General features: G+C 37.8%; 4 protein-coding genes across 4 annotated transcripts; 1 reads left to right on the forward strand and 3 right to left on the reverse strand.

The window, feature by feature from the left end:
- Nucleotides 1-2,871: 2,871 nt before the first annotated feature.
- LOC136813468 (TLC domain-containing protein 5-like) lies at nt 2,872-3,549 on the reverse strand. The gene has a single exon (XM_067069987.1). The coding sequence runs from the start codon at nt 3,547-3,549 to the stop codon at nt 2,872-2,874; it is 678 nt and encodes a 225-aa protein (XP_066926088.1).
- Nucleotides 3,550-14,675: 11,126 nt separating this feature from the next.
- On the reverse strand, nt 14,676-81,373 carry LOC136813490 (dynein axonemal heavy chain 5-like). Its single transcript, XM_067070004.1, has 71 exons — nt 81,199-81,373; nt 78,669-78,875; nt 77,759-77,861; nt 77,168-77,382; nt 76,356-76,518; nt 75,160-75,576; nt 74,068-74,216; nt 72,964-73,143; nt 71,627-71,741; nt 71,052-71,287; nt 70,492-70,710; nt 69,873-69,935; nt 69,080-69,318; nt 68,336-68,576; nt 67,051-67,250; nt 66,321-66,493; nt 65,793-66,040; nt 64,295-64,393; nt 63,396-63,563; nt 62,261-62,485; nt 61,530-61,675; nt 60,429-60,535; nt 60,000-60,157; nt 59,349-59,477; nt 58,147-58,476; nt 57,223-57,384; nt 56,037-56,283; nt 55,044-55,230; nt 54,582-54,636; nt 54,175-54,315; nt 53,583-53,817; nt 48,759-48,901; nt 47,875-48,009; nt 46,700-46,822; nt 45,960-46,173; nt 45,037-45,146; nt 43,942-44,231; nt 43,292-43,361; nt 42,552-42,674; nt 41,652-41,782; nt 41,043-41,196; nt 40,125-40,289; nt 39,139-39,240; nt 38,418-38,542; nt 37,262-37,586; nt 36,931-37,005; nt 36,531-36,698; nt 36,132-36,260; nt 35,476-35,562; nt 34,989-35,126; nt 34,289-34,416; nt 33,675-33,843; nt 32,585-32,740; nt 31,930-32,085; nt 31,065-31,154; nt 29,800-29,892; nt 29,010-29,115; nt 28,412-28,549; nt 27,789-27,903; nt 26,989-27,179; nt 26,519-26,640; nt 24,931-25,049; nt 23,887-24,089; nt 23,384-23,457; nt 22,147-22,366; nt 21,436-21,743; nt 20,631-20,791; nt 19,292-19,448; nt 18,331-18,543; nt 17,304-17,456; nt 14,676-16,166 (listed from the first exon to the last, which is right to left on the reverse strand). The coding sequence occupies exons 1-71, from the start codon at nt 81,328-81,330 to the stop codon at nt 15,780-15,782; spliced, it is 11,955 nt and encodes a 3,984-aa protein (XP_066926105.1). The 5' UTR covers nt 81,331-81,373; the 3' UTR covers nt 14,676-15,779.
- A 713-nt stretch (nt 81,374-82,086) lies between these two features.
- On the reverse strand, nt 82,087-93,633 carry LOC136813470 (dynein axonemal heavy chain 5-like). The gene is made up of 10 exons (XM_067069988.1): nt 93,619-93,633; nt 90,639-90,828; nt 89,682-89,845; nt 88,952-89,128; nt 87,783-88,004; nt 87,358-87,470; nt 86,557-86,890; nt 85,696-85,781; nt 83,084-83,232; nt 82,087-82,184 (listed from the first exon to the last, which is right to left on the reverse strand). The coding sequence occupies exons 1-10, from the start codon at nt 93,631-93,633 to the stop codon at nt 82,087-82,089; spliced, it is 1,548 nt and encodes a 515-aa protein (XP_066926089.1).
- Nucleotides 93,634-98,624: 4,991 nt separating this feature from the next.
- On the forward strand, nt 98,625-101,051 carry LOC136813471 (uncharacterized). The gene has a single exon (XM_067069989.1). It carries the CDS (start codon nt 98,625-98,627, stop codon nt 101,049-101,051), a length of 2,427 nt encoding a protein of 808 aa, XP_066926090.1.
- The last annotated feature ends 6,357 nt before the right edge of the window (nt 101,052-107,408 follow it).

Below are 107,408 nucleotides of genomic sequence, written 5' to 3' on the forward strand. Positions count from 1 at the left end.
GATTGTTAAACAGTGGACTAGGTTGGATTGTTAAACAGTGGACTAGGTTGGATTGTTTAACAGTGAACAGGACATGGCTAGGTTGGACTGTTTAACAGTGAAATACTTTCTGGTCTGTATTTTATAACATTATTAGGTTAATCGACATTAGGTTATATTCTTTAACAGTGCTCTCCACTACTAAAGAATCCAACCAGTGACCACGCTAACTGCACCTGATCCGAAATCAATTAAAATCTAGCTTGTTATTTATCCAGTGTCTATATTAAATTCATACTTCTAGATAAAGGAGGTATGGGACGGTTTTAAAATTTCAATAAGGCGAGGCCATTTTAACTTGTTGTTTTACGGGCCAAGCTACCCAAAAAAGAGGGTCGGTCGGTAGCGGCGAAAAAATAAAGATAACAGTAGAATTTCATTTATAAAATCTCCTAAAAAGAAAGCAAAAACTACTATCTTTACAAAAATGCGAGAAAGAAAATAAAAAGACACAAAAAGCTCGAATTCATAGATAAAATGAAAAATCAAACATAAAATTCTCGAAACCTTTGATGAAAAACTACCAAAATTTTGAAAATTTGGCAGTATGAAGGATGAAAATAAACATATAATATGAAAATTAATTTTATTTTTTATTTCGATTTTTAAAATTTCAGGGTAGGTCGGGCCGGTAAAAAAAAAAAAATAATCAAATTGGTCGCTCCTAACTAAATTTAAAAAAAGAGAAGATTTTCTGGCTAAAAGCTTTATTGTATTAAAAATTGTAGACTATAATTTCATTTCCATGTAAAATGTTAGAATCATAGTCACTAGTTTGAGTAAAGAAAACGAGTCTTAAGTTAATTTCATAATCAATAATTTGAAGCAAAATTTGGTGACGAAGTTGATGGAGAAAATTGACAATGATCTGCCCGTATCTGAGAGTGGGTGTGTGCTTACCCATTCCAACCAGTAACAAAACCTCCAAAACGACCCTTAATTAAAAACCTTCTCAAGAACAAAAAAAATTACAACGTAAGCTAACGATAAAAGCACGATGTACGCAGTTAAAATCGTTAATGATCATAAGAAAATAACAAAATATGAAAATAAATCTAAAAAGTTCAGAACGGGAAAAAACAGGCAATCCTTGACTACGGCTCAAATTTCAAGATATTCAATAATTTCATATCTTTAACCATTAGCGTAACACGACCAGCATGTAAAGCGCAAAAGTTTGAGTCTTGAAAATATCTGACAATAAAATCTTCTGTTGCTTCTTGGAGGGCCTCCAGTGCTATTGTTTGTATGCGGAGATGTTCTGCACCAGCACTGCATAAAAGTTCTTTAATTAAACGACAAAAACTCAACTTAGGTATAAGATTAAATGTGGTCCGTTGGTAAAACCGAATTTCTCCGACAGTTTTAATTAACGATTGCTTCATTCTCCTTAAAGAATAAAACGAGTTAAAAGTACACAAGTAAATAACGTAGAACCCAAGAGATAAAAACACCCCCTTCTCACAGATCCACTGGAAAAGTTGGCAAAAATATCGTCCCGGTGAAAAATTATCCTCCAATTTTTGTCCTCAGTGAAAATAATCAAATAAACCAATCCTCACTGCAAAAAACTTTACTATTTTTCCCATTCCTCACTGAATTTTATGAGGCTGAAAAATCCTACCGGATATGTGAGAAGGGGGTGTATAAAACATGGATTTGAATGTGGAGGAATCCCCTTTTATTTTCTTTAGAAGATAAATTATACGAAGGAAGAGTTGTAAGAGGTATCAAAGTGTAAACTTATAAATCTTTATCTTCAAGATTAGTTCTGTCACCAATTCGTCGGTCTGGTAGTTAAGATTTTTATAATTATCGGCTGTGATTTTAAGAATATGTATTGGTTTCCAAGAGAATAGAAAAATAATGTTACCTTTTCTTTTCTTTATTTTTTCTCTTCCTCGATGATTTCTTTGATTTCTCGTATTTTTGTTTGGTTTTGTTGGTAGATTTGAGCAGCGTTGCAAATGGTGTTTTGGTGCAAGTTTGATACGGACCATATTTATTAATCAATTTGTTGTAATTGCTAATGAAAGTGTATGAAAAATAATGCATTTTTAAAGGAGAGGAAATGGAACGAACACAAATTGTTGTCTTTGATACTAAGAACAACATTGTCGGGCTAGGACTATTAAACGTGATGAACGAAAAGGTACATGGAGAAATTAGAATATTTTGAAGCAATAGTTCTGATCTTAAATTATCTAATTGATCGAAATGCTTTGTAAGAAGAGGCGAAAACTTCACGCAATAGAATGAATACAAAATTGCTCATGAGACTGGAGTATTCCAGTATCTATCCCTACCGATCTATCTATATCTATTTCGATTTAGAATAATCAGTTACATACAGTGCTAAGAATCTTAATCAAAACTATTAATACAAAGCGCTAGAATGGATAAGTCTAAACAGGGGCAAATAATTGAAAACACAAGTTTGAATTGACCTTCATAAACCTTTAAAAGTTAAATCCTAATGATCTAAAATTCTAATAAATCCTGAAGTGTAGTTTGACTACAAAATAAAAAGTTATGGGTGCGCGTTCTAAAGGTGCCTAAAATAAATTTAAAAGGTGCTGTTGTCTGTCTGACATTTTTTTACGTTTTGAAACAAAAATCGGACGGTGATAAACTCCCCGGACGTTTATTAATTCTTTCGGTTTTTGGGAAGGGGGGGGCTCTGAGATAACAGTGTTAGTTATTGTATTTTGAAAATGCGATTTAAAAAGGAACTAAAAATAAAAAATTTTGGTCTATAAATGCTGTAATAAATTAGAATGCTTAAAATGATAGAAAAAAATCTGCATTAATCTAAAAAACAAAAACTAGAAATCATTCAATCCTAGACTTGTATCCATTAAAAAGTTTCTTTTGTCCAAACTTGAAAATTTGGATCATCCATACCAAACTCAACCCATAAAAAGAAAATCCACAAACTTTCATGAATAGTGTAGTTTCAGTGGCGTGGTAGAGATAATACGCCACTACCGTACCAACCACCGTTCGAAGGATGAAAAACAAGACAAAAAACACCAAATCATTAATAAAACCAAATATGCTTTGATAATTCCCTGTTTCTCGTAAAAACCAACGTATCTGTAGAAAGGGATTAGTTAATTCAGAGCCCCACGTGGTTAGCAACACTTCAGAGGCTGAATGTTGCGTCCACAGGCTGATCAACATGGAAGTGATACTAATGGCATGATGTATGACCATTAACACACCTTCAGTGCGCATGTACAAACACCACGTGATCTCAAAAATAAAATAACCAGCCGTTAAACATAACACGAGGTTTTGGTGATGTGTGTTTAAGAAGCCCATTGTGTCAAAGGGCCATGTTTCAAAGTACGCTGTGTATTCTGCAGAACGAACGATAGCCAAAGCATGTGTGAGAGAGACCATACGACTGATCCATTCTGCATTGTATTTTTTGCGAAACAAAAAGTACAACAAGAAATAATATGCTGACCAGATTGCAGCGAAGAATAGAAGTGCATTATAGTACATTGTGTTTTTTTTTTAATTCTGAAAAATAAGAAATGAAAAACGTTAGATCATGGTGAAAAGTATTCGTTCAGCACAGCTAAGTTCAAAAAATAAACCGAATAATAAAAGGTGAATCTTTTACTACCATATGGCCTCGACATCTAATTTGCTTAAAATTGATTTTATTTTTTTGGGGAAATGAAAAACATCAGCATCAGCAATGTTTGCTTAACCCCGTTAAAAAAAAGCTGCCCTGACCGAAAAATTGGGATCGACGAAAAGTAGGTACAATTTCCGCAGACCAAATTCGTAAAAATCTATTCTCAAATGCAAGAAAAAGTTCAAGATAAAAATATTTGTTTTCAAAAAAATACTACGGTACAATGCATAAAAATATTACCACTTATAAACATTTTAACTTTACAAATCTCCAAGTTACAACAAATCGAAATAAAAAAAAGCAATTCGAAGCCCTTTCAAAATGCCACTAATTGGGTACTTACTTGAATAATTCAAATATTAATTCTGAATGTCAGGAAGTAGATTGATGGAAGTAGATTCAATCAGCCTATTTTATAAATTAGGTCACGTAAAACCTCTGCCTCGTATTGAAACGATTGCCAAGGTGATTCAAGTCCCTTGAGACATCCAGTCATTTTCTTAATCAAGCTTCTGAAGAAGAAGCTTGTTCAATTTTTATCCAAGCCAATACTGGAATGTCAAGGTATAATTTTGATAGACGAGCGAGGCATTAGCAAACAGTTTTCTTCTAATTATCAATTAGTAGTAAACATAAATAATAGAGAATAAAGAGCTTTCCATTTTTCTAGCCTACGAATGGAATAAAGCGCGTTCAAATCTTTCAGAAGTTGCTGAGTCGAAACTAAAATCAAGTTTCAAGGGTAAGGAGAAATTTAACAATCAATTCTAAAAAAAGTTCTAAACATAAACTGATAACATTTTTTTTGAATAAATATAAAATAGACTATGAACAAAAGATTTGATGGAGATATTATTTTATTTTCGAGTCAGAAAATTTAGTGGGGTTGGGAGAAGTAGCGTAATATTTTGAAGTGAGGATTGGTTTATTTGATTATTTTCAGTGAGAACAAAAATTGGAGGATAATATTTTCCACAGGGGACGATATTTTGTACAATTTTCCCAGTGGGAAGGGGTCCCAGTGGGTCTGTGAGAAGGGGATGTTTTTAACTTTGTAAGTAGTAACTAAATTTTAATATAAATATCATTTTTGATAGTACAAAAAAGGTTGAAAATTCCATTAAAAATCTTTTTTTAATTACTTTTTTCCTTCTTTAAAACCCTTCAAAAAATTGCAACACGCGCGAAAAAGCACTGGAAAGGGCTGGATTAAGAAAGGACCTCCAAGGTGTGTCATCATTTCTGCTTATCACCTTTAGCATTAGAGGGAGGATACAAGAAGCCGAGTGCTCCCTCGATCATCATTTTCCCCATCGCAACATTGACGAAAGTGAAAGAAATGGCACCAAGTCGCACCACCAACAAACTGCGACCAATCATGAAAATGTGATAAATGACGTATGTACCGAATATGAATCTCAAGGATAAGAAAAACACAAAGAAGAGTATGTCGTTGATGAGAGCAATGATTGACCCAGCAAATCTTTCACTGTGCTGGAAGAAGTACCGCAAGTTGCAAAACATATTTGTAAATTCACCATACCACACACATATAATAACTTCAGGTCCTGAGGTTCCTGCATAAGTGGTACCAAGGAAAATAATTGTTGCTAGCAAGTGGTGAGCTTTGATCATTACAGATTCTTTGATGATAAAACAAATGAGTGTGTCATATAAAAAGTAAGCTGCACTGATGGTCAGCACTGTCTTTTGAAGGGGTGACACAGGGCCTCCAAACCGGTTAAAATCCCACAATTGCTCGGTCACAATCAGATATTCACAAGAGCGCGCTGCAAACAACCCATGTAAGAAAGCAACTGCATACGAAGTTGATGTAGTGGCAAGGCTCCATTTCCATTGAATCAGTTTAAATATAAAAAACCAGAGCACAATTCCAATTCCTAGCAAAATGTAATCTATCATTTTTAGTGTTCTCCTGAAGAAACGAAACAAAAAATAAACAAAAAGCAAATGAACAATGTAAACGATTTTTAAACCAAAACCTTTAAACTGCCTATCATACCTTAATTCATCAAAATAATTCAAAAAATAGTCGAGATCAGTCCATAAAGAAATCCTACTTTGCTTACATGGTTCTTAAACAAAAAGTTAAAGGAGCCTTATCCGGAAAAATATTGAAAAACCATATTATTCTCAAAGATTTTCAAAATGTATGTAATATATTTCTTAGCTGCTACATAAAATCTGAAATAATGTATAATCTACACCTACAACTTTTAAATCAAATAAAGCATCGTCTTTCAAATTAGGGACAATAATTACAGTCTTTGGGAATTTTCGGGCCAAAGAGAAAATTAGATGGTAGAATAATTTTTTTTGTAAAGACTGATGCCAGGCAACAAAATATTTGATTGATCCATATTTCCTTAAAGAATCAAAATATCTACAACTAGACTAACACCAACAAAATATTCATTTTTCAGGCATGTATAAAGACCATCGTCATCCTATTATTTAATAAACAGTGGAAAACAGCACAAACCTTCATACTGCTAGTAGGAAAAAAGGTGGAGTCTCAGCCAACTAAACCAACACTACTGTGTAACGATAGAAAATATCATCATAAAGACATTAAACACCTTGAATGATACTCATCTTACAATTTCAAAATACCTAGATTTTTGGTTTTTATAATAAAATTCAGAATTCAAAATTCAATTAAAATGAAACAATATAGAAATATATAAAAATAAAAATAAAATGGGAACAAATATAATATCTACTCTAAAATCTCGGGCTTTTTATAATTAATACTATTTATTTACAAATACAACAAAAACTTTTCAAATCTTATCATTAAACCACACAAAGTTGTCAATTATCATCCCAATCTTTGCATATTTTTTGCATAGAAAACAAGTTTCAAAATGATGAGCAATTTAGCATTAAACCTGGAAAATTGATGTGACAAACTATGCAAATTCAAAGCATCAATAATTATTATTTATACCATGTAGCAAGTTTATATCTGTGTTTGTTTTGGATGTTTTTAAAATGGCCTATTGATGACATAATACAATGCAATGTTCTTAGGTGAGAGTTATAACCTGGTTTGGTACTGATTAATCCACTGTTAAATAAAAGTAATGTCATGGTTGTCAATAAAGTATACTTCATTTAATTAAATACATTTAACTCAATCAGGTCCAAAAAATTCTAAAAACATGAATAATAAATTACCAATCAAAAACAAGAAATAGAAGGAACAATTTCATAGAACATAAATCCATATGTAAATTCAATAACATTTTAAAAAGTTTACATCAATTTTCTTTGGATGAATCCAATAATTTTATAACTCCATGACAATCCAACAAAATAAAACAATAGTCCAAATGCTTTGATGAGGGTGTGAGTTTTAGGTGCAACCATAAATTGATAACATAGAACAGTAAAAAAGATCACCCTAATGATCAAAAACACAACAGCAAATACAAAATCATTCCAAAAAGCTAACCTGCTTCCTTGCATGGTGTAGTATTTCAAATAAAATCGATATTGGAGGAAAGGATTAGTGAGCTCTCCTCCCCATAGCGCCACACAAATCTCGGCACCACTTGATCCATACCAATGTGATAAAGGAAGCATTAACACTCCAACAGCATGGTGTGCCAACATCAGGGGATCTTCATCAGACTTAACAAAGAGCAGCCAAATTGTGTCAAAAATGAAATAAGAGCAAGCAAACATTAAAATCTTTTCTTCCATAACAGTGTTTGTGCCACCAATTCTGTGGAGCGGATTTCCATCTGTATATGCACTATATTCTATCATACGACATATGACCAGAGAATGCAATAGTGTTAATGCTCGATTACACCATTCTTCAGGTTTGCCAGATAAAACTCTTAGCATCAAATATAATGTGAACCATAGAAAGGATAAGACAGTGATCTCAAAAATCATAATTAGAAAATAACACACAATGTGCAGTAATTTTGAAATTTTTCGTCTGTAAACATAACAAATCAAAATTGGTCATCTCAGGTTGGAAGGTTGTAGTTGTGAAAGATAAAAAACTCAATGACTCTATTTTAAGAAAAGTCAATAACCCTTAAGAAATTTGGGATTTGCCTCTAGGGATTTGCCTCTACAAAATTTTAGAATAGATCAAAAGAACAGGGAAAGAATATGATTGAAAAGCACATTTCTTGAGTTAAATTCTGTTGTCCCAAAAGGACTTGGTAAAAGCACTCCTATAAAAAATCTGTTGGAAACACATGGACTTTTCTTCTTAAGCTAAAGTCCCAGTCGAACTTTACCAGAATTTCTAAGTTAGATAACTGTTCAATTTGGTTCGGTAATCGAACAGTTATCTTCAATTCCTTCAATAAATTGGTGGGTTGACATCGCTGACTGGGTAGATTTTGAGTTGTAGATGAAAAGATTTGACCTGCCAGTCAGGAGTTTTTGCCTAAAGTATTTTACAATTTTCCCATATTTCCTAATTAGGAAGGCTATAGTGAAGTTATATGCACTGGGGATAAGCTGAAGTTTTTATAAGATACTTCACTAATTGGTCATTTGAAGTGATAGAGATGACGAGTTCTTTAGAAAAAGAAACAAAAAACTCCAGCTTGTCCCAAGAAAATACAAACTAGCGACTAACCAAGATAATCTGTTTAATAAAAACCCAATATACATTTTGGAAAAAAGAAATACAGAAAGTAAAAAACAAAAGGAATGCACAAGACACAAAAGGAAGTGATAAGCTGAAAACCGAAGTCTGAGATCAGGTGCGGTACCAAGAGTAAGCATCTCCTGCCACTCTAGAGTAACCTGTCAGTTTAACAAGAAGAAAGAAATTAAAACATATGCACAAAGTCTGACCATACAGTTTAACAAGCTACATGCTGAATGGACCTACCTGAAGATTGATGTAATAAGACAATTGAAAAATGAGAACAATAGTATGAAAATGCAGAATAATACGAGAACAACTCGAGAAATTCATGGAATCCGGCGATTCTCGGCTGTTTTGGCGATTTTTAGAAATTTCCTGTACCAAAATCAGTTTCATTGAAAATTGAACCATGCTTAATCGTGGACATTCTTATAAATGATGTTTTTGTTTGAAAAAAAACAATGACATGAAAAAAAAAAATCCAATGAAAATCTGCAAAAACGGAAATTTCCGGCTTTTTTGGCCGGAAAAACATTTTCTCAAAAATCGAACGCAATCATGTTTTGAGTATTGCGAATACGCATCATTCTGCAAAAAATCAGAGAAAAATAAAGATGAAAATTCGAGAAAATGTCAAAAAACCGGTTTTTCTGGCATTTTCGGCCGGAAAAAAATGTTTTTTCGAAAATTGGGCCCGCCACATTTTAGGTGTTGTCGTTTTGCATCAGTGTGCAAAATTTCATAAAAAAATATAAAGTACAGCTTGAGAAATTCAAGAAATACTGTCTTTCCGGCGAAAATAGGTTGTTCTAGCAATTTTTGAATAGTTCCGGGTTCAAAAATCAATTTCATTGAAAATTGGAACATACTTGATGGTGGGCATTGCTATTAATAATGTTTTTGAATGAAAAAACAACCAATTATAAGGAAAAAGTCCAATAAAAATCCAGAAAAACGGCGATTTCCGGCATATTTCCGGCATTTTTGGCCGGAAAATTTTTTTCTCAAAAATCGGACTCGGCCATGTTTTGAGCATCGTTAATACGCATCTTTGAGCAAAAATTCAGAAAAAAACTAATAATAAAATCTCGAGAAAATGCCAAAAAACAAGTTTTTTCCGGCATATTTCCGCCATTTTTGGCCGGAAAATTTTTTTTTCTCCAAAATCAGGCTCCGTCACATTTTGGGCATTGCCATTTTGCATCATTGTGCCAAAAATCAGAAAAAACTAATGAGCCAATCCTGAGAAAAGCTGGTAACAGACGGACGAACGAACGGACAGACGGACATCGGTTAATTTATAGGACCTCCGAGGTAGGTCCAAAAAGTACAGCAGAAAAGGAAAGGTTGAAAAGTCAGCCTAAAACCTGATTTGGCGTCCCGTGGAAAAACTTTTCAATTAGGAAAGTGAAACTATTTTCATAAATTTTGCAAAAAATACAAAAAGTCGCATGTTCCCAACACAGTCACACTTCAATTCTCCTTGGTTAGTTACAAAAAGCTGTACCTATTTTTTTTCTTTTCTCTTTACAGAATCAACATAAGCAATTGACACTGTAAATTCCACACATTTCCTCATCTGAAACTTTTAAATTATCTGACATTAAGACTTTCTTGAAGCCATTCTGAAATTAACCTTTTTTGTCAAAAAGAATTCCCCACACTATGGAACTGCCATGTCATTTGCATTTTTATTTAGCCATATATTTGCGCTAAAAAATAGCCATTATACTTGGGCTAAAAATACTTAAAGCCATTTTTTTCTCACATGCTCAAGCGAAAACTGAAGTTAATTGATATTCTTCAAAGAGAGAACGTCAGAAAAGAAACCCATTGACCAAAAGATGTATTTTGTAGTTAAGAATCGATCCTGTGAACATGAAAAAATTTCTGCAATGCGTTTTTTTGGAACGCTGAAATAAAATCGTAAACCTAGAATATCGAGGTTCCACCTTACACTGCAACAGCATTATTTGATAATAGCTACCTCCTGAAGAGAAATTTTCAAGTTGTATTTTAAGCGGCGGCTTGAGATATGGCTTTAAAAAAATGTTTTGATAAAACCCTTTCTACATGATGCGGAAACAAAATTATTTTAAAATGTGTCCAGGGTTTTAACGCTTTGAAATTGCCTACTAGGAAAGTTATTCATTCTGGGTGGTATATCTCAATGCTTTGCCCATTAGAGTTCATATTTTTTGCACATAGACAGTATAGCCCTAACTCTTCATATAAAATTTACGGGAAGCACATATTTGAACTTTGTACCCAATGGTGCTTGCAAGCACTTAAGTTCAGGGGGAGGTCTAGCAGTTGATCCAGAACATCATCCGTAGTAACTGATTTTTGATGATTTTTAGGACCATGAAAATATAATGAAATGAAAGAAATCAGTATCATCAAGAAAGTATCATCATGAAAATATAAAATCTAGAGAAAATGACTAAATCTAGTATGTACAGGTAAGAATATAAATCAAAATGATAAAACTCAGTATAATAACAAAAATTATTGTATGCCTAAAAAAAGATTCAAATATCTCTTTTTTAGAATCAAATAGCAGTCTAGGTATTAACCCTTTAAGTGCCGATGTCGTATATATACGACATGGGCTATATAGGAGGGCGAAGCCCTCCTGTAATGCCCAGTTTGAGTTAGAAATCGTTATTTTTGGTCGAACTCGTAGGAATTAGATTGTCCTTTATGGTCAAGCAAAAAAAAATTCAAAAGTGAGTCTTTCCAGCGAAATTTTAAGCAAAAAAGTCAAAAAAATGCAAAAAATTGACAAAAATTCACTTTTTTGAGATTCTGACCGTTTTTTGACTATTTTTGGTCAACGAGTGATCCAAGAACCTCCAAATTTGGCCCTGTTTTACTTTATTCTGTCTTCTAGTGAATTGATTTGAAATTTTACCACTGGGCACCTTTTCATCAGTTCAGTCAGGTCCGCGCAGCGGGCCTGACTGCTTTAATTCCCTAACCTACCCCCCCCTTGGCCGCCGCCCACCACGCCCTTCCTAAATCGGGCGGCGCCGAAGGCGCCCAAAAGAAAGAAGAGACTCTAAGCTATCCAACGAGCTATATACGAGCTTCTAATTCCTTCTAGATCAGGAGATATAAGCCCTTAAAGTTTGAACTAGCGATTTTTTAAAAAAAACTTAGAAAAAAGGACCCTGGCACTCAAAGGGTTAATAACTACCTTTATTGTTTATAGAGCTTCTTGAGCTTTAAAGACCATTATATGGTCGTAACTCGGGAATGTCTTTCTTAACTTGGTAAAACAAGATACCGGCAAAGTACAAAAGAGTAGAATGTATGCATATGAATCCAAAATTGAATGTGAATCAATGTAAACAAAGTTTATTTTTTTTGGTCTTCAAAATAGATTTACCTCACTTAGAGTGTTTTCACTGTTTGTTCAGTGTGGTAAAGTTATTTGGAAAACATGAAAAAAGTTTGTATATGCGCACATTCAACTTTTTCAGTTGTGATAGCCTACGTAATAACTTGCGCTCCAGTAGTTTGGTGAAATAGCTCAAATTCTAGCTTTCCAAGTTAGGAGGGACCTTCCCGAAGGCATTTAACGGTGGTTAGACTAGGCACGCAGACAGTCAGACAGAAACACCATAAAGTGAAAGTATATAGCTTTAAACTCAGAAAGTCTAGCTTCCTGAAGGCACGTCTCTTCGTTGTCTGTGCTGCAATCGTCTTAATGGATTCAATCTTTTCAGCTTGGAGAAAAGATTGCATCATTAAAAAGTACTATGCACTTTAAAAAAAATTAGGCGCATTTCAACTTCTAGGATTGGTTTCTATTTCGCCCTATTTAAGATGGCGCAGAACTGTTTATTAGGCAAAGTAGCAATAGAGAATCAATCAATCAATCAATCAATAATTAAATCAATCAATAATCAAATCAATTAATTATTCCTGATTATTTTTTATGTTTCAATCTTTAAAGCATTACAAGGGGGGGGTTTTCAGGGGTCTTAAATACCGTCATACCGACAAGATTTTGGGTCAAATACCGTAATACCGTCGGTGAAGGAAGCCTAATACCGATACCGATATTATATTTATGTTTTTTTTCTCGAAAATAATGAGTTTTTAGTTATCAAATCTATTGTGTAGTAACAAATGAGAAATTGTACAAACAAGTTTTGTACTTTATGAGGCCCCCCAGTCAACCCTCAATTCAGGTATTCACGGCACAAATTTTTGCCAATTCACGTATTCACGCGCGAAAAAAACATTTTTGCTTTTACATCTTTGGTTAAACGATTGTGACCTTATTGGGCTAAATTTAACCTTTTTATGGTCTCTTTTAAACAGATTGACCTATTCTTATGGGATGGGCTGGAGTTTTTACAAGAGACTTCACTAATTAGTTATTTGAAGTAATAGAGATGACGCGTTCTTTAGAAAAAGTAACAAAATTGTTTTATTACAGGTTAACGACCAACCAAATCAAACGAGAGCTTGTAAAAATTCCAGCTTGTCCCATTCTTATACCAAACATTTTCGCCAATAAAGTTTTTTGCTAGTTTTGTGACCTTGTTCTCGATATCGTCCACTTTTTAAGGCCTCTTTTACAGCTATTTGAGCTTCCATAAAGCAATATTTTAGGTCTGCCGCGCCAAAGTTACTTGCTTGTTACGGGAGGCAAATGCAAAAATAAGCCTTTTCCCCAATAATTTCTTCTTCGCAGACCCATAAGATGTCTTTTATATTGAGAATTAATTCAAAATCGAGGTTTGGGCCGATCATGGTCTGAGAAGCCGTAGACTTCAACACAGGCTTCATAGAGGTGGTGCTGTGGTGGAACTAGAGGACGCAAATTCTAAAGTTTAACCCCCCCCTATCGGAGGAAAGAAAAAAAATATAAAAAAGAACGCGAGCGAAGCGAGCGCGAAAATTTTTCGAGAATTTTCGCTCTCCTTTGTTATTGCCTTAATACGCTATTGTTAGCCAAGTATGCCTTGTTTGGTCATACAATTTTTGATTTTATTTAACACTGACCATTTGTTGGCAAAAATATGGTACGGCGAGCGACGTACCTGCCGTACCCGGTTCGGCGTTCCAAGAATTTCGCCCAAGAAAAAATTTAAAATTTAGAATGCCTAGATTGCCTGAAAACGCATCATGTGCATCATGATGTGAATTATTTTTTAATCGTTCGATGCTGCACAAGATTCACCGGGGTGTTTTGAAACCACAATCGATTTGTAAGTGCTCTAAAGTAGGTTCGAAGGGTAGAGTTTTAACGCTAGACTTAAGACTTACGACCTTAGGATCTGAGGATCCAAAAGTTTAAAAATGGTCCAGTAGGGCTTGAAATATAGCCTAGAAACCAATAAATCCCTCCCAGATCGAAATAATCGATGAAATCAAGTTGGGGGCCTGAAATTGACATTCTCGCTCGAACTTCAATTTTCGAAAAATGGTAAATTAGCCAAAAGTGCAAATATATTATGGCACGGATTGTGGATGCAGTATTTGCATCACAAAAGTTGTCATTAAAAAAATGCGCCCGCAGAAAAATAACAAAAATTGTTTAGTTATCGTAAAGTTTTGCTTATTTTGAATAACCTCACCATGACAATAACTCAATAGGACATCGTAGATTGTGCGAGCGAAGCGAGCAAGAAAATTTTACTGGTTAAAATAGCGGAAGAGACTTATCTTTTTTGAAAATTTTTCTGCATGAAACTCATGAAGAAACTAAAAGGTAAACAGTTTTATACCGAAATACCGTTTTTTATTGATAAAAATATCGAAATACCGACAAAAAAACAGGCAATTTACCGATACCGGTAGAAAATGAAATACCGTAATCCCGTCGTTTTTTTCTCGTAATGCCGATTTACCGGGGGTAAAAAGGCCCAATACCGTCATACCGTAAAAGTGAAAACCCCCCCCTTACAAGCTTTATAAGTGCATGACATGACGCCTTTCATTGGGGGCATTTAGTGAAAGCTATGACTAGTTTATATTTATATATATGTACAGGCGGCCAGGGTTCGATTCCCACTTACGGCGTTTCACTTGACAAGTGAATGAACCTTCGCCCGGGTCAACCCATGCCATGTGAAGGGAATTGGGTAGTCAGTTCAAGGTGCTGACGGGACGCTCATTAGTAAGCGTCTATAGTTGCGAGAATAGGCCTCTAAAGCCTCCTGCAACTCAACCAAATAGAAATAGAAATTTCATATAAATAGACCGTTTCATAACTCAGGTAAGTTATAGCTTGGCATGTCTCAAAAACATGAAAATTAGCATAATTTTAAACACCACAAATTAATGAAAAAAGACAAAATTGTTGTGATTACATATAGATTAAAAAATTATATTTCGGATATATTCATGATAAGCGTTAAAAATGGTTATTAATTACAAATTGATGTGAGTTTTTATTTACATAATATTTTCTTAGGATAAAATATATTAAATCATTAAAACACAATTATTTATTTTTAGATTATAAAACATATAACTGAGTTACATTTAATTGTAAGGTTTCTTTAACTTATCGAGTTATTTCTACTGTCAATAAATTTGAAAAGTAAAACGGGACTAGCTGGAGTTTTTACAAGCTCTCGTTTGATTTGGTTGGTCGTTAACCTGTAATAAAACAATTTTGTTAATTTTTCTAAAGAACGCGTCATCTCTATTACTTCAAATAACCAATTAGTAAAGTCTCTTGTAAAAACTCCAGCCCATCCCGGGAAATTAAACAGTCATAACCCCCTCAAAAACTACATACAAAACAATAAATCACCTTATAAATGAAATAATAAAAAAAACCGTGGCCAGGCAGCTCAGTTGGTAGATTATTCACCTTACAATCTAAGGGAAATTGGTTCGATGCCCGATCACCACCAAATCAGTGAATGAGTTACTTAGATTGGGTAATCTGATATAGATTGTAAGTTACTGTGAGTTGTGAGCTGTGGAGTAGATTTGGCGCTCCGCCACCTCAACATTCGATCTCCCAGGTCGGTCTAGCGCAAATAAAAAAGGGGATAGACTCCCCCACTCCCGACTCGATGAATATACTTACTTACTAACTTATACACAGTGAACGCGAAACACACTTTCTGAAATAAAAAAATCAAGGGGCTTAGACAACCTGCACTCATCATTCGTGAAGGGTGAAGAAAATTAAATGACCCCGTGTTAAATTGAAAATTTTACGAAAAAGATGTAAAAGTAATAAAAAAGAATTACAGTAAAAAATAAAATGAAAAAATAAATAAAAAAGAGTTTTTCAAATAGAACTTTTCAAAGTTCTTCGAATATCAGACAGAGCTTTTCACAAAGTTCTTTAAATTTTAAATTTTAGATGTTCATTTAGGCCTTTCGGAAAACAATTGAAATTATATACCCTATAAAGTATTTCATATTTTACTGGAAATATTTAAAAATTTGAAAAAAATTAAAAATTCCTCATTTGATATCACATAGCAACGCCACTCCCCGCAAAATCCAGTGATCCGGTGATTGTACTGTCCGTAAATCAACTTCCGTAACAAAAGTCAAATCCGTTCGGACAGGCTTCTTATAAATCGGACATGGATATCGACTTTGTTCTTTGGAGGGCGGATTATTTGCGGCATAAATATGAATCACGGGCATGGGCGTGAAAAGAACTTTCGAGGGCGGTTCAACAAGTTTGTTGCCACGTCGATCCCAACCAGCGCCTTCAAGGAATAAACCATAAACGTAAACGCCCTCGGTTGGGGCGGAGGTGATGTCATCTTTGTAATGTTTAAGAACGTCGTTCTGCAAAATAACGCTATCCAAAGCCCAACCTCTGTGTGCGCGAGTAACTTCCTGTTTATAAATGAGATTCGAAAAATATATCTAGGATGTTTTTGGAACTAGTATTCATTGACTGCAGATAGATCAGGTTTCCAAACACAAACAATTCATGATATTCATGACGTTCTTTGTCATTAAGTGGCAAATTTATACTAGACAAAAGTTGTATAAAATTTGCTACTACTGGCAAAAACCGGGGTCTTTCCGTAGAGAATATCACGTCATGAATATGCTGGTTGAAAAGGTTAAATACCTTAAGGGGATAAATTTTGGCGGGGATTAAATTTGGCGGAATTGGCCAAATTGAATCCTCGCCAAAATTTCCAAATTCGGCAATTCGCCAAGTTAAATCCCCGCCAAATTTAACAAAAAGAGAATTATGTGAAAAATCACAACTTTTTAGTATATTTTTGAGTAATTTTCACCCATTTCAGTGTGACAAAATTTCCAATTCGCCAAATTAAATTCCCGCCAAATTTGACGAAATTGACCTATCGCCAAATTAAATTCCCGCCCAAAATCGTATTTTGGCCAATCACCAAATTAAATCCGCGCCAAAATTTATCCACTTAAGGTATTTGTCTGGATAATACCGTAAGTTGGTTTAAAAAAACTATATTTCTCTGCTCAGCGATCAGAAGGAATAAATATTTTGTTCATCAGTGATTCCGACATTTCTATTATTCCTATCTCCCTTCTTCTCATGAAGAAGGTTGTCGGAATTAGAAGAGGGTGTCGTCATTAGACCAACTTACGGCATAGTACATGCAGCTCATATGGGATGACCGATTTACATTAAGGGATCACCTCTACAGATTCTAAGTGGCTTTCATAGTTGCGGTAATTACGTAACCTCGTACTCTTGTGTGCTTAATTGTAGGGGGTGAAATAAGCAGGGGGCTGGGTACTCCAGATAAAAATCAACAAAATGGGGGGACACAATTAAGTGCTATTGACCTGATTTTGCTACAAATCCCTAGGAAATTGAAGGTAGCATAAAGGTCATAAAAATGGGGGGGGGGTCATTATAAAGTGATACGGGGGTGATTATTTTCCAAAAATTGCAAAATAACCCCCCTTCCCTCCTCTCCAATAAAGCATACAAGAGTACATGAAAAATCTCCGTAAAAGTACAAAAAGGGTACCTACCTGTCTCATAGCAGTCAAGAAACCTTGTGGGTTGAAAAACCCAGTCATCCAGAAAGAATGTGGACGTCCTTCGTTTATCCATGTGGCAAATTGAGTATTACGCTCTAGAAGCTCGGTAAACCAGAAACCCAGGGTCGATGATTCCCAAGATATCTAAACAAAGAGATAATAGAAAGTTTATTGGAGAAGTAGACAAGAATTTCTAGAGTGTTTCAAAAAGCTATTTTATTTTAGTTTCAAACCAACAAACAGTTATTGCTCACAAGACTAAAAAATTCCACGATAAAGAGCTATCGAGCAACCAAATAGAAAAGAGGTATATTCTAGCTTAGCTGTTCCTCAGGAAATTTCTATACAAAAAAGACCGCAAAGTGGGAGACAACCTGAAGGCTCATCTCTTTCAATTGCTATCTACCCAAAGTGAAAGAAGAGCGTCACTCTTTTTCCACTTGTCCCTGTTCGTCTCTTTAATTACTGAGCTTCAATCAGAGAGACATTTAGATATGAATCGACGGGAGGGGGGATTGAATACATGACTTTGAGACCGTATCTGAAAGCTCTACCTTTGAACCACCGTTCGCTATATGAAATATTATATACAGTTTACGCTCTCTAATTCGAGGTTCTAATATTCGATACACTCCAACTATTCAATAATATTAAAAGTGACCGCAAATACGAAACTCTCATAAACGACGCTCTACTATTTGATATGCTCCCTTATTTAATGAAAACCCAATTCTCCTTGAAAATCGAATTTAATAGCATGCCGTAGTGAGACTAAAAATAGACATCAAATTTACTGTTATTCCGAGTTTTAATCCCATCATCCTTTACATTAATTGCTTTTCCAAGTCAATTACGCTTATTGACAATACAAAAGTAATAACTTGCACGCATTACGAATCAAGATGAAAAGGATTGTGGGATTGAATTTCGATCAAATGTTAAAAGTAATAATTATGACGTTTGCATAGCGGTGTGCTATTGGAGAGAGTCTACTGTATCAAACTTTTCATATACTCACTCTTTGCCAATGACTTGGGATCCTCGCATCATATATACAATCTAACGAATCTCTCAATGTCTCGTTCATGATAATCGTCCCATCGATCGCTAGCTTCAAATCCATCAATGTCGTGCGCACGGACGCTATAACGCGCTGCATACGATCTATTTCTTGTCGAAGGAAAATATTGATAGGTTGATATTGACCCATTTTTTGTAGTTTAGAACGCACCTGGTAATAAAATAATACATAAGGATAACTATATGATCGTGGACAGGCTATTCCAGAAATCGCCTCTACCCCCTATGTTGAGGAGGTGTGACGCCCAGGGTGATCTGACAAAAGAGAAAAAAAGGGGTCCTAATTTTTTTTAGATCCACAGGGGGGGAGGGTGGTACCTTTTACAGAAAAGACCTCCTCAACATGGGGGTAAAATCTTTTTTGGAATAGTCTATTGAGTTTAAAGCTCTAAGAGGAATCTCCAACCTCCAACCTTTCTCACACAAGAAAAAGTGAAGCCTTGAAAGTGATTTTTTTAAGAATGACGGATTGAATTGAGCTCGTTCTTTATTTTTGAGCGGTATATTCTTTGAAATCTAGCGATAGCTTTTACTTTTAATCTGCCGTCTGCATGAAAATCACCCGGGTCACGCGTTTTAGTTGGGAAATAAGTGGCTTCGTATCCATCCAAGAGTTATAAGCGAGTTTATGTATGTGTGTTTTTCAGCGACGGAGACGGTAAGGTTCTAATTTGAGTAAATCCTGACCAACTGAGGACGACGGTAAATCAGCACTTTTACCGTCCTCGATTTTGCGGGGCGGAATTGCGGGTTTTTCCAAATCGCTTCAGTCACTTTACCGTCCTCAAAAGTACAAATACATAAACTCGGTATAACCTCTAGCCGTTTGGGTTCTTTAACTCAATGAACCTAATTGGAGGTAGGATCAAAACCTCACACCATATAGATAAAATACAAACCTCATGTTTCAAATAGTTCGGCGGTAATTTTTCTAACATATCATCCGCCAAACGTTGGACAACCGCTTCTCGCGTCTCTCCGCCTGTTGTCGCGCTATCTTTCGGCTGGATACTCAAAATGGTTGCCAGGCAACTTTTAGCGACACTGCTCTGATATCTGCAAAATATGAAAATAAAGATAATTTGTACTTAATACATATATTTTTAAATTTCGATTGCAAGGAAGGTGATGTAATGGACTAGTTATGATGTCGGTCCTTGGAAGTTAGGTTCATTCAATGGGGGTACATGTTTTTTTATAGGCAAGTGACTTCCCCTTGGCCAGGCTCATGTATGCTTAAGCTTTCAAAGCATCCAGGCATAGCATATGCTTATTATATGCTTATGAATTATAATGCTTATAATTCACCCGAGCCAATTTTTCTAAAAATCTCAGAAATTTTGAAAATATTCGATACAAAAAGCGTTCAGATTTTGGGAGCAGTGAATGTGGCTAGTCGTAAAGGTCTTTTTTACTTGATTAATTCCAAAACTGTTTGAGCAGAAAAAATTATCGACTTTGAAAATATTTCAGACTGGCTTATATGGCTTATGTTATGCTTAGGAAATCTGCAAATCCGAGCCTTCATTAATGCTTATAAAACAAGTAATACTTTAATGGACCTACCTATTTATAAAACGAATAATTAGAATTTAATGGAAGTAATGTATAATTTTAAATTTCGATTTATATATCTATTGGAACGGAGAAAGCAATTAAGAAACACCTTTTCGGCAGTACTAATGTGCATCTATGTGCAAAAAATCGCAAAAAACTAATGATAAAATCTCGAGAAAATCTCAAAAAACCGCTTCTTTCGGGACATTTCCGGTTCTACCGGCCGGAAATTTTTTTTTTTCGAAAATCGGGCTCCGTCACATTCGAGGGTTTATAGTAATGCACCTTTGTGCAAAAAATCAGAAAAATTGAATGAGCCAATCTCGAGAAAAGTTGGTAACTAACGAACGAACGAACTAACTAACTAACGAACACAGGTTAATTTATAGGACCTCCACCCCACCGGGGTAGGTCCAAAAAACATGTATAAAGGGTATTAACTCATTAAATGTCGTCACTCCGCAACTTCTAATTTTCAAAATGTATATTTGGATTTCAAGACACATCCCTAAGAAAAAATGCCAATCTCGAGTTTGTTTTTTATTCGGGCTGGGTAAAAAAATCGCGGCGCTCCTAGGCCCAGAAATGGAGGTATCAGACCGAACAAATAGAGTGTGATGAAAATTCATAATTCAAGCACTTTATCACAAGAATCATTGTAAATGTAAATGAAGCACTTACGTTATATCTGCATTGGGGTGCAAGCCAAAGACTTCAGGATTATCAACCGTGGGCAAACTTTCGATATAATCCAAGTAGTGGTCACATTTATTACACTTTGGGATTGTGTAACCATGGTAAAATTTGAAGGTCGGCAAAAACATTGACTCACTGAACCAGACCTATAGATTAACCAGAAGTTTGACAATCAGTGATTTAAAGGGAGAATCAAATGTCCAAAGATGAAATATTAGAGTTGCAAGCTTTTGAATTTTGGCGTAGAAACATGTAAAAGCCCATTTTCAAAGATTTTAAATGGACTTTGGAAAAGAAATTAGACAAAATTATTTGGAAGTTAGACGAAAGTCTATCTGATTATCCCTTTACGGTATTTCGAATGACGTTGATTTAATCTATCACGCATTGGAATAAAATTTTAATCAAAACCATTGACTAGTCAAATAAATTGAAAATGGGAGCCTAGACTGGAATACTTGATGTATACCGAGTTCATCGTTCATTACTAAGCTCATTTGACGCCAATCAATACTTCGATTATCAGCCGGATTGAGAGAGAATGATATATGAGCAAAGGCAGAGAGTCTATCAACATATTTCCCTTAACACCCTGCCTGGAAGAGCTTGGGATTCGAACACAGTCCATTGCGGTGAAAGTCTGTGATCGAAACCTTCACACTACCAATCGGCAGAATGTTAGTGAGATATAGTGATAGCCTTATCCAGATGGCGAGTGAATGTTTACTGGGTTTATCGTTCTATATCTGGAATACTTGAATTGATCAAAGAAGGACACAGTATAATGTACCTTTGTGAAGGTGTTCAGAAGTCTCTTATCGTAATCGTCCGTAACTCGTCCGCCGTATTGAACCTGGCCGATCATGTATCGCACGGTTGTCCAGGAAACGCCTCGCTTGATGTCCATATCATCCAAATGGTTTTGTATAAATTGTACGGAAGACGAGAAATCTGATTGGTTGAATTCGTATGGGATATTCCAACCCAGACTCCCAAATTTGCGTCTCTCTTGGACAGTTGTGTGAAGGAAGGCGACTGCGTATAACATGGGTTTCCATTGGTGGAGGTTGGTAATGTCTAGTTGGTCTTGCGTGATTCCTAAAAATGGTTGAGAAAAATATCATTATTGACAGTGGTATAGAAGTGATATGCATCTCCTCCTCAAAGACTGAATCTCGATGGAGATTAATTTTTTTTAATGGCTGAGGATTTGAATTCCGTTGTTTTCAAGTTAGAAAAATCAGTGGGGATGGGAAAAATAGCACAATATTTTGTAGCGAGCCCAGCTGGCACACAACGCTGTATCAACGTTTATCTAACGTTCAAAAGGTCTATATAACGTTAAGTGAACGTTAAAACAACGTTGTGTGCCAGCTGGGAGGATTTGTTTTATTTGATTATTTTCAGTGGGAATAAAAATTGGAGTATAATCTTCCATTGGAAACGATATTTTGGCTATCAAAAAAAGGAGTTCAAAAAGATAAAAAAATCTTGTATTTACCTGTGTATGTTCGTTTCAGTCCAGGTTTCAAGCCTTGTGGTGGCTCATTGGTAAATTTGATGGACATTTGAAGCAACGTGATCGGGAAGTGTGGATGAACTTCCGTTGTTATCCACAAGCGAAAGGAGTTGTCAACGTTTTCAGATGTGGTGATAAGGTTCATTAATTCATCCATAAATGGAAGACCCAAATGACAGTTCTGGAGTAACACCCAACCACCCTGAAAAAATTAGCTCTAGTTTAGACGGCCCATTTTTTACCCTGCCTATTCTAATTGTGAATTAATGTGGGCATAAAGTGTGCTGTCTAAAGTCAATGCATTGCCCTCTTTTGACGTCAATGCAATGTCTTCTTTCAAACTTTTCCAGCTTTTTCAAGCAAAGATTTTAACTGCCAACTTTATGCCCTCTTTCTGCCTACTCTAACAATTAGAATAGGCAGGGCAGAAAGTCGGCCGTCTAAACTAGAGCTTAGAATATTGTTGCACGCATTTATCTAGTTTAATCTTTATACTTGGAAAATACAAGTGATACTTTTATGGACCTACCTGGTTATGCATTTAACACAATAATTAATATCTTACGAAGTGAAACTTTTCTGATTACCACTCTGCAAATGACAGCATTGAGCGCACTTTTGTACAATAGTTTAATCTTTATATGAAACCCATTGAAGTAATACTGAGACCAGTGCTTTAGTTTAAGAAATCAGGAGCTTTAAAAAGGAATATTAGTCCTGTAGAATTTGGAGTCAACCTAGAAAAAATTCGAATAGAAGGGATCTATACACCGTTGGAAAGATAATTTTATCAGCTTTCGAATGTGAGGTAGAGTCAATTTTTACACCTTGGGCAAAATAAGTTATTGACAAAAGAGTGACAGGTGGTTAATACCGAAAATGAGTTTTTAACTTTAAGTTATTAACTTGCTCTTCTCGGACACGATGAGGTTAGAACTCAGCCCAATTAAAGTCTATTCGCTTTAAGTGTGCACTCTTTCTTGCAATCATGTAGAAACCAGTCTCAAGAAAATAACTCTTGCAATTAAGCTGGCATGGTTTTCACATGGTATCAAAAAAGAGTCACAATGGAGATTTGCCCAGAACGTTCATTTAAAGTCCATATGCATTATAATATAACATTAAATCAACGTTGTGTGTAAACCGAGAGGACTGGTGAGGAGTTATTATGGCTTTTGGATTTGAATCGAGCCAGAAAAACAACAACAAAAAGACATACAGTTTGCATAGATTGGTTGATCAAACGTCTTGCGTGTATTTCTTGACCTTGTCCCATTGATACTGCTCGACATTCTGGTAAAAAGAAAAAGTAAGCAATTCATTCATTTTACGGTTAACCAGATGTATAGTAAATTTGCCGCGGGTTATTTCTTGTTAAGATAATTTGGGATAGGCCATAACGGTAGAGCTTACGTCAAATATGCACATTTGATCTGGGCCTGTTAAACGTATAATAGAGCGGAGCCTCCTTAACTCGAAAACGCACAGGGGATTAAAATTTGCTCGAGTTATGGAAAGTTCAAGTTATAGAGATTTCTTTATAAGGATTTGTTAACTGAAGGAACCAGCAAACCTGTTCGAGTTAAGGAGTCATTCGTGTTGCAGAGGTACGAGTTATGGAGGCGAATCATTAGCTTTTGAAAGGATTTTTCCTCATTGTAAAAAACTCTCAAAATTGCAACCTTATTGAAATCACAAATCAAATCACATAATAGATCTTACCTAGCTTCATTCGTTTAGCCAACTGCTCGATACTGACGGTAGGATCAGAACCCATTGAAAGGAAACAGATCAAAGGTGTCTTGGTGTCACTCTCCGACCACGTTTCATGAAGATCGAGGATAACTCCTTCTGCATATTTCCGACCTAATGATTCTTCGATGTATTTTCTCGCTTGTGATAAAGTACGGTCTGGTGCCCAGGACCTGAAAACCATACCGCAGTATTTGTTTGTATCATTACATCAGAGCTTATGTACGTTCAAATGATCATTCTTTATATAAATTTTATTTCAAACAACACTTCGACCTCCCTATACAAACGTTCAGTTGAGATCATTGCTTTAACGTCAGAAAACATCAATGAAATGACCTCGACCTGATATGTGAGAGCATTGCCATTGGTATCCAGCACCTAGTCTATTTATTTGTATATCTTCGGGTACCTAATAAACCGGGGGTTTGGAATAAGCGGGGTTGGTGAAAAAATTCTCAAGACTTAATAAGCGGTGGTGTTGGAATAGGAAAGTCCTGGGTGAAAGATTTTTGAAAAGGAGGCTAATACAGCAGAATTAGGACAAATAAGAGGGAACTTTCAAAAACATTTTCCCAAAAATCAATAAGTGGGGGTGGAGGTGGAATAAGAATGTCCTGAGGTGGAATAAGAATGTCCTGAGGTGGAAAGTTTTCGAAAATTAATTAGGGGGACGCTTATTAGGTACCCTGTAGTAAGAAAGAGCGTTTATTTCTAAATTCTAATTACTTTACACTGAGCTTTCTCAACCTTTACAGGCAGACTTGTTAAATAGTTAAGTAAATAAGACATGTGTTTGGGGGTCGCCTACATCGAGACACCGACGTGATTAACCTGAATCGCCGTCAAAACCGACAGCGAAAGTCGTAAAAAGCCTTATTTTGTGACCCCTTGAAACCGAAATAACATCGTTTTTTTCTTTACACACCGACAGAAAAAAGGGTTAATACCGACACACCGTCACACCCGTACGCCCCTAATTAACATATCAATGCAATTTGACTTTGATTTTACCTTATGAGGAGAAGTTTTCTGAAAGTATCAAGAGAGATGTGATAACCATCAGGAATTTCCGCTTCTTCAGGCGTCTCCTTGTCAAACCAAACTTTCCACTGTTTCTCATTACGTCCGATCTGAAAAAGTGAGCAAAATTATAAAGATATTTATATAAGATATCAATGTTGTAAACACCATAGTCATTATAAAAACACTGGTCTGGCAATGTATTGTTTTAGCTTTTTGTTAAATTTTCTTTTGTTACAAACAAAAGACAAGTTGCGATTTACATATTTTTTGATCACGTTACCAAAATCTCCTCTTGGGATTGGTCTATTTTCCAATCACATGATCAAAAAATTTGCAAAATAAATTGATTTTGGTACGTAAACTCCATCTTTCAACAATAAAAAGGGACAAAAGCCTTCCAGACCAGTGTTTTTATAATAAATATGTAAACACACTACGCCGAGTAGCTCAGTTGGTAGAACATTTGCCTTACAATCCAAGGGTTGTATGTTCGATCCCCGGTCTAGGTTTATATTGTAATCTGGTCCAGGTAATAAGAGCTGAGAGAAGGTGTGGCGCTCAACCTTATAGGTCTAGCGCAAATAGATAAATGGATAGATTTCCTCAATCACGGCTCCGCCGACAGCCACCAGGATGAAAACACTTACTTTAATCACACGCTTTGAGTCATTTTTATATTACTCTGAGTTTAAAGTCGCACGACGCCATCCGGCTAGTTACTCTATAGATAGTAAAGCCAAAATTTTATCACGAACGTTTCGGAAAATTATGTGTAGACTTTACAACAAGTATGAGAATCTAGCACAAATTCTTAAGCCAAGCAGGGGTTTTGCTTAGTTTTTGGTAGGCTGCCGAATGAAAAATTAACTCCTGGCGATTTCTAGATTCTAGGTCGGCTAATTCTTGGCAAGCGCAGTGTATTGATTAGCGTGAAAATATACTTGTGGCGGCGAACCGAACTTTTCGAATCGTAACTTTTTCATGCCTTGGACCGGCGAAATTCGCCGTACGCTGGGCCTAAGTAAGACCCTTGGCCAAGGGCACTTTTTCGTTGTAGAGGCAATACTACTAAATAATATGTACTAAAGAAACCATCGAAATATCTGACATAGGGTAATCAATATCAAAGAAGCACAACATTAAGCTTGGAAGTGTCCTGGTATCTGTGGAAAAATATCAAAAGCTTAACCCAATTTGGACCGGACGATTTTGATCAAACCATTTGAAAAAATATCCAAAGCTTACGCCAATTTGAACCGAGCGATTCATCCTCCTGGACATTCTCCACCTGACAAAAATTCTACCCTTGCACTTTTCAACTTAGTCTCCGGTCCGAACAAGGTAAAAGGTAAAAGTGTAATTCAGAAACATCCAGAAAGCAAACTCTGTCAGATGGTTTTTGGTTCCTACCTCATGGCGGTATAATCTAGGGTTTTTAGCGGGAAGCTAGGAACTTCGAGTGTTTGTATTTTTGTTCCGTTTAAAACCTTATACATGTAAAAAAACAGACAACAAAACATTGTTTTAACCCTATTAGTTTAAATGCCGAGCAAATAATCGTTTTGTGTATTATCACCTGGTTGAGAATGTCAGTGAATTGTGGAAGTTTGCTCAACTCCACCAAGTTCAACCAAGTCATATCAAGGATCCATTTGCAAGGTTTTGGTGGAACCTGCTTCAAATCCAATGATGCACCTCCTAAAATGAACGAATGAATGATTAATTTAAAAGTTGCATGGATGAATGAATGTATGGATAGGTGGATAGATGAATGAATGAATGTATGAATGAATGAATGAATGATTTAAGAATTGAACGAACGAACGAACGAACGAACGAACGAACGAACGAACGAACGAACGAACGAACGAACGAACGAACGAACGAACGAACGAACGACGAACGAACGAACGAACGAACGACGAACGAACGAACGAACGAACGAACGAACGAACGAACGAACGAACGAACAAACTAACGAACGAACGAACGATGCAAAACCGAGACCGGCGTTTTTTCATATAACGCGCTTTAATGCTAAACTACCTTTGATGAAAGTGGAAAATTCTCTATGTTTGATCAAATTGGATTGCATATCGATCTTCAGTGCCAGCAACAAGGTGAAAAGAAATTTGTCTTTCTCATACAAGCCACGGCATGAATATTTAAAGACGTCGTACGTCAGACAAGCAATTATGTTCGTGATACGTTTGGTCGTGATCGGTGATTGAGGGGACCTGGAAAGAAACAAATATTTCACATTACCAAGAGCACAGGTCATTTCACAGTCGAAATGATTCATGGGTAATCAGGACTGATTGCGCCCGCCCCGATAACGGTTTCCCGTTGGTTAGGCGCAAAAATCTTCAAACATTTTCAAAACTTTGGACCAATAGTAAGTCGTCATAAGCGCGCAGTACTCCTGATTACCTATTACGCTTTGGAACTGTGAAATGGCCTATTAAAGAGTCTTTATAGTCGCTTACATGTTATACAGTAATACAGGTGTGATATAGGTGTTATATGATAACGCATTAAATGTGTTAATGTTAGTAATTCAGTCTTTTATATTATGCCCTACCCTCTCTTGAATCTAATCGTCTACCATGCCAGACATTATGTAATTCAAGCGACCCACTCGGAAGTAGTGCCAAGAAACCCTTGCATTAACTAACGACGTGCCAACTTATTTAGAATGTCAATACACTATCAACTTTTAAAACGCGAGGAGAATGGGTTAAAGTTTACCAGGATGACGTCAAATGTGATACGTGGCAAGATGTTTTAAATAGCACCCGAGGGCCATTATTACAATGTCCATTAGCGCACAAAGTTTTGAATCTCACCTTTCGATAGCTTGATCGAATATCCCGAGAAATTGTTTGAGTGATGTTTGGTACATGCAATTAACGAAAGACATCTCGACAATCAAAAAGTATAAAATGCTTCCACGTGTTGCAACTTTGGGAAAATGAAATCAGAAATTAATGAAAATGAAATCAGAAATTAGCAAAAACCTTCAGATATTTTAATAAAGTAAGTAAGTCTGCGGCCGCAGTCGGATGCGACCCGAAGGCTCCTCTTTCCATAGCTATCTACCCGAAGGTAGAGGGGCCACTCTTTCTCCCTGGATTGCTCCACTTACCCTTGATCCTTTCTCTTAATTGCTGAGCATCAAGCAGAGAGGCATCAAGTACCATTTTGGGAATCTGTGGAATGAACCGGCCAGGGTTTGAACCCACAACCTTGCGAACCGTAGCCGGATGCTCTACCACTGCACTACGGTCGCTTTAAAGGACGTTAATAAAGGAAGATACATTTATAGAGGTTTTTCATGTTTGGTTAAGTTAAGCAGCTCCCACCATTATGAGATGGTGCATTATTTTTCCTCGGGAAGCTCTATCTAGTTTTTTTTGTATGATATCTGTATGTATAAACCTATCAACACCTTGGCGTATTACTCGCTTACCATTTCTGAATTCTTCTCTCGCGTTGTTGATCTTAAGTTCAGTATCAGCGGCAACTGCTAATTTCTGTGCCACCTCTTCGGCAGTCCTTTTCGTGATACTCAACACTTCGATTAAAGATTCGTCGTCCACAAGAGAGCCTATGGGAAAACAAAAACATCAGCATGATATCCAAATAGTTATAGCTTATAACCACCGATCTTTATATACCCTGAACCAAGTTAATTCACGATTCTGATCGGAGTTGGTAAAAAGACGTCACATTTCAAAAGTTTTGGCCTACTAATGGTAGGTCCATTTCTCGTTTCTCCTTGATATTAATTTAGATTATTAATACAAATAAATGTAAGAAAAGCAGAATGCATTTCAAATGTAAGTCCCCGTTGATAAGACCAAACATAGGGTTGAAAATCTTTTTTTGCCTGTGTGCCTGGAAAAAGCAGCGGAAACATCTCGGAAATGCTGCAAGAACACTTTCCCGGGAATGAAAAAGTGTAGCCATCCTAATTTGCAAAAAAGGGGAACAGTCAGAAAAGACACAATTAAAGGGCTTAATTTTGGAGTAATGTTTTTAAAGGAAAATTTTCACCAAAAACAAACCTTCGACACTGGTGAGGCGATACAACAAATTATCTTCCAGCTCCTTCATCTTACGTTTGTTGAAAGAAACGTCTTCAATCAGTTTCAATCGTTCTGCTTCTAACTCCTGATAGTAAACAAGTTGGTAAAACAATCACTAACTTAAAAAATGGTAGCCGATATGTAGACAAAATACTAAGTTGACTAAATACTGAGTTGACGCAAAAATTTCTGAAAATCTCGTCCTAACCCTAAACCAAGCAAATTAGTATTATCAGTGATTCGAAACCCGACTCGCTAACCACTGGGCTGAAGATTTCAGTAAAGTGAGAAAATTTACAACGTGACATACATAAAGTATGTAATGGGTAACCAGACCTCCATACGCTCTAACCACGCTCTAGGCTTGTGTTAACTCAGAATTTAGGTGCTTCTGATAAAATCCACTCACTTTTAAAAGGTTCACTGAAAACAATAGATTTCCATTACCATTACTCTTGAAACCCTTTGTCTAGAAAATCTCACATGCTGAGATAGGGGTGTATGTCACAGTTATTGTAAAGTGAAGTTCTCTCACACGTTTTTTCTCTGGATTGAGAGCAGTACTTTAAAATTAAGGCAGTCGATTAGTTTTTAATACAGTTGACCCTCTCACATTCGATCTTTAAGAGGCCAACAAATATTCCAGAGAGTAAACTTTCCAGCTGTGGGGACCAATAATACAGAAAGTTCGTATACTAAAGGTTTCGAATTAAAGAGGGAGTTATCTGTATTTTCAAACAAAAATTGATGACACTAAATTTGTTCTTACGCTTTTCTCAGTGAGGATGACACGCCCAAGTAATTGATCTTCTAAACCTTTCATTGTGACCGTGAAATCAATCATGGAGGTCCGTGCACTGATCTATAAAAATATTTCACAGGAATTGGCTTGAAGCAGTATTTAGTTTATCTCGACCGCGGTCGAAAGATGATGTATGATGATGATCTGTAGTATAGGCTGTATAATAGGCAGCACCAGGCTTTTAGGCCTTAGCTCTAGTTTAGACGGCTGACTTTCTGCGCTGGCTCTTCTAATTGTTAGGGTGGGAAAAATGTGGGCACAAAATAAGCTCTAGTTTAGACGACCCGCACATGTCACCCTGCCTATTTCAATTTCAAATTTAAGTTGCAGAGATTTGGCTGTCTAAAGTCAATGCATTGCCATCTGTTGACGTCAATGCAATGTCTTCTTTCAACCTTTTCCAAGCAAAGATTTTAACAACCAACTTTGTGCCCACTTCTCGCCTACTCAAACAATTAGAATAGGCAGGGCAGAAAGTCGACCGTCTAAACTAGAGTTTACTTCTCAAAGAGTGATAAGAGTTCTAGTTTTACGTTCAGAACGAATGAAGATATAGTAGCCTAGTTTGTAGTGACTGTTCATTGGTCAAGTAGAAGGACAATCATTCGCAGTATGTTCCTCTGAAGAATCCTGCATTGTAACACGCATGCGTAATTTGTCGTTCTTTAAACCATATGTAGTTAATTCCCGTGATAAACAAAGAGGAATGAAGACATTTGTCGTTCTTTATGAAATTTGTCGTTTTTTTTTGTCTATTTTTAGTAAATGCAGGATTCTTTAGATAACCCCCTTTCGCAATGGATATGTTGGGCCATCACTTATAATATTATACTTCACGTCACACTAGTTTTACTCAGGAACCTAAAAGTCCCGTGAGGCATGAGCTACTTGATAGCGGCAATAGGTTGAACCGATATTCTCTGATTGGCCAATCGAGGTTAACGTTTACAAACATTATCCCAGCTGGCACACAATGTTGTTTTAACGTTCATCTAATGTTCACAACGTCCATTAACGTTAGCGTTAGATGAACGTTGAAACAACGTTGAGTGCCGGCTGGGATCAATGTAGGTAGAACCTTTCAACACATGGAGTTTTTTTATTTACTATGGAAAATTTGAAAGGCGTATTGGTTATCATCCTTGGTGATTCCTAATTCTTCATGGGTAGGGCCCACCCCGAATGCATTCGGAGGGCTCAGATCATCTATTTATCTTAAAAATTAGACAAACCTCTGGAGTGTAAGAAGGGTTGGGCAATTTGGTTGTGATGTACATTGTGAAGCCATTCATCACGTCTACTTCTTTGTCACCGAGTTTCACCTGGAGTATAGAAAACGTAAGTAATGAGTTTATCGACCCAGTGATAGTTATATTGGACGTTTATCGTGGCTTGGATTACGAGATTTACGTTTGTTTGGCCTGGTTTGGCTACTATTTAAGACCCTACCTTCCAACTTTAGAGAATTTTCAGCCTAGATGCCCAGGACGAAGATCATCAACATTTTTATTTGCACGTTATTTGATATTTTGGCCCTAGTGTTTAAACATGTTCATTATAGAACCCTGGTCTGGTGATGTATTTGTTTTAACTTTATTGTCAATTTTCATCAGGTTACCATTTTCGATTCTTGGGATGATCAAAAAAATATGCAAAACAATTTTTTTTATGTACGGGAGCTCTAACTGTTAACAATAGAAGGAAACAAAAGTAATGGTTCAATGGTGAAAACGATTGCGTAGTCTCGAAATATTTATCTTTGTTTCAACATTAAACATATTTTAAAAATATATGATTTCCCAGTTAACTGAGTTATGTCTCTTGTTGGTGATTTGTTCTTTTTCGTGACCCTACTTGAGAGCATCCCCAAATTGTTAGAATTTATCCTTTCTTACAGGGGTCGCAGCTCCCCTTTGAAAGTTATAGGGCCATAATAGGCAGACTAAGGTAGCACCACCATGGTTTACGCCGGCGGGTAAAGTTTTTTTTGAATTTTAACCCTTCTAGATTACCTAAAACAGTTTTGTTTCAACGTTATTAAACAGATTTGGCTCGATTAGTAAATTTTCTTTTGTTTTGAAAAAATGTCTGTCTTACCTTGAAACTACTTCCCAATTTGATAAAATTCTTTTCCAAGATATTATCGAGAACTGGATCGAGTTCTTCGCCTACATCTTCAATGAGTAAAGGTCGTCCGAGAGATAACGCATCTTCAAGGTGTGTTCGGAAATATTTGTGGTTCAGTGAAGTCACCTACATGAAAGAGAATGATTCAAGTTAATTTTCCAAACAAAGGCTAGTTTGGACCTGATTTACAGTCAGCTCTCTCTTATTCGAATCTCTATTATTCAAACCTTTCTGTAATTCGAACTAAATTATTGGTGCCCTCAGCTAGAAAGTGGTAAAAATTACTCTCTGCAATTCGAATCTTTCTGTAATTCGAATTTTTCTCTAATTCGAATAAAATGATTCTTCCCTTGAAGATCGAATTAGAGAGAGAAGTGAATATCGCAAAAAATATTGCTCCTATTGCTTTCGAAAACCTGCGAAGCTTCTTATTGTTCAAGCGCTGAAATTTTATTGTAATCTCACGTGGCCTAGAAAGGATTTCCTACCTAACCTCGGCATACTTTTCAGCCAAAGCACGACATCTAGCCCTTCGGGCTTTATAAATCTTATGAGTTTGACCTTTCAATTTAAAAACATTCAAAAAGGATTCCAAGATTTCACCAAGAAACCCATTCTTCCTTACCTGAAGGCCGTGGTCTTTTTCTTTATTTTTGATCCAGATTTTTCCTTGACTTTGTGGATCGATGAGAAGGGGGTAGCGAGCGGCTTTGCTGACAATAATACCGTTTTGAGACGAAAGCTCGTCATTTGGGAGGCCTTGTAAGCTCCACTCTGCTAACTGTAAACAAAAAAAGGATATTTACGAGTGGATAGAGCCTCTACAGAAACAAGTGCTTGAGAACTAAGCCTGTCAAGATAAAATGATCAATGTATTATCTTTAACTGAAAAATGGAGGATGAAAGTCGACGCAACATACGTGTTCAATAAAAGGGGTTTCAAGCGTTCCGGAATACTAACTCTCTCCACTCTGTTTGTATAGCAAGGGATTTACCAAAGAGGTCTAACCCAGACTCGAGATATTGCATTTTTTGCATTTTTATTGCATTTTTTGTGTGATCGGGTCCAAAATGGCAAAAAGATTTCCCACTTTTCAAAATCAGCCAAAAGCCTCATGACTTCCCTCGCTGTATTCTTTTATTTTATTTCATTCAGTTTTCCAAAAGTTCTAAAAACCAAATTATTGAGCAGACAGACACTGCGGCTTGACAGGCGCGAACTGCTAAGCAATGGCGTATACCATGACACTAGAATGACACTGGGAGAGCGATGCTCACGCGAGGCCGAACCTCGTGGGTGACACCACACACCACAATGTCTGTCTCATTCACACACTCCTTTCAGAGTAATGGTACCCAGTTCCCTTCACATGGCATGGGTTGGTAGGGCGAAGGTACATTCACTTGCCAAGTGAATCTAAGTGACACGACGGGAATGGAACTCGGGCCCGTTTTTTTATTGAAAAAATAATAAAATTCATGATATAATGTGTTTGTTGAACAACCCTTAAGAGTGCTCAATACTCTTCGTAGAGCAAATTCATAAAGTTATCACCATATGTAAAAAACATCCTAACAACACATCATCATTTATTTTATTTGGTGATTTTTGAAATATAACTTTATAAAATTCATGATATTTATACATGGGAATGGAACTCGGAACCGCTTTTTTATTGAACAAAAATGACAAAATTCATGATATTTATACGCACCGTAGCTGTATCTACCAAGAGTGAAGTAACGTTTAATTTGAAAGTGAAAGGAATTTGTCTCTGATGTAATTCCTTTTGCCAGTTCTTCTCCAGGGATTTACGGAACTCTTGGTTGAAAGGACCACTGTAGGAGAGGAATGCTGTTCCTAGCAACACATCACCAACCAAACTGGAAGTGAAAAAAGTTTGAGTAAATAATCATCTTACGTTGTTTCAACGTCCATCTTACGTTTATTGTTGCTGTTGCGCGAGGTCGGAAATTAAGCTACCACCAAAATTTATTTTTTGCGCAATCCGTGAAATTAGAATCTCGCCAAATCTAATTTGTTCCGTACATTCTCGGATTTCTTACTATTTAAAAGGCTTTAGCGAGGTGTTTTCTTTGCTAATTTAATAATGATTTTTAGCTAAAATAGGTGCGGATTATTCAAAATCGCTTCAGTCACTCCTCCGTCCTCAAAAGTGCAAATACCTAAACTCGATGTTACGTGCAAGATTTCCATATGAGTTTCTTTCAACAGTGACAGGTGTGTTGACTCTAATTCGAAGAAAAGTAGTCCTATGAAGATCGAATAAGATAAAGGCAATGTAAATGTAATCTTTATACTGCATACCGTTCAGTTTGTTGTGCGAATTCTTTACTTTGTTCTGTCCACCGTTCTTTTTCACCACCAAGTCCATTGATCAGGGCTGATGCAGCTACCATTTTGCGTTTGCATGTCTCTGCATCGTCGACTAGAATCTATGATCGAGATAAAATTATTACAAGTCAGTAGAACAAACCTTTACGGACTTTTAAAGGTTTTGTTTTTAATAAAATTGATATCGTTTGCTGCTTACTAATCATTTTTAAATCACAAGCTTTTTCACATTGAATTGACACGAATGTGGAGCAAGATTGGTCAGAAAGAGGAAAACAAAAACATTTTTTTGCTTATATAAGCCTAATATAATAGGTAGACACTGTCCTGATATGAAAGGGGAACACAAAATAAAACCTTTAATACGTTCAATGCCGAGCCCTTTTCAGGAATCGAAAATTTGATCTCTTGGTCTTGGAATTTCTTTGAAAGTTTGACATTCAGAAGCTCCCGTATCCTTAGTTTTGCCTTCAGTTTGTATATCAACCGACTTGGAATTAAATGGCTCTTTGAAAAACTGCCGGCATTTTGACCCCTAAACTACGAGTATACCCGTAGTCGGCAGCGAACGTGGTAAAACATCAATTTTTGTGTGATATTTCTTGATAAAATTCTAACACATTTCGAACATTCTTATTCCAATTCCAGAATCTTTGTGCCCTGGATTTCCTACCTGTTTTTCGCGCATGGCACTTTCATATTCTGCCTGTGCGGCATCTAATTCTTTCTGTTTTTCGTCCAACTGTTGTTGAGCTGTTTGCAAATCACTCATCGCCAGTTCTAACTTTGCCTCTTGAATTGAAAGGTTTGCCTAAAAGTTGAGAGTTGTATAAGAAAAAACTATATAAGAACATAAGACTTCGATGACCAAAGTGTTTAGAGCAAGTTAAGAATATTTTAAGGCTTTATGGACTCTTTAAACACCCGATTTATAAGGAAAATGGAAAAAAAAACTCCCGATTTGGTGAAAATAAGAACATGTTAAGAAAACTTTTAGGCGTCAATCTTAAAATGTTAAGAACATCCGAAGGCTTTAAAAATTTTGGATGCTTTTATAAAAGAAACGTGTAAAATCTCAGTTGTCTATGATAATCAGTTATCAGTCATCAGTTGGTCATGACATAACAAATTTTTGATATCCAGAATAAAGGGAAGTTTACTTTAAGAGGAAGGACTTCTTTATTGACGGAGAAAAATTTGGCCATTGCTTTCGTCCACGAACACAACCCGGCTACGTTACCACAAACCTATAATACAAAGGTAAATTAGTACACCTGATATGAAAACTTTTAAATAATCATAGTATATTTAAAACATATCCATCCTGTTGTGATCTCATCACAAGTCCTCTCATTGAAACACCCCTGTGTCACAGACTCGCTGGGACCTCAGCCCAACTGGAAAATTTGGCAAAAATTTCATCCCCGATGGGAAAATACCCGGGAATTTCAGCCCCACTGGGAATTTGAATTTGATTTCATCCCCATTCGAGATCCTATGTTCAAAAATTGCACTCCAAAACTGGAATCCCCACTGGAATTTTCGAGTTTGGAACAATAGAATTTATATCCCCATTAGGATTCCAATAGAAATTTTTACCCCCACTGTAAAAAGTTCCAACGAGGCTGTGAGCAAGGGGTGTATAGAAAGAGAAACATGAATTGAAAGGGAAATCTTACAAAGATTTTTCAAGTTACGCGACTTCCGCCATTATGGAAGCAAACGTTCGATTTACGTAAGGGATCGCTTCTACAGATTCGAACGTTTGTTTCCATAATGGCGGAAGTTACGTAACCTAAGAGAACAAAATGAATACTCGTTTAGCATTTTCCATGGTGTAATCTTCAGCTTTGAAGTAAGGCTCCATTAATTCCACCATCTCTTCATTTATAGTGTCCTTTGGGAATTCTTGCAGCGCTTGAAGAAAACCCGCTTGTGACATGAACTATAAAATTAGAAGTTTACCAAAGTATTTTTTAGCGAATTATGAAGCCCAAAACTTCAAGATTTTCATTACCTAGACGTTTATAGTCAAGAATAAAATATTATAATCAGACAGGAAAGACTCAAATATCTGCCTGCTTATTGCTGGTTGAAAGTTTAGATAAAAAAAAACGTAAAAAGTAAGTCGATGCAACTATACAAAATTCCTACTACACGAAGGAAAATGTAGTGTTTTTTTTAGAAAAAGAGCTTTAAGAAAATATTTTTTTACCCTGAGTGATTCAGACCAAGACGCTTTATTTCCAGGGCGGTCAGGATCAGGAGTGACTGGATCAAGACCCTTCCTGGACAGTATCAAGACACAATCCATGATTCTCATGATCAGTGGAGGTGGTTTCCCAAGGCGGCGCACTGTAGCGATGTCAGCTGCTTTGATTGTCTGGAATAATTTCACATGAATAGAATAGGGTCTCATGAGGGACTTTTTTTTGAGGGACCTTTTTTTATTCGTGACAAAACTACAACTTGCCTTTTTCTTCTAAAAGTCTATCTAAATACAACAATCGGATGAAAGTATTTTTAGGGCGATTAACCAGCCTAGGCTGGCCTAGGGCCTAAATTTTGTGTAACCTATCAAAAATTACCAAGTACTAAATAAAAATATGACTTACCTGAAGTGCGGCTTCTGCTTCTTCAAGGGCAGGCTTGGCGGCTTCCAGTTTCACTTCGGCCACTGCTTTATCCTCCTATCAAAAAGAAAGGTATCGTGTGCAAGCAGGTAAGTAATTATTTTAATTTATGCCCAAAAATCTCTCAAATACACGGTACCTGTTTTCCTAAGTAATACCCCCAGTGTTCTCTTGGAAGGGGTAAAATTATTAAAGGCATTAGATAATTATGAATATTTTGATTCAAAATCTCCCTTTGAAAAAGAAAAATATCAGAAAGAAATTCAGACCGAATACAAAAACATCAAGAAAATGAAACTTTGAATTTCCGTACCCCGATTACATCCACAATAGCTTGCGCTCGATCTTTCACTTCTTGGACTTGCGATTTCACTTTCTCAGCAGCGTGTGCTGTTTGTGTTACTTCCTTCAAGACGGCCTCCGCCTTTACTGAAGCCACGGCAAGTTCTTTCTCCTTGACCAACAACTCTTTAGAGAGTTCGGCCACGGACCTGCTTGCCTCCATTAGCTTATCGAGACCGATATTCATTCGGTGTGCAAGGCCGTCGATCTCAGTTTTCTGAGCTGCATACACTTGCTTGTAAGAGTTCATAAAGGAAAGGTATGACTTTGGAGTGACGTGTGTTTGACGACGAAATCTAAAATATAATTTAGTAAAATAGAATTTTGGTTTCAGATAGAAAATAGATTTTACACTATCAAAGTCGATATATATTGAGGCAGGAATATCATCTTTCAGCATTGTTGAAATAGAAATTCGTTTGAGACTGAAAAACGTTGAGCCCTGATAAAAAATGATACCGCTTTTGAAGCATCGTACATCCCCTCAAAAAGTTTTTCCGACATCACCTCATTAACAGAAATACCACGACTACGTCTCTGTGCATAGTGACAAAGAAGTTTCCACTAGACTATTGTTTGACAAAGAAGTTTCCGCTAGACTAGTGTTTGACAAAAACGTTTCGGCTAGAGGGCTAGACTAGTGCTTGGTAAAAACGTTTCCGATAGACTAGTGCTTGGTAAAAACGTTTCCACTAGACTAGTGCTTGGTAAAAACGTGTCCACTAGACTAGTGCTTGGTAAAAACGTTTCCGATAGACTAGTGCTTGGTAAAAACGTTTCCGCTTGACTAGTGTTTGACAAAAACGTTTCGGCTAGACTAGTGTTTGACAAAACGTTTCGGCTAGACTAGTGTTGACAAAAACGTTTCGGCTAGACTAGTGTTTGACAAAAACGTTTCGGCTAGACTAGTGTTTGACAAAAACGTTTCGGCTAGACTAGTGTTTGACAAAAACGTTTCGGCTAGACTAGTGTTTGACAAAAACGTTTCGGCTAGACTAGTGTTTGACAAAAACGTTTCGGTTAGACTAGTGTTTGGTAAGAACGTTTCCACTAGACTAGGATCTGGAAAAAACGTTTCCGCTATATGGTTTGGTAAACAAGTTCCGCTAGACTAGAGTCAAGCTAACCTTTCAAAGTAATCTTTGCAATAGACAGCGACACCATCATGAATGGAACCCATTGCTTTCACCAATTCATTCTTTGTTTCTTCAGTACATTTGATCTCGAAGTTCGACAGATAATGCATTGCAACCTGGTGTCCGAAAAAAAAGAATGACAAGTAAAGTGTCCGCTAGTATTCGATCTGACAAAACTTTTTTGACAGTATTCGATACGGCGAACATGATAAATGGGCCAGGAATCAAATAACCCGATTAAGTACACGTTTTTTAAAATAAGAACAAACTATATAAGAACATTTTAAGACAAAAATACTCAAAAAAAACGGTGAAAATGAGAACATGTTAAGAACATTTTTAGGCTTAAAACTAAAAAGCTTTTAAGAACATCCGAAGGCTTCAAAAGGATGTTCTTATAAAAAAAACGTGTAGAATGACATGATAACACCAAAGTGCAATGTTAAGAAATTTGGAACTTGGTCTTTTATAGTAAAGTAAGGAAAAGGTCTGTAAACTTAAGAATCCCTCTAAGGCTATACCTGAATCTCTTAAAGTATACGGATTTGTGCTATAGAGATCTCTTGATAAATAGACCAGGAATCAGATTATAGCCCGATAGAACAGATAAACATTCATGATTACAGTAAAGTAAAGTCTGTAAAACCCAGTTTTTTTTATTTCAGAAATGTCCAGAGGAAGGTGAAACTAAGGAATCCCTCATAGTCTATACCTGAATGAGTGCTTCTTTAGGCCACCTTTGGAACCAATTGATAGTGCATCCACTGATCAAACCGGGAAATTGTAAGGCGCGTTGTCGGAACTTCTCGCCAACCTATAAAGAAGTTTTGAAGAGAAAGTTTTATTGTACGAAAGTCAATTAATTTATCTCGAAATTCCCATCTTCATGACTAAATGCCGGTGTATATTCAACTTTCGTCTCTGTAAAAAAAGATTAATACGCCTATAATATCAACCTATAAAGTGTGAAGAGGCTGTGTTCAAGTTTGTCTGTACACAGACCAGTATATCTACAGAATATTTCAAAATTCATTATCGTAGAGAGTCTGGTGTCATCGTTTTTTTCTCATTTGAGATTTTTCAAACCGACCGCTGCGATGGAGTGTTGGTGAAAGAGGGGAGACGACGAGAGAAGTGTTACTATTTATAAATCATACTTCATCGCAGGGGTCTCCGTACGGGAACTTTTTTATCAAACAGACAGTGCGCACGGAGTGTACTACGAAGCAGGTAGTAGTCTCTGGTACAGAGTAGGTTCGAGTCTACTAGGAAGAATAACTTCAAAAATGTCATTGTATTGACATCATCACTAAACGAAGATTAACATTCCTCAAAAGCCGACCACGACATTAATGGTTGTTAGGTGTTTACGTTAATCTGTTTTGTCGTGGCAAACTGTTTCGTTTGTAGAGAGATTGTTGATCACGAACAATCAGTTGCGAAAAAAAATGGAGTTCCGGAAAATATCTCGAAAAATGAAGAGAAATAGACCTTATCGGAGTTTTTGATTTTTCTAAAAAAGCGATGCATTGTGGGATTGTTTCGAGTGTATTACAACAGAAATCTTTTAGGAATTCCTCGAGGGAATTCTATTGTAATACACTCGAAACAATCCCACAATGCATCGCTTTTTTAGAAAAATCAAAAATTCCGATATAAGGTCTATTGCTGATCTCGAATTTTAATAAAATTTCTTACCGGCGAGAAACATAGAACAACGTGTAAATTGCTTCGAGCTCGATTGATGAAATACTCGTAAAGGTTTTCAGAAGTTGGTGGACGCCTTGGGTACTCTTTCTTCATGACGGGGATAAGTTCAGATGTGATTTCGTCGATCTCGTCACGCGCAAATAAATTGGATACCTAAAAATGTGGTTTGTTAACAGGTAAGGTAAAGATTTCAAATAGTTGATTCGGTTTGTTTTTAATGGAGGTGATAAGTATACAGAGCAGGCAGACAAATAAGCTTTCTCCAGCAAAAAAAAAGTGAAGCCAAAATTTGACTTTTTAAATTTCGTGCCGATGGATAGGATCTAGCATTTTAATTGTTTTCGGAGCGCGAGATAAAAAAAAGTAGACAGCAAACCCTATTTCGCATGTTTCAAACCAGTGAAATTGCTTGTTGTCACGTGATTTCTTTGGTAGGAAATCCTACCAAAACCTGCTTCACTTTTCGATAAAGGCCGTGGATCTAGCCCATCGGGCTATGATAAATCAGTAGGGCTAACCCGGGTCCACTTAAAGCTTTCTTAAATACTGGATGGCGCGATTAGTGGCCCGGTAGGCAGCAGTAGGATATAGCAGTTCTCCATTTTGAAGTTTCGTTTAGGTGGACTGTAAAACAGACTCTTATTCCATATTTGAAATACAAAATACATTTTTTCTTTTTTTTCTAAAAACAATGATTACAGTGGACTCTCCATAATTCGAACTTCTTTTATTCGAAACTTAAACACCGGACCCTTTGCTAGAGAGTAGTGTAAAATGCTCTCTCTATTTCGAATTTTTCTTTAATTCAAAGAAAAGTCTTTGTCTGTATTTGGTAACGTGATTAAAAAATAGGCAAATCGATTTTTTAATTTTTGTTATTAACAAAGAAAAAGAAGTTATCCTTACCTCACCCGATGAGAGGACATTATTTAGATATTCCAAGAAGCCTTCATCTTTAACTTCTTGGTCAGTGAAAACGAAAGTGATTCCTTTGCCTTGCTCACCAGCCACTCGATACAAATATTTCAAATCCTCCATCAGATTCGTCAGGTTGTAGGATCTTGTAATAAAATAATTTATATTGGAAACTTTTTATTTTACATTATTATGAGTTTGGCTACCCTCTTTTTAAAACGCTTATGAGTAGTCTAAAGCACTGACCTTTATATACCCTGGACCAAGTTTCTCAAACCCGTTCAAGCAAAATCTTTGATCGGAGATTTTCGAAAAGTGGTACCCTAATGGTAGCACTACTCAATAGCGGTGAAAATGCATCGAGAGCGCTAGATCTACTTTTGATGATGTAGCGTAGTTAGACGTTAATTTAACACTGCAATGGCTTCTTTACGGGTACAAATTCAAAAGAAATTTTGATCAATTATGGTGGATATAGCTTGGTCCAGGGATATATAAAGATCAGTGATCCAGAACTCTGCACCGTGCACCGATCATTGAGAAAAAAGGTCCGAGGAAATTTTTTAAGATTAGAAGTAAGACTTCCGGAAACTCACTGACCTTGTGATAGTGATTTGGAATGTTTTATAACCAGCAATAAAAGAAGCGAGTCTTGTCAAACTCTGTTTACCAGATCCTCCAACGCCTACCAACAATGCATTGCCACGCGGCGTTGCTAGGATACGAGAAATCTGTAGAAGAAAAAAGAAAATAAGATTCATGATATTCATGACGTAATAATTTCTACGGAAAGACCCCGGTTTTTGCTAGTAGTGGAAAATTTTATACAACTTTTGTCTAGTTTAAATTTGACACTACTGGCTAAAACCAGGGTATTTCCGTAGAAAACATTACGTCATGAATATCATAAATAAATTAACATCAAATATTCTTGCTCATCAGCACACTCAAGTGAGATTAAAAATGAAAAAATATCAATATTAAACTTTTTGGCATACTTACGGGAAGTCTAACAGAAATTGGGAAGTTGTTTGGGCAGGTCAAAAGCCTGGGAGGACTTACTAGATCTGAGAACTACCGTATGTAAGGACATAAATTAGGATCTCAATATTGGACATTTACAGTGAAGAGAAAATTTAGCCAAATTTGAGTAAAATTGGGCGAAAAGTCGACCCTTACTATGCAATTTCCTGAAAGTTTTTAAACTATTTCAAAACAAAAAATAGTTTCTTTAAATATGTTATGTTGTAAAACAGAACTGTTCCATTTTGGTACTGCTTTTGCAGACTATATTGCGTAGCACAAACCCTAAAATTGCAAACCCTGTCAAATCTCTCTTCTATGCATTTTCTTGAAAGTTTTTGTCTATTTTAAAACAAAAAATGCTATGCTCTAGCCGGGCTCTAGCACACAGGGCTGTGTTCCACTTTTGATATTGCTTCTACAGACTATATTGGGTAGCAGAAACGTAAAGTTGCAAATTTTCTCGACAAACTTTACCTTCAGCAAGCTGGTGATAGCATCTTCAAAGAAAACCAAATCAAGACCAGAACCACGAACGCTTTCATTATATTGGTGCATGAAGTGTGACAATCTCTCGCGTAAGCTGACCATACTTTCAATCTTTAAAAAAAAAGAGAAAAGGAGATAATTATGAAACCGTGAATGCATTAGACTAGACTTAGGCTTTGGTTGGTCTTAAGGAGTCAGTAACCGAGATTTTTATCAATGAAAGAAAAAAGGGATGTTTACGAAACCTAGAATGTACTAGACTTAGACTTTGGTTGGTCTAAGTGAGTCAGTGACCGAAGTTTTTCTACGAAAGAAAAAGGGATAATAAAAATCCTCAATGGATTAGTCTAGGCTTAGGTTGGTCTAAGGGACCGAAGCTTTTCCAATCACCCGATAAATCTCGCTGACCTGCTCCAGAAGCCGCTGAAAATAGTGCATCACACTTTGAGTCATTTGTTTCAAATATGACAAAAAGAAAAGTGCCAAAGACAGCATAGTTACGAGTCATTAATCAAAAATAAAACTTCCCTTATTGAATAAAGTGATGTCGAAATTTAACTTGCGCGATCCTTGATATTTTTAAGTCATTACAGTGTCAAAAACAGTAAAAACAAAGGTTGCTACTGTGTTCTACTTTCAGCAAAGATGGCGCATTATTTTGCTTCACCTGCCTTGGAAGATGTAGAATAGCTCTATCTAGTATTTTATATAAGATATGTGATAGTTACGGGTTCATAAATCTTGGGAGCTTCGAAATCAGCATCATCTGGTTCATCTCCTGTTGGCTCTGGCGCATCTCTGAAAAAAATGATTAAAATACAAGATTGAAGTGAAAGATAAAAACTTTTGGTAGCAGAGGAGCAATCCAGAAGGCTCTTCTTTTCAATAGCTACCCAGAGGTAGGGGAGGGCACATAACTCTTTCTCCCTAGATTGCTCCACGTTAAGAGTACCAGTAAACACCAACTTAAGAAATTCACATTAAGTCACCAGGTATCTAATTCAAAATAATTTTGACGAAAGTGAATTCGGCTTTTTAATGCGATACCATTTTTTATAAAGGAAAAACTGAACCAAACCAAAACATTATAGCGATCATAAGGCTATGGGAAGTCAGATATCAGATTGGATCGTTCTGGGGAGTACCATAGTGGAAATCTGATATCAGATTGGATGGTTCTGGACCATCGACAAAAAGATGCATCAAACTTAACATTATTTTCCTTGGTAACTATTCTCGACTTTTTCAATCTTCAAAGTTGTTTTAAGTTTTAGTGGGAGGCGTTCAGCTATTTATAACCACTAACACTCCGCCATATGAGATAAGAAGAGTTTAATTCCATAGCACAAAATGTCTAGCTAACCACGTCTTAACTCACCTTAAGAAATCGACAAAGTAAGCTTCCTCTTCCAAGCATGACAAATCATGATTCGCCCCAATCTCCTCATTACAAATCTGTACAGCAACTTTTCTGAACCAGCTCTTATCCGTTTCATTCACGAAGCGGTCACAAATAACGCGTGTGCACTCGTGTTGCCATAGAGACAAAAGCGTGGACGTTTCTGTGATGACGTCACTGACGGCGTTAAGCAACCCTTGCCAAATACGTGATAAATCACGTAAGTTAAAGACGTAATGAAATTTCGCCGGCGTTGGCAACATTTTGACCTAAAGTAAGGCGCGACAGTAAGTAATTAAACGGAAAACAATGCGGAGAGAGAATATTATTACAAAACCATAAAACGGATAAATCCTGTAGAGCAAGCTATTCATGATATGCACCATTGCAATGTCTTCCACAGACCCAACAGCTGATTGGTTGAAAGTGAAGTATTGACTGATTTTACGTCACTTACAACCAATCAGCTGTTGGCGGGTCCGTGATGTAATGTAAGAAGACATTGTAATGGTGGATATCATAAATGGAGGTTGTTCATGTTTCGTTGAGTTACATAATCTCCACCATTATGGAATCAAACGTTCGATTTGCGTAAGGGATCCCCTCTACAGATCCGAACGTTTGCTTCCAAAATTATGCAAGTTATGTAACTTATCAAACAGGAAACACCTCTTTATCATTTTACACCAATTAGGTAATGGTTTGTATTGCTCAACCTTTAAACCTAGAGATGACTCGTGGGGTAACGATCCCTAAATCGACGCTCTTCTATTCAATACGCTTCATTATTTGATAATATTGAAAGTCGCTGTCAACAAAAAACACTTTCTACCATTCGATGCGCTCCCTTATTCGATGAAAATCCAATTTCCTTTGAAAATCGAATCAGAGACCCGTTGACTGTACACCTAAACTTTAAAAAAGGATTTATTTAAAATTCAGCCATTGGGTCGATATCTTAAAAGATAATTAAGGCATCTTTTTGTTTTAAAAGGTTTACGATTGAGCTGACTTGTGGCAAAAATACGACAGCTTCTTTTGAAGACAGGCATTATAAGGTAGAAATGAACAAACCTTGGTATATTGCCACAACCTTCTTGTGCAAGCAACCAAATCATTTGCCAGAGTTCTAACTTCGTCCGTGAAGCCACGCTCTTTGCAGAAATGACCACGACAAATGACACCTGGCAAGTGAAAAATATTTATTGCAAAAATTATTAAACTGCGATATATAATCGGGACATTATTCCAAATCGATTTACACAATCTGCCGTCCTCAAAAGTGTAACTCGAAGCAAGACGCATTCAAATAGAATAATATTGCATTCGAAATTATTTTCCCTGCAAAAATCTAATTTGAAAAAAGAATAAGCAGATCTTTGGATATTTTATGTGATTTGAAAACCTTTGAGGAGAGCAATTAGATTAGATATTAGAGATTTGGAATTTACAAATTTAACTTGGAGGCTTCTTGCTTAAGACACCAATCAACCTTTAAATTGTGCAAAGACTGGGTTCGAGTTTACCAGGAAGGAATGACATCAAAATATCTGTAGTCGTTACATTAATATTCTTAAACACAACGAATTTTGTCGTCATATCCCTGTTAATTACCAGTCCCCTTAGAAACCGACCACGCACTCAAAGGTTGGTAGGTGTATCACCAAGCATTGGGCCATTCCATTTTATATCCATGCAGGGGGGTGGACGAAAATTTCCAGGGGGTCATCCGAGAAAAATTTCCAGGGGGTGTTTTTTCATTTTTCTAAGGGGGTAAAAAGTCATTGTAAAATTCCTAGGGGTAAATGACTGATTTTAGTTCGTCCACCCTCACCTTAATGTATGAGAAGAATTTTTTCAAGGATATTTTTGCAAATTTTGCCATTTTCCAGGGGCTGTTCACACATTTTCAATAATTTCTTTTTGACTTGAAAAGGTTCGTCCAGCCCCATGTATGGTTTTTTAATGGAACAGCCCATTTTTGGATAAGGACTTACCAAAGATCTTGTCGATAGAATTGTTAGAGGGTAGAGTGCAATTGAAAATAGAGAACTGTCTTTTTAAGCGTTCAGGAATATCTTTACGCCCGCCACCCGGGTGGATCATGGCGGCAAGGAATTGGATATCAACAATTGTGGTGAAGTCACCAGGTTTATCAAGGTTGTAAAAACCACCATCGCTCATTAGTTGACGCACGATTTCGTTTGTTACCTATAATTAAAGGTTTTGTTTTTTTAAATAAGTCGACATCGATCGTTGGCTTACTCATCAATATTTTAATTTACAAGCTTTTCAATACATTAAATTGAAACGGGTGTGAAACAACATTGGTTAAAAACAAGGAAAGGAAAACTTTTTTTTGTTTATTCAGCACAAAATCGAACACAATATAACAATAGGGGACACCGGCCTAACGTAAAACATGTGCCTGATATGACACTGAAACACAAGAATACTTATGTAGAATATCCTTTAGTACACGCTTTTTATGAGAATTTTCATGATGAACTGTTAAAAATAAGCATAGCCACCGGAAAGAAATATACGGTAAGCTTAATCCGCTAGCGAAATGCAAATCGCTGCAGAGAAAGGCTCTAGACACGTACGGATATTATCACAGTGGAGTATCTCCACTATCGTGGAGACAGGCCCGCCTTTTAGAGTGTCCGCTAATTAAATATTCTTATGTGTAAAGATTTGCATTTAATAAAAACAATCAATAATAAAACAACCTCACCTGATCGCCCCACTCATTAATGACCGGCATGTTAATATCATCGATGAATACGGACATACGTTTACCGGCCACCGGACCGTACGTACTTCCCATACGTTTGTCCACGTAACTTTCAATCGTGCGCTAAAACGTAAAACAATGACGTAAAAAATGTTAATAGAAATTCTTACGTTCTGTAATGTAAAGCAAGCGTTAATAGATATTTTTAAAGTATAAAAAAAGTAAAAAGTAAGAACATTAATCGGTTGGTTTATCTCAAACTAAAGAGAAAATAACGTTAATTACACGCGCCACCATTATATAGTAATAACCGAGTTTATGTATTTGCACTTTCGAGGACGGTAGAGTGACTGAAGCGACTTGGAATAACCCGCAATTCCGCCCCGCAAAATCGATGACGGTAAAAGTGCTGATTTACCGTCGTCCTCAGCTGGTCAGGATCTAGTCAAATTAGAACCTTACCGTCTCCGTCGCTGAAAAACACACATACATAAACTCGGTATAAAAACGCAAAAGGCGGAGAAAAATCTTTAGAAAAACACAGACAAAAATTTTCTTTTATTTTCAACATTTTCGAGTACTCTCCGAATGTAACTTTTTTATTCACTTGAGTATAACTTTAAATCTAATTGATCAAATGTAATGAATGACCTATCAAAATTTAAGTTCATCTTTCTTCTTTCCAATGGAAAAGAAATGGTTCTCATAAAATCTTTCGATTTCGCGAAAACTAGTTTCAAAGAGAGAAACCTATTCGTTGCACACCCAATACTTGACAATTGAAAGAAAATTTTGAAGGGGTGACGAAATTTTTCCCGACGAAATTTATCTCCGTCATTTTATCACCCGACCAAAACTTTTACCCCATTTTTTTTATTCCCGAGCGAAAATTTTACTCAAAATTTCACACTCCAACCAAATATTAAATCCAAATTTTTACACTCTGAATTACAGAAGTTAGTGCTTTAAACGTCGAATTACAAGATCTTTTTCGAGCTAGTGAAGGAGACCATTTAATTTGGACGATTTAGTCGGGTGGAAGTGACTAAATTGTAAATTTGGTCGGGGAAAAGAGACGAATTTGAAATTTTGGTCGGGGAAAAGTGACGATGAATTTGACATTTTGGTGGGGGAAAAGCGACGAAAATGCCTCTAGGTGACGAAATTTTTCATACCTGGAAATGCATTGGAGTAGAAGCAGAAGAGAAGTTGAATCTTTTGGTGAGATGAACTTCAGGGTCATAATGTTTCATGTAACTTTGTATCATAATTGTCTTCGCTGTCCCTTGTTCACCGATCAAAAGAGCAGCCTGAAAATATAGAGGAGGTTTAGACGCTGTATCGTCCGTTACAGTGATAGTAAAGGCGATATACGGGAAAAAATCGGCGGGAGAGTTTCGAAGAAGACTGGCAAACTCGACCGGCTGTAAACTCTTTTCGACAAAAAAACCCGTTTGCAAATTTTCTTCGGCTTTGGGCTATTTTCTTAAATAGTGATTCGTCTTAGACTATAACAAAGTCTAAGGAGATTACGCAACTTAACAAAACAAACATGAAAACCTACACGAATTTCTAATAATTATATAAAAGATTATCGGCGATCCAAAAAGTATCTGCAATCTGATTGGTTAAAAAAGTACAATATATCTTGTAAAAATATATATAAATTGACGAAAAGATGTTACTGCATTGTAGCGGTAGCAGCAATCTAACGTCACTTTGCTACAAAAGTGCCCTGCGCTTTTTTCTAACACAAAAAAGTGCATTTTTGGTCACCGATATACCAGTTATCAGACATTTGTCCGATAACTATTACATAAAAGTCCGAGAACATTCATCAAGACAAGAAATTTTCTCATATTTGTCGAAGTGCCTTCTTTATCATATGTCAAATACAAAACCCTATCAGCTTTGTTACCAAACAGAATATTTTAAAACTTAACTGCTTAACTAATAGAATGATAAGCATAATGCGAGCCTGGAATAGGGACAGACACTTGCTTATTAAAAAAAACATGCAACGTTATATGGACGTGTTATGAGCGTTGAAAGTACATACCTTTCCCTGTTTAGCAATGGTATCGATTAAGAAGTTCGTTCGAACGTTGTCTACATTGGGAACCAAGATGGAAGAATACTCAGGACTGTGGTCTGTAGGGTAAATGTACTCTTCGACGCGTGAAGACCAATGACACCATTTCCCTACAAAGATATATTAGGGGGATAAGATGATTGAGGTTACTAAGTTTTTAACTCGATTCAATATACGATTAACAGCGTACGAGGCTCTGTAGGTAAACGATCTACTCTTAAATGCGTCAAGACCAATGACACCATTTCCCTACCAAGATATATTAGGGAGATAAAATGATTGAGGATACTGAGTTTAATTCTAAATGTGATGCAGCATGTAGATCACGACAGATATACAAGGCTCTATAGGTATATGATGGACTATTCATTGCAAAAAGACCGTGGATAACAATATACAAGGCTTAATTTGTAAACAATGGCGAGAGGACACCATTTCCCCATAAAAAATAAATCGAGATTTAACTTGTATATTTACACAGTTAAAACCGCCCGAAAATTAGAATTCGGATGGTTGTTCGGATAAGAGCACTCGTCAAAAACTCGTCAGTAATTCGTTGTCGTTTTTTCAGATATTCGTCAAAACAAATCCGTTATCATATATTGGTCTTTTCCAGAAAAAAATCGTGCACCCCCTGTTGAGGAGGTCCATCTCCGTTCCAAGTGAGTAAGGTTTGAAATGCAGTGGAATTCCATAAGGGTAGACGAAAATCCGTCAAAAAGAAGCGGAATTCCAAGGGGGTAATGATTGAAATGCAGTGGAATTCCATAAGGGTAGACGAAAATCCGTCAAAAAGAAGCGGAATTCCAAGGGGGTAATGATTGAAATGCAGTGGAATTCCATAAGGGTAGACGAAAATCCGTCAAAAAGAAGCGGAATTCCAAGGGGGTAATGATTGAAATGCAGTGGAATTCCATAAGGGTAGACGAAAATCCGTCAAAAAGAAGCGGAATTCCAAGGGGGTAATGATTGAAATGCAGTGGAATTTCCATAAGGGTAGACGAAAATCCGTCAAAAAGAAGCGGAATTCCAAGGGGGTAATGATTGAAATGCAGTGGAATTCCATAAGGGTAGACGAAAATCCGTCAAAAATAAGCGGAATTCCAAGGGGGTAATGATTGAAATGCAGTGGAATTCCATAAGGGTAGACGAAAATCCGTCAAAAAGAAGCGGAATTCCAAGGGGGTAATGATTGAAATGCAGTGGAATTCCATAAGGGTAGACGAAAATCCGTCAAAAATAAGCGGAATTCCAAGGGGGTAATGATTGAAATGCAGTGGAATTCCATAAGGGTAGACGAAAATCCGTCAAAAAAGAAGCGGAATTCCAAGGGGGTAATGATTGAAATGCAGTGGAATTCCATAAGGGTAGACGAAAATCCGTCAAAAATAAGCGGAATTCCAAGGGGGTAATGATTGAAATGCAGTGGAATTCCATAAGGGTAGACGAAAATCCGTCAAAAATAAGCGGAATTCCAAGGGGGTAATGATTGAAATGCAGTGGAATTCCATAAGGGTAGACGAAAATCCGTCAAAAAGAAGCGGAATTCCAAGGGGGTAATGATTGAAATGCAGTGGAATTCCATAAGGGTAGACGAAAATCCGTCAAAAAGAAGTTGAATTCCAAGGGGGTAATGATTGAAATGCAGTGGAATTCCATAAGGGTAGACGAAAATCCGTCAAAAAGAAGCGGAATTCCAAGGGGGTAATGATTGAAATGCAGTGGAATTCCATAAGGGTAGACGAAAATCCGTCAAAAATAAGCGGAATTCCAAGGGGGTAATGATTGAAATGCAGTGGAATTCCATAAGGGTAGACGAAAATCCGTCAAAAATAAGCGGAATTCCAAGGGGGTAATGATTGAAATGCAGTGGAATTCCATAAGGGTAGACGAAAATCCGTCAAAAATAAGCGGAATTCCAAGGGGGTAATGATTGAAATGCAGTGGAATTCCATAAGGGTAGACGAAAATCCGTCAAAAATAAGCGGAATTCCAAGGGGGTAATGATTGAAATGCAGTGGAATTCCATAAGGGTAGACGAAAATCCGTCAAAAATAAGCGGTATGATCCTAAAATTGCCTGGAATTCCAAGGGGGTAGGTCACAAAAGGTTGGACCTCCTCCCTCAACAGGGGGTACACGGTTTTTTTCTGGAAAAGCCCATTATTAGCAGTTAGTTACATTCTTCCAAAAAATCAAAAATTATAATAAAGTACACGAAAAATTACATTCAAAGGTGAATATGGATATGAATAATGCCATTCGTGGATTAAGACGCGCTATGAAAGGCCTGATCAAAAGTTCAGGGTCCTTATAAAAAAACACTTCAATTGCTCCTTCCAATCTCAAGTCATACTGGAAGGCCTAATTAAAAGTTGAATTTCTTCAATCACTCCCGTCGGATGTCCAATTCTAAACTTATTCCAACGTGGTCTCCAATATTTATTGGGGTGAAAATCAGCGCAAGAGTTATGCCAAAAAGAACCATGTCTCTCCGCACAACCTGTTCTACTTTCTCTGTCAGGGGTATGAAACCTACTTCCATTTAAATTCCTTCTCAGTAGGGTTAGGTTTGCAAATGAGTGTATTCCATCGTTAAGTTTACCAAAATACATTTGATATGATTGTGATTCGTTAGCAACTGTGAATCTCTCATACCTTGATAATACAATTTGTCCGGTAGTTAATCGTGCTCGGATCAAGATATCGTGACTTTCGGACGCTGTTTTCTCATGGATCAAATCATTCCCAAGCCAGAATTCTTTGGACAAATCACCAAAACCGTTTTTGAATTTTTGCCAATTTTCTAGAAATTTTAATCTGTATGGATGAAAACGTCTCTGAAAAATTAACCAGCCTCCACCCTCCGCCTCCATGTGACATCTGACTCGCCTTGGATAACGCCCTAACCAGTTAATTTCATATATACCAGAAGATCTTGCACCGATATCGTACCAATCTCGGCAATCTCTAACATCGATATAAAAATGAGTCCCAAGAGAGGTTATGAAATCTGCCAAACTGACTTTCGTGTCATAGAATTGGCATTCGAAGTAATTCCCGGAACTCATCATTTCTTTCACCGTAAACGATAAGCATCCGTGCACACTTTGACAAAAACTGATGCATTGTTCTTTAAAGGGTGTTGAGAATGTTTGGAATGGTTTGTTCTTTGGTGACGAGTCTTTGGAGATTTGGTGGAATATGGAGGAGACTTGTTGTGAGAATAATAAATACGAGGTGATGGATAAAAACCAGTATTTCAGCATCTTTCGGTTAGTAAGATTTTTGTTGACTGCAATTCAGTAAGTTTGTCTCTGATTTAAGCCAAACATAAAATCAAATGCAGCGGAGTCTCTTAAACTTCTTTAACTTGATTGTCTCCTTAATTCGAACAAGTTTTATGGTCCATCCAGTTAACTAGGCCTTACAAATCTTACTCTATACTCGTGCGTGTTCTAGTTGTGGAGACTCCAATGTATAATACTTCTAAGACAGTTGATATTATAAAGAAATCCAACAAAAATTTCCTATAATCATAATAAAGAAATGAAATTATTCCGTCTTTATTCTTCAGCTATACACTCTGTTCAACCAGGATTGAGTTAAAAAGCAATCAAGGAAAATTTTATCTTAATTAATTTCAAATAGCTGGATACTATTCGTTCCGATTGAATCTGAAATTTGAAATTTGACATTCACTTTTCATTTTTATATAAGAAAGATAGTGTTGACATATCTAATCAACAATTCAAGGTTTATATTAGATGCCTTTATCCTCCCAACCGACTCGTTTGGTTTCAAAGAAACTTTGATTGAAAATATTTTTACCAAACTCTCAACAAAATAAAAGTAGAAAATGTAAAATCCACTCTTAACTGTTAACATTATTTTGCCTTTTATCTTTCCAACCGAAGGGTTAAAAGTACTAATTACAAACAATAGAGCTTGGAGTTTCTTCCAATCTTTCTTACAAAATGATGTCTAGTTCAACTTTGACTGTCTAATTTTTCATTCGGCACAACAGGTTACTTGCCAAAACAAACCAACATGTCGGAAATGTGTTTCTATTTAAAAAGCTATCATTTATTCATTGAGTCTACCCTAAAAAGTTCTGATAATTTGTAGATTTTTGATTATTCGTGTAACTCGTAGAAAATATTATTACATCATTTCTCTGTAACTCGAATTTTCAATAATTTGAACACATTTCGGTTCTCCGTGCTTGTTTGTGTTATGAAGATCGTTTAAATGAATCTTCAACCTTTTTCAAGCAAGAAAAAGTCAAGGCTTAAGATTTTCACCGCATTGAGAATGAGGAATTGAAACTATCCCTTTTTTTGTTTTTAAAAGTGGCACATGTTTTGAAATCTGGTGATCGCGTAAATAAGTAGCATCATTTCCCATCCAACAGTTTCGGGTCCATCCCATTGAGTTTGAGGGCTTGAGGCAAGACTCCTGGATGGGAAATGAAACCACTTATTTCCCATCCCAAACGCCGAATTGAAACTAAAATCTATCGCTAGATTTCAAAAAGTGTAGTCCTCCAAAACAAAGGAACCGCTAGATACAATCCGTCGTCATGATTACGGCGCGTTCTATGCGCGTTTTGGATGGGAAATAAGTAGCTTCAATTTCTCTTGCCAGAGAAGGGTTAAAGTTTCACCTCTAGCACTTCGGGCTTGAAACTCAATGGCTAAGAGCTACAGATTTTGAAGTCAAGATGGAGACTGCATTTGAGCACGCGAAATGAAAGTTTTAAAGTTGAAGAATGTAAAACATATTCTCTCACCTTCCTTATCGACAAAGTATTCAAAAATGGTTTGACTCGATGCCTCATCAATGTTTGGTAAATCGAGATCAAGATGATTTTTGATGAATATTTCCATCTTGGCTCGATCATCCAATTCAAGAGTAGCACCCAGACTCCACATAAGGGCGAAGACGTAGAGCTTTGACACATGTTGAGGTGAGAAAGTAGTTCCTTCTGAAGGCGTGGGTAGAAGACCGTTTAAAACGTTGACGGACTAGAGGGAATCATATGAAAATATGCAAAGATTACATATCAATCAAGAATCTCTTAACCCTTCGAACATCTTCCTATTTTTCTACTGGGGGAGCATTATTGGGCGGGGAGTACCTTAAAACCTCAAGATTGACAAATGCTATGACCCTGAAATTTTGACCATTGTTAGATATGGATAATTAAAGATAATCTACAAAATTTTGGTTCGGCTTCCCAGGGGTTTCCGTACGGGAATTCTTTTATCAAACAGGCAATGCGCACAGAGTGTACTACGAAACGATAAACGTGAGATACACTCTGGTACAGAGTAGTTTTAACTTAGAAAGAAAATCTTTTAAGTGATAATTTAGGTGCATACTTGAGTGATATAATTGCATTCAAGCAATTCAATCTTGGGTGATACGTTTTCAGTCATGAAGATGAGCAACTCTTGAAAAGATTTATGGTAGAGTGTTCGCAATGTCTCTGCTTCAATCAAATCTCTCTTCAAAAGCCATGCCTGAAACGGGAAGGATCAACGAGGGTTTAGCCTGGACGGTAAAGGTATCCGTATACTTGGACTATTCAAGCAGCATTAGTTTCTATGAAATAACAACAGCCAGGAAAAAAGCCCTCTTTTAGAAGAACGATGGTAAAAATGATGAAAATTTTAGCATAATTTGACATTCTGAGTGCGTCTGGCTCTTCGAATATTCACAATTTAGATAATATATAGAGTGCCGTGACATTTCCATTGGAACATCTAACAAAGATAAAAGATTATACCTCTAGGATGGGTCTCCAATCCAAGCACGAAGAGCTCATGTATACCATACCGTTTCTAAAAAAAGATTTTTTTAAAGTTTGAAATTCAATTCTTTAATCGTGAACTAAAATTAAAATCTCCTTTGTCTCTCAATAAATATAGTGGAAGAAAGTTGTTGACCCTATCGGGGGACACTACGGAATATAGGTTAGATGCTTGCATCTATTGGATGGTAATTTCCTGGCCTGCTTAGTGATTTATTTCATTCCCATGCATATTCCATGTTTTTGTATCGTTTCCTTAATGCAGGCGAATAAACTTCTTTCACTTCAATTCAATTTAATTCAAAATATCTTTCATCTAATGAAAGCCTCCAGTACGGAAGTGGGAAACCTGGATCTAGTACAAAGGAGCACCCGACTACTTATCTCTACATACCTTTTTGTTAGAAAACAGTCCAGCTATCAAAGACTATAGTTTACCTAGAGACAGTAGCAGGAGAAGCATTGTCGATGTTGTGAGGTTCAAAGACTACTTTGCAGAACGGCGACATTGGTATACGATCACCGTTGGCCAGAGTTAAGGTTTTATTGTCATCCAACACAGAGTTCAAGTTCTCAATCCATATGGCATCCACGGGACCATCCAATACGATCCAGATGCGTTCACCTAAAGAAAAAAAGGTGGACATCGTTAAAGGTTTTGTTTTTAAATAAGAGTGATATCGTTTGCTTATTCATCAATTTAGTTCACAAGCTTTTTCACGTTGGATTGACACGGATGTGGAGCAAAATTGGCCAAAAAAGGGAAAGAAAAACATTTTTTTCGCTTAGATTAGCCTAATATAACAATAGGTAGAACCTGTCCTGATATGAAATATCTGTCTGGTATGAAACGGGAACACTTATGTAAAAACAAAACCTCTAAGACGGCGCGGAATTTGCGTCAAAACTTTAGTATCAGTGCTCAAAGCAAAGAAACGGAAAATGGATCTTACACAGCAAATCATCAGATATTGTTAAAATATTTGGTGAATTATGCAGATTTCGTGGCGGAAAAGCCTCTTTATATACTTATACACTGAGACGGAAATCAATCTGAGGTGGAAGAACTTTCTAGCTTTACCAGCAAAGTTGATTTCACCGATGAAGAGAATCATGGAGGAAAAAAAAGTTGTAGAAAATGATGTATCTCTGATTGGTTAGACAATGCTATCGTCTGTTAGAAGGAAGAATATATGCACAGAGTTTACAGCCTTCAATGCGTTTTCAAATTTATCCCTGCTTTAAACTATTCCCTTGATTTTGTGTAGACGAGAGCATCGTTTCTGATAGGAGAGATGTCGAATAGGTCAAAGTCACCCATCTCGTTAATACGTTCGCTGCCAACCACGAGCATAATCGTACCATTATATAAGAGTTCTCTATTATTGTTCGTAGCTTATTATTATCTCAATACTTTACTGGGAATCTAACCTTTCTTTGCACGTAATGTTTTCCTCCACAACGTTGAGAAAATGCCATCCGTCCAATCATTCGTCGCCACGTCCAACTTCCCAAACATTTGTGGAGCAGTGATAGCTTTCGGATTCATCCGATATTCCCGATGCGGTAACCCGATTTCTGTCATGGCTTTCATAAGGGTATGTATACACGTCGTTTTTCCCGTTCCGCTTGGACCTAAAGCCATCATTCCGTGACGAACACGCTGTGTTTCGTACAACTATGGAAAAAATCAACAATTTGTATTTGTTCTTAATTCAAAAACCATTTGGAAAAATGTTTGACTAGGATGTTACAGCAGAATTTCATGCTTAGTAAATGCAGAAACTTGCCAATTTAGTTAAACACATATCAGTGAAGGGGAAAAAGCCCCAGATGAAGAAAAATGAATTTTGGTCCTTAAAATGAATTTCGGTCCTTATAATGTGACCATTCAAGGTTACTTCAAAAACCTTTAAGCTTTAATGAAATAATCTGAACAACAAAAACGATCAAACTTATGTTCACCATAACATCGGGGAAATAACTCGGCCATTTCCTCTCCTTCTTTAGCGAGCACCTCACTAAAAACCGGATTTTTCATCTCGTTTCTTAGTGAGTTCCACTTTGACGATTTTCGAAAAATAAAAGCCTTTCAAGTGTTTTGACGCAAATTCGATTATTTTGCTACTGCAGGAGCTTCGAAAGTTAAAAGTGACGTCAAAAAATCGAATGTTTAGAGCCTGAAAACCCGGGCTCAAAACATTCGAAAAAGTCGCAAAGTGGAATAGACGTTAATTGCGTAAAAAAACGCGGGTGACGTCTAGTATAGGCTACTCCTTCTTCGTCGATAAGGCAAATTTGTATAAGTAAGTAAGTCTGCGACCGCAGTCGGAGGCGACCTGAAGGCTCCTTTTTCCATAGCTATCTACCCGAAGGTAGGGGAGAGCGCCACTCTTTCTCCCTGGATGACTCCACTTACCCTTGAACCTTCTCTTAATTGCTGAGCATCAAGCGGAAAGGCATCAAGTACCATTTTGAGAATCTTTGGTATGACCCGGCTGAGGGTTGAACCTACAACCTTGCGAACGGTAGACGGATGCTCTACCACTGCACCACGGTTCGCTATAATTACTATTAATAATTGTATACAGTAGAGAAGTAGAGAAGCCACACCAACCTGTATGAGTTTCAGTGACCACGACGGGTGATTAACGAGCCCACTTTCTTGGCATTTTGCATCGATTGCTGCTTCCAAGTTCGGATAACCAGCTTTGTCCAATGAGATTGCAGGAAACAGATCGTTGATCAAACTCAAAAACAATGGTTCATCTTCGTCTACCTGAAAGCGAAAGAAGGTTTCAAAGAAATAGAAAAACTTCGTCAATCTTTCAATTCTTTAACCTCCTTTGGGCCCTCTATACCAAAATACGACAAAGAAAAATTACGGTTTATAAAGTGTCTTCATTAAATAAATCATTTAAGCCAAAAAAGTTGTTTTCTCTTGAACGCTTGAAAACAATCGCTTTTTCTCGGGCTCGGTTGAACTCAGAATACCACAGCAACAAGCTTAGATCACTTTATAAGAAGGTGACGGCTTTATATGTCGGCTTCTTTGAGAGATATTGCAAGATTATCTCGGAAAATAACCTAATCAAAACTTTCGAAAGGCCATTCAAACAATCTGTTACACGATCGATTCCATTAATTCAACGATCGGTTACAATTGACTCTCGCTAATTCGAATACTCGAACGGGGAATTTTACTTGTTCGAATTACAGAGAGATTCAAATTATAGAAAGCATATTGAGAAAGTTTCTTGACGAGGACTGGGAATAAATTAGAATAATAGAAAACTAATAAAAGAAATTCGAAGAAAGCGATAGTATGAGGCTTTTGATATTTTGATGTTTTGTTAAAATTTCCACATGGAAGTAAACGTTCGAATCTGTAGAGGTGTGACCCCTTACGCAAATCGAACGTTTGCTTCCATAATGACGGAAATTACATAACTTAACAAAAACATTAAAACCCTCTTATACGAGAAAGTAATCTGAACGAAAACCCAAAAAACCCAAAAATCCTAACTACATTCTAACTTACCAGTTTCGACAAGTTCATATCCCTCAAAACACGCATCACAATTTTACTTTCGCTGTCCGACGGATTATTTCGTTTCGCTTGACCCAAAGTTCGTAAAACTGATAACATGTTTCGTAAACCAAAATCATAATGGACTTGTTTCGTAAGCTGTTCCTCGCAAAGTTTATAAAGCGTAAAAAATTTACGCGCTAGTATGATGTTATCGAGGAAACCACAACTAGCCAGCTTAACACGGATAATAATTTGCCTGTCCGGAACCATCATTGCAACTGTCCGGAATTGGACTTTCAGGTTTTCTGGTAATTCTTGACGTCCAGCATAACCGGGATTCTAAATTGAAATCAATTTACGAGAAATGCATTCAAACGCATAAGGATAGCATATGTAAGTTAGCGAACAGTAGACCATCCTTTTGACCTCCTCCCTAGCCATATGCTATTACTAACTCTTTCTATGAGAAATGGAGCCAGTTATTCAATTTGAATACAATTTTCGAAGACAAGAAAGTTTATTAATTTTAAGAAAATGTATCGGGGCGCCATACACAATAAAACGATCGTCTCGCATGCACGAGACTTTATTTTTCCAAAATAGAAAAGTTGACATTCGATTTATAGGGTTTCGAGTTATCAAGACTCTACAGTTCTCAAGTCTTTCCATAAGAAATAGAGTCAATTATTCGATTTGAATGCAATTCTCGAATCTATCAATCACAATTGGAAAAGCGTAGTCTCTATAACTCGAAAACTCACGGGAAAGCAGATTTGTTCAAATTATGGAAATTTCGAGTTAGGGAGTACATTTTATAAGGCATTGTTAACTGAAGGGACAGTAAAACTTGTCTGAGTTAAGGAGGCATTCGAGCGAATTTTAGAGGTTTCGGTTATGAAGACACCGCTATACAACCGTTCTCAAGCACTACTAACTCTTTACATGAGCAGCAATGGAGCCAGTTATAGCCAGAAAGTCTATATAATCTTAAGACAAGGCATGGACCAAATTTGAAACTTAAGCTTAGGTTTTTGCATAATACAGTAGAATCTCGTGTTTATAAGGCTGTGTTGTCTAAAGGGACCCAGAACAATGCTCATGTTAAGGAGACGTTCGAGTTATAGAGCTTCATGTTATGAAGACTTTAACAAAGCATTGGCATAACATGTTGAAAACCACAATCTCAAAAGGAAAGAAAGAATGAAACCCACCATTGTGAGAAACAACCCAAATTCAGGATTCATTGCAACCGTATCTCCATCAGTGAAAAGAAATTCACGTTTTCGTTCTTTCTTGCACGATAAAATGACGTGAATTTGTTGTGCTGCAACTGATAAAACCTGTGGTGTAGTAAAAGAATGAAGTAACAAGAGTTAGTGCATAAGATTACAGTTCCCGCACTAATATTCCACTGTCCCTTTTCTATCGGAAAAAGACCAGGACTCCTGGTAGTTGAAAAAAGAGAGCTTCGGAAAATTAGGCAGTTTCTTAAGTAAATAAATATACACCTTTAGCGGGAAAATTGCGGAAATATTCCGGAAAAGTCAATGGATTCTTAGTGCGATTCTTAGGCAAAACGACGGTGGGAGTTTTTCTAAAGAACGCGTCATCTCTATTACTTAAAATGACCAATTAGTGAAGTATCTTATAAAAACTCCATCTCATCCCAACATGAATAGCTGATCGTTTCAGGCGAAGCATAGATCATGTTCGCACGTGACGGTTCCGTTTCCCTCCGAGCCATTCTATTGGTTACATTCAAGTTTCAAGTCCTTTCTAACCAATAGAATGGCTTCATTCCGTTTTGGAGCGAAACGAAACCGTCACGTGTGAACATGGTCATAGAAATCATAGCGCCTTACCGGTAGATCAATTCTGTTGAACTCATCGAAACATCCCCAACTTCCAGACTGCGCCAACCCTTTGAAGATTCGACCCAGTCCTCTGTAGTCGAGTTGATCAGAACAATTGAAAACAATGACGTATTTGCCCAGTGCTTTTCCCATGTCTTTCACCGTTTCTAAAAGAGAGGAAAGATGTTTGAAACATGCGGGTGTGAAGTGTGAAGCTCAGAAGCCGTTTCAATCGGCTGTTCCATTTAGTATCTGTAAAGGATTGGACGAACCTTTTCAAGCCAAAACCTCTGGAAAAGAAAACCCACACTTCGAAATGACACCTTTCTTTCTCACTAGAGATATAAAGTGGAAAAGAAGCTACTTAGCTCGGCCACTCTAAACACACAAATCACAAAATAGTGATTAAAAAAAAAAGAGTAACAATCAGTCACTTACCAGTTTTACCGGTACCAGCCGGACCGGCCGGACTTGCTCCCATGGACATGTTTAAGGCTTGTGCTAGAGTTATGTAACATCGATCTGTTAGCGGTGTAATGACCAACCTAGAGATTCAAAAATGTTTATAATTGATTTGCTGAAAATTACCTTGAGCAATAATACAGTGGATTCTCTATAACTTGAACACGTACGGGGAACGCGAATTTGTTTCAGTTAAAGACATTTTGAGTTATGGAGTAAGGCTTATGGAGGCATTGTTAACTGAAGGAATCATAAAACTTGGCTGAGTTAATAAGGAGGCATTCGAGTTTAAGAGAATCCAAGGTACTTAAAAACATTACTTAGATTTATAACACATCTTAATTTTGTGGACTCTTAGCTTTAACGATCATAGTGGGTCTCTAGTATATTTCCTTACTCAGTGTGCTTCAGTTTTACTTTTAAAAGAACGCTCTGTGATTCGATTTTCAAGGGAAATTGGATTTTCATCGAATAAGGGAGCATATCAAATAGAAGAGCATCGTTTTATGAAAGTTTCTTGTTAACGGTCTTTTGCAATATCGAATGATGGAGTGTATCGAATGTAGAACGTCGATTAAGAGAGTATTAACTGTATTACATTTGGATTGATTTTTCTTATTACATCCCGAAAGGGCACTTTCCTTGCCAATCGACGGAGTGTTCCGCTGAAAAATGGATACTCTGCGTGGGACTTGTTTGATTCTTTTTCTCGCCAAAATTTCCTGGTTACTTTTAATAAAGTTTATTCTCAAAATTTCAACCAATTTTTGCCACAAAGGCACCTTACATAAGACTGGTTTTTCAATTTTGTGTTTTTGCAACATATTTAACGGGGATGGCGGAGTTGAAAAAGGTAACCTGTCCGGCGATACGTACCCGTGTCTCCCCGGATATGAAGTAGGTAGAAATGCCTCTCTCCAATTCGATCTTTAAGGGACTAAGCCTTTTCTTCGAATCAGAGAAAAATTCGTGTAAGAAAGAGTACACTTTTACAGAGAGATTCGAAAAATTATAAAGGTTCGGATTAGACAGAATTGACTGTATTGCTATCTTACTCATACAAGAGTAATGTTATACCTTTCCACGCAACCAATGAATTCGTTTTGATATTTGAAATCAACATCAGTTATAGAGACGAGACATTGATCCATATCTTCCAAGAAATAGAATCTGATCTGTTTCAACCATTCAAAATCGTTTGGCGATTTGATATGCATTTTGACCTGTGGAAATAAGAGTTAGTTTAAAGGATAAGAAATAGAACGAATGGTATATATTTCTAATGGAAATAAGAAATATTATTGCATCGCTTTTTCCAGATCAGCACACAGATTCAAATTTGTATAAATTAGCTTTAGACAATTTGTATTTCTTTGTTTTTCCACCCATTACGTCACTTTTAAGCAATCATCTCTTGTAAAATTGACGTAATTCTAGAAGACATTGCATGGGTGTATTTCATTTCGAGAATCAAAATCTTCCTCCCCCTGGGGAATGAAAACATGTCATCCTGAATAAACTGACATTTCCTAAAATGGGTTTCCCTGCCTTTTGTATAAATTGCGGAAAATTCCACCATAAATCATCGAACATTGTTGAGGGGCGACGGTAAGTGAAGTAGACAAAAACAAAGTTGATAGTTGATGAACGACTCTATATCGCCTTTGCTCACCTAAACAGACGAGGGTATTCTGATGTTTTTACCGTCGTCGAGCTAAGTGATATGTAAACTTTGCTTTATATAGTCTCCTTCTATTTATCTCGAATACATAAATTCGCTAACGGGTTTGAGACAAACTCAAACTTACCAAATCATCGAAGATATCTCTCTGGTGAACATGAATGGTAATCAACGATTCATATTTCGTTCTTTCAACAGATGACAGATCTTTCGTTGTTTGTTCGATCAACAGATTCAACAACTCTAAGAAAGCTTGGTTGGTCTCAGGCATAACTTTCTTGTCATATTTATTGTTCTGCAACGCATCTGTTGAATCACGTGTCCAAAGCATTTGTAAACCCAGCAATCCAATCTGAAAAATTTTCATCATATATCTAAAAAAGCTAATACAAAACCATTCAAACCAAACAAAAAAAGAAATCATATCACCAACTCAACACGAGAAAGGGCGGTAAAAAAGAGGCGTACCTCTATGTTGACAAAGCAGAATAAACTAGGTCATAGTGTGGATCCAAACCACACTGAAACGACCGCCTTCCATCACGCATCACGCTCGCGAAAGAGCGTGCGCACGCTATAACGCCTATATGTCACCTCCAGTACATTTTAGATTATTCATTGAAAACAGATTACAATATAGTCATTTTTCATGTCTCGATTATTCAATTCCGAATAAAAGACATTCAGGGAAAAAAAAGAGAAACACCTGGGTAATCTAGTTAAAAAAACCGAAAGTAAATGGTAGACAAAGTAATGAGCCAAGGCAAAACGAGATTAGCGTACCACTATGAAAGAAACCGCCTCCAGCGGTCGAAAATAAATTTCTCAAATTTTGTGCTCACGCGCCCACGAAAGAGGAGAAAGTTGCTCTTTCTGTTCTGCTTAAAAATACTGTGTAAGAGATACGTCAAATGATATCCTTTAAAAATGTGTTGTTCCAGAAAAAAATGCGTGGGGGTTACAACCCTTGGATATCCTATTCGCCAAACACCCCATACAATTTATTTTCTTGAAAATCCTAAATGAGTAAGTGAGTCATCTGGAAATCTTTTAAACCGAAGCTTGGTTAACTCGTGACTTAGCACATTGGAGCAGCCTCCAGGTTAATACACTTGAGTCTTCAAAAATCAAACAGGCCAATCGACCAGGCAGTTTATTTAATTAAACTTTTGGAATTTAAAAACTTGTTTATAAGGGTTTAAAAACTAAAGAGGAGGCGAGAAAACTATGCCGGATAGAACAATTTGAATTTCAAAATATACCTGTGCTGGGAATGTACCAAGGAATTCCATCACATCAAAGTTCGAATCATTAATGGCGTGATATGCTTGTCGGATAACACCGTGCACCGAACTTTGTGACATTTTCAATAGATTGTTCAACCATTCTTCGACGTTGCCAAAAGCCATCACGTACTTGTCAAGGACGACCTGTAAAAAGAAAAAGTTTCATTATTGCCATCAAAGGGAATTTGTTAAAATTCATTTATACTTCCTTTTAAGTTGCCTCTCTTAATTCGATGAGATTTTTGTTAGGGCGATATTTCACGTCAATGGCCCAGTAATCTAGGACTTTTCATAGGAGTAGCGATATACCCTGCAAAATTTATGGATTAGCGCGGTTTTTACGACATTGTAATTATTGTCTTTGTTTTATCAAAAGATAATGAATGTCATAAACGTCTGCACTCCCTCATAAATTTTACAGGGTATCTCGCTACGCCTATGCTTTTACGATATAGGCTTTCCATATTTTTACGGACTCCTTGGCCAGCTGACTCGGCTATCTATGGAACTTTGGAACTGAACAGTAAAATCTCTACAGTTCGATCTTCAAGGGATCAAATATTTTTCTTTGAATTCGTGATATGCATGACTGCAATGACTTCGCGAAATTATGCTAATTGTTCTGTTTTTGTTCCACCCAATACGTCACTTTTTCTATTGTTTAAGTGACATATTGAGTTGGAAATTTTAAAAAGTTCTCAGAAGACAGTGGTGCATATCATGAATTAGAGAAAGGTTTCAAGCTGAAGGGTTCGATGTTTATGTTCGAATTACAAAAAGATTCGAATAACAGAGGTTCGAATAAGAGAGAGTTGGCTGTAACAGGGACACGAAACGGGAACCTGAAAGTGTCCTTTATTTAGAGTTCATCATACCTTCTCGCCTTCTTTGGAGATGACAGCTAGAATTTTATCATAATCCTTCTCATGGAACTCCACGTGTTTGGTATTGTCGAAGACATTCAATAAGTGACTCTGAAACGTAAAAGATGTTTGGTTTGATCCTATACTAGCTAGCCTGAACCGGACGGACACGGTAGTTTTCCAACCCGAATCCAGTATGAAACCTTTTATAGATATACAGGTTTGTTATGTTTTGTTAAGTTTGTTTTTCCCCCATTATGGAAACAAACAAAAACAAGCGTTCGATTTTCGTAAGGGATCGCCGTATACAGATTCAAAAATTCGCTCTCGTAGCAGCGGTAATCAGGTAACTTAAAAACTATGAAAAACACATGGAAAACCTCTAGCCCATCTATAAATATGATATTTAATGATCGGAAATGAAAGGTAAAGCCATTCAAATGAAAGAAAAACTTTTTTTTAATCGTTTAATTTGAATTGATTATTCCTAATGTGATAACAATGATGATTAATTTTAATAAGCTGGTCCTGTTGGGCGAGACCAATTTAATTTGTTGTTCTACGGGCCCGACTGACTCTATTTTTGCTAAAATCAAAAAAATAATAATATTAAATTTCCACTACAATATATTTTACACACTAGTTATTTGTAAGTAAGAATCAAATTTGAATAAAGCTGAAAATTAATTCAAGAAATTGAAAATTTTAGAAAGTCAAGCATTCCATACACTAATGTTTTATTATGATCTTCATTAAAGATAAAAAAAGTGAAATTTTGATCCAGATATTTTTTGGAAAACATTTACTTTACCAATCCTGATAAATGAAAATTTTTTTCTTATTTTACCGACCGACCGACCCATATTTGGCTAACGATCTGCCCGTAGAACAACAAATTAAATTGGTCTCGCCTTAATAACCTTTTTATAATAGTATCAAGATTGAGACCACGTTCACATGTATCCTATACTAGACGTCATCCGCGTTTCTCTATGTGATTAACTACCGAGAAGGGGAATGAAAAATCCCGGTTTTGGTGAGGTGCTTGCTAGTTCAAAAAGTACTATTCCGTTATGTTTAGAAACAGAATGAAGTTACATTGGTTATATTCAATTTTTACGCTACTTCAAACCAATAGAATACCTTTATATCGGCCAAAACTTAGTCGGCCTTAATTATTAGTAGGCCTTAATTTTAACCACCTCGTCAATATTAGTCATTAAGGGCCGACTAATAATTAAGACCAACTAAAAATTTGGGCCATTTCTAAATTTACAAGCAGATGGAAAATAGGAGAAAGCTTAAAATACTGGAAAATAAGGAAAGGTTAATTATAAACTTTTAATTTGGCCCAAATTTTTAGTCGGCCCTAATTTTAGTCACCAAGCCAAAATTTAGTCACTTAGGGACGACTAAGTTTTGGCCGATAAGGTAGCTTTATTTCGTTACGGAGCGAAACGGAACCGTTACCTGCAAAATGGCCTGAGGGAGACACAAACGAAAGTCATACCTGGATTGTATGCGAGTCACTAGCTTGTCCAAGAATCTCCAAGAGGGCTGGATCCGAGACAAAGAAAAAGCGCGGAAAAATGAGCCGTTTCTTTTCCAGATATCCAGACAGCGATTTCTGACAAAGTTCGAGTTGCTCTTGGAGATGCGGGAGTAGTTGTGAGAGAGCTTCATCGCCGGTACAACAGACGACGACGTTCGGCATTTCGTGCGCTCGCTGCATTATCTTCTGCCAATTCTTGTCGATACCTTATTAGAAAAAGTAGAGGAAATAAAAACCAAGAATGAATAGAAAAATATTTTATTTCATTCAATCAACCGTACATGAAATGTTCTAAAATTTTGAGGAAGTACGATAAGTTCTTTTCTATTCAATATATAAACTGTCAATGGAAATCGTTTGAGCTCATATCAAGACATTGTATAAATAGCACAATATGAGCGTTTTTACAAATAACATTGGATATAGATTTAATCAGGATTTCTTAGGCTTGAGTGGAGAAAATTGAAAAATTTCAATTTCCCATACCTGAGAATCGTTTAGCTTCTCTCGGTAACTGCCTTGCGATATCACCACCAACGAAAACAGCTTCCAAGTAAATCCACAGATTCTGAACGACCATCCAATTCTCCAAGATGTCTGTCGAGTTGGAGAGTTTCTGTACCCAAGACTGTATCTGCTTCTTGAAAGGAGCATTATATCTGAAAAAGGAGAAATCATATATTCATGAGTCAATAAAAAGCGTTCGTGATTTTGATTAGAGCTACCAATTAACCAAATAAATCACAATACTACAGTCCCTGTCACACAGAATACAGGTGTTCCGTGTGTTCTGTGGGACAGGAGCTGTAGTTGGTTTACAGTTATTTACTTTTTTCCAGTGTTCAGCTAATCTCATTCCTGATCGAGTCAGAATCTTTTCTCTGGAATCCTTCAATAACACAATAAAGCCTGGGAAACACGAGAAGGGGCGAGTTTGTTATCTTACAGTGCACTCTCGAGGAACTAATTCGAACTTCCCTTATTGGAACCTTTCTATAATTCGAACTAATCCTCAGAACACGCCAAAGGAAAACCCTCGTAAAATACTTTTTATAATTCAAATCTTTCTCTGTAAATCGAACAAATTAGACTTCCCGTTCGACTTCAAATTAACGAAAGTTAACTGTACTTTATTCAAGGATCGATTAAAAACAGATTTTAATAAAAAAGGCTTTTCCGAATAAGTTCTGAACTGGACGGAAAAGGAAAGGTTTACCTGTTACTGAGCAGAGAGCCAAGAACCATCAAGCTATCTTCCAGAAGTGTGATAATTTCGGACGTACTATCTCCACGTAACAACAATTCACCACGGCTTTTGAAGGTGGCGAATGTTAACTCCTGGTGATTCCAATCCGCGATTACCGTCTTCAGTTTCGCTTCGATGTCTTTCTCCTTGGTAGCTGCTATACAGATATCCTGGATTGACAGAATTGAAATAGAAAATTAAACTTTTAACTTCTAATTTGCATAATACATGGGTATGGAGAAGGTATTAAACAAGGTGGATCGGAGACGTATTCTGTAAGTTTTAGCCTCAAATATTAACTAGCCTCTTATAAGGATAAGTTTTGCGGTAAATTTGTCCTATACAACCCGATTTTCTATTTATAAGGGCTGCCTGCAGTTAAGTACAGTTAAACTACGATTTAACGAGTTAAATGAACAAACCCTAAATTGCAATCTATAAAGCAACAGCTTTAAATAAACACTTATACAGTTGAACTCGTGTAATTCGAACTCCTATAATTCGAAAACTCGTTTAATTCGAACAGATTTGTGGTCCCCTCAGAATTTACCTTGAAAACCTTACAAGAAAACTCCTATAATTCGAGCCAATGTAATTCGAAAAATCATGTAAATCGAACAGATTTTCCAGTCCCATCAAGAAATTTTAATCATGTAATTCGAATTTTTTAAGTTTTTGCAGCAGACAAACTCGACATTTTTTCAATCAAACGTTTTCAATTGAACGTTTTTGACGTTCAAATTATTATTGGCCAATCGAATGTTTTCTTTTTTACTCCATTGGAGCTCGTCCACTGCTTTTGCCTTCCATTTAATTCGTATCAAGACCTGGGCCCCTAGAATAACTAAAGAGTCCCAGGATATCGCTCCGCAACACTTACGTCATAATTAATACTTTTCACTTTTTTTGACATTTGTACGAGTTGCAATCCCAAAATTCAATGCGGCTCAATTAAAGATACGTGCAAGTTGTTATATATCTTTTGTCAAATGATGCAATTAACGTGCAAAAGAGATTAACGCAAAGGTTGATGGGATTGGAACTCGTACAAACACATCGAGAGTAATGATTATGTCAAAAATAAAATCTATTTTTAGATTCAGCGCGGTGCGCTATTATTGTCTAACCACGTCTTTACTGATATTTTTACCTTCTCACTCTTTAGTTATTCTAGGGGCCAAAAATCTTCCCCTATTAACAAAGCTTTAACGAAGCTTTTCCCCTTTCCTCCAAATTTTGAGGAAACCTAACTAACCTCGATATCTTCCTTGTTCTCCAGTAACGGAGCTTCCATAATATTCTTCAACAAAAACGTTTCAATTTCCACATCAAATTGGTGATTGGTGATCTCACCAATCTTCTTCCAATGTCTCGCTTTCATTGCTTTGTTTGCCATCATCTCCAGTAGTGGACAACTTTCATTGAAATCATCAATCTGTTTCTTGAGATCAAGGTAGGCTTGCCAGTCTTTCAGACCACGTGGAAGTTTTCGACATCTGAAATAAGCAAAAGTGAAGAGAATCAAAGCCATATCCAATAGATATTTAGGTTCCAATAGATACATTTAGTTTAGCGTTAGTCTACTAAGTAACGCCAGTTATACTCTATAAATGCTCAGCAGTTTTTTCATAGCGATTAAGACCTTAATTGAAATATCCTTAACTTAACCTGGCTTTAAGCTCAGGCTGTTACAAGCACTTGATTGACTTCTTTGTGGATACCACTTTCAAAAAGATTCCATCAAGAATATAGTTACTCAGTGTATCTCACGTTTGATAAAAAAAATTCCCGTACGGAAACTTCTGCGATGAAGTATGATTTATAAATAGCAACACTTCTCTCGACGTCTCCCCTCTCTCACCCGCACTCAATTGCAGCGGTCGGTTTGAAAAATCTCAAATCAGAAAAGATAAAAACAACAGACCCTCTACGGCAAATTTTGAAATCAAGCCGTAGATAACTGGTCTGTGTACAGACAAGGATTATAAAGAAAATCAACCTTGTTTGGAAGTCTTGCAATTCTCCATTGATTTTATCCGTATTCACCTCAATCCACGGTATATCATAATAGCCATTCACTTTATGCGTGACGTCATTATAAAGCCCATATAATTTATGCAACAAGCTTAGCTCTTTACGTATTTGTTGCAAGCCCTCGTATTCGGTGATAGGGAGACCGAACAATTCTTCACCGCCGGAGTAAGTGACGTATTGACGGTATAACGTATCAAAGCGATTCTACGAAGAAAAACAATAACAATAAGTTTAAAGTACATTATTTACTTACAAAGCTTTTTTAAACAAAAGAAAGAGCTAGCATCTTCTTCCTCTTCATCCCCCGCCAAGCGAGCACAAGTTTCGAGAAACTACCTTTTTCATTCTGGCTTTGTCTTTTTGAATCTTTCGATAAGCTGGAAATCAGTATTAAATACTTTCTATAATTCGAAGTAGATTCTTGGTCCCTTGAAGATCGAATTAGAGAGAGAGAGTCAATTGTAAATGAGGCATCACTTCAATCACGAATATTGCTCTTTACTGGAGGAAACCAACTCTATCGAGGCTATCCAACTAATTACAGTTGACACTCTCTTATTCGACGTTCTACTACCCGATACGCTCCCTTATTCGATAAGCTCCCTTATTCGATGAAAATCCAATTCCCCTTAAAGATCGAATTAGAGAGCGTCAACTGTATGTTGATATCTTATAATTTGGTAGTTCAGAACTGGGAAAGCTTCTCCCTTAAAACAATGGAGCAGAAATATGTATTTGATGGAAAAGAGAAGAATAACCTGATATGTAATGAGACGTTCGTTGGCTTCATGCGGTGGCAAGTTTGGTGTCATTGGTCCTCTCTATAAATAACAGGAGATTTATATTCTGAATCAGAAGACAGTTTGGGAAATATCCTCTTGTCGCGATCCTTAGGATCTCTATCATCTTTCGTAGGAGACAACCGCATGTATTGGTTCGAAAGTAGATAGGATTTTGATACCTTTTTGAGGAGGCCCGCAAATTAGACCTGGCAAAAGCTTTTATGGCAAAAAAAACGGACATTTCATTCCTAAGCCCTGAAATGAGTAAAAAGTTGACAATTTTCAAAAGTCGAGTTCAACAAAAATGATTGTGATCATCGTGTATGGAGCATGGAAGTCTTAGCGAAAAAGTATACCTTCAAAGTTCCTTGATTCTTGAGAGGAGTTTTAAGACTTTTATTTATTTGATAATAAAACCTGATCGTTAATTTTTTTTTCAATTTGAGTTTTAAGCTTACTGCTACTTAAAAATCCAATTCTGACAACGGTTACAGGGTTTTTTTAATAATTGAAAAGTTCGAATTTGAGCGTGGATTCTATAAAGGTGAAACTGAAGGAGCAAGAATCAAGTCAAGGAGAATAGATTGAAACAAACCTTTTGATAACTCTTGACAAAATCTTCCGAGTCTTGCTTGAACTGTTCCACTTTGGCAGTCAAATCGCTCTTAAAGACTGGTTGTAATTTTAACAATTCATCTTGTACTTCTTTGGCCAGCAACAAGAGGTTTTTCCAGGCGTAACGAAGTGTATCCACTCTCTCAATGTCATCTTTGGAAACTGTGATGTTGTATTTGGTAAGCATGGCGAACGAATCCTGTGAAAATCAAAAAATACTTTACACCCTTGTGTCACAGAGCAATTTCGCCGGACCTGGCCGTTATTGGCCGATCCAGACCGAACTTGGCCGATCCGAACCGGACCTGGCCGATCTAGGCCGATTTGAGCCGTAAAATTACTTGGCCGATCTTGAATGTGCTCTATATCGCTTGCAGGGACACAAATTCATCCCCAGTGAGTAAAATACCTTACAGTTGCAGCTCCACTGGGAAACTGACTTAAATTTATAATCATTTGTAATGTGATGGAAAAATGCACTCATTATTTAAGCCACCGAAGCTTTATTTTCTTATAAAAAACTATTTAGCCAATTTTCACCTCAATAGGGGTCACTTCCATGTCCATAACAATTTCTTGGTTCCTCAACTCAATGAGGGTGGCCATTGCGAATCGAATGTCATCCAAATCGTTCAACGGTCGACTCAACTGTTTTGTAAATGAATTGATGAATTTGAAAAAGTCCACCATTGCTGTCCGATATTTGGAATTTGCGGACCGTCCGTAAATAACAATCCATGATTTAATTTCCGTGATTATACCCAATTTGATTTGCTCTGAGATAAATTTGGAACAGAATTTAGAAGATGTAGAATTTACAGTAAACTCTCGCTTAAATTCAAAGTTCTATTATTCAAATCTTTCTTTGATTCGAGCTTGTTTCTAGACCCCGTCAAAGAAAAACTCTCCTAAAATACTTTATATAATTCGAATTTCTCTTTAATTCGAACAAATAATATTCCCCGTTCGAGAAAGCTTATGAAAAGATAACACAGGAAAAGTGTGAACGAAAAAACTCGAACGAATTTATGTTTCCCGTGCGTCTTAAAATATGGAGACTTCACTGCATTTCATTAATTTCGCAATTCCCCGATTTCTTAGAAGAAAATACTGACCGGTTAGCAAGCAAACTGATCCGACGTTCATCCTCTCATCCTCCAGCTTGACTTTTTCTTCAATCTCTTTGTAAGACAAAATCTGTTGCTCGAATTCATCCAAGGTCGGATTTTTCTGAAAAAAGGTAAATTGTGATTTCATGGTTAAAACCACCATCTAATGTAAAGAGAAAAAAACAGAGCTAGAGTTAAAACTACGCAAGTTGTACAACGGCAGCACAATAGGCCTACACTAATTCATGATATACACCATTGCAATGTCTTCCACGAACCCAACACCTGATTGGTTGCAAGTGACGTATTGACTGATTTTACGTCACTTACAATACCAATCAGTTATTGGGTCCGTGATGTAATGTCAGAAGACATTGCAATGGTATATATCATGAATTCGAACTTATTATTTGATTAACTAGAGCAGTTTTTCGTTTTTTTATAATAACCATTACTGGAAGCAAACGTTTCATGTGCGTAAAATTCGAACGTTTGCTTCCATATAAAGCTTAAAATTACGTAACTTAATCAAACATGAAAACTCTCTCCGTCATAGTTCAATATAATACCGAGTTTATGTATTTGTGTTTTTACTGCGACGGAGACAGTTAGATCCTTGTTTGGCTGCATCCTGACTAACCGAGGATGACGGTAAATCAGCACTTTTTCCGTTCTCGATTTTGCAGCTCAGAACTGCGTGTTATTCCGTATCACTTCAGTCACTCCGCCTTCCTCAAAAGTGCAAATAAATAAACTCGCTAATGAATAAAAGATCACCCTACTAGAGCGTCCAGTCCCCCCAGGGTTCGTAGGGCAGCCTCTATTTAAATACCGCCATTACGTAAAAATCTCAAAGCAGTGTAAGGTTGAGATTATTCAAAGCCATTACAAAATGTCTACGTCCGGTGAACGTTAGATGAACGTTGAAACAACGTCACATGTCAGCTTGGCTATCCATGATCTGCGTGAGTGAAGACTACGTCATCTCCCGAAAATCCAAACTTCATCCTCGTGTTATGGTGAAGTCGTATGCAAAAGACGAAAAATCCCGGCTATTTTTCCTGAGTGTGTTAAAGTTGACTCTCTCTAATTCGATGATTCTTCAAGGGGCCAAAAAATTTATTCGAGATTCAAATTTATACCTAGAGCATTTTAAACCACTTTCTAGTTGAGGGGACCAAGATTCGAATTGGAGCTAGAGTTTACTGAATTTGGAAAAAAGCCAAACCAACAGTAGATCCCAGCTGGCACACAACGTTTTTTCGACGTTTATCTAACGTTCACAATGTCCATATAGAGCCGAAGATGAACGTTGAAACAACGTCGGGTGCAATCTGGGCTACCTGTAAGAATTTTTCCATCGATGTTTCTTTATCAACAAGCCATATGGTGTTGTATTGTTCATAATGACTGAAAGCTCCGGTAACCTCTTTCTTCTGCGAGTTGATGATAGTGGACATTGAACCAACCAGTTTTGCTATCTCCTTGTTGTGTGAGACGCTACGGTAGTAACTCTTGCGCACCTAAAAATAACAAAAGTTTTATCTTTAAAACAGTGGGACAAGGTAAGTACCAAGTTTATGTATGTGTGTTTTTCAGCGACGGAGACGGTAAGCTTCTAATTTGTCTAGATCATGATCAACTGAGGACGACGGTAAATCAGCACTTTTACCGTCCTCGATTTTGCGGGGCAGAATTGCGGGTTATTCAAAATCGCTTCAGTCACTTTACCGTCCTCAAAAGCGCAATTACATAAACTCGCTTGTTTTTCCTCTGAGACGGAAAATAGACACCACGCGACAAGCTAGCCAATTCATGATATGCACCACTGCAATGTCTTCTGACATTACATCATGGAACCAATAGCTCATTGGTTGTAAGTGACGTAAAATCAGTCAATACGTCACTTTCAACCAATCAGCTATCGGGTGGAATGGAAGACATTGCAATGGTGCATACCATGAATTTTTCTCAATTCTAAGACAGAAAAGACTCTTTTTATACTTTGCAGAGACGGAAATTCATATAAGACGGAAGAACTGTAAACGCTGCTTTAAAAGGCGATAAACAGGCTGATTCGGTGTCATTGGAAGCATTTTGTATATGGGGGTGAGGTTTATTAACAGCTCGAGGTTGAAAATCAAAATTCAAGATGGCCGTAAAATTCACTCATGAAAGATAAACAGAATGAAAATTGTAGCTGTTGCATATTATGAAATTGATGAAAACATACTTATAACGTAGCCCCTAAATTCCAGCAATTATTATGCATATGTGTATTGGAGTCTAGTTCGGGTGCTGGCTCAAAGAAGCGTAAAAGGCGCTATTTGGTGTTAGATATTTCTTTGTGTAAAGGTGTAGCCGAAGAAGCTTTAGTACATGTAGTAGATAAAAACCTAACCCTTGTTTTCTGTTTTATGATAGGGCGATCCATTGAACTTTCTTACCTGTGCGATGGATTGTATTGTTGATAAACCGTCATCATCATTGACGCTCGATAATAAACTGCCCGTGCGGCTTCGAGTGGCCGCTTCATTGTGGCCTTGTTCAAAATCTGTTTTTGTCTCTAATTCATCTGATGATGAGGTTGTAAGACCTGTAAAACCAAAAGAGCCGGTAAGTCAATGGAATGACACACTTCCCTAACACTAAGAGTGGGTGCGATATTTATTATGAAATAGAAAAAAATGGAAAACGAAGATGAAAAATGAAACTTCTTTCAGAAGTGACCACCGCGGTTTTAGCCAGTAGTGCTAAATCTAAGAAATTTGAGCTAGAAAAAAATTCTTAAAAATTTGCCACTACTGGCGAAAACCGGCGCAATATCAGCAATCTCACTCATATTGGAAACCTTTGAAGCTTGTAAACCTTTTACACTATTCTGCTTAGTAGACTTTCAGGACAAACTTCTAGAGCGTATAAAACTCTCTGACTCTTTATATTGTTGTATAGCACAGTAATATTCCAAGTCGTTTTACATCCATTAGCTCTAGTTTAGACGGCCGACTTTCTGCCCTGCCTATTCTAATTGTTAGAGTAGGCAAAAAGAGGACACACAGTTGGTTGTTAAAATCTTTGCTTGGAAAGGTTTGAAAGAAGACATTGCATTGACGTCAAAAGAGGGCTATGCATCACTTTAGACAGCCCACTTTATGCCCTCTTTAATTCACAATTAGAATAGGCAGGGCAAAAAGTGGGCCGTCTAAACTAGAGCTTAGGACAGGGTTTATGACTTAATCTAGTCTGTATCAAGACTCAAAATTTTAGAAAAAAAAAATTTTATTTATCTTTCCATAAATTATCAAGCTCACTTTTTTTTGGTTGGAAAAGCTTAAAGCACGTCATCTAGCCCTTTAAGGAAAGCTTTAAAGAAATCTGTAGACCAGACCGTAAACTAGAGATAAGTATAAAAAACTAGACGGTTCACAATTCAAAGTCTAGCCTTGAGACTTTGAATTGTGAATCATACCACAAAAAAATAGAAAATGACAAGGCATCCACCAGAAAAACGGGATTTACTTGAAAGTTCAAAACCATACCTTTGACATTGGATTCCCACATTGTGATGTTTTTGGTGATCGATAAAATGACATGTGTGCATTTATTGATAGCTTGTTGAATTTCATCCAGCGAGGGGCTCATTGAAACGTTCGGTATCTTTAACACAAAATCAGAGTAGAAAAACGGAGCTAGGCTGCCGGTCTCTTCAAGGTTTTGTTGCGTGCGTTCTTTATATAGTATAGTAGCCGTGGCATGAATTCTCTTTCGAATGGCATCGAGTGTTGAGCGAATCACTTTGTTAAGCGCTTCCAAATTTTGATGATTGTAATAGTTTAGAAGCTCGTTTGCTCGCTCTACGAGAACTTCAAGCATTTCTCGCTTACGTTTGGCGGCCGCACGGGTTGGTGACACGGCCGCACTACCAAGGCGTGATTTTGGTCTAGACTTGACAAGATCTAAAGAAAGAGAGACATAATTAAAAAAACCCGACTTCGTGGCGCAGACTTTTGGAAATCTTCTTAAAATCTTAAGATAGAGCCTGCAGGCGTTACTCCCTTATCCAATACCGACTCATACCTGATAAACCTGTCACATCTCCGGATGTACTTTATAGATATTGATAAATGTGAAGCTAGAGCATGTAAAAATGAATTCTCTAAGGAGCTAGATTGGCTGAGAGACAAGGCAATAAAATTTCATCTATTCAATTCGTCGAAAACTGTTGCAATGTTACGTCTTTGTCTTTGAGCGATTCGTCTCTCCTAGCCGGTCAAGCCTACCTCTATTAAAGACACATCTAATTAAGATTGTAACTGAAGGCCAAAATAGAGAATGATGTTTTTAATTGATTTGCAAGAAAAATTATTTGATTGACCTAGGCGCGCTATATTCGTGATATTTTTTTACCGAATCAGCCAAAATAATATGGGCGTTTACCACTCCTTTTATTGTTGAAATTCAGAATTAGTAGCAAACTTCTGGTATTTTTAGGTTCCTCTGTATAAAACATTACGTAATTGATGACTGGCTTCTCCTTACAGTGGATGCCAGTTCTGTGATGAGTGGTATAAGAGTCGTCTCGTTAGAACCGCCTTACGCCGTAGTTTTTACGGCCTGTCAGCTTGCGAGACACTGACGCTCAATTTTTTCGGAGTGCGTTAATCCGGCGTGAACCACTAGGATTGTGGAATCGATACCTAGCATTACGTCATGAATTTCACTAATACAAATAAACCTGGTGAATGTTGTCTTTCTCCATCTTCATCTTCATCTTCATCAACATTTTGTTGTTCAACATTTTGTTCGACAGTTAACAACATCATACATAACTCATTAGTTGCTTTCTCAGCATACTGGCTCTTCGATTCGATCGTTTCTGCACCTTTCTTACAAAGCACCTGTAGTGAATAAGTTCTATAGCTTAGTGAAATGTCCGCGAATACAGATCTTTTAAAAAAAGCACGAGATGGAGCTACTCTGCTTCCCTAACTGCCGTATTTTTCTTCTAAGGCAGTTGGAGGGAGACAGGGTAGTCTCTAAGCAATAATTTCCATTTTATATACGAATCAGACTGCAAAAGTCATGATGAAAAGACTGAAAAATATATCACATGTTTGATAATTTAAACCATCATCTATTGTAATCCTTTCACACTTCAATAGAATCGGGCTTATTTTCGGGGAAACACCTGATGTAATCAGAAAAATGTTACGTTGTTACGTTTACGATTCGGATGGTATTTCTTTGATCGTTTTGAGGTAAGAAGGACAAAATATGCTTGGATGTAAATACGCACTTTTCCCTCATAAGAACCAGTAAATTTTTAATTTTTCAAGCTTAAATGTTCTTATATTGTTCTTAATACGCTTAATACTACTTAAAACTTAAAATTCGGGTTTAAAATCTGTCAAAATCAGTACTTTCTTAGTAATTTCTGAAATCTGAGGCTCAGGCAGATTGTTCTTAATTTATTCTTAGGTTTTGGCCAATTTTTGGTCTCGTGTTCTTATATAATTGTTGTTGTAAAAAGCGTGAATAGCTGCAAACCTCCGTTCTTTTTATGAACTCATCAATAGTCCATGGCGTGTCTGTCGGTAACTCGACCAATTTCGTGTTCGCAATATCGTTCAAAATTTTCTCGATACGAAACTCAATTAAATCGATAACTCGATCAACCATTAGTTCGACTTCATTCAACGTCTCGTAAACACTCTCAATGAAGGCGTTGAAATTGAGTGAATTCCAAGTTAACATACATAAGCCTGATAAGAAATCAGAGAAGATAGAATCGTTACAAAACATCAATAACACAACGACAGCACTTGGACATACCTTATTACATGAATATAAGTATAGAAGTATTTAACGGCCTTGAAATTTAACGGCCTTGAAATTCACACGAATGAGCAGGTGTAAACTTTAGAGTTTAGCTTTCGAAAATTAACGGGATTTTTATTAACACGAAAATTTTCCGTTCGTGCACTTCTTACCCGCTTGCACACAAACTAATTGCAGACTGGAAATCTACTTTTAAATACTTTATAACAGAAAGATGAAAGTGAAAGTTTATTAGCTCCGCAAAAAGGGCGTCACCTTAAGTACTTGGTGCGTAGAAATTGCAGTGCGGGCGGAAATTACCTGGCTCAAGGGCGGCGTCCAGTTTAACAAGATGGGGTGACATCAAGGGTTTGACAACAACAGGGATTTTGCCAAGCACTCGTTTGTATTCAGTCATCAGCATCTGGAAAAGGTAAAATGAAGAAAATGGAAAAGCAATGCAGCCAATAAAAATAATAATAGTCTATACTGGTGAAGTGTGTACAGAAACAAAAATAATTATTCAAAAAGGTATAATATTAACCCGCATCTTCCTAAATTTTTTACAAGTAGAAGCATCTTGAGGGTTGACATCTTGGAAAAGTAAAAAATGATAAGATAATTAGCGATGCAATGATTTCTCTTTTTGATAACAACCAAAATATAGGCTTTTCTAAGGGATATGTAACCTTGATGTAGTGTGTACGTCTCCAACAGAGAACAAATAAAATGATCCAAAAATGTACCAAACCTCTGAGCATATTGATATTTTTTTGAAAACCACACCCCCCACCACACCCTTAAAATTTGAGAAGTGCAAGACCTTGAAATTTTGACCAGTGTAAGATATGAATATTTGGAGTTCATTCGCAAAATTTTAGTGCGGCTGCTTGTCTGGTTTGTATTTTATTAAAACTAATAAGAATTGGTCTCATGAGTATTTGGAACTTTGCAGACCGGTCCTTAAATTACACATCGAACCCTTGCCGGAGCTCAGAAAGAGCTTGTGATTTGAAATTTTTACCAGTGGTAGATATCAACTATTTAAGACAGTGTACAAAATTTTAATTCGGTCGTGCGCGTGGTTAGTATTTTACAGACCGGTCCATTTTTGCTTAAAATGTTCACTTTCAGCATAACCTCTGGTATGATTTTGCTGTGTAATTTCGGCCTATAAGCTTGTATCAATTCTATCTATTCCATCTATTATTGTACATTTTTAATCACAAACCTGCAGTTTGTTATAGTTAGCTTTGAATACACTTTGTTTCTGTTTGAAAGGTTGAGCTGTGTGTGGGATTTCCAAGTTCATCTTATCCATACACTCTGTCTCTCGCATCAGGATCAGGATATGTGGATCGAAATTGACGAAGACTTCTTTCGAATCTGGGTGTCTAACCAGTAAGGAGGCTTGAAGACCTGATTTGGCGACTTCGATCTATGACGAAAAAAAAATTGGAAGCCTTTACAATAAGTAATACTATATTCAATTACCTTATCAGCCCTTTTTTTTTACGCCGGCCCTTGTTGGCGTTATTTTTGGGCTCGTGGCGTAATAAGGGCCGGTGTTAAAAGGACCGGCGTAAAAAGTGCCAAAATTTTGCAATTTTTACCTAAATGTAGCGTTAATTTTTGACCATTTTTTCTCAATTTAAAGGATTTTTTAGGCATGATTAAAGGATGAAAACTATTTTTTTCCAAAACTTCACGAAAATCAATGATTTGGAATTTTCAACAGTTTAATACTGAAAGATGACATTTTAATGTAAATTTTAGTTAATACTTACTGTTTTGAAGCCTGAATAGCGATTCTTACAAGTTTTGGCGTTATTTACGGCCCTAATTGGCGTAAGCCCAAAATTAGGCTGTGGCGGAATAAGGGCCGGTGTTAAATTATTTATTCTAAGGAGAAAACCAAAATGTTCTGAGATTAAATCGAATTTGAATTATGAGGTGATCTAGTGTCGATTAGCAGATCTTTCACTGATGAAAGTTTTAACCAACGACAGAAATTCAAATCAGAAACAGCCTTTTGGGACCTAGATCAAAGAGTCTACTTCTAACTGAACTTAGTTTTCTAATGATTTTTGTGTTCAATCTATTCGGGAGTATTAGTTTTCTGATGATTTTTGATGACGTACTGACACTTAGTTTATAGTTATATGATGATATGAATGAAGAAGATATCTGGAAAAAGTTATTGTTTTGGTGTGTTTTTTTTAAATATTTCCAAGGCCAATCAAAATTTATCAATCCCAATCTTGAAAACCAAATCAGTTACCAGGTCACGATTCTCTTTTCTGTAACGGGGCTAGATAAAGTGATATGGCTATCCTGCGTGCTCAAGCAAAGTCAAAAAAATGAAGTCTGCCATATCCATCACCAAACCATAAGTGGTCCCGCCACTAATCAAGACCCCGCCACTAATCGAGACCCCGGCACTAATCAAGACCCCGCCACTAATCGAGACCCCGGCACTAATCGAGACCCCGGCACTAATCGAGACCCCGGCACTAATCAAGACCCTGGCACTAATCGAGACCCGGCACTAATCGAGACCGGCACTAATCGAGACCCCGGCACTAATCGAGACCCCGGCACTAATCGAGACCCCGGCACTAATCGAGACCCCGGCACTAATCGAGACCCCGGCACTAATCAAGACCCCGGCACTAATCGAGACCCCGGCACTAATCAAGACCCCGGTACTAATCGAGACCCCGGCACTAATCGAGACCCCGGCACTAATCGAGACCCCGGCACTAATCAAGACCCTGGCACTAATCGAGACCCCGGCACTAATCAAGACCCCAGCACTAATCGAGACCCGGACCCGGCACTAATCGAGACCCCGGCACTAATCGAGACCCCCGGCACTAATCGAGACCCCGGCCCTAATCGAGACCCCGGCACTAATCAAGACCCTGGCACTAATCGAGACCCCGGCACTAATCAAGACCCCGGCACTAATCGAGACCCCGGCACTAATCGAGACCCCGGCACTAATCGAGACCCCGGCACTAATCGAGACCCCGGCACTAATCAAGACCATGGCACTAATCGAGACCCCGGCACTAATCAAGACCCCGGCACTAATCGAGACCCCGGCACTAATCGAGACCCGCACTAATCGAGACCCCGGCACTAATCGAGACCCCGGCCCACTAATCAAGACCCCTGGCACTAATCAAGACCCCGGCACTAATCGAGACCCCGGCACTAATCGAGACCCCGGCACTAATCGAGACCCCGGCACTAATCGAGACCCCGGCACTAATCAAGACCCTGGCACTAATCGAGACCCCGGCACTAATCATCGAGACCCCGGCACTGGCACTAATCGAGACCCCGGCACTAATCGAGACCCCGGCACTAACTAATCGAGACCCCGGCACTAATCGAGGACCCCGGCACTAATCGAGACCCGGCACTAATCGAGACCCGGCACTAATCGAGACCCCGGCCCGAGACTGGCACTATCGAGACCCCGGCACTATCGACCCCGGCACAATCGACCCCGGCACTAATCGAGACCCGGCACTAATCGAGACCCCGGTACTAATCGAGACCCCGTCACTAATCGAGACCCCGGCACTAATCAGGACCGCAGCACTAATCAAGACCCCAGCACTAATCGAGACCCCGGCACTAATCAAGACCCTGGCACTAATCGAGACCCCGGCACTAATCAAGACGCCGGCACTAATCAAGACGCCTGCACTAATCAAGACCCCGGCACTAATCGAGACCCCAGCACTAACCTGCTCGAGCCACGCCTGATGATACAACATTTCATATTCCAAAAGAACTTTGGCCGTCTTGTTGTAATTCTTCACTATCTTCTTTGCGTCTTCAAGTTTAAAGATGGCGGAATAATTTTGGAAATATTCCATCGGACTTTGTATTTTACGGAACAACTGTCTGGCCCATGAGATTTTCCCTATAATAATAATAAAAACATATCAATAAAACATTCCTGTCATAACAATATATTCCAGGATCCGCACCTGTCTCCAGGCACCCCCTTGGTGGGGGTGTCTCCATCTCATCCGTTGTTCATTTTAATTTCACATTTTAACAATAGAGATCTTCTGCTATAGCAGTCTTCATTGCATAAAATCTGCAATTCTAGTCTATTCTCACCCCAAAGACATTCTACCAGATTTTTCTTTCACAGCTATATTCAGTTACACAGTCTTGGGGCTCTCAAGTCAACCAAATAAATATGCAAATATTGTGCATACTCCACCTCCAGAGCACAGAAGGTTGGTTCCCTTCTTATTTCAATTTTCAATTTTTTCACATAGACTCGACATATTCTCACTTTTAACTCTCTTGGCCTTGGGACTTTTCCAAAAGCCGATTAAATTAAAATAAAATATTTTTACATGCTCCACAAAATACTTCATTTACAAAATATCCACATTGATGTAACTCTGAAACATATTATATTCAACAAACTTCGAAACCTCAAAAAATCCAAAACTTTACATAATTTCGAACACTTTGAGGGGTCCATCAATTTCATCCACTTATATTTTACAAATTACATAGCTGTTTTAGGATAACGATCGCAAATGTCCCGAAATATCACACCAACTTTATCCTACCGGGAGTAATCCTGGTTGGATACTGGATGATGTGATATTTTATAAAAGATCAAGTTTAAAGATGGCGGAATAATTTTGGAAATATTCCATCGGACTTTGTATTTTACGGAACAACTGTCTGGCCCATGAGATTTTCCCTATAATAATAATAAAAACATATCAATAAAACATTCCTGTCATAACAATATATTTTTAAAGCCCGAAGGGCTAGATGTCGGGCTTTAAAGCCTTTGCAGGCAAAAAAAAGTGAATATCGGAAAAAATATTGTTGCTATTGTTTTCGAAAACCCGCAAAGCTTCTGATTGGCCATGCGCTGAAATTCTATTGTAATGTCACGTGACCTAGACAGGATTTCCTAACCACCTAGCCACGGCACACTTTTCAACACAAAAGTACGCCATTTAGCCTTTCGGGTCACAACCCCGTTGTTGAGGCTCTTTACTTGAAAAGAGGCTGAAAACTTGTCCCCAGCGTGTGAAAATATACCCTGAAATTTATTAAACCCCTATTGGAAAATAACACTAAAGTCTTTCCCCTATTGGGAGGGGCAGCATATCTAAAAATGCCGACTGAATTTTTGGAGCATATAGTTTCCTTCATTACATCCAACCTGGCGAAAAATCTCTCACTGGGGTCACTGAGACTGTTTGTTATACATAAATCAATATGTAAAGTCAAAGAATAAGGTAAACCGCACGAAGTGAATAAAATAAACGAAAAATCAAGGATATCTTTGCAAAGCTATCATCTGAAACCTGTCTGTGCCATGACAAGCAGAAACCTTAACCTATTATTCAGTCATTTCAAAGGGATGAAAAACCTTATACAGTTCTAAGGCAGGATATCTCTTACAAGGTTCTTTTTCTTCCCTGAATATTCAACTTAGAAATGTTCTTATAAACTGGGTTTTAATAAATGAAGTACGTGTAGTCTCCCCTCTATAAGGAGCAAAAATACGTTATTGGATATTATTCGAGTGCTAATCGAAGAAGGATTTTAATTATGACAGAGGGGGTGAGAGTGCTGAAAACCTACCTGCGATGGGCGGCATATTACGCCCAATGGGCGGGTCATTCTTCTGTTTTTGGTACAACCTCATTGTGGTTTCGAGGTCTTTACCGAACTCCAGTAGAAGTTTGATGTAATATTCATTAATTGGATCCTTCAGTGCTGGCAAGTCCAACCTGGTGAAAAATGATGAAAATGTGATAAAGAAATATATATATAACACGATGGCCTAGCCTAGAAATCTAAGCTAGTTTGATTAAATTTAAAGCGCCGAAAATGCTATATGGTGGGCGACTTGATTTTTTTCTCTGATTCTCGCACGCCGGGGGCTATGAATACAGTATAGTCTGCTTCGAGTTGGATAAGTTTAATCTTTTTTTATAAGAACATCAAAATTTTTTGAAGCATTCGCACGTTCTCAACTTTTTATGTTTTCAGGTGTAAAAATGGTTTCATAATATTCTTATTTTCACCATTTTGTGAATATTTTCTGTACCTACTACCTGAGCTTTCTCCTAGGAAATCGGGTGTTTTATAGTCCGCAAAGCCTTAAAATGTTCTTAGCTTATTCTTATTCTTTTTGCCATCGAAGCCTTATGTTCGTATGTATTCTTATATAGTTTCTTCGTATAAAAAACAAAACGTGTACGCACTTAATGAGATTCTTCAATGCTTATTTCTAATGTTTATCTTTTATCTTGGACATTTTTTCAATCATTTAAAAAAGATTTAGTTTCTTATAAAATCTATGCTTATACGATAAAGAAAATAAACTTATTTAAGAAAAACACGAAGAAGTAAACGGCAGCCCAATATCCAAACATAATGTTTTGGTTTACAAGTTAGAGATTATATTCTTATAAAAAGTCGTATCGATTGTAAGTAGGAATTTCCCATTTGACAAAGGGAAATTCTCAATAGCCAATTTAAGAAACCACAAGCGATTATTACACATAGAACATACTATCTCAAAAATTTCATATTAAGAATCAGATCCTTCTGGTTCAACGGAACTGATGAGTCGGTCCTTCACTTTACGTAAGTGATACGTGTTCACGCCAACCTTGTTACGCACGGGCACGTCACCGAGTCTGATCCTTGACAAAGACCAATGGAAATAAACAACTGAATAACCTGAGCTGAACCATTACCATTATAAAGAACCCCGGTTCGGGGAGTTTCTAAACATCGACCAGAAATGGCGACCGCGACCACGACCGGCGACCAGATAAATTTGGGTTATCGAGTTTTCCTCTTTCTCCACCGTAGAGTCTTTCTCTTATGATCATTTATTTATCGAATTGAAGAGTAAAGCTCACCCCTGTCTCACCTACAGTGATTATAAAGCCACGTGCAAAACGTGTAGAGCAGCCATTTCAACGCTCTTGGAGCTTGAATAGAGTGTCAATTTCTATCCTTTTGTATTTTTGACATCAAATTAATTAGTGGTAAAATTTGTGCTGGAATTTATTTAGGAAGCTTTATATTTGATCATCAGATCATTATTTGATCATCAGATCATTATTTTGTCAAAATAAGTTATTTTGACAATGTAAGGACAAACGAATAATTGATGAGATTGATATCTCTAAAACTGCCCTTCCCAGCTTTTGCCTACTGACAATTTCTATCTATTCATACTAAAGGCATCTCATTCGGTACAATTAAAATATTTGGTGTAACAAAACTTACAGACATCATACTTAATTGCCCTGTCAATATTTTTGTCAAAAAGTGTCACTTTGTCTAGAAAATGACTGGTAACGTCAAAGGTCACTTTTAGTATTCTCAGCTAGAGTAATTCTCAGCCACGTGCTCAGTGGTTCATTTGTAAGCCACATCAGGACTCGATTTGGATGTTCTCTACGGTGGAGAGAGCAGATAAACTCGATAACCCAAATTTATCTGGTCGCCGGTCGTGGTCGCTTGTCGTGGTCGCCATTTCTGGTCGATGTTTAGAAACTCCCCCCGGTTCGGCAATGTGTCGTTTTAGCATTATTGTTCATGTTACCAAAATCTCCTCTTTGGATTGGTCTATTTTCTAATCACATGATCACAAGTTCTATCTTTTAACAATAAAAAGAGAAAAAACCCAAGCAACGGGTTTAATGGAGTTTATGATTGCATTGAAATTGGGTTGCCTAGAAATTTTCAGTAAATATCGAACCATCGTGACGAGAACTATTTTCTTGTTCTTTCAGAGAATTTTAGGCTTATTTCAACTCCCTAAGTATTACTTGGCGCTCGAGTCATTGTTTGAAGACTTTTTTTCAAATATATAATAGGAGGAAAAAAACAAAAAAACCCCAGGTAGTATATAAGGAGCACGAATCCGTTAGAAAATGGGGAGGAGTTTGGAATGAGGTACCAGGATTTGCCAAAAAAAAGGGGTATCAAAAAAAGAGAGGATAGGAAACTTTAGCTCGTGACAGTATATACTTTGTACTCTATGAAAATTTTGGTGATGCATAGATCAACGAGTATCCTTCGAAACAGTTTTCTGTAAGAAAAGGGATGCGATGGGGTGAAATTTAATCATAGAAGGGCGGAATGGGTGTGAAAAAAACATAGGGACTCGTACTTCTCTTCAAGCTAGGGTTGAGCGTGTAATTAATTTATGGCCCATAAGATTTTCTTACCATTCAAATCTGCTCAGCATGTTCAGTGACGTTGGGAGAGTAGAAATTTTGTTCAAAACACGCTCCATGAAAATCACCATTTGGATCTAAAAGCGAACCATTTAATTATTTCAAAGTAAATAAGTCGATAAATTTGCGACCACAGTCGAGGGCGGCCCGAAGGCTCACTTTTCTCTAGGCTGTCTACCCGAAGGTAGGGGAGGGCACCATTCCTTTCCCTGGATTTCTCCACTTACCCTTGATCCGCCTCTTTAGTTGCTGAGCATCAAGCAGAGAGGCATCAAGTACCACTTTAGGAATCTTTGGTATGACCCGGCTGGGGATCGAACACACAACCTTACGCACTCTTGAGTTTTAACTCTAAGTTTTAACATGAGACTTAAGACTTAGGAGGACCTTAGGATCTCAGGATTTAAAAGCACAAAATTGTTTCGATAAGGCTTGGAATATGGTCTAGAAGCCACCAAATCCTCCAAAATCGAAATATTCAATGAATGGAAGTGGAAGTGCTAAAAAAGCAATTCTCGCCCGAACTTTAAATTCTGAAAAACGTTAAAATACACTAAAGTCTCAATACATTTCGAGCAAGATTGGAGGTTAAAATCAATATACAGGAAGAGACCATGTCCTGTTGAGGAATACTGAGGAGTTCCAAAAAAAGTACTGGAGAAGTTGCGTCCAGTTGGCAGAAAGACGATTTTACGATTTTTATGGGAATTGTAAAAAGTCCAGCAGATAAGTATGGAAACCTTGAACCTTCGACCTTGAACTATAAATTGTATGGCCGTGCATAACCTTGTATCGTAAATATCGAGTTGAGGCAATACAAGACAATACAAGATAACAGTTTAAAAAATATACCTCCAAATCTTTGATTGAATTTTTAAATTCTTCATAATCCGAATCAAAATCCGATTTCCGATAATCCAAGAAATCATAATTCCGTTTTTTCACATTGCTAACCAAAAATTGGAATTTGGAATTCAACATTTCAATTCCTTCTAAATGTGATCTTTCCAACGATTGCCACGATTTCCATATTTGCATAAGATCAAGGATTTTTTGTAGCCGTCGTACGAAGGAGTTGATCTTACCAAAGATGTATGTTTCACTGAAATCAAACTGTCTTTCATCTTCGTTATCCTCAATTTTTCGTTTCGTGCTCATGAAAGTCTTCTGGTATTCTTCGTTAAGCCTGTGATTTGAAAGAACAAAAGAAACCGATGATTAGTTTTATTTCCATTGCGTTTAAAGCCCGGAAGGCTAGGGCCTTTAAAGGTATCTCACCCAGCTGGCACACAACGTTGTTTCAACGTACAACCAATGTTATATGGATGTTGTGAACGTTAGATAAACGTTGAAACTACGTTGTGTGCCAGCTGGGCACTTTCCTCATATTCTCCTCATTTAGTCAGCCTTTCCGAATCTTTTTCCACAAGCTTGTGCGACTTTTAATGACCTTTAAGACGACTACCAGTCAACTACCTCTAATTCGAACCTCTCCATAATTCGAACTTAAATATTGGTCCCATCAGCTAGAAATTAGTATAAAATACTTTCTGTAATTTAAATCTTTCTAATTCAAAGAAAATTTTTGGTCCCTTGAAGATCGAATTAGAAAGAATCAACATATATTGAAAACGACTTGTTAATTTTTAGTACCTGATACAATTTTGGCTTTTCACTTGAAATTCATCATAATCAATATCCCATATTGAAAGGCTGTCATGTTGTGTAATGTAATCTTTGCACGCTGTGATCATTTGATTCGTCACCTGGAATATGGAGGATCAAAACAAAATGAGTTTAAAAGTTCGTCTGTTCTATTGACTAGGTTACAGCTTCAACCATCTGTTTGTAGGAACGAACTCTACATATATTCAGTTCTAGATACCAGCGCGATTTTATTATTCTTATAGTTTTGTATTTGCCATACGTCTTTATCTTTCGAACTTAGAATAATTCGATTCCCAGCTAGCACACAAAGTTGTTTCAACGTTTATCTAATGTTCACAACGTCCATAAAACGCGTTAGATAAATCTTGTAGCAGCGTTGTGAACCAGCTTTGTTAAAACAAAATACATACTTTAATGAAGATGGCTGTCATCCTTTCCGAGGTATTGTAATACCGTGAATAATTATGCACCATCCGGATAGCGTTCAAAAGACCTGGAATACTTTCGATCATTGACACTGGATCTGAGTTATATAATGGTTCACAGAATTTCTCCAGGGAATATAAAAACTTGACGTTATCCTTGGCCTCGTTTGCGTAATCTGTGATTTTCTTATCAATTTCTTTCCAAGTCTGAAAGGAGAAAGGTTAGACAATGGTGACTGTATATATTTTGCCATGATATAAGGCTCCATCTGATTAAATTCATCCGAAATTACTTTAGTCCTAAGTTTTGCAGATCAAAATTAGGCCACTGCATTTAAGGGCTACACACACTACAAAATATATTGTCAGATTGAGGGGGGGGGTGTTCATTGAAAATTTTCCTTAAAGGATGGGCGTTTATTCGAAGGAGGCGTTTAAAATAAGGAGGCGTTTATTCGAAGGGGGCGTTTATTTGAGGGGGAGTTTCTTAATGATTTCTCCCCTAAGGAGGGGCGTTTATTCGAAGTAATACGGTATTGGTGAATACAGGTTATATATTGTCAAGTGCACACAGTATTGTTGAAAAGATGTCCACAATATATTACCAGCTCGATTTACGATATTCCAACAAAAGGTTGTCTACAGATGGGGAAACTCGCTTTATACGCTTTATCATATCCCTGTTATAATAGAGCAACTGCTGTTTAATTCTGACATTATTTAGCAGTAATTACATTACGAAATATCTCATAATTTACTTACTAACCAACCATCAACCAAAGAATAAAAGAAATTGAGGTAATGCAAAGAAGAACGAATTTTCATCAACCCAAATACTCCGTTCTACAACCTCGTTCCACTTTTCTTAGAAAGAATTTAGCAACCGTAGTGCAGTGGTAGAGCATCCGGCTACGGTTCACAAGGTTGTGGGTTCAACCCCCAGCCGAGACATACCAAAGATTCTCAAAATGGTACTTGATGTCTCTCTGCTTGATGCTCAGTAACTAAAAATACGGATCAAGGGTAGGTGGAAAAATGCAAGGGGAATGAGTGACGCCCTCCCCTACCTTCGGGTAGATAGCTATTGAAAGAAGAGGGTTTGGGTTGCCTCCGACTGCAGTCGCAGACTTACTTCCTTAAAGAATTTTTCTTACCTTTAATAGTTTAGCTTTTGCAACCAGTAAAACGCCAAGTACAGCTTTACATTTTTGTGATTTCAGCTCATCGAGAAGAGAATTGAACTTAGACATGCGTTTCTTCCAGTGGTCCAATTCAGCCTTGGGTCCGACGTTATCCGCCTCCCGCCTCATCTGTTCTGTCTCTGCTAAAATCTTTCGTGAAAACAAATGAAAAACATATTTAATCTCAAGAGTTGTCACTCTCTAATTCGATCCTCCTGAGATCAAAAACTTTCTTCGAATTAGAGAAAGATTCGAATTACAGAGAGTAATTCAAACCAATCTTTTAGTTCGAATTACAGAAAGATTCGAATAACAGAGGTTCGAATTAGAGTGAGTAAAGAATTTCCAGAATACAATGGTCACGAAGAGTGTTAAAAATGACGAATCTCAATGCAGTCATTTAAGTTTTTTCCGGACAGAACGACAGCGATAATACTGAGGTTAAGCATACCAGTATAATCACGACTACGGACGAAAATTGTAAAAGGCTAGTGAAAATACAAAATTTGATTGGTTGAAGCTTACTAGCCTGTTAAATTTTCGTTCGTTGTCGTGATTTTACCGATTTACTTACTTTCAGTAATATCTTTTTTCAAAACAATCTTAAACGAGCGAGTGCAAACTTCACTGATATCTTTCGATTAGTTCATGAAACCATAGCCCAATGAAAAATTATTTATACTGACAAATAGTAATTTGTTACCTGTTCAATTTCTTTGATCCATGCTTTAGTCTGTGTTTCAATCACCTCCAAAGTGTCACTCGAAGCAGCCGCGCTCTGATACAAAGCGGGCGTTGTCAATTTACTTAAATCTAAAGCATCGCACTTCGAGAGTTTGACCACGTCACTTAAACTCTGTTGAGCACCTGTTGACAAATCAGAAAGCACACAGTCAACATGGATTTAACGGAGTTTACTTTGAAGCTCGTGTATCTGAAAGAACGTGGTCATACCACACTGCCCGTTCATGCTAATATCCTAAATTCAGTTGATGTTCTCTAATTCGATCTTCAAGGGGAATCGGATTTTCATCAAATAAGGGAGCATATTAAATGGTAGAACGTCGTTTATGAAAGATTCTTGATGACTTGGACTTTCAATTTTATCGAATAAGGGAGCGTATCGAGTAGTAGAACGTCGAATTAGAGACCGTTAACTGTACAAAAAAAATAGACGTCGAAAAAATGTCAAATGGACGATAAGTTATTCGAGGTTTAACTATTTTATTATAATACACAGTGGGTGAGGTGAGCGAGCACGTTGCTGTTGAAGTAACGCATTCGTGTGTTAGTTTCTTTGTGAGCAAGAAGGCCGTATAAACGATCGTAGTAACGTCTTCTGGCAGACGTGTGTTGGCATTTGAAAAAGAAAAAGGTGAAACTAAAGACGAGGATAGGTCGTTGTGCATAGACTGTCAGCATCCGAGACGAGATGGAGTTTTTACAAGCTCTTATTTGATTTGGTTGGTCGTCAACCAGTAATAAAATAATTTTGTTACTTTTTCTAAAGAACGCGTCATTTTATTACTTCAAATGACCAATTATTAAAGCATCTTATAAAAACTCCATCTTATCAGCAGCATCCCTCTTCAGTTGACTCTTATTTTTAATCATCCAAGAGTTTCTAGCGCCTTCAGGGCTTCTAAATCAATGATTGTACCTGTCAAAGCGTCTATGAAAGTCGATAAGGAATTAATGAACCGGGCGCGGCTCTGTCCGCCATTCTTCTTGTCCGCATTTTGGAAAACATTGGATGAAGACACGGCGGGTATGAAGACATCCGTTAATGTTTGATGGACAGCATCGAGAAGCCCTCGTGATTGACAATCTAACACGCTTAAAGTGATTTCCTGTAATGAGACGAAAGATCAAGAGATTTTAGAAAAGAATCAATTTTAATCAAAATGGAAGGCCCAAAAAGTAAACCTAAACCGTCAGTGCTTTAACCCTTTACTCCTGAGGGTTGACTCGTCTAACGGTAAAAATAACAACTATCAAAAATATATTTAACGCATTATTATAACTGATTTATTTTAACCCTATTCGTACTAGGGGGGGGCTCTTTCTGTTCGGAAGTCAAACTATTGGTAATAGCTCCTGAAATAATAGAGCTTTTGCCGTGAAATTTTCTGTAAATTCCCAACTTTTATTTTGCTTCAAAATAAAAAAAAATTTGACACCTAAATATTTTCACACCTTGAGCATGATGACATTTCTGACAGTAAGGTGTCACAAAAATTGACACTTTTCCAATACAAATTTATTTTTAATGTCAAATATATCGTTTAAACCGTAATTTATTGAATATTCAGGATAAAATAAGCATTTTAAACTCATGCAACTTTTTTTTAAAGCCTTTGTTAGAATACAATAGCTATTTATAAGAACAATGGAAAATTTCGGTTTTTGCTCACTTTGGGCATGATGAGTGACGTCATCAAAAAAAAATTTTGTCAAAAGTTACCTTACGTGACAAGGATCTTGTGTGCCAAATTTCATCCAAAAAGACCCACTAGATCAAAAGTTAAAGGGTGGTACAGGAAAAGCCCCCCCCTAGTTCTGAACCGCCCCTAAAAGCCTAGTTTGAATAGGGTTAACGAAGGCTCGATTATAAGTTAGTCGGACAAAGTTTGGAGAATAGAATGAACGACAGACAAAAAAAAGACGATCATCTTTTGCACTATATAATTATTATTATTCCAATTATGTGGGCGATTAAGAAACTATTGGTTGCATACCAAGAATTTTGATCTCTTCGCATCATTGACAGTTTTTTTATAAGGATAACTTTTTCGATCTCATCATTAAAAATTAAGAAAAATCAAGCTTTACAATGATGTGGAAAACCATGTAAAGGTTCTTAAAGTCTTATTCCCTCGAGAGTGGTTTCCACACAAGGTAGCAGATAACAGTGTTTACTTAAAGCGTATGGACTTTCAGGATCTAATTTTTCTTGATCAGTCTAAAATATTCTTAAATCATTCATTATGAGATTATTTAATGCTCAGAAAGGGATATTAAATATAATATAATATTTTATCAAAAACATTTCTTATAAGCGTGTAGACCAATAAACGTCATAAAGTGCGCATACCAAATAAATGGAGTTGAAAATTGACTTGCGAGCAAAAAATATTGCAATTAAAATTAAAATACTCTTTCTCGTGTTATTTTTAAAAACATCTTACAAAGGCGTGTAATTTGCATTATATAGAGAGCTCATATCATCATCATTGTAAGTAAAGTTTGTAATCAAAGCAAAACAACACAAAACAAGAAAATGGAGTATTTTGAAGAGAACCGTCGCAATTTGGACAAGTTGACTGGATTATCGCAAACATGTTTAATGAATGTCTTTCATGAGCATTATCCACGCAAACCCGAGGACCTATACAACGCATTGAGCCAACCGAATGAAATTCGAAAGCTGGATGAATTGAAGAAAAAAAAAGGTTTTGAGGACGGATCAATACGAGTTGATTTATCCTTCAGACCGAAAAACAAATTCAGCAATGTTTGATATCACTCTGCTTTTCTTACTTATTCGAACGCTTTGCGGTTATAAAGCACCAAGGAACGGTTGGAGCGAAATGCCTGATAAAACAGAAGAAACCAAAATTGCTCATTGTCTCACACTAAAGATTTTAAGAAATGAAATTCAACATTTGCCCCGTCGAGAACTGGACACAACAAAATACAGCGAATTCTACAGCAAAATGAAGAGATCATTGATTGCTCTAGGATACTTTATTGATCAAATAAGGGAATTTACACCAGCAACTCGCTCAGCAGAGGCACGTTTTACGTATAGATATTACGTGAAGACAAACTTTATCGGCATATCTGAAAATGTGAACTAACTTTAAGATTATATATAAAGTTAATTTTAATACTTCATAATCGAATTGTATCCTAGTTTTCAAAATAATCGTAATTTCCAAAACCATTCTGCATTTTAAGAATGAAAATAATTCAATGATTGGGAAAAGTTATGTTCTCTTTTGAATTTCAACTTCACTTCTAGGTACCGTATGTTTGTCCAATGTTAGCCTGGGGTCCAAAGCTTTTTGATAGACTGAATGCGACGCTCATAAGTGGCCCGGTGTAATTTGGTAGGCTCCATTTTTTGGATTTGCTTGAGGTGGTAGCAAATCCGTACCACTAGATCCAGTCTCTTTTGAAGAAAAACAAACAGAAAACCATGGCCAATAGACCAATTTTTTTCAAATTTTGTATGTATTTTCTTGTCTTTACTATAGTTTCATGGAATTGATGGAATTTTAGAAAACATTTTATTGTTTTGACGTTTTCATATAATTTTTGAAAACGAAAGTGAAAAAAATTCAAGATGGCGAAATCCTCTAGTCTACTTCACTGGACTCGGCACCATAAAAATCATCAAGAAAGCAAAGTTCAGTCAGAAGTTTACTCTAGTCTAGTCTAGTGTCGACATCTCTCATCTAATTTCGACACCCTTATTGGGCTTTTCCAGAAAAAAACTTTACCCCACTGTTGAGGATATTGATTTTTCGAAGTGTCGAACCCCCCTGGATATCCTACTTTATTAGTAAAGACCTCCTGGATATCCACTCTTAAAAATATGCTCAACACCCTGGATTTCCTCTTATAAAGATGCTTACCCCTGGATATCGCATTTTTTACTTGAAAAGACACTTTACCCCCTGGATATCCGCTCCCTTGTAGATATTAACCCCCTGGATATTCAATTTTCAGCAAAAATGGTTAACCCCCTGGATATCCGATATCCTCAACGGGGGGAGGGGGCACGGACTATTTCTGGAAAAGTCCATTTAAACCTAGAAAATAACAGAAATGTCAGAATTGCTGAACGCTAGTTAGCGGTCAGAAGGGAAAGCATCTTTTTCAATAAGTAATTCTGACCTTTCTTTTAATCTCTAAGAAGGGTGCCGGAATTACATGAGGGATGTCGACATCAGAACAACCTCTTTCTAGACAGATTTTTATAATTAAGAGCTTCTTCAAATTTTCCGATAAGTTTAGATCTCGGTAAAACTTTACTATTGGTGGTGTGTCATGAGGACATAGTTCCGCAATTTTATTATTTATGTTCGTAGTTATGGTAACCATTGAATAGAAGCTCACCTTGAGTACGTTAGATAGAAATTTTATTAGGAGAAAAAACACTTCGCTTTTAGCCTCGGGCGAGGCAAGTCCTCCCGTCGGGGAGTATCAACATGAGAGAAGAGATCCAGGTACCAGGAAGAGTAAAGAGTTCGTTCGGAAATGACACCGACCAGGCAGAGTCGATCGTGCGTTCCCGTCTTCTCGGAGTGTTGAAAGTTATTGAATTTTTATGCTTTATGGAACTGTATGTTTGGATATTGTATAATGAGTTATCGAATGAAATTAGACTTCAACATTTTGTGTCTCCCACCTCCTTGATCTACTCCATGAACTCCATCTCCTGTCTTCTAACGGCAGTCAGGCCGATATCCGGGGAAAAACTTTTAAATAAAAATGTTGTTGCCGTGGGCCCAGCCTTAGTAACCGGCTGGCGCACCGCGACATCTGGGGGCTCAACTTTAGAGGATGAGCCTGATGGAGATAGATTATAAGGGAGATGCACAATGAAAACATGGAAAAATTCAAAAATTCAAAAACCGAACTTTGAAAAAAATACAACGAAAATTTCAACATTTACAACATACAACAGCTGGAAATCGAATCGAATTGTTTGAATGCTGAATACTTGAATAGAATATGAAACACTTTCTGTATTGTTGGAGAATTGTTTAATCGCTATGGTAGGTGTGGTTCTTGTTAGAACAGTTTGACATTGTTCAATACCTCAAGTTCACTTACAAGTTCTTTCAGCGATATACAAACTTTGCATTTTGTCCTAGCTTGCCTAGTTGCGTTTACCTTCGCACAATTCCAAGCTCAGACAAACCTAGAAGTTCAAATTATCGCCTTAAGAATCTAAAATGAACTTCTGGCAGTGATGTACGACGAGAAACCGACTATTTCGACCTTATTTATCGAATCAATTATCCTCTCGGGACGTTCGGACATTGGGCGAGTGGCAGCTGAGGCACTAATCCACGATTTACCTACATTGAAAAACTACGACAATTATTTCCTCGTCTAGTTAGTTGCTGCACTATCGACGGTACAATGGACATAGATTATAACAATAACAAACAATCTTTGTGAATTGAAAACAAGCCAGAACAAACTGTAGCTGATTTCAAACTCTTCAAATGTATGCACCTTTCACTGAAACTTGATACACCTGCTTGCGAGCAGCCTTTCATCAAATTAAAATTTGATTGCTTACCCATTTTTCAAACTGTATAACTTATGATTTATTGATACCCAAATTACCGTGAGCCACGCCCCGAATTATGAACAATAATGAACAAACGTTGTATAGAAACCACAGGTTAAATCAAACCCAAGCAACTTAATTATTAATGCTCTGATTTGATTATTTGTGGAAACTAAACGTCTATAGCAACGTCCAACATGGATTCAATCGATTTTTAAACCGATGGCCGCTCTTCAGATAACCACCAACCTTGTGTCGGACACGATGTGACTATTGAAAACGTCCACGACTGCTCATCTTTTGTTTATGAGCCAATCACATTGATGTTTATCGTACAAACTATTTGAATTGAGATCATATGAATCACCTAAACGTTGACCACGACGACTTTCCGATTTTCGATGAGTATGATAAGACTTTTAGATCTTTCTTAGCTGATTTTAATGAACTGTCTTCCGTTGCTGAATTGAGTGACAACCAGAGGCTGACTCTACTACCAACCCGTTTGAGACGAAGACCAAAATGGTATTTCCGAGGACTAAGCAACGAGCGAAAAAATACGTATGATAAAGCCATTGAAAGTCTGACTACTGAGTTTGACAATGAATCTCTTTTGAGAAAGGATCTCTATTCTATCAAACAGGGTCAATCTACGTTAGATGAATATGTTGAGAAAATGGAACAAATGTTTACCGAGCTGAATGTTAAACCAGATGAAAAGTTAGATTTCTTTATGGCTGGTTTAGACGAAAACACTCAAAATGATTTGTTCCTGAACGAGATTGATTCGTACGAAAAAGCTGTTAGAAGACTGAAGCTGAAGTTGTCAATCGAAAAGAGAAAATCGTCAAAATGGAAAAAACCCTTTACGAGAGATAGAGAAATGTCAGAAAATAAAGCCCAATAAAGTCCAAAACCATGGGCAATGACCAACTTTGTTACGTTTGTCAAGAACCTGGCCATTTAGCGATTAACTGTTGGTTCAGAGTACGCAAGAAGAACATTACGAGCAATGCCAAAATATAACAAAAAAAATGAAAACAATATAGATCCATTTTAAGAAAACTATTCGAAAGATTGGGGACCAATCTCCATTGTCGAGGGAGTGTTGTCATGAGGACATAGTTCCGCAATTTTATTATTTATGTTCGTAGTTATGGTAACCATTGAATAGAAGCTCACCTTGAGTACGTTAGATAGAAATTTTATTAGGAGAAAAAACACTTCGCTTTTAGCCTCGGGCGAGGCAAGTCCTCCCGTCGGGGAGTATCAACATGAGAGAAGAGATCCAGGTACCAGGAAGAGTAAAGAGTTCGTTCGGAAATGACACCGACCAGGCAGAGTCGATCGTGCGTTCCCGTCTTCTCGGAGTGTTGAAAGTTATTGAATTTTTATGCTTTATGGAACTGTATGTTTGGATATTGTATAATGAGTTATCGAATGAAATTAGACTTCAACATTTTGTGTCTCCCACCTCCTTGATCTACTCCATGAACTCCATCTCCTGTCTTCTAACGGCAGTCAGGCCGATATCCGGGGAAAAACTTTTAAATAAAAATGTTGTTGCCGTGGGCCCAGCCTTAGTAACCGGCTGGCGCACCGCGACATCTGGGGGCTCAACCGGGATAGCCTAATGGTGATAGGCAGTTATGGAGGGACACAACAAAAAAAAAATCGCAAAAATTAAAAACTTATAAAAATTGAAGAAGACTGAAATACGAATTACCGAACAGTTACCATGAAACCGATTTGCTGTGAATTTCGAGAACACTATTTTCAAGAGAACGAAGAGATGATTGTTCAATTTGTTTTGTTAAAACAAAGGCTATGTGTACTGTTGGATATGTTTGTTATTTACTTGGTTGTTTGAAGAAGCTGCTCACTCTTCTCGATGACTTGCGTGTATTTTGGCTTGTCACCCCTAATGCTTTCAGGACTTGATCGGTAGTTACTGAACTCCACGTCTATCCAAGCTTGGACTTAGCGAAACGCTTACACTCAAGCTCTGATAGACCAGGTAGTCACTCAACTCCGATCTTGCGAAGCAAACAGATATCGAACAAATGTCTTGCGGCTAGAAACATCGATATGCCGAATTATTGAATTTTGATCGAACACTTTCTGAATGGTTTGAGATTACTTTCTACACCGATCTTTGAAAAGGGCGTGGCTGTTTTTGGAGTCGTTATGGTTAGAAACAAGCGAAACGGGAAGTTCCCGAAAACCGAGAATTCTTGTGGGAAAGAATATGTTTCCGATATTGACAATCATTTCGATGAATTAGCAGCTGCCTGTTGTTAGATAAGCCATGAATGCTATCCAAAGCGAGCTTGCTGAATGAAAAACAAGTTTTGCATGAATGCCCATTCATGCATTCAATGGTACTCTTGCTTGAAGAAACTTTACGAGCCTGTTTTCAAACTTATCTGATTGTTTCTTAACAAGATCGACTCTATATTTCAATCAACCTGTTGGCATCTGTCGCTGCTAAAAATTTAATGAAAGGTTTTCACTTCAGTGACTTGTTACAGTAGTTTGGGTATGTCGGACATTCTTGGCAAGATCTTTGAAGAACAAAGACGTTTGAAAAGTGTCATTTCAAACAGAAGCTCAAAGGACCCGCTAAGCTTGCTGGGGACGTACAAAATCCCAAAGAGTACAACAACAACAACACCAACTACAAACCAACAGAGGAAAGAACAAAGGAAGTTTGTGCAACGGGACCAGAGGGACAGCAAAGAAGTCAGCCGTTCACAGGTTCCTCACTCTGAGGAAAGGCCACGGTTCGGGAACCGACGCCTTAAAACACAACCAACTGGTATTTCATCCAAAAAGGAATACGAGAAGAAGATAGTACAGCTGAAGAGGTTGCAGAAGAAAGAAGAGAAACACATCAAGCAGCTGAAAGGACGTGTTGAGGAGCGGAAAAGGAAGATCGCCGATTGCCATCGACGTATCGCGGACATCGACGATCCAAAATAAGGTAATAGAACTCATACAATCTTCATAACTCACTCTTACGAGCCTTCGGTTCGTTCAGGTGAGACCGAGGATCTATTGAATACATCGCGACTTGGTCAGATAGCACGGTCCTATCCATACAATCTTCATAACTCACTATTGCGAGCCTTAGGCGCGCTCAAGTGAGACCGAAAGTCTATTGGATACACTGTGATCACTGATCACCACCCAAGCGACCAATTCTAGATTTACCTTAAGATTTGCCAGCTGTTCAACCGTAGATCGCCAACTTGCAAACCAAACCAACAAAGAGATACCAATTGACCGCAATTTGTCTTGCTTGCGCCAGCGACTAGAGGATTCAGACCTCGCACTATGTATGACAACAATAGCGACGATGGCAGCCGCCCACCATCACTTCCGGAAAAGACCTTTTTGAGACGAAGAAGGAGTTCGCATTACGCACCCTTGTTGGACGATCTCCAGCAGCTGGATGACAGAGACAGAATTGCCTCCAATGGACAACAATTAAGCGATGAAATCGACCGCTTAGCGGCTGAAGTCAAGAGAATTAAGATGGAATCAACACCTTATCCTTCAAAAGAAGAGCCTTCGGACCGCAACTCATTTCCACAGAGAAGACATGGCCTACAGTCACAAAGAGGTAACGACCAAGCTGACTTGAAGTCTTTTTCTGCGGAGGAATCATTTATCGAGTCCATCCACAAGCTGACTCGACCTAATGTTACAAAGAAGGACCTGCCGATCTTCGATGGTACAGAATCAAAGTCGTTCAAGATGTTTCTCCAAGAATTCGAGGACATCACTAAACTTGGTCAATGGTCTGATGAAGATAAGCTTGCTGCTCTCCCAACGATATTGGAAGGCAGACCTAAATTGTATTACCACCGGCTGGATCCCAAGAAGAAAAAGACATATGAAAACGCCATTAAAGCAATCGAGAAGATGTTTGATTCACCCGAGAACATCTGCATTCTAAGACGTGAACTTCGTAACATCCAGCAGGGCGAGTTACCTCTCGTCGAATACCTTGAGCGATTAGAGTATTTGTTCACAGAGCTCTCTGTTCCCGAAGATCGTCACTTGGACCTCCTGACAGGTGGACTCCGGGAAGATCTCCAGGACTACTTGGATCTAAAGGAAATAAAAACCTACGATAGTGCAGTGAGAAGCTTAAAGATGAAGGAATCCGTCAGGAGAACGAAGCCAGTAGATGCACGCCTAACTGCTATCTGCGATAAACTGAGCGCAATCGAAGAGAGGCTGGATGAAGCTCCTGCGGTAAAAGCAGCGGTGAATAACAACCAAGCTGATGTAGCTGCCTTGCTACGAGAGATCAACCGTCTCAAATCACAAAACAGAAGTGGGCAGAGAGGTTACAACCGAAGTAATGGGTACAACCAAGGTAACGGGTACAACCAAAGAGGTGCATACAGCCAAAGAAATACTTACGACCAAAGAAATGCGCAAAACTGCCAAAATTGTGGTAAACAAGGTCACACTGAAGAGACATGCAGAAGTCCTCGAAAAAGAACGGTTGGTGACCTCCTTTGCTGGAACTGTGGTGGTAAAGGTCACCGTGCAAGACAATGTGGGCAAATGTCAGCGAATGTCAGATGCTTGGAAGAGGCCAAAGGCGAAGGACCACTGTTGGCTGTAACCATTGGTGCTTTCGACGCACTCTGTGATTCCGGTGCTCAAAAGTCCGTTTTGTCTGAAACTTTCGCCAAGAAATTGGGCTTGTCAATTACGAAATCTGAAGAAAGGGCTAGAGGAATCGGTGGATCGTACCTTCATATTATTGGTCATACCCAATTTGAAGTGGAAATTGCCGGAAGAACTTTCACGATCAAGCCAATGGTGCTGAGGGATGTAACCCACCAATTGCTACTTGGTATCGACTTCCTGCAAGAGCATGGCGCCGTAATTGATTTGGTAAATGACAAGATTTTTCTGCAACATTCAGGTGGACAACTGGAGGCGGACATCCGTATGACAATTCCCATGAATCGCCAACCTGTAATTGCAGAGAGAGCAATCCTCCTTCCGCCCCAAGCCTCAACAGCTTGGAACTTTCTTGAACGAGGTGTTAAAGACGTCCAGTCGCTGCCTCACGCTCCAATCGATGTGAGGGTCATGGCAAAGACGGAGGATGGAGCCCGTATAATGATAACGAACCGGACAGACGATGCGATTGCAGTACAAGCAGGGGAAATGATAGGAGAATGGATATCCGGAGAAGCGGAAATAACAGATCCGAAGAACCTCACAGATGGGAGAAAGGAAATGGAAGAGCTAAGTCCGGACCAAGAAGCAGAGCTGAAAGACTTGGTCGCAAATAATAACGACGTGTTTGCAGATAGTGACGAGACACTGGGCCACACACACTTAATGGAGTACCAGATTGACACAGGTGATGCTCAACCAATCAAGTTGGGTGTCTACAGCACCACACCAGCCAAGAGAGAGGAAATTGATCGTCAGCTGGCAGAACTATTGAAGCAGAAGATTATACAACCGTCCCGAAGTCCCTGGTCGTTTCCTTGCTTATTGGCCAGAAAACCAGGAGGTGGATGGAGATTTTGTGTTGATTACCGCCGTCTAAACAACGTAACCAAGAAAGATGCTTACCCAATACCAAAGGTTCAAGATGTATTAGATCAACTGACTGGAGCGAAATACTTCTCAACAATTGATCTTCAAGCAGGATTTCATCAAGTACCTCTCTCCAAAGAAAGTGTGCCAAAAAACCGCGTTTGTGACCCACCGGGGACACTTTGAATACCTTCGCTTACCATTCGGGCCTACTAATGGTCCAACGGTATTTGAAAGGTTACTCGAGGACATCTTTCGCGCAGAATTATGGAATTATGTCAGTGTCTTTATAGATGACATAATAGTCTATTCAAACACTTTCGAAGATCACCTTCAGCACTTAGACACAGTGTTTGACAGACTGAGAAAAGCTGGACTGAAAATGAAAAGATCGAAGTGCTTCTTCTGTGTACCCACGTTAAATTTCCTTGGTCATGAAATTTCGGCGGCTGGGGTTAAACCAAAAGCAGACAACATCCGACCGCTGATCGATGCGAAGAAACCGACAACAACAAAGCAAGTGCAATCCTTCCTCGGACTTACTGGATACTACCGCCGTTTTATCAAAGATTATGCAGAGATAGCGAGACCGCTATACAAATGTATCCCCACCTATGTGTGGGGAGGTGAGCAAGAGCAATCCTGGAAGACGCTCATCGAGAAGCTGACCAACCCTCCCCTTCTCCAGTTCCCAGATTTTAAAAAGGACTTCATCCTTAACACAGACGCCTCAGGATTTGCTATTGGGTACGTCCTTGGTCAATCCGTGAATGGTGACCACCCACATCCGGTCAGGTACGGGGGGAGAGTCCTAAAGAACGCCGAACTTCGATACACAATAACAGAAAAGGAGCTGCTGGCTTTAGTCTACTCCATTCGAGATTGTAACCAATACCTCGAAGGGAGACATTTTATGGTCTTCACCGACCATCAACCACTCACGTATGCACTAAAATTCCGCGATAAGACCGGTAGAATCTCTCGTTGGGCGGTGATGCTACAACAATATGACTTCACTATCCATTACAAGAAGGGTTCGAAACACAGAGACGCAGACGCAATGACAAGACCACCCATCCAGCAAGCCGGAGAAGTCTATTCTGTAAACAGTCTTACCTTGAAGTCCACGGTGGACATCAGAGCAGATCAAGAAAGAGATGTAACACTGATGAGGCAGATTGTTGGGTCAAGAGGCGAATATGCTAAAGATGAAAAGGGTGTTTGGCACCACTTAACAAAGCGAGAGAATCGCGTTATCCACGCTCTAGCTGTACCCCAGAGACATCGCCAAGACATCATTGACGCCGTCCACCGACATCCGACAGGAGGACATTTTGGCGTAGAAAAAACAATGAACAAAATATGGCAATCATACTTTTGGCCGGGAATGTATCAAGACGTGGTGACGTACATCGAAAAATGCCCCGGTTGCAGAGAACACAAGGGAAAATCATTGAAGGCTAGCTTGCAAAGCATCCCTTGCACCCTGCCCTGGCAGGAACTCACAGTTGACATACTCGGTCCATTCAAGATGACCCTTACTGGTAACAAATACATCCTATCCTTTGTTGATAGATTCACTGCCTGGCCAGAAGCTTTTTGCATCCCAAGCTGTGAAACACCAGTATTGGCCCAGATCATGGTGGATGAGATAATCACAAGACATGGCGTGCCTAGAAGCATACTAAGTGATAACGGCCCAAATTTTGTATCCCTATTGATGAAGGAGGTATGCCGAATACTGGGAATGGAGAAAATAACCACTACTCCTTACCGCTGTCAAACAAATGGAATGTGCGAGCGATTCCACCGCTCTATTGCTCGTTGCCTAGCACAGTACACAGACAAGCATCAAGACGACTGGGACAAATACCTACCCATGATACTTTTTGCATACCGCACCTCTCTGAATGCCTCACGCAGATTCACCCCATTCTTCCTTAATTATGGGTACGAGGCTAATTTACCCGTGAACGTTGAACTGGAAAATAACGACACTGATTTCATGGATCTCCCGGCGTACGCTCAATGGCTTAAGAAGACACTTGCTGAATTTTGGGAGCAATCTAAAAGGAACCTAGAAAGATCGCAACTGGTTGACCATCAACGCAACCAACAAGCTGAGGTACCATACGAGGAAGGTGACCTCGTGTTCATTAAGAACAAAAGAAGAGTCAAAGGAAAATCTTTCAAACTCATGCGGATCTGGTTAGGTCCGTACACGATCACTAGATGTAAACACCCTATCTACTCCATGGTGATTAAAGGAAAAGAGCAGTGGGTTCACTATGATAGAATCAAGCGACACACAAGAACGCAGGAAGCTGAACCTGAATCAGACAAACAAAACGATGCACCGACTTCATTCGACACTCCTGTATTACCTCCAGCCAACGATGGAACAACAGCATCAGCACCTGAAAAGGTTCGCGAACAACCATCAACAGCGAACCTCACTCCTATTCATCAGGGTGAGCTACCTGATGGTCAGTATATTGTAGACAAAATCGTAGCACACAAAAAATGTGGACGTGGCTACAAATATCAGATACGATGGAAAGGCTTCCCTAGTGATGATGACAGCTGGGAACCGAGTAAAAATATCAATCGGGACCTCATCAAAGAATACTGGGAGAGATCAGGCGCTCGACCTAGAACAAGCGCAATAAACTCATTATCTACAGTCGTCCTCTACATGCTATTCATCTTATTGAAGTGTGTTGGTGCCGCTCAAAACGACTCGAAGTCACTTAACCTTGGAGTACTCTACGATTGTACCGTGGTAAAGCCAGTCGGTATTCTTCGAGTATCCGTCCTTGAAAGATTGTGTGATCACAATATGGAAGGAAGCAAAGATGACATGTTCACTATTAACGCTGAAATCTTGAAGTATGCGCCGAAAGTTTCAAAATTTGACATCTACATGTGCTCCCTCGAAAAAGTGACACTCAAATGCGACTACGAGAATTTTTTTATATCCCCGGTTAAATCCAGAGAAACTGAAACAATTCGTGTGACATCACAAGACTGCATGAGTGCTGTGAGAAGTGAAAAACTGTTTGTCCTCAGCTCCACTGATGATCACATCGATTTGAAAAAAACCAGACACAACTCATGGGAAACGGATTATGACGAGGAATACAAATGCACAGCTGCCTACACCGAGACGATGTACTACTACTCAGTCACCATCACCATCAAAGCTTTCCCAGCTCAAGTGATTGGGGATTCAGCTGAAATCGAGCAGCATCTGGTGGACTCGACTTGTTCTTCACAAATCTTCCCGAGTATTGGCTTTGGGACATGCCGACCGTTCTATGAACCAAAAAAGATTATTGTATGGGAGGACCCAAAGCACAACACCACAGATATGGACAGTTTTGGGGTCCACGAGGTGAAGAGGTCGGGTGACTACATTCTCGTTGAAGACCTTTTGATCGGAGGAGCCGTACAAAGAGAGTATGATGAGGGCCGATTAATACAACTCGACAACGGAATCGTACTCAAAAATCCAAACGTTACAGAAGGCTTATACGAGAAGTTACGTTGGGGACTCAAGTATTACAGTAAGAAGATCGGTGATAACACCCTGGCCCCGATGCTTGAAGCTCACCTTTCTTCAGCAATTATGAACCAAAAGAACCTCATGATGAGGGAGTGGGCACGTATCTGCTTCATACAGAACGAGATGACCAGGGTACACCAATGGATGATTTCAACTTTTCCTACTTCATCAGCGAGGTGGATTCATCAAGAAGCAGGAGTCACCGTTTCACTTGCTGGTGATGCGCTGGAAGTTGGAAGATGTATGAGAGTATCTAATTACCACATCTTCCTTAACCGAACATACAATGGCACTTGTTATTTAGATTTCCCCATCATTACAGTACGCGAGAAAGGAATCAGTTTCTTGAGACTGGTGGACCGTCAAATTGTTTCCGTCAGCGCTCGCATAAACTGCACCGAAAGGCCTCAACGCACATTTATCAAGAAGTCAGAGGGAGTCTTCTACCAAGTCGACCACGAAGGGGATGTCACACTAGTCAAGCTGAAGACCGACACTGCAAAGGAGCCGCATAAGTTGAAGCTAAGAAAACTGAGAGGCTTCGACGAAAAGATATTGAAGAAGATCCCCGACCATCTCGAACCTTATACCATGCTCCAAATGTTCTCCTACGTTCATGACGCCATCAACGAAGTAAAAAACATCCAAGCTAATGTTGGAGGGGGAAGTTTCCTCCTCGGAGTAGGAAGGGCCTTGGGTGCCCTGATAGAAGAGACCGCAGAAGGCACGTCATCCATCATTAGCAGCATTGGCGGTGGGATAAAAGACGTACTAAATGGAGTTGGAGACTCAGGAGAAAAGATCATCACCAGTTTGGGAGACAGCGCCTCAAATATAATAACATCTACCGGTGATGCAGTTGAGAAGAGCACTACAGGAATTGGAAGGATGTTCGGAGGATTCTTCGGTGGAGTCGGTGACATCATAAAATGGGCAATGATAATGTTATTGGTTGCTCTAGTTGCCTACATGAACAGAGCTGCGTTGATGAAAGCCATGAGAAGGTGCTACTACAACAAGAAAGAATCAATCTCCGACCCGAACGAATCACACAGAAATTCACAGGATGCTGATAATGAGAACCGACCGTTCGCACCAACAGAACTAGTAACGCTTCATGAGGCTTCAGAGCTTTATGAAGTTCCACGCCCAGCTACCCCAACGAGAGCACCAAGACCGAGAGAAACAAGAGTGCACTTCGCCGATGGAAGACCGACGACGTGTAGCTCACGTCGCCCTAGTAGGATTTCCACCGTTCGACATCGCTCTGGAAAGTTTATTGCAGATGGCGCTACATGCGACGTTGAAATCTTTGTCGATAAAAGAGTGTTGAAATGTGGTGCAAAAATCGATACAGGGTCCCCGATCACGATCATGAAAGATACTCTTCTGGAAGGCTTGGACATCACCCCATACTTAGAGCCGACAGCCAAGGATTTGAGGAGCCTGACGGACGAAAAAATTGAATGTATTGGCAGCGTTACCGTTCCCGTGTCGATAGGGGTTGACACGTGGACGCACAAAGTCTACGTAGCGAAAGGCATCTTCCACGATTTTCTGTTAGGAACGGACTTCCTTCACCGCGTTGGAGCCATTCTGGATTTCAAACGGCAGAAAATCAACGCTGGATCCGCGATAATGGCAATGGCCTATGAAATGCCACGTGCTAGTCCCAGCCGTTGTGGGCCATTTGTCTACAACAAGAATGTGAGGCGATGCGTAGTTGCTATCATTAGCGTCTTGATTGCGCTAATGATTTTAGGTTACTATCTCCTAGTCATGACGTTTTCAACTCCCTTACAGGAAACCCGCGAAAACATCAAATACAGTGCAGACAACTCGAGCTTTACAACCAACCCACATCCCACGGTCGAAACAGCCTTTCGTACCACCATCGAAAGCTGGGACGGAATCACAACCACGACAAAAACCTCAACTCGGCCGTCGGGGTACACTACAGATGCTCAGATGGAGGAAGATTCAGACCACCCGTACCTAGGTAGTTTCCGTTCGGAATTGAAAGTCCGAATGGGAAAAGTACTATCTAATTGGACCGAAAGCATCTACGTGATGGAAATGGCGATTCCAGAGCAGCTGAATGATATTCTCCCCTTGGGGAAACTGAAAGTCTCGTGGTCGGACAAGCGGTTTGTGGACGCAACGACGCGACAACCGATAACGATGAAGTGCCGAACGCGAGTATGGAAGCCCGACGAGAAGAACTTAAATGACTAACGAAACACTTAAATTTTTTATTTTATATGTATTTTTTTTGGTAACTGGTTAATTGACGTATTGATAAAGACGATCAATGGTAAAATTTAAGCTATAATTGTTACATTCCGATGGAAAATGCCATTTGGGGTCCAAATGTTTGGGGGCCCCGGCTGTTGTCATGGTGAAGAAACTATATAAAGAATAATCTAGAATCTAGAAAGAAGCTACAAAAATATGAATGTGTGTAAATTATTAAAGACTTTGATTTCAAAAGAACATTTTCGTTTTACAAAAAAGAACACTCGCCCACCGGACTCCGAAGGAGCCGGTCGACGGTGTCAAAATGATTTATTGGCCACCGAGCGGTACGGCCCAGGAAGAGAAATTATGTATTAGATTTATTGGCATTGCTGAGTTAAACCCAGAGAAGGAAAAGACTGCGGAGTTGGGGATCTCCGCAGAGTGAAATAAAACCCAAGTCGTAATAATCTGCAGTGAACGGCGCATCCAGACGTGGATATTTTATGAACTTTTTGTATATATTTATTTGGATTTTATTGTTGGTATCGTGTTTTAATATTGATTACTTATAATGAACTAAATTCGTGTCCACTCCGTTGAGCCTTGACCCAGGAACTACAAAGGGTACCAACCCGTCTCCTTACCTTCCAGCGGTAAGTCAGGCCGATATCCGGGAAAAACTTTTAAATATAAATTTTGTTGTCATTAGCTCAGGTATGATCAGCCCTGAGCAACACGAC

This window comes from Clytia hemisphaerica, unplaced genomic scaffold (genome assembly GCF_902728285.1).
Source record: "Clytia hemisphaerica strain Z4C2 unplaced genomic scaffold, Clytia hemisphaerica genome assembly, whole genome shotgun sequence".
Taxonomy (NCBI): Eukaryota; Metazoa; Cnidaria; class Hydrozoa; order Leptothecata; family Clytiidae; genus Clytia; species Clytia hemisphaerica.

Excerpts from the sequence above, each read along its gene's own strand:
- LOC136813468 (XM_067069987.1), bottom strand. The coding sequence starts at position 3,549 with ATGTACTATAATGCACTTCTATTCTTCGCTGCAATCTGGTCAGCATAT.
- LOC136813470 (XM_067069988.1), bottom strand. Across the intron at positions 89,129-89,681 it reads GGATCAAAGAAATTGAACAG|ATTTTAGCAGAGACAGAACA; the intron begins GTAACAAATTAC and ends TTTTCACGAAAG. Across the intron at positions 82,185-83,083 it reads TAATATGCCGCCCATCGCAG|GGAAAATCTCATGGGCCAGA; the intron begins GTAGGTTTTCAG and ends TTATTATTATAG.
- LOC136813490 (XM_067070004.1), bottom strand. The coding sequence starts at position 81,330 with ATGGAATATTTCCAAAATTATTCCGCCATCTTTAAACTTGAAGACGCA. Across the intron at positions 71,288-71,626 it reads ATCAGTTTGCTTGCTAACCG|AGCAAATCAAATTGGGTATA; the intron begins GTCAGTATTTTC and ends AATTTATCTCAG. Across the intron at positions 32,086-32,584 it reads AAAAAGACCACGGCCTTCAG|GTGACTTCACTGAACCACAA; the intron begins GTAAGGAAGAAT and ends TCTTTCATGTAG.
- LOC136813471 (XM_067069989.1), top strand. The coding sequence starts at position 98,625 with ATGTATGACAACAATAGCGACGATGGCAGCCGCCCACCATCACTTCCG.